The sequence below is a fragment of the Accipiter gentilis genome, chromosome 28 (genome assembly GCF_929443795.1).
Source record: "Accipiter gentilis chromosome 28, bAccGen1.1, whole genome shotgun sequence".
Lineage (NCBI taxonomy): Eukaryota > Metazoa > Chordata > Aves > Accipitriformes > Accipitridae > Astur > Astur gentilis.
In genome coordinates, this window is record NC_064907.1 from 3,013,337 (window position 1) to 3,157,515 (window position 144,179).

Genomic DNA, 144,179 nt, shown 5'->3' on the forward strand with positions numbered 1-144,179 from the left:
TTGTGCAATTACATATTCTTAGCTATAACATGGACTTTTTTCACTACAGGTACTTTAGCATAAGGCAAAATAAAAGGAACAATTACTTTAAAGTATGTACCTTGTATTTAAATATTTGTGAAAATAGGAATTTAGCAAGGAGCAGTAGATGTAATGGCAGGTTATCTTAGCTAAGGCAGTTTGGAAGAGGGAGCAATACAATGAGGTTTCATGCTTATGCTCTTCAGTCCTTTTGGTAGCAGGTGACCTTGAAAGTGTGAACTAAGCACAAGCAATGCAATATTGTCTTAATGAGTCTACAGACAACCTGAAACAGTAACTCCGAAAGTCATAATGATCCCCATCCATTTCACTGGGCTGTTAAGCTTGAGACATAAAGATGAACATTTGAATGTCATCATTATTAATTGTATCATCAGTGATTATTTTATCAGGAAAATCCAGCTAGCTTAGTTTCCCAATCAGTTTTCATGTTTTCTATGTACTAAAATGTCAATATTAATCCCTTCACCCAAGGCTGTTCTGATAAATTCTACAATACTGTAAATTATTTGGCCTTTCCAAAACACAGATGAATTAAACAATTATAAAGATAGTGACAGGGAAAATCCTATCAGTTTGGTACTCAGAGAAGCAACCCGGTTCTGCTACTTTATTTTACTCCTACCTCTATTTAATTAACTGAAAAATGGAATTTTTCACTGCCCATGCCAGAATTCTCTGGAACCCAGAAAGAAAGGCGCAGAATTTTATTTCTCCTTGCTATAGAGAAGTCAGGGTCCTAACTCTACACAGGCTTTTTTATTGCACCTAACAAGCATGTTGTGGTTATTAAGTACTGGTTGATAGCAATATACATGTTTTAATCAGAAATCTTAGTCGCCCTTTCAGCTACCCACCCCATGTAAGCACTTGCTAAACATTCTCCATGGAGAATTCAGTGCAGGAAAACAACAGCTCGTTAGTCACCAACACAGACTGGTAGGTGGGAAATCCAAGTGTATGTCCACCCAAAGTTCAGCATTTAAGGGGAGGAGGAACCACTGGATCGACTTGGCTGATATGTATTTTGCTAAGATGCTAAGATCCTAAGATCTCACCCTGTTACTTTTTTTGTTCATTGCAGCAAAACTGTGCCGGACTAAAATATGTTGCTCATGAAGGGGGAAAATAAAAAGGGTTCTGACAGACCAGACAGGTAGTACTTGAGTGAAACTGGAGGGCCAAAGTTGGTACCATCTCCTCTAGGCACCCCATTTTCTGAAAAGTGTTGCCTGCCAGGGACAGAGCAATGCCTGAGACATTGCAGTGCTTGACTTGGCATGTTAAGATAGGTTGAGATCACAGGCAGAAAGGCCACTGTGGACAAGCAGACTCTTTGGCAGACTTCCCCTTGTAAGCTCCTTACATGAAGGATGCAATGTTGCTGAATAGAAGTTATTGAGTGTTTTTCTTTCAAAGGTAACCTGTCAGTCGTATGCATGAAACAACAGCATCTCCAAAAGAGGCTGAGATCTGTGGGACAAGATATTGGTCCTTGAGGGTAACAACTTTAGAGCCATCCCCAGACAGTTCTGATTCTCCAGATCTGCCAGATAATTCTTAACTCGCTTAATGATGATTTATAGTTATTGTACCTTGCATCATACTAATAACACACATTATTAACTCTCTAATGTTGAGCACCTTGTTGTAAGGTTCGTCATGTACCTAGCCTTCTACAAGTCTACAACTATGCAAGTTTGCTTTAAGCACCTGTATTCATAGCTGCAGTTGTCTTTATCATGTGTTTGGAACAGAATATGAGACCAGAGTGTATTAGTGCTGTGATATTTTTTGTCTTGTTCACTTTATATGAATACTATCATAAGTTTATATATATATGTGTAACAAGTCCCTTCCTTGTCTTCTAGGCTGAGCATAAAAATTACCGAAGTATGGCCATATGCATTACTGTGTCATGTAATTGTTTAGTAGCCAAAGCACTTCAGTCAAGAAGTTTAGAGTTCCAGCTAACTGTAGAGAAAAGAAAATTTTACTGCCCAAACCACATTTCTTTTCTGTAAGGCTATCTTGTAAATTTCTTGACTATAGTGCTTGGATCCTTATGGCAATTACTGTGTAACTCAATTATGGGTAACAGCATAATGCAGCTAATTTGATTTATCTGTATTTCAGTAATGATCACATCTACTAGTAAAAGTTACGTTCTGAAAAACCCACGAAGTTACTAAAAATTTTTATATGCATACATAAAAGCTTCTTAAAGTTTCCGTTCAATGTCTTCAGTGGAGTTTTTGATTGAGTAGTTAATACCTACCTATCTGTAACAACACTGTAGAAGCACTAGAGCTGGATTTGATGTTGTGAGCCATTTCTGAGGGTATGCAGTACTTCTGATCCTGGTGTAATGTCTGTGACTAACTAAATAGGGTGTTTGGTGATGTCTTTAAAAAAACTATGTCAGTGGAGAATATTCATTATGGAATTTATCCGCCTTCCTACCTTCACTTGCTTTACATTTATATTTTTTTCTGTCAGCGTATGAGAGATTAGTTTTTTGCATGTTCACAATACGAAGTACAGTCCTAACCTTTCAAAACCAACAGAGTGTTTTAGAGTGCAACTACTTGTTCTTATTGCAGGGTCTGTCTGTTTATGGGAGTGCCTTGCAAACTGCCTAGGCCTCTTATTTTTTTCTGAAAAGGTTGAGCACCTTGGACTGACCCAAATACTAGAATTAAGGGCCACAACTGCCCCCTGCAATTCAGGACACATCAGTTCAAGGCCCTCTCCTACCTGAGGGGATTGAGCTTGCATCTCGGCACTATGCCTGCTTACCAAGCCTCTAACTTGTTGCAGTGCAAGTTTCTCTAAATCCCTGCTCTTGAAGCTCTTCCCAGCTGCATGGAGTAATAATTCGTGATGCCAGGGAGAGTCTGAGCAGGTCCCCAGCTCAGTGGTTAAGGCACACCACCAGGATGCACAGCACCAGCTTCCACACTCTGCTGTGATGGTGGGCTAGTTAGTTGCTTGGTATTTTACCCAACATAGAGCAAGTTCAGTAGGAGAAAAGCTTAATTCAGAAAACCTACAGCATGGTATATGATCCCTATCATATAGATGTGAGTTCAAGGAAGATCAACTGAATGTGGGATTTGAACATACACACCCTATATTCAGGTTAAGCACTGAGCACACAAAGGGAGGAGTAACTATTATCCTACGTTATGTCCCACAGCAAAATGTAAGCACCTGCTAGACTGGACAAATGGGTGCTTGGCCTGTGCTTATGGTTTTTTCCAGAGCTACACTCAAACACTGTTTTGTATAATGAAATGCAACCACTGTACCTGTGAGGAAGGCTGAGATGATACCCATCCAGTTCCCCTGCTCTTCCCAATGGCCTTTTACTTGAACCCTTGTTCCTGGCTTGAATCAGAGCAGGATCTGATATAAAGGCAGTGTGAGCTGGGGAGGCATAGTGGCCCAAGCTCACATCTGAGCACCCATGTAACATCCCAGTACAGAAACCATGGGTACCTCCATCCAGCTGGGCAGGAATACTGGTACCTCCACCCTCTGCCTCCTTTGTGAACTGGGCCAGACATGCTTGTGTGATCTAAATAACATTTGTTTTTAAATGCACTCTCTGAGAGAGACTGGTATGTATTTTGGGAAGAAGACACGAGTATTATGTTTTTAGGTCTTGATGTGATAATGTTAGGTTTAGATATCTGTTGTCTTTGAAATACAGATGGGATAAAAGGCATCTAGAAGAAAGTGAAAAAATCTTGCCAAGGCAATTCCATTTTACACTATTGAAACTACCAGACATTCCCCTTGATTTCAGAGTTCTCTGCAAATCATTTGTTGATACCAAAATCCACATAGTTCTTTTTAAATCCTGGTACATGTTCCCTTAAAAAAAAAAAAAAAAAAAAAGTTAGTATGTTTCATATTTATGTCATATGTGTGTCATATTTCCTAAGTTGCTGTGCATCCCTATGTTGGAAAGAGTTCAGCTGGTATTAAATAACTGGAAGAAATTATTTGAAAGTTGCAGAAGGACCATATTCTACTTCTGTGTAAACTCAGATCGCTAATAAGAGTTTGTGCAGAAGCAACAGATAAAGTGCTTGGAACAAGGGCGGCCACAGACCACATAAAACAGAAACCTGCCAGGGAGTGATGTCCCTGAATATCATATATCAGTTGACACAACCTTCTAATATTATTATCCCTTCACACACCCAATAAATCTCATCCAAATATGTGAGATCAGTAAAGGTGACATTTTAGACCTTCTCTGCACGAAGGTGAATTAACAGAGTTGTGCTCAGGGGGAAACTCCACAGCAGGGACCTGGCTTCAGACAGCTCTGATGCTACTGGGCTGCAATAGCTGTTTCAGTTCCTTCATGTCCTTGTACACAAAATCTGTTCCAAACTTGCTTTGGATTATTTCCTGCACCGAAGCCATCTCTTCGTGTCCTCCACCAAGTAACATCCATTTGTTAGTTACGTGAGAAGGAGGGGCATTTATGCTACCTATTATTAGTACCCATATTCAGTCCCTCAATCAAGAGTGTAATGCCCTGAGGTTTATGCTAGATTCAGTGGACAGTTATTCCTGAAGGGATCATGATTCATTTTGGGAACTTCACTTAGGTGGTTAATTACTCCCTGAAAGAGTTTATTTCCCTGCATTATTACAGGCTGAACTCAGGGCAAGCGGCTTTCTTGTTTATGTTGTTGATCCATGGTCACTTTGTGCCAACCTTCATGAACAGAGGTCAGGTGTACACCCCCCAGGGGTCCATGACAAGTACAATAGTGCTCAACATCGTTATTAATGATCTGGATGATGGGGCAGAGTGCACCCTCAGCAAGCTGGCTGATGATACAAAACTGGGAGGAGTGACTGATACACCAGAGGGTTGTGCCGCCAACCAGAGGGTTATGCCGCCAACCAGAGGGACCTATCAGGCTGGAGAAATGGGCTGACAGAAATCTCTTGGAGTTCAACAAGGGAAAGGGCCAAGTCCTGCACCTGGGGAGGAACAACCCCATGCATCAAAATATGCTGGGGGCCACCCAGCTGGCAAGCAGCTTTGCAGAAAAAGCCCTGGGAATCCTGGTGGACAAGAAGTTGACTGTGAGTCAGCAATGTGCCTTTGCAGCAAAGAAGGCTAATGGTATCCTGAGCTGCATTAAGAGGTGTGTTGCTGGCAGGTCACAAATGAGATATGGAGCTACTGGAGAGAGTCCACCAAAGGGCCACCGAGATGCGTAAGGGACTGGGGTATCTCTCCTGTGAGGAAAGGTTGAGAGAGATGGGACTCTTCAGCCTGGAGTAGAGAATTCTCAGGGGGGGTCTTATCAGCGTATACAAATATCTGAAGGGAGGGTATAAAGACGACTGAGCCAGGCTCTTTTCAATGGTGCCCAGTGACAGGACAAGAGGCAACGGACACAAACTGAAAAACAGGAGGTTCCCTCTGAACGTCAGGAAACACTTTTTCACTGTAAGGTTGACCGAGCACTGGCACAGGTTGCCCAGAGAGATGGTCTAGTCTCCATCCTTGGAGATATTCAGAAGTTGTCTGAACGTGGTCCTGGGCAACCCTAGGTGACCCTGCTTGAGCAGGGGTTTGGACCAGATGACCTCCAGAGGTCCCTTCCAACCTCAGCCATTCTGTGATTCTGTGATCCTATGATTCTGTGAAAACTTGAAAATACACATTTCTATATTATTAATGCATATGTCAAGTATCTCCTTCGAGTCTCATTTCGAGTCTTTTCTTGAATTCTGATAAGCATTTGGCTTTGCTAATACAAGAGCTAATCTCTTACAAGGGTCAAAATTGGGCATAAGCAGAACAGAAAGCCTCATGAGTTTTCCTGCCGATAAAATTCTCCCTAGATTAAGACCATTTTGACAACAACATTCCAATATATTTATTAAAAATCTTTCTATAAGCACTTATAGATGATGTTTGCCTGTGAGAAGAGGGGTCCACTGGGAATTAGAAATAAAATATGATATTGGTAACTTGAGAAACTATACCCCAGTTGTTTGTTTGGTTTCTTTCTTTGTGAGATTACAGCAACCTAATCAAGGAGAAAAATTTTTATATCTCAGAATCCCACAGGGATGATACCCCTACATGGTATTTTATCATTGTTTCGGGCAAAGCTAGTGCACTTCATGGAATTTAGTGCAATTTAACTTATTAACTTAATTTATAAGAATAACTACAAATTTGTACTTCGCTTCCATATAGTTCTGGCATACTAATGGTTTTTAATATCCTCTACTAAGGAATAACTGGTGATCAATACAGGAGTTATACAAAAACAAATCCTCTGACTGTCTTCAGAGATTGGTTTTAGGCAAAAATGTTTGAGTTTCACAGTGGTCTCATTAAAAAAAGCTGAGCACCAAAACAACATATTTGAAAGGTTTAGCAGCATTGAAGTTTTACTAATTTCTTGTATTATTGTGCCCAAGCATATTGTCAAGTTACCAACAGAGAATAAGATCAATACACAATGGGTTATGGACATAAGCATCCTGTTCTCTGAATGAGCTGCCAAGCAATTAGCAAACTCTTTTTACTTAACTTCTCTTTATGATTTTTCATGTGGAACAAGATCTTTAGACCCACATGAGGACCGACTGTTGACCTAGCAAATTTTGTGACTTGTAATTCATAAGGATAAACATTTAATTTACCAGTGGAAGAAAAGAAAAGAAGTCTGTTCAGGACTGAACTGCTTGCCCTTTCTCATTCTGTGCTGTTCAGAGCTTCTGGGACTGCTGCCATTGCCTGTGACAGAGAAGTACCTGTGGTACTGATGCAAAGTATATAATATTTAAAAAAATAGAATAACCAAGGTATTTTGAGAATTATATCTCACAGTTAGCCTCCTGCTGAGACAACAGGTCCTAGAAATAGAACTCAGTGACATTGGCATAGACACTTTGTTTTTATGAGATGAAAGATGACATAAAAGAATGTGACTGCCCATTCACCCCCAAAACATACCTTGAGACAAGGTGAGATCCTGTGGATCAGTGTCAGAAACCATAAATTTCAAGTTCAGATCTTAACAAAGGCTTTCAAACTAAGAAAACTTCCATTCTAAAATAGTGACATGCTCATCATTCCTTTGGGGTCATTCCAGAGTAATATTTTAACTGCTTCCAATTTTCATGCTTCCTTCTTTTATTTCATTATAAAAAAATACTAGTTAACAAAATAGATTATTTTAAAATGCATATCACTTTTTTGTCAATGATTTTTATTTTTTTATTTTATGGAACATATCAACAAAACTCTTAACATAAAAAAAATAACAGGCACAAAAAGATAATTAATTGGCGTGAAGTAATACCAAGGACATTTTATATCTGTACTTCATGCCTGATATTGGGATCTGATATTCAGATAACATTCATCCAGTGGTGGCTAAGATCTCTAAGTAAAATGCTACCACCATTGCTATCACATAGTAAACTTCCATGGATTTTAGTGGGACCAGGGTTTCCCTTTTACAAATTTTTCAAACAAATTGAAGGCTAATTTTGGACAAACTCTAGAAATGCTAATTTTTTTTTTCCTAAAGAAAAAAAAAATCAAGAATGAGGTATTTTAAAATACTGTTTGTGAGAAAACAATTGTCACAGGGTTTTCTTTGGGTTTCTCTTTGCAATTTTAGATACACAAAGACACATCAATTGTTTTCAGCCTGCACAGACAAAGATTTTTTTTCCTGCCATACTGTTAACATTTCTAGTTGAGTGGAAGAAGACTTAGAAGTACAAGCAGAACTAATAAATAGAAATTTTGGGGAAGTAAAATCGTAAAAACAGTTTCAGCACAGAGGTATTTTCAGAAACATACAGATGATAAATATGATACAGCTGATATAACTAACTGCTGAATACTTGTGCCCCTGAGAAAATCAGGGTGGTTTTTTAAAGACTGTCAGCTCCTTGGACAATACGTAAAAAATGTTTTCCTACAGAATAGACTTTTCTTACTCACAACTAATATTGGCAGAAGTCTTTAGGTTTAGAATTGAGAGATATTTCAAGAGGTTAAGAAAGGCCTTCTATTTCTAAGCTGCTTTTAGAGGACCAATAAATTCCTTTAATGCATATCCACAAAAAAAATGTGCTGCTGATAAACACAGTTGGCCGCAGACAGGGTTAGCTGTACATCCTCTTCAACAGGAAGATCAAAGTTTCTGACCTAAAGGCTACTCAAAAGAAACAAAAGAGAGGTTAGATACAAAGGCTGTGCCTTTAGAGTTTCACTCTTACATGTACACAAAGGTAGAAATAGCTTTTTTGGACAGGACTGCTGTCCGGTGTTCTGCAGAAAAAGGAAAAGCACGAGATCCGTGCACTGGATAGTGAAGCTGCAGTGTACTGGATATTCAGCCTATTCATCAAGAGGGAGTATGGACCTAATTTGGAGTGGCAGCTCCCACGTGGCTTGATTACATTCTACACACTTAATGTCCAAGCCACTTTTTTGCTCCATTACCAAGGAAAAGGTGTCTCTAACTCTGCGTGTTAGTGCGTACTACCTTTGACTAACTTGAATAGCACAAACAGCAGACTCTCAGCAGCCACCCTCTTCAGCTGACTTCCAAGTCTAGTGGCAGAAACTCAGCTGGAATTTCTCATCGGGAACCTCCAAGCAGGTAATCACATACCAAAATACAAGTTGCAGTGATTTTTCTGTGCATCATAAGGAAATCTGTTAGTTTCCTCCCTCAAGAGTTAGTCACTATCTTGATTGTTCCAGATCTGCTGTATTACATTATTTGCACCCATGGCCGCAGGTGAAACATGCTTACAGGTACCTGATCACAACGAAATACATTTTCCATCTGCACGATTCCAGATTTCCCGAATTCTCCATCCTCTTGTGATTTTGGACTCTACTGGGCTATCTGAGCCATTGTCTAGTCTTTGTGCTTTACCTGCCAGGACATTTTCTCATTGCTGTGTGGAGCTCCTTTTGGGAAAGCATGTGCTGCCTCATCTCGTCTTGTCTCATCTCACCTCCATAAGAGCTCCCATTGATGCTGTCATTGCCACTCACATTTAATTGTGTTCCCTGGTGCAAGTAGTGGCTTCCCAGAAACATGGGATGGTGACTTAAACCGGCCATCTTGGTACTGGCTTTAACCTTCACAGGGCAGAAGGCAGTGGCAAAGGACCAGACATCTCTGGGAGCTGTGGGGAGCAGAGACCCCAGGTTTAGTCTTTTCCACCACATACTTCTGTGGTTTGGAGGATGAGTCTCCTGAACCAGGAATGCTTTGCCAACGAGAGATTTCCAGATGTGATAGGAGGTCATTATTAGAAATTTAGCAATCATTGTTGGCATTTTGGGATTTGCAATCCCTTCATCTGTCTCCTTTGCATGGTATTTAGATTTAATTTTGGAAAAAAGTCAGAGCTATTAAAAATACGCAAAAAAAAGTTTTAATTATGGCTTCTTTTTTGTCTTTATTTATTTATTTGCTTGCTTGCTTGCTTGTTTGTTTGTTTGTTATTACTCAGGAAAGTCCCTAACAACACATAGTTTAAAACCACAAAGCCCCCATGAAATAAGCCACAATATGCCACATGACAGTTATCAGCAGTTACAGGCTCAGACCATGCTTGCAAAAGCACCTGGCCACTGTTGCCATTATTACACCCAGATAATTTCAAGTCTGCCATTTGTGGTGTGCCACAGAGGCCGAAGATACTGTTACAACTTTTAGTTAAATACATGTATTTCCAAGGACTAGCATTTGAACTTACATGCATTTACTTTGGGTTGAAGGTTGCCTTTAATTCTCATGTACAATTGGCAAGGTCAACAGCAGGAGTCTGCCACATAGAGGTCATTATATGGTTTATGGCAATTACCATTCTTATTACCGACTTGACTCATCTTCAGAAATTAATCATGTTAAAAGAAAATTACATGGGGAACATTATGGGGTACCAGGTAACACACTGATGCTGTATTTCATGGAGACAATGCCTTTTAAAATGACTTAATTAGGCATTTGTGGAGAATGTGGGTCTTTTAAAAAAATTTTCAGTAATTCATTTTTTTGCACTGACTTTCTTTTAACTGGGCCAAGCTAATACTGAGATTCAATGTCTTCAGTGGGACAGAGAAGCGAGACATGGGTGTGGAATAGGTAGCCAAGTCTGGTTGAAACGATTGAATTGCTAAGGACAGAGAAATAGGGTTAAGTGGAGGTAGACTAGATCACCCACTGGGTGTTTTCTCTTAGCGAGTGGCTGACAAGGCAGTCAGAAGATGTAAAACCAGAATAAATACAGTTTAAAAAAGGACTTAACGTGCTGGGAACTGCAGTAGGAGCTCTGTAGCCCAGGGAAGTGAGATATGGAAAGAGATCTCAGGTATGCTGGCAGAAAGAGGTGAGTAATGCCAGTGGGGCTGGCCTGTGTGGATGCTGTGGTTTTCCTTTCTACACCAGAGTCCTTACAGTGCCTTATGTCACCAGGCAAATATGAACAGGCCTATTCTGAAAATGTCTGGTCTTTGTCACTGAAAACACACAACCCTGTTGGTAGTCTGGCTTCTAAATTTGGTAAGTGTCCAGGAGAACTCTTATGAATTCTTGGACCCATTTGAAAGAAGTATGGTGAGAAATGAAGGTGTGGAAGCAAGTGATAATCTTGGACCTGCGGACTGTACTGTTGTAAAAATGTGGTGAGACTAGTATTACCAGCAGCCTGGTATTACATGGTCCCACTCTCAGGCTGAACACATAAACGTTGAATGCATTGCATGGCCTGTGGATCTATGGTGATGCTGTGATCTCTAGTAGGAAAGATATCTGGTTTTACATTATATAGAATATCTAATTTTCTGAAGGAGTGATACTGTATGTAATAAGAGTTTAAATTACAGAGTACTTTGGAAACTGGCTGGTAGAGCTGCCTGGTGATGAAAACAGAGCTGTTAATAATTTTTTAAGTGAACGATATGTAAGACAGTGCTGGTTGCCTCCAAATTGCTTATTGCACAGCTGGATGCTGATTGTGTATGACAGGTGACAAAACCAGATCTGCCAGCCAGATCTAATTCAGTTGCATGCTATAATTCTGGCATTTGCTATATGCTGGTGTTTAAAAGCTGTAATTTCTTCCACATAAATACAAGATTGCATTTCTTGGCAATATAATGGAGACAGTTGGGGCAGAAGCCAGAAGAAACTTTCACAACCAACATACTGGAGTTTAAAGTTATGCAAAAGATAGCTCTGGAGGCTTCAGGGAATACAGCTGAGATCACACAGAATTGTAAATTATATACTCTACACAAATAGCCTGGGGCCACATGATAATTAATAACTACTGTATTTAAGTAGTTGGGAACTCAGTTTCATTTATTATTAATTATAACTTTGTTTAGCAAATGTTCTCCCTGGTAATTGCCTGTTTATCTTGTCTGTATATGATGTTAGCAGATAGCTTGGATGAACAAACTGATTAGTAGGAGTCTTAATTATATTGCAACAGTTGTCCCTATTCTAACAGGTAATAGAAAAGAAAGCTGTAAAGCAGATAAAAGATCAGTAAGTTGCATGTTTGCAACACTGGCGCACATCAGTAGGTTATCTGCTAGAGCAGTAAGGTCAGGTTTTGTGAGCAAGTGAGAGTAAAGGGTAGGTTTGGAATAACTTAGTTCTTCAAACTGGCCCCCTCCCAAACCAACCCATAACTACCCAGTGATCAGTGGGGAGTAACTGATTATGTAAGAGATGCAATACTGGATTTTTGTAATGCAGTCCTAACAGTAACTCATGATCACATCTATAAACACAGAAGGAATTCTCTGGAAGAGGACAAACAAAACAAAGCACATTGGTAAACAATTATTTTCTGGTTTGCCATCTCTGCAAATGACTACATCTGTACTCACAGATAAACTAGTTTCCTTCCACAGTGGCAATAATAAAATCTGGCTGTATGAGCAAACAGAGGGCATACATTAAAACTGTTTTACATCTAATCTGGAAAAATAGGAATTTTTATAATCAGCTATCAAACATCCACTGCTTGGTGCAGGCTTAAAACACTGATAAAGGTCTGCAAGAGGGTTTGGATAGTAATTAGTCAGCTCTGGATCAGGTTTGCTTCTTCCTACCCAAAATCTCCTGAAAATACATTTTCCCACTGTCCAGCCTCTAATGCCTTGGGGTTTTTCTTTTTTTTTCTAGGTGGAGACGTTTCAGAAAAAAATAACATTTGCAGAAGAAACAATAAAAATGAATGTACTGTATACCTAGTTAACTAATAACCTATAATTACTTCAAAACGGAAATAAAGATAACAGATTTACCAGACTGCAACTCCTTGTGTGTGCAAAGGCAGAAATGTTGCTAAATGTGAAAAATATTGCCTTCCCCTGGGATTCTTATAACATGATATTGTGGTGATTGAGCTGAGAAATTAAGTTTGAGCAAAACCAGCAAATGAGCAGTAGTCTGCATCACTTATCACTAAAAGAATTGAACTTTCTGTATTTATTTTCCAAAACTATTGGCCAGTCACTTTCATTAATGTGTCCTAAGGGTGGATTTTTTCTTTTCTTTACATAGGTTTTTCATTTTCAACGTTAATAATGGCTTTGTACTTGCTTTTGAACATTTTTTAATTGTCAGCGACAGCTATTTTTCTTGATGCTGATTCTGCAAAGAGCCTAGATGACATATACCCACATTTGAGTGTGTGATGAATCTGGTTGGCTTTGGGAGCAGTGTGCTGGATTTGTGTAGACTTAAAATTGCAAAACCAAATGCTTTAATTCAATCAGTGCTCTGAGAACTCAATCCAGAAACGGGCACCTAATGGCCACTTTCAGCACCATATTTAGGCACCACAGAAGATCTCAAACCCCTTCTCTCAGCAGCTACCTGAATCTGTGAGCAGTCATTTTTCTGGTAGCTGTGCCAAGGTCCTGATATCACCATCATTAGCTAATATTTAAAGCTTTGTGGGATTCTTAAACTAGGTGTCCCTTTAGCTTCAGGACTGAGGTGAGCCTCTGAAAGGGTGGCTGTTGGCCCAGGGGATAATAACAAAAAAATACGGCAGTGCTGGGCATGGCAGTGCCGCATTGCACTGGTGGCCCTCTGCCTTTCATGGTGTTTCAGGTTTGAGATCTGGTTTAGAGTGAAGACTTAAAACAGGTTCCACAAAAGCCAAGAGAGAGTACTGCCCTGGGAGTAATAATCCAGACACTGGGGCAGGAAGGGGAAGATATCTGAATTTCCCTTTGAAGCTATGCCATTCTGCAGAAAGGAACAGAAAACGGAAAGAAAGGTTTGAGTCTCCAGCCAAAATGGTAGGGCACTGATGGGGAAGGGAGGAGGATTGTGTTGCATCTGTCCATGGAGGAACTTCAGCCATGGAGGAATTTCAGCCAGGAGAAATCAAGTAAGACTCATCTTGGAGAATCGATGACTGGATGGCTGGGGTGTTCCTTTGGGGTGCAGGAGGCCAAGATCCAGGCCCTGCTATGATCCTGGTGGGCTTTGGTGTCTTGCCAGTCAGCTAGCTAGCTGGGGCACGGCACGATTGGACTCCATGAGCTTCCTGGGGAGCCTGGGTACAAATCTTAGGGCTGCACATCGCTTTGGAGCAGGGGATGTTCACTTTACAGCACTGACTGTCTCCTTCTGGGAGTTTGTGCAAGTTGAAAAGTGATGGCACCCTGTTTTGTGGCAGATGTTACTGGTTTTGAAAGGGGTCAGCTTTTATGTCCGTAAAATTAAGATGGCGTCAGAATCTTTCCCCAGACCTTGTTCTGAGAAGTATTTTGCATCTTTAATCTTCTTCCATAACAAAAACCAATCCCAAAACCAAATTAAAATCACTGCAGTTGGCTGAATTTGGATTTGGATGTTGAGCTCAGAGCCTGTGGTCCAAGAAGATTTGGAGCTGAGATTTCTGACTTGGCTTGATGGCAGAATGAAGTTGTCTGGGCCCGCAGTTACAGTTCTGACCTGCACAAGGGTGAGTCTGAGCAGACCTACAGGAAAAACTAAGATTAAACCTTTATTGTTGGCTGAATGAGGCTTAGTACAGTTTATGCTCTCAGCACCATGACTGGTCACAGCCATCTGAATCCCACAGAGCTGAACACTGTCAATTTAAACTGAAATACAGACTAGCTGGAACACATTTGAAAGACTTAAAAAATTTGCCTTTGCCTCCTCTCTCTAATCTTTCAGTCTCTTTTGGTGAGCTTTCTACAGAGTAGCTATCAGAGCACTGGAATTTATGTGAAGTGCATCACTATGATTGGACCAGCCCTCTGCAGAACTGGCCGACACACCTTGTCTGTTTCAGCAATTTTCATGTGTCTCTGAATTTACAGGCTGGATGGCTGTAATTATAAAAGAGCTTGAAGTCACAAAGTGGCCTCGAATGTCTCTGGGACTGCAAAGACAAAACTCGATTTTCAATCACAGTTCAGTAGTGGCAGGAAAAAAAAAAGGAAGCAGCAGGTATGGAGGTTATGGAGGTACCTGAGGGTAGTCAATCAGCATAATTCATCTTGCCGGTTAGCATAAAGTGCATGTACATTCTCATTGAATGTCCATAATGTTTGCATTTAGCAACTCCACATATAATTTGCTTTGTGTAGGCCTTACAATATTTTTATTTTCTAAACTGGTCAGACTTTTGGTCACAACTCTTTCACATTCTTTTATCTGCCTGCCATTGGGAGAGTCTATTAATTTTAACAGAATCTAGAACAAACATGTTTCTGTGTAGCTGGGACCAGCCCAGTGTAAGTTTCTGTGTAGTGTATTCCAGCTATTCAAGGCATCAGCCATCAGCTGCAGGACTTTTTTTTTTCCCCTGTGAACTTTAAGGAAGAAAAAGGTATTGTGGCACTTTCCAGCACAAGTTCAGGTGCTTTCTGCATTTTCTGAGCAGAGAATCATTGAAGATGTCGCATTTACTGTGTGAGGGCTGCACAAAGCATTTATACGGATTGGTGTCTCCAAAATCCTTGACATCTAATGAACTGATCTGCCACTTTTTAAATCTTGAAAGGGTATCTGTTTGGTGGAAGAGCTGCCATCACCTTCCAAAAATGATCACAGAATAAGGTGCTGGAGGAAAGAGGGGGACAGCTGGCGTGTTCATGGGACAATGGGAAGGGTGAGATGTCAAGGCACCAAGTCTGGGTCACAGTGGAGAGAGTCAGCAAAACTCTCCTCACACCTCCTCCGCATGACTGCTGCCCTCCACTTGGCTCTTGTCTGACAGGGGCTGAGACACTTGATGAGTTTATAAGTAGCTGGGTCATGCAGCTCAAAGCTTTACATACTGGCGAGGCTTAAGCTATGCAAAGGATGTGTGGGAGTTATGATCCTGGCTGGCAAAAGCCGCTCAGTTTCCGTGTCATATCTCTAATTCCTAGCTACAGGTGGCTAGTTTTGAGGCACTGACTGAAACATTAACACTGATTTCTGTTACACCTTCTCTCTCCGTAAGTCCTTGAACAGATGTAGAGGAAAGCCAATGGAAGCATGGAAGTGAAAATCAACTCTTCAGCTAGATTGAAGCAGTTTCTAATTCAAGCAATAAGCAAGACAAGGTTAAGTTCTTAAAACTACTCAAGTTTTACAGTAATTTCTGTTTTAGTATTTAGATTACATTATTATCCAGAGCCTTACCTAGAATTTAAGCTCCATTATGTTGAGAAGTTTGAAAACAAATACCAGTGGGTGTATCCTGATTTGGAGTATCTGCAGCATCAGAACTAAGTTAACTAATTGTATCCAAAAGCTAGAAGTGGCCAGGAAGAATAAGGCATTTAAGCAGGCATCATTTACTGACTGGTGATTAATACTGTCAGTGGAATACTGGCACTATTATGAGACAATTTGACTGAAGATCCAGGTTATAGGGACTAGTAGAATCTATTTTAAACTACTACAGACAATAACTCTTATAAACTTGAAAATTGTGTAGGTCTTGAGTAACAGTGAAAATAAATAAGTGGTAGGCCTTAATATTCTCACTTTACACTTATGCTTTTTTGCTTCTTTACTCCTGATTATTACTCATGGGGGAAGTGCAGTGATATAACCATATAGGGGCTGAATTTACTGACCTTTGTTTTAACTGTGGTTTTGTTTTTGTTGTTTGTTTGGTTTTTTTTTAAAAAAGGCATTAAGTGTGAAAAAACTAAATGTTTTAAGCAACATTAAAAAAAACTTTTTCCAGAAATCGTATTTACAGTTCAAATGTTTATTACATGTTAAAATTATAGTACTTGGGAAATGATGCTTCAGTTCCTGAAATAAAGTTTCAGGGAGGCAGGCTTTGGGTAAAATAGCTGATTCCAGTAATCAAATTCTGTCTGTCAGTATGTACCACGGTCATTACTGTATTGTTAATGTATTTGGGAAAAGCTCATATGCCAGATTTTTTACTCTTATAATTAGAAGTTGTGTTTTAATTACACAAAGAAAATTTGTGTTTATAAATCTAAATGATACGGCAGTTTTCATTTGTCTGTAATAAAAATTTAGATTCCATAAAATGTGCCTTTATGGACTCAAAACCTCCCCCACTATTTACATGGTTGATCTACTGGGTGCACAGTTTCTAGCAGCAATCACTACAAAAATCATCATTGTCCTCTAATTTAATGCAAAAGCAAAAAGCATCGTGATATGATGTAGTGTTTCACAAAGCTTGGGAATCACAGATGAATATTCAAGGTATGCAGCCTGCATCCTTTTCTTTGCTGTGGTTTACTAGTACAGCAAGGGTCAGAGCTCACAGCATTGAAATGTTTAGCACCTCCTTGATAGTCCTGTCATAATGTCTAGAAAGCGTTTTTAGGTCACAATGGATTTTCCAGAGATGTTATTTATTGCACTCAAGATGTTGACGCTGTATGACTTACATTCCCAGAACTAGACTTGCAGATGCGCTTCTGTTGTCCTGAATGCAGTGATTTCCCTCTTGAAGTGGGCCCTTCTGTAAGGCATCTGTTTAAGTTATGGCAGCAAGAGGCAGGGTGACTGACAAGCTGTCTCTGCCCATCAGTTCCTAGGATGTCATTGATGTATGGCACTGGAGCTTAGGATACTCAATAGCACAATGTCATTTCAATAATATGACAAAATAGTTTTCAAAAAAAACAACAAAACCCTCTGTTTGCAAAATTAGGTTTTCCTTTTCTTGAGCAACTGCACCTGCAGAGACAAACCCTCTAGTTCATTTTGTGAAGAAGCATAGCTAATTTATCTTTTTGTAGAAGTATGCACAGAACAGATAGATAGATATCTGTCTTAAAATGACAGATGTAAAGGAAATAAAATTGTGTGTGGAACTTTACATTTTCAGGATTTAAAAATATGTTGCGTAATAAAACCATATTAAGTAATTTCATGCTAACCTAGAAAATGTTTTCTCTTCTTGAAGTTATCTGACTTCAAGTGGGAAATCCATGATGCTTTGGGGAGAGGCAGGATAGTTAAGATTCGCTAGAGTGGAAGCAATAGTTGAATGACATGAATAACTATATAATCATTAGATTATTTTATAATATCACGTATTCTGCACTTTATGTAAAATTTTATTAAAAAAAAAAAAGAATTTTGAAACGCTTTTAATTATTCTGAGACCCAGGTCATGCAAGAAAAACCTGGACAATTAGTAGGCTTAAAGTGTATTTGTTATTGGTCAATTGGAGATGGACACAGGATCAGCTGTATGCTGATAGAAATCTGAAGTTCCATTGCAGCATTCAGGACTGGCTTCTGGTTGTGGTAAATCCCAAGGTGTCATGTCTTGTAGTCCCAACAGTTCTATACACATAGGAGTAAGGATGATAGTTAATTCTTGCTTGGCATTTTTGCCACCTAAGTAGTATACATACATTTCTAGGCTGTATTTCCTGCTTCTATCACCTCATTCAGCAAAGCACTCAAGTACTTGAATATTTTTAGAACCTTCTGGAATATTATACCCAAATCCATCAAAACAATGTGATTAAAGATACATAAGCACATGCTTAAGTAACTTGCTGAATTCATGAGAAGGGGGTTAAATCTACTTCTTCTGAAGAAGTTGGTGTTTGTGGAACATTCACAAGGCAAAGAATATAAGAAAATTCACATGCAGCTCTATAATTTATCCTCAATACTTCAGTACCAAATTTAGGAAATATAGGGAATGATTAGGGTAGCTACAGTAGAGATCCTTGTTAGGGGTTCTATTTTTTCCAGAATTTCATTCTGTCATACCTTCAGAGCCATCCATCTTGTGTTGTGAGCCTCATCTTATTCCTCTAGGTCACGTGAAAAAAACCCCACCAAACCCAAACTAACCAAAACCAAAGAGACAAAAAACCAAAGAGACTGCAAACTATAATAGTGGCAAATAATTGAGACTTTAAAACTACTGGGACCATTGCTAATGTTCTAATAAAATATCTGCAAATAAAAAGAAATTCCAAATGTTCAAAGCTGGTTTCAGTGTTTTATGACACAATAAATGCCTTATGATCTCATTAATGCTATTAGGCTTTTATCTCCACGAGAAGCGGGAAAAGAATGGATGTAAACTCCGAACAGGGACTGTGTCAGGGTAAGTGTACAAGAAGAGGGAATGCTGAAAGAGCAGCAGTAGGTTTATTCATAAAGCAATGACTTCAGTCATTTTTAGTCATTCAGCTTTACCCACAGTTATCATGCTTTGGAACTATTTTCTTATTTTTCTGTCATTTAACTATAACTTTCAGACTTTCATAACTTCTCCGCTTTCAGCCTGAGTAAATACCTCTGTGATTCACCACAGGCCATGGTACTTTCTGTTCCTTGTTACTCCAGGCTTCAAGGCTCTCCCTATGCACCCTCACAGGGTGCCCAGCCATTATTGATGCCTCATCCAAAGTAATCTTTTTGGGGGAACAGTGGCAATCTTGTTTTAGACTCCAAACTTTTCAAAAGACTAAAATACAACTTAACCAAGATCTGAAAAGTTGTCAAGTTGGTTTTAAATGAAATAATAGATATAATTGTAAAGAAGTTTTTTGTTCTTTTTATTTGCCCTTTTTTTTGTGTGTGTGTCTGTGTGTGGAAGCTGCCAGGAATTCTGTTTCCTGGTTTTTCTTTGTAACCTGTCAGAGCTGGAAACTTTATTCATTTTAAATCTACATCAAATCTAGGAAGCTGACAATATTATAAGAACCATTTGCTGAACTAACCTTTTCTCAACAGTATATATTGTAGAAAAGAGACAGGGACAACTGAGATTAAGATAATGCCATTTCTTGTTGCTCCAACACATCTTGCTAATTCAATGTGCAGTTTAGGCCTTACGCTGTCAGTCACAGAAAATGAATCCATGTATTGCAAACCAACACACAGAACTGTGGCCAGTACCATATTAAGCCAAGTTCTTTACGTGTGGCTGGTTCTTATGCATTCTTCTGGTTTTGGATACCTAATATGAGACCTCTTCCTCCAGAATTTTTTTACACCGTTTTAGAAAATAGGTATGGTATCTGAGATGAACACCAAAAAATGGTGACACTCCAACTCTTTTTTTTTTTTTTTTTTTTTTTTTTGCTTACAACTGAAGTTTTTATTTGTTACAAATAATGATAATAAAAACTGGGACAACAACAAATCTGCAATTCTCAAAATTCCTGGAAACTGCTTTTTTAGGGTTTGATTTGTAATTTAATTTTCCATTTGCATGTGGATAGTTTTTAGACCTTCAATTACGTGATCATGATAAATATCCCTGGCTCCAGATAGCCTGTACAGTGCTTGCCAAGTTCCCATCTTCTCTTCCAGCCAGCTCCCTGGTCTGCTTGGAATACTTTGCAATGTACAATGAAGCTACATAATGCTGATTTGGTTCTCCCAAAGTACTGTTTTATAAAGGGACATTTGTTTACCCTATAAACAGATAGTCATGTTTTTACCTTGTTTCACCAACAACTTCCACCTTTCAAACTCTAATTTTTTAGGAATTCCAGACAGGTCTACAGACCATCTCATTACAGAGTGTTTGGCTGGAAAATGACTATCAAGAAGCATTTTCCTGGAGACTTCCCATTGCAGAGATGTACTGCTTGTTTGTAAGTTTCCATTGGCTCAGGATTAGGTCATTTACTATGACAAATATGAAAGCTGTCACTTGAGTCTTGTTATCAAGATTCTTGTCAGTGTTGGCTCTGAAGTATAAGCTTTTTTTGGACTGTCCAACTAATGAAAGTGCCACCAGTCCTATGTGGATGATCTGCATAAACAGCAGAAGTACTAATGCATGATACTTGAGTCTGGTAGAACCAAGAGAAATGGCTGTAGATACACCAGGTTCCGTCTGGTAGCTCTATATGACAGGTCTGAAGAACTGCTACCAGCCAGGAAGCTCATTTCTTTTACTCAAGCTGTGGAGGTTAATGTTCTTAGCACTTTAAATCCCAGGTTCAAATCCTTCTTAGAGACTGAGCATGGTCTGTTACCCTGTCTTTAGGGAAATGTTACCTGCTGATACTGGCCAGGTACAAGGAACCCCAGCAAATGGCACTAGGGTTAAACTCTGCTGAGCAGGAGCCTTAAGTATGTAAAGTTTTCACTCGGCTCTCTCAAGACTTACGTTTACATGAATTGTTGCTTGAAATATTCTGGTTCTTGTCTGATTAGTTGCCATGCTCTGCGTTTTATTTCCCTCAAGTTGATAGTTATATCCTCAATGATTTTTACAAGGTGTAAACTGCAGGAAGATGTAAATTCAGCCTGGGCAGAGAACTTGACAGCTTCAGTCCAAGACAAAAAATGAAGCAGAAAACTTGGGATCAGCAATGATTTCAGAGATGACTGAAAATTTCAGGAGAACCTTTTTCATTAGGGTTTTTCCTATTGACCCCTGAACATTAAAGCTTCCTCCAGCACAAGAACATGTTGGTCATAACTCTGACCCTAACAACAACGTACCAGAGCCACCAGATGTGCTCTGAAGCACTTCTCTCTTTGCTAAAATAGTATGGGATATTCCAGGGTAAGGGCCTGTTTTTCCACCTAAGCAAGTCTTCTCCAGAAGAACAGTGAATCCTTCATCCCACTGATATCTCCAGATCTGGACTAAGCACACTGAGGTGTTTGCAACAAAAGCAACTTTAATATGGTGAGTATCTGAAACCCAACAGGCAGGAGACAAAGTAACTGTAGGATCCTGTTTTGCACTTTAAATACAATCCACAAACACTAAAATATTTGTCTTCTTTCCTTTCTATATTGGGGAGGATAAACTCCTGGCCCATATCTTTAATTAGTATTTAAGCACCTGAATGTCACTGGTTTCTCTGGGAATTAGCTGCCTACAACCATTTATGGTTGGACTTGATGATCTTAAAGGTCTTTTCCAACCTAAATGATTCTATGATTCTATGATTCAGAATGTGGATTTTTGTTTCAAAAAACAATACAAAATGAGAACATGCTGTACTATTTCTCTAACAGCATGTGCCTCCATAGTACATGTCTCCTTCTGAGTGGAAGTGGCAGGCACCTGAGGAAAAAATTCTTGTCTTTGGAAATAATAATGACTTAAACACTAAAAAGACTAAAAAATATTTCCCAATTCATAAATTAATGCCTCTTTTCACATAGCTTTTCATCTTGTGACGGATGGCCCAGTTAGGGGAACAAATTAATATATTTTTTAACTCCATTAATGGGCTTCCTGTTCAGGGAATTTCAAGTGCACGTTTGGCATTACACATGTTCTCATGGCAAAAAAGGTGTTTTCTGGAAAGAAGGCCCATGAGCAGACATCAGGCTTTGCCTAGGCAAGAAGTAGAAATATTAAGTGCATACTAAAATTTATTTCTAAAAATCTATTATTCTATAAGCAAAACCAAAAAAGTTCCTTCCTGAAGGTAGGTTCTTCATCTTTCTGACTTCTTTCCTGTCAGGAAGTTAATTAACCATCCAAATATTCTTAGATTTTTTCCTAAGTCATAATTCTGAGATCATTTACTTAAAGGAACCAAGTCCAAGCATTTAAGCTGAATAACAATACCCTTAGAAATAAAAGCATTTATAGCAAAGTAAGGTCAAGACCAAAGCTTTTTTCCTGGATGTTTAGGTATAGAAGTATATATTAATATATATATTAATATATATATATAAAATATATTAAAAAGCCAGGGAAGGAAAAAAAAGGGGGGAAAATGGTGGAAATAGTGGCAATAGGTAAATGTACACATGACCATTGCTCCCAACAAAATGTAAATAGTGCATGAAGGACATAAAGATTCACCTTTGATGTACATTTTTATTACTTGTTCAATTTTAATAAAGCATGATAATTAAATTAATCAGGTAAATGTATGTGTCAATGTGTGTGTAGATGATGTTTTGTTGAGCTATTTAGTGCTTACTAATGGAAACTATTAATAGTTGTATACACATAATTTAAGCTGAAATTAGAGGATGCTCTTGGCATGAGATAGAGATGCAAATTTACTTCAGTTATAACTGTTGGAGTTGTTTGTTGGTTGGGGGTTTGTTTGGGTTTGGTTTTTTTTTGTTTTGTTTTTTCTTTTTTTTTGCTGGATCATCTCTGACTTTATTGTGGGCCATTAATAAATTCCAGACTGGAAGGCCTAAAAAAATGAAACAAGAATGCTTGGAGAAAACTCCAAGAGTACTACTGAAACATTTAAAAATGCAGCTTCTAAAAAGCTGCAAATAATTTCCTCTGTATTTTTCCAGATCATAATTCTTTATCAGTTTTTTCCCAAGAGGAATACTTTGCCTTATGTATTATCATGCTTTTTTTCCTTGGATGCATAAGAAATGACAAGCTAAAGAGCAGCAATCTGGAGCATGACGCAGTAATTCTCATTTATAAGCTGTTTCATATTCTTCACCAGACTTCCCATGAGACGGGGGACTGTTGGGATGCTGTGGGTCTTCTGCTGCTGCTCCATCATTGGAAGTAGGACAAGTTGGGGGTAATTAAGGGTGCTTAATTCTTTTTAAGTGTGCCTAATTAATTAATAAAAATCCTAGCTTAGACTAAGATGATGATTTGGTCACAGGTCTCTAAATACTACATGGAGACAAAAATAAAATAACATGACATGCAGCCGAGGAAATAAAGACATAACAAACTTCAGTGGAGGGAACTCAGAGACCCAACAACTCGGACCAGAACTGCCCTACTTCAGACAGAAATTAATGCCCTGTCATATGTCAACACTTCAGACACTTGCTTCCTCCAAGCTAGCTGGTGCCACACGCAGAGAGCGCAAAAACTCTTCAACCTTCCTCCTCCTCTTCTGACGATTGCTTTTTGTCCCTGTACATACACTGCTTTTCTGTAATTGTAGTTTAACTCCTGTAGAAATAATTTCATAGTACATAAGACAGCATTATTGTAGCAGTAAGGGAACTAACGGACAAGTTTTCTGGCTTATGAACTGCTAAGTACCTTTTTATTTTAAGCATAAATGGGAACAGAAGATGGAGTTTGTTTATACATGGAGGGTAATCATCAAAATATTGTGTTCTTCACAGTGCATGATCCATTAGGACACAGGAGGATTACTACTCAGTTTACAGTTTTTGCCGGCAAGTTACATTTTAAAGAGTTAGGGACCAGGAAAGTGCACCAGATGTCCATCCTGATGTCTTTTTTTTCCTGTTTCCTCTCACTAGGGTTACTTGTAGCTGTTAAGCATCCTTGGAGAGCACTAGTGTTGCAGTCCTCTGTGCAAGTAGATTTCCTACTTTCTGGAAGACCATTGACTCCTTTCTAAATTCAAATCATGGAGGCAAGCCTAATTGTTAAAATTTTCATGTCGAGTACAAGCGAGGACAGGGCATGGGTGCTGGAGAAATGTATTGGATGGAGTAATAGAGAGCTGCCAGCCTAAATTATCTTTTGCACAGTTTACCTAGGAAGGTTAGGGGAGTAAGAAAAATAGAGCCAACAAGCCAGAATAGAGACATGAAGTCATTCACAGAGCCAAAATTTAGAGCATGTACTGACTTCTGAAAATCACAAGGGAATTGTGATGGAAAATTGATATCCTTTGGGAAGGATTGTTTATAACTTGGCATGAGTTTTCAGCAGGCTGTTCTCATAACACTCAGCCCTGAAATCTCTCTGTTTAAACCCTTGCAGCATAAGTCTTGAGCCATCAGAGATTTATCCCCATTCATGTTGTAAGTACTTTAAACAAGAATATTGAAGAAAAGGAATCAGACTGCTGAATTTTCATCAGGTAAAATATCTTGGTTTAAAAAACAAGAATCCACAGAAAACAAGATAAGACATTTTTAAATCATAGATTTATTATAATTGAAAAAATTCTGGTGGCATTAAAATTTAAACTTCAGCATTCATTTTAATTTTAAGTTGCTCTACTCATCTCTCTTCCAAATCTAAATAGCAGCAGACAAAATATAAACAAAACAAATGCTTGCATCTCACAATATACAAATAAAATTAAGGAATCATATCAAATATTACATTTTCAGTCAGTCACTGCAATCTTCCTTTTTAATTTACATTCTGCATATTATTTGTTATTGAGTATGTCCTGTTGCTTTATTTTCACTGGCATTGAGACTTAGCTAAATAAAAATATAACCTACCCCAAACAGTACAAATTTTAATGTATCAAGTTTTTGCTCCTATTAAGATAAAAACTTTCACTGAAACTCTTAAAAATGCATTGCAACGTGATATTCACTTCTCTATAGCAATTTTTGTTCTGAAGGACAACATTGTGCCATATTTACTACCCTTCACTGAATAGCTCCATACAATCCCACTTTGCCTTGGTGCAAAGATAGATGAAGTAATCTCTCAAGATCCGCTTTAGACTTATAGTTCTGCAAATTGCTTTTGTGTTACTTGGGGGGAAGGACCATAAGAATCTGTTCGCAAAATTATACTCTCTGATACCACTGCACAACACCTACTGTAAAGATCCCATGTATTACTTTCTAAAGGCATCCTTCTTGTAAAACAAGAATTGTGAAAAGAAAGGAATGAACTGGGGATGGTTCCCTTTATGAAAGCACCAATGTGAAACTCTGGGCTCATTTCAGTTGAGCCAACTGTTATGCTTAGCTGTTCTGGAAGAAAATAAATATATTTGATGAGGTCTTTACTCTGGCTAAAATCAAGTTTGTGTGTCTAGACAGCTGAGAGGATTGGGAAAAGACCTGGAAGGTTTCACTGCTACCTTGTTAGCTGAAATGGGTCCCATGGTGACAGCAGCAAAAAATCATATCTTTGTTGCTCATTTGTTTCTGTGAAGTTAATTGGTGGTACCATTAAAAAGTCCATGGTGATGACAGGTATCACTGTAAAAAAAAAAATAAATCAGATTGGGCATCAATTATCTTGTCAGTTGTTCTTTGTATACATAAATTTGGGGGATGAATTTTATTTTCTTCATCAGAAAATCCAAATATTTCACTTCTGACCCATGGTTGCAGGGTGGCTAAAGCAGTTAGGGACAAGGGTGTGAGAAGCAGCATCCCATGAGCAGTGAGAATGACTGTGCTAACAAAGTGATGCTGCTAACAATATAAATACATGCCAACAGTTACTTAAACCTTGGTGGCACCTGCTGTGGAGGCTGGGAAGCTTCTGAGATGCCTGAGAAATGGCCAGTGCCACAGTGCTCAGCATTGTGCTCTTGATCACCCCAGGGTTTGGGGTATCTTTGGCGGTGCCAAAAAGGTCTGGCTGCTCTGAGCTAGGGGTTGCTTCTGGGGTGGTGAGACTCCTGCTCCATTGCTGGTAGCAGAACCTGGGGCGGCACCACAACCTATGCTGAACTGCAGAAATCAGTGGATGGCTGGAGGGGACTCGGAGGGAGGCAGATGAAGGCATTGGGGTGGAAGGAACGGCACTGGCAAGTCCAGCGCTGGGCTTTCTCTAAGTCTGGCCTGTGATAATAAAGGAAAAACCTGAGGAATTTTGAAACTGTGCCACTTGTAGAGAGGTTATGCGGCTCTTGCAGGTAGGTTCCCACTGCTTAAAGGCAGATGGCAAAGCACGGACAGTGTTTTGCAGCACTGCTGCAGTGCTGGGCTGCCTGTGCTGCTGTGCCTGGAGCAGCCACTCCCAGTGAGGATGGGGAGCCTGAGCAGACTTTTTAATATGATTTTTTTCTTTAGGAACAGTGAAATGAAGATAAAGTGTCACAATGTGCTGTTTATGGAGGAACATGCACGGATATGAAAATAAATTATTGTTTGGGGATGTAAAAAAATGCATATGTATATTGACTATGTTGCTTTATTTTCCCCTGTCAGGGATGAAAACAAGCAACTTTACAACAATAACAGATGAAACACAGCACCTGAGCACTGAGGTGATGTTCACTGAAAGCAAAGTCATCAGCTTTTCAAGGCAGGAACAGCCATGCATTTGTGCTATACCCGTCACAGAGAAACCGTAGTTGACAGTGAGCAGTCCCATATAGTACATAATGCAGATAGTAAGAGAGATAATGATAAAAGTTACAAATCTTCTTGGCTTCAGCAGGTCACAATGCTTTTTAAAAATATGGAGAAGGAAAAATAACATTTTAAAATGGATTTTCTGAACTTCCCTATCCAGCTCTGTTGATGTTCTGTTATTTCTCTTCTATATTTCCAAATTTGAAAAGAAACAAAACCCTGTGAAATAATCACTCTCCTCTGTTTTAGAGAGATGTGTCTCATTGTCTGGGTAACATGACAGCCTATTCTGTTGGTGATTTATATGATCAGTCAGCCTTTGAACAGAAAATGTTGGGAATCTGTTACTTTGGGTTATCTAATTTATCCCCAAATGCTTTTGTCACAAAATTACCAGTAACAAAAAAAAAATTGATGAAAAAATGACATTTTTATTCATGGAGAAGCTCAACATCTTCATTCTTGGTATATCATACTTGTCTTTAGCATTACTGTGAGCTAAATAATGCTTTGTGACTGGTTCACCGTTGTGACCTTTAAAAGTACTTGTCTATACAGACAGACAACTAATCTAATTTGATATATTTAATTTCTAAAATTTTAACACATGCTTTCTAGACCTCGCCTAAAGTCAAGGCAATCTAATTGATAAGATATCCTTTCAACAGTCTATAATGCAGTAGGGTGAGATAGTCATATATTTCACATGGCTTTGAAGAAATATCTCAATTTTCTCAGAAAGGCAAAAAACCTCCTTCTAAGGACATAGTAACCCAAATCTGACTGCATATGCTTCTAGTAATCTCTACACTTCTATCTTAATATTATAAAATTTATAATCTAGGTAATAGCTTGCATCTGTCCTACTCCTGCTAATTTACAGCACCAACAGGCTCCAATAAGGCTTCATTTTATCTCTGAGAAACTGACTTCAGACCACTTTGTGAATTAACCCAGGACTCCAACACCCAAGTCTATCATCCTGTCAAATATTGCTGGCCACAAATTTTCTTTAAAACCAGTCGCAGCAAAATGAAAACCCCAGATAACTGAATCTTCCTGAATCCTAAAATCTATAGGTTTAAGGAAAAAAATGTGGAGGAAGGGAGGCTTTCTGAATGAAGTTGGAAGGCAGCTGAAATCCAACAAAAGCAAAAAAAAAAAGTTCTGTCTCCTGTGTTACTGTCTTCCGTTTCCATGGAAACTGAGGCTGGATTGGCAAAAATGGGTTAAGTGCTTTACAGTGACAGAGACTAATCACTGTTATTTTATAACATTACTTTTGCCAGTGGAAGGGAGGGCTGCATTCTAAGGAGACACAGGTTTGCAATGAGTCTACACCTTGCTGAAACTATCAGACAGCAAAAACATGTGGCATGAGAAATTTTGATTAAATATACAGTAAATCAATACAGACTATACAAAAACCATAAGAACCTGAGAAACACTGTATATGAGAGAACACTTAATCCCAAAGTCAATGAATAGCAAAATCCAACCATATAACTATTTGACTTTTCAAAATACTGAGAAAACACTCGATTACTTAGTAGATACAGAAAAATTAATCTGTCTGTCCTCTTTTCCAATGTGTGCATTATTCTCAGGGGGAGTTACTTCAAAGAATCTGCAGCAACAACAATTCTCAGCCTGCATTGTTATCTTGAAAATAAATTTTATCCCTCATGCTTGAAAATCTAGATTTTCATGGGATGGAAATTTCAGCATCAGTGTTAATTTTCCAGAGCTTTACTTATGGCACTAAAACACTTTCAGCACTTACTTTCTTTTAAGCAAGGTAGATCAGAGAAAAAAAATAAACCTAATTTCCCTCAGAAACATTGCCTTCGGAAGCCAACAACATCCTCAGATTTTAGATGGGTGTTCACAAGTTCTCAGAAAAAACCAGTCAGCAGCATTAGTGGATGAGAACGGGTGCTCATTAAATGGAAAGCAAATGGTTTGTCTCACAGGAACACTGCAAAATGTTAATTGTTCAAAACCTTATTTAAAAGTGTCGATGACCGTGTCAGGAATGTTTTACTTTGAGAGTCTTGCTGTGGATATCAGCCCATAGTTGAAGTTACTTAAGTTACGCTTTGTCAAGTGTTAACACCCTGGAAAACAGGCCTTTTTTGTGAAATATTCCACATAGAGCATGCCTGTACCTACAAGACAACTTAGGTTCTGAAGAACAACCCTTGAGCACCACCAGACTCTTTTTCAGCCCCTGTGCAGCCCTGTAGATACCTGGAGGCCCTGGCCCTGAGGTTTGCTGGGTGAGCCCATCCTGACTGGGGTCCCCAAACTGTCCCCTGCCCGGGGCTGTGCCGCACTGCTCTGCTCCTGGCTTGCCCATGGGATTTAACCCAGCACGAGGGAGGATGAACACGGCAGAATGGATGGGGCTAGGTGGAGTTCAGGCATTTCTGCCTTAGCAAAAACCCCAGGGAGCAGTAGGCTGGACTGATGTTCAGAAGACCCCTGTCTGATTTATTACAGGTATCTGGAGCAATGTATTCACCTGGGTTTTCCAAAAAACTAGGCTGCAGGATACTTGAAAGTGGGGTTGCCCCTTTGAAGTTGCTTGCTGGGATCGTAATGCTCAACTGCTTCTTGGGCTGGAGTGAGAAGAGCCTGTATTTCAGGAGGACTCACCATCAGACTTGGGCTCCCGGTGCCAGGTCACAGTGTGGCTGACTGGGCAGGGGAAATGACCACCTTTTCTGCCAGGCTCAAGACAGCAGGTTGCTCTGAGAATATGTATTAAATCAAGTGAAACAGGGACAGATATGAAGAGTCTGTGACTTCCACTGGGGCTTAGGGATGAGTGAAATAAATGTTAACTTTTCATTCAGTCTTAAGTCCAACAATCCCAGGGGAATCTTTCAACCTAAAAAACCCAAAGCAGAACAAACCCCATTCTCCTCAGTGTCGATTGTCAATTCATAATCCTGTGAACCTAACTGACTGAAGCACCCTTCTTCATAATAAAATGAAAGGATATATCAAAATACTATTTCATCTTATATTGAACTCTATATGCCAAATGCACCTGTTAGAAGTTAATTCACAAGATGCTTTTATTTTAATTATATTTAGAATTAAATAACAATTAAAGAAGATTTTTCACATCACAACTAATTGATTAAAATATTTTAAGAGGTCATATAAGAATAAAGATGTTCAAAGTTGGTATTAGAACTCCTGGCTTTGGTAACTGACACATGAAGGCAAAATCTTCTGAAGAAAGGACAGAGAATGGAGGTGAAAGAGGGTAAAGCAAAGTTTGTGAAAACAAGAATTACTGGATTCAGTAAGAGACATAGGGTAGGACTGCATAATTGGGTGAAAAGGGGTCAAAAGGAAAGCATGTCAAGAAGGATTTGAAGGGTGAGGTGGAGGGCAACTTTGACTTTATCTCCTGTTTTAGTCCAGCACAAAATGCAAAAATAAAATGGCATGTGAAGCACAGGAGAGACACAATCAGGGATTGTTAGAACAAGGAAAGCATAAGAGAAAAGGAACAGTCAAATCAAGTGAAAAGCAAAGAGAGCTGAAAAGAGAAAGAAAAAGTATTGCAACTCTGGACATTGAAGAAAAAGATAGGAGAGTCAGGACCCCAAAATCATGGTTCTTGGAAATGACATTAATTGTGGGAACGAGCACAAGAGATCAAAGTACAAGAAAATGAGCTGAAATACTGATAGGGTATGCAGAGTAAATAAAAAGAAGGCAAAAGTGGTAAAAAAGAACAGCAAAATAAGTTGAAGTGAAAGCATTCAAGAAAGAGAATAAGATTTTCTTTAGAGAATTTCTAGATGGACTCTGATAATAGAGATATTCCCAAAATGATAAAATCATCAGTATAAAAAAGATGAGAAAATACAGGCTTTCTCAACTGGAACATGAAGAGGAAGGACATATTCACTGCTCCATACTTGGGCTGAGGGGTAACGCACTAAATTATCTGGGCAAAACAGGTCAAACTGGTGAAGGAGCAAGTTGCCACCAGCCTGTGTGGTCCTGGACAGGTTGTGGTTTGCCTAGAGCAGGCATCCCCCAGTAGCCAGACTGCTGCCTGGCCACCACCCACCGCCCGTCGTCCCTCTGATGATCCTGTCTGCCCCACAGCTGGATGTGGGTGGGGGAATCCACAGAAAATACCCCTGTAACCAGTCCTACCCCCATGGAGGGGCCTGGCTCAGCTATCACTGCTCACCTCCTCCCAGGAAAACTCTCTTCTCAGCTCACCCCCTCCATAGTGTCTCTTGGGCACAAGCAAACACAGCTGCCTTCTGCTTTCACTCCCAGTGGCCTTTCCCCTTTGCATATTAAACCACTTAGTGGATTATATTACTAATTACTCCTTCCTTTCCCTTTCCAGCATGCTTTCAATCCTTGTACCTCCAGCGATCCAGCTGTGTATGTCACACTGTAATCAATTCAATAAGACTGTGCTGATGTGACAAGCTATACAAGGATGGCTTTACTGGGAAATAAATTTTAAAAAAACCCTTTAGCACTCTGTCCTAGAAGAGGTAGATTATCTGAGGTTAATCCCACATGTACTATCCAGAGGTTTGAAATGCTGAGCCCATTTATATGCATTTCTGTCTGTTCAGTTGTACGCACAACTGGACTCATGTATCGTTACCTATTCCTCTGTAATTTTCACTTTTAAAATCAGTTGTGTGTTGGATCATTAACTCAAGGTGAGACTTGCCTTGCAGTTGTTCCCCCTAACCTCACTGCATAAACTGGTCTCTTGGGTAACAGCGCTTGTGGATGATCTGAACATCCCTGTTTCTAGGGCAGACTTTGTATTGCTCTGCATGTGTGTAGTCATTTACACTGGCACAATGTGAAATACCCATATGGTTTTAAATTAAGCCTGGTGTAAATGAGGACACAGACTAATGGAGAATTAATATTTTTTTGTCAAGTTTTTTGTTTCTTTGTCACGTCTGTGAACAAAACCAGCAATAGGCAGTGTTGTTAGCAGTCTCTCTTCTGACCCACACCAAAGAAATGGAAAGAGGAAGACATGGGGAAATTATGACAGAGGCAAAATAGTGAAAATAAATAAACAAAACCTGAACAAATCCCAGTATTAACAGGCACAAGAAGGCCTGTAATTGACGGTATCTTCTTCTAGAGTCAGGATAACAAAAGCACGTTCATCAGATGTTCTTTCACACTTGTAAAGGTTATACTAGAAATGTGAAATACAAGAACTCCCAAGACATACTTATAAACAGGGGATGCAGGAAAGTGAGTTGAGAGGCACCTTTATGGAAGTTAACATTTCTCATTAGCTCGAGGAATGACATGCAGGTTAAGCACTTTTGGTTTACAGAAATTTCTAGGTAATATCAAGTCGAGGTAATTCATTTTTTGTCTCAGTCTTCACCAGCAAGTGCTCCAGCCACACTGCCCAAGTCGCAGAAAGCAAAGGTGGGAGAATGAAGAACCACCCGCTGTAGCAGGAGATCAGGTTTAAGACCATCTAAGGAGCCTGAAGGTGCATGAGTCCATGGGATCTGATGGGATGCATCCACAGGTCCTGAGGCAAATGGCAGATGAAGAGGCTAAGCCACTATCCATATTTGAGAAGTTGTGGCCGTTCCCACTGACTGGAAAAGGGGAAACATAACCCACATTTTTAAAAGGGAAAAAAGGAAGACCTGGGGAACTATAGGCCAGTCAGTCTCACCTTTGTGCCTGGCAAGATCATGGAGTGGATCCTCCTGGAAACTGTGCTAGGGCACATGGAAAATAAGGAGATGACTGGTGACAGCCAGCATAGCTTCACTAAAGGCAAATTGTGCCTGACAAATTTGATGGCCTTCTGTGATGGGGTTACAGCATTGGTGGATAAGGGAAGAGACATCATCTACCTGGACTTGTGCAAAGTGTTTGACATTGTCCCGCACAACATTCTTCACTCTAAATTGGAGAGACACGGATTTGACTGATGGACCACTCAGTGGATAAGGAATTGGCTGGATGGTCCCAGTCAAAGAGTTGTGGTCAATGGCTTGATCTCCCAGTGGTTGTCATCTTTAACAGGAAGTGTAGTGATAGGATGAGGATAATGGTTTTAAACGGAAAGAGGGTTGATTTAGATTAGGTATTAGGAAGAAATTCTTTACTGTGAGGGTGGTGAGACAATGGAACAAGTTGCCCAGAGAAGTTGTGGTTGCCCCGTCCCTTGAAGTGTTCAAGGCCAGGTTGGATGGGGCTTTGAGCCGCCTGGTCTAGTGGAAGGTGTCCCTGCCCATGGCAGGGGGGTTGGAACTAGATTATCTTTAAGGTGCCTTCCAGCCCAAACCATTCTATGATTCTGTGATTCATGCTGACCTTTAAATGCGCTGCGGACACTGCATAAATAAATATGTGAAAGCTTGTATTTGGTGGATGGCTCAGCTGATACCTGGCACTGGGCTACATATTTGTTTATACAAATGTAGGCCTGGCTCTAGCACATGAAAAAAGAGACACAACGCTCCAGTTTAATGCTTCCCAGGGCATCACATGCTGCCTTTCGTGTGATAATGCCCAGTCAAAGCACCAGAGAGGATCCTTCCTTCCCCTGCTGGCACTGAGATCAGGGCTGCTTCCATCCATGACCATCCTCCCCAGACCTATCCAACTTGGAAATGGAAATTTCACAGCTTTGTTGGGTTTTATTATACCAAATGTGCAGATGAATTCTTTTATAGAGATTAGGGACCAGTACGTCAGCCAGGATAAACTGGCTCATTGACTTCAATAGAGCTTAGCTGATTGATGCAGGCTTTGGGACTCCCCCTCTTTGGTCAAACCTCATTCTGGTCATTTCAGCTGAATGAATGCAGACTGGCGGGAAGGGCTAGGAAGTATTTTAAGTGGAGGAACAGTGAAACTGTCCTGTGTAAGACCCTGTGTAGACCAGCTTCCCACAGGCTGTTTGTGGCTCCCAAAATCTGTGGCCTTCCAGGGAAATATCCTACTGCAATTTCTGAGTAAATTTACAGGAGGAGTTTCCTGAAAGTAGAAAAGCTAGGATGAATGCTGCATTTCTAATATTTTTTAGATAGTAGAATGTGGTATATCAATTACACAAATTTTAGAGAAATAATTATTTTTTGGATAAAATAGTTCTCAGAAGATTTCAGAAGGCCCAGTAAAGACTGAGCTCCCATCTACCACATCCCACTGCAGATCTGGAGGAGTTGATTTCTAACTTGCTTTTTTGATGGTGAGTGTAGAAGGTAAAGTAAATTGATGAATAAGCACACTAACTGGTTGTTACCCTTAGGAACATTAACCGAAGTCTAATAAATACCACTGTTAAAATGTGGATTGCACAGGTACTGCGTATTAAGACTAAGTGAAAAGTTCTTTTGCAGATCTGTTTCAGGTTATTTTCTCACTCAGAAAGAGTGCAGCATCTTTTTACACTCAGGTAATCTAGAAGTAGTGTTTTCATGGTAAGGAAAGAAGAAATAGTGCTAAAGGCTCAACAGTTAAATATACATAGCTCCATTGACTTCAAGATGCTTCAACAATTGAGAAGAGTGGGAAATCTTGGTTCCTCACCTCCTCTTTCTAAATGAATTTCTGCATCCTAAATTGAAGGAAAAGAATTTATCTTGAAGCATCTGCTGTATCACCATGGCTAATTCTGGCCCCCTTGTTAGTCATCATAGTTGCACTTTATAACAAGTCTCTAAACCTGTAGCAGTAACCGGCATGTTTAAAAGCTGTTAGGTTTCTCTCTTGCCATTTAAAATTAAGAAGACCACAAAAGTAAATCCAAAGCAATGTCTGAAAGCTTAGTCACGTTGGTATCACGAGGAACTGGTGCTTTGCAAAACCTGAATGATCCTATGATAGTACCACAAATTCCTGTTTTAAGTGTCCTGGTATATTTTGCACTAATATTAGGATATTATGGAACCGTAAATAAAAGAGAGATAGCTTTTGACTATAAAATTAAGGGAAACTGAAAATATTCCTTTTAAATGTTTGTTGGTTTGGTTTATTTTTCCTGTAGAAGGACTTGACTATTTTTGTCTGAGTTTGGAATTGTTATGATACATGTAATTATAATGCACAGAATTTTGTTATTATTTCATGTCTGTTTATTCTCCTTGTGTTAACTTCTAATAATTGTGGAAGAGAACTAGTACAAAATGTTGTTAAATGGGATATTTTTTGTCTCTAATTTTGCTTTTCATGAGTGAATACAATTTCTGTGGTGAATTTTTTTGACCAGAGGGGTAACATTATTTAGTTACAAAGCCACTGCTTTTTTTTTTTAAGGGCAAGAACTCTATCTGGTGTGCTGTGAAAGATTCTTAGCATTGTAAGAGAAAGCTGCACCTGAAAATAACAAAAATGGCCCTTTTCCTCATTTTCTCTAAATATCTATTGAAATAGAACTGGAATTCACTAAGCCTTCAAGATTTTATAAGATTTGGTGAGGAAAACATGCTTTCATAGTATTTTATTGCCTCAGGTACTTCTTCTACTGTTACAGGAAAATTATTAGTATTATTCTTTATCGCTTTGGATACAGAAGGGATTTCTGACATTTAAAAAACATGTATTACAGTTTGCTCAGTTGTAGCAAATAACTCATATTCAAAGACCATAAAGAAATATTATTAACTGATCTGAATCTAAAAAAAAAAATCTGATTTTTTTTTGTTCTTATGTTTTTCATAACATTATTCCTGTAAGTGATCCGCATGGTGGGATAAGAGATTGCACTTCTTTTGTAACTGTGCTACCAAATGGGGCAGGATATAGCTGTGATGAAGGACAGAAGTTGAGGATTCTTCCCTGGCTGGCAATACAGGTGGAGGCACTGTGACATGCAGGTGACTTAGGCCCCATGTGCCCTTTCCAGTAACATTTCCAGGCTTCTACATTCACATATTTTATTCATAAACATTGAGCAGAGTGTGGCAGGCTAGATTGTGACTTGCATTTTGCACCCCTGCAAAGGAAAGGGAAGAAATAAGAATTCTTGTTGTGCCACTGGGACTGGCGTTGGGGTGAGCTGACATAAATAAATGCTGTGAACCTGCTTACTTGTCCTCCCTCAGTGCACAGGAATAGGAATGGGAGACAAGGGCAGATCAATACACTAAGTAGAGCAGCTGAGTCAGACAAGAAATATTGATATTTACTTTTGGTTTGGGCCTGCAACAAATAAACATCTCTTCCCTTGAAGTCTGAAAAAATAGGGAGGGAGTCATGATGTGGAGGTATGTTGTCTCTTGGGATTTCTGCAGAAATGAGCTAGTTTATGCAGTCTTAAAGGTTAGAGTCTCCTGAAACTTTTTGTTCATGTTGAGTAACACTGTCCTCCACAAGCTGCTGTGGACACCTGGAAGGATTAACCTGGAGGCACTCTCCTGAGGGAAGTCACTTTCTTAAAAAGGGTTTGGAGGAATTGCATGGAGGAGCTCCTCGCCCTCTCAGCCTGGGTCAGGACTTGCATATTTCCTTACTGCAGGGCTCCTCTGTGTAAAGAGACTTCTCGCAGCACTCATTCCTTGGAGTGGGGAATGGCAGACATGACCAGGGAAAGCTGAAAAAAAAATGGCACACGAAATATGATACAGCTGGAAACATCTTTTTCTGGCATGAGAAGATAGGACATTGTTTAAAAGGCTAGGTAATTCAGACACCTCTGGTCTAGGGGGACAATAAGGGAGTTTTAAGTTTGTGCATAGGTGTGGTTAAACATGCAAAAGCCCCTCTCTGGATTTTACTTCAGCAGCTAACCTCCAAAAGATTGTTTTCCTTGTCTGGAGAAAGGGGAGTAGGTAAACTTCCCCTTCCTGCTGATTACAATCGCCCCTAAAAATAAGCATTAATTTTTCCAGTTGTTTTCACTATGTTCACAAACATGTCTATGAGATTAATGAAAGCGTATGAAGGGGACACTGAAAGTATACAGAATGACATATAAGTAACAGCAACAGATATGGTTTAAATATCTAGGTCTTTGGAGGTTTATGTGGCCAAACTTTCCCTACTTTTAGAGGTTAACCTGTAATTTCTATGAATGTTGAAGTAAATCAACGATGACCTAAATCATGCTCCAATGAAGTCAGTGGGAGTTTTGCCACCAATGTTAGTGGGAACAGGACTGAGCTGTGTAACTGTTATTTAATGCCACTGCCTATAGGAAAACTGAACACATTTATTTTGATTGGAAACAACATTATATAATAATTCCCCCAAATTCTGAGGTTAGCTGGCTAGTAGGAAATATATTTCTTGGGGGAAAAAGTTGCTCCAACAGCTGTCATTTGCAATATATCACAATGTAACTGTTAATTCTAGTTAATGTTAAAGGAAACCGTCTAAAATAATTTAAGATGCAAAGAATTGCATTTAATGGAAGGGAACGTAAACATAACATTATGATATACCAACAAGCTTATGTCAAAAAAATTGGCTTGCCAGGGAGTTGTTCACATTAGGCTAAATCATGCCATGGGTAATGCCCAAAATGAAGACTCTGGTAGAAGTACCCAAAACACTGAGCCTCAGAGAAGAGCTTGTCCTCAATGTGCACAGTAGGAGCAAGAAGTAATTTGCGACACTTCATTTCTGTGGTCAAGCATCCTTTCCTCTTGCAATGCACAGGCTTTCATTCCTTTCACCGGTGTATGACGGTGGTGGAGGAGGGTCTACCAGTTCTTCACTTGCTCTCACCGTGGCTGGTCCGGGGGGAAACCCTGCTCTGCTGCTGTGCTGGAACAGGCTCTGTGGCCTCCCCCCAACACCTGGAGGTGTCTTTCTCCCTCCTGATCTCCAATACAGATGCAAAATGCAAAACATGTCACTTAGAGCAAGTTTTCACCTTGAATATATCCACAGGGCAAGTACACAGCCTTATGCCAGTATGTAAAAATAATTCCACAAGGAGTAATCTGAGATCGCTCTAAAATGTGCATGCAGCAGGTACTTGCTATAAAGCAGTATGCATCACATCTTTGGCTAAAGTTGAAATAATTTATTTAAAACCGGGACAACTGTGCAGTGGTACAATTGTAAAATTTCTCTTTGTGTCCAGAGATAAGTATCTGACTGAAAGGTATCAAAATTTCAGGAGTGTTCAGTCACAGACATAATAATACTGTGCTTACTTGTGTGATGAAAATTGCTGTCGGGAGCCTGGTAAATCTCAGTAGATGTTATCCAGGGTAATAACCTTGACCAGCTGATGTCTTTCTAACATGGTGCATTCATATTTACATTGGGTATATTCAGGATATCATTTGGACTATATTTCTTCACATACTGAGAAATAAAAGTACAGCCTGCTCAGCTGTCCTGACAGCTTCATGGACAATAAACTGGGGAACGTTGGTGGTACACAAACCAGATCTGCTTGCTACAAGCATGTAAGCCTCTCCCCTCTTTTCTTCTTTCTGACTGTGTTTCAGACATAAGGCCAGTTTCCCACCAAGGCACAGTGCTGCCAAGAGTGGGCTGACCTGGGTGCAGGGCAGGAATGGGACGCCTTGGCCCCAAGATGAAGCCACAGGCGTGGAGCTCTTGGCGTGGAGGGAGAGGGAAGCTAAGGACTGCAGGCCACCCTATCTCCACTGAGGCTTTGTGTCAGTGGATCAATGCTGAAGGAGCAATCATGTCCTCAGGTGTCCTCTGGTGTCCTCCATATAATCTCCCCTTAAATGCTGTGCTACAAAGCTGTTTTCATGGCAATCTTATGATGCAGTTACTTTGGTAAATCACTGTCTCAGATGTTCCCAATTATACTTTTTACAGTGGTGGAATCTAAAATAGTTTTCTTCTGTGCATTCTGCATTCCCCCACTAGATACCAGCAGTTCTGGTTTAAAGGCAGAAGCTTTTTCACTCCCTAAGAAAAGGACTAAAGTATAATCATACCTGGAAATTTTATTCAATAGTTGCCTATATAACAAAGTACGTGGCTCTGCTGAAACACTTTGTTTAAATTAATCATATAACAATGATAATCCGAAAGCAATCTTCAGAAAGTCCCTACATGACAGTCTATATCTGTCCTTATAACCACAACCTTTAGTCTCTTGCCCTCTGTAGGAGGAGACTTTCGTTTCTAAAGGAGCCTGGAGAGTACTGTTGGCATAAGACTGTCATCACAGGGCATGTAATCTTCCAGGTTCTTTGCCATTCATCCAGCAGATAATATACTGCTTTGAAAAAGAAAGCTTCATGTTTCAACACAGTTTTTGTTACACATGTGGAAGAGATACTTTGCACACACACGTGAGCAGCCACACAGTCTGCTGTCCACCAAGGTATTTTTCCCAGCTTGAGGCAGATTGTGAGGAAAACAGTGCCGATGCTGTGCTGGGATTCTCATGGAAAATGGAGCCCTACGTGCCACCCTCCTATGAAACTGCTGTAGATATGCATATGAAACAGCCCCATTTATAATATACCTCCTCTGCTGATCTGCAAGGGCTTTACTCGGTGAAGGAAGAAGAAAGGTGTCATGTGGTGAGAAGAAAGGTGTCACTGGTGCCTAAAGAAGGCAAAGGTCTCACCTTTTGACACCTAAAGAAGAAAGGTGTCACTGGTGCCTGAAGAAGGGGGAGTAAGTCAAATGATCAGTATTGTCTTCCTTGCCCACACTTGAGGATGGCTGCCATTGAGCAATCGATGTTTACTGAGGCTGTAAGGGGGATCCTAGACAAATCCAACCTTGCACAGAGTTCTGCCCAGCTACTGCTGATAGCTGTTTAGTCAGGGCTATCCAGGAAGCAGAAGGCCTTAAAAAATGTGTTACCTCCAAGGTTTTCCTCTTCTTTCCTTTGAAGCCAGAAATGCTTATCTTCAGCAGCCAGCAGTCTTGGCAGGAAAAAATGAATACTTGTGTTCACATATGAATACTTTCATTTGCACATGACTATCAGGATCTCTGGGAGGGACAGCACCTCCACAATACCAATGATATCCAAAATCTCTCTGCATGAGTAATGGCAGAGAGATGATCAAGACAGAGATGATCATGCCAAACTGAAATGCAAGGAAGAACGGAAGTGTTTGTGAGTAAATAACTCCTTTGCTTACATAACCCAGCTGCACCGCATTTTCTGTCATGTGTTTACTATTTATAAAGCTTTGTAGAGAATTCCAGTTTGTGTTATACTGACTCCTCTGTAGTCTGAGAAATAATTTATAAGAGCATAAAGACCCGACTATATTTTAAGAAAGAGGCAAAGAGCCAAAGGAAAGGTTGAGCCTACAGCCTGGCTTCTGCATTTAATGACATTTGAGAACTTGATTTATCAACCTTAATGTTACAATAACATAAGCACATAATTTCCTAGGATCTTCTCATCAAATATAAGAAGAAAAAAAAAAGAAATTAAGAAGGTCTGAGCATAAAAGCATTATAAATTCTTTCCTCTGCATCTTGTATTGCTTCCACAAAGATGACTAGATTGTGCTTTGTGGCTTCATTGTCCTATGAGCTTGGAAGGAAGAAAAGATCCTCTGTTCAGCAACAGGCAGTTGCCCCTGGACTCAGAAGAATATGATGGATTTCTCTTTAGTGCATTGTGCCATCTGCAAGGGATGAAGAAAAGCACAGAAGAGCAATCTCTGGTTGCTGTCCATGCTCCAACAGTTAACAAGAGGAGGTGGACAGGCACTTAAGTAAGGATTCTGGGTATAGCGTGTGGCAGGCTTTAATGTACCAAGGCTATACATGAACCCCCTCAGTCAGGCAGGAAAGACAGGCTTGCTCTTAACTGTGGTGATAACTCTTTGTGCATTAGTAACTCTTACAACACTGTGGTTTCTCACATGGAGTCAAAGTTTACATTCAGAACATAGATTCATCAACGTTGTAACTCTTTGTGATTTTGTTTTGATTCTATCAAAGTCTTCTTTCAGGAACAAAACAAAATCACTAAATACATCAACAAAAATATATGAAAAAAGTCCATGTTTCATTTTGAGATTTCCTAGGTTTTGATTTCTCAGTTCAAATGACCTTTTTGTTTTGAGGCTTACTTTTACTTTATTTAAAAATAATAATGTTTACACATCAGTTAGATATCAAACTGGCATATTTTCCTTCACAATTAATGAATCATGGCAGCTTGTAGCTAATCTTCTGGACTACTGATCTTCCTTTAGAAGCAACTGAACATTTTACTCCCTGACATAAATGGGATTGCAGGAGGTTAAAAACCCCACAGGAGACTCCATGTTCAGTTCAAATTTTAGCTAGTAAACCTCAAGCAGTAAAAACCTTGCCAACTTTTTTGCCAGATTAATCCACTTATGTTCTAGTTACTTCACAGCCATTTATTGCTTACTGACTATTGATTCACTGCATGTTTTGAGTTCTTCCCTATGCTTTCTTACAGACATATTCTTGGAGTTTGAATGCTCTGAAGAAGGGAAGCCAGGAATTTCTGATAAGTACTCAGGTCCCCAACTACAGACTCTTCAAGGTAAATCTGTCTATTTAAAATTTGCTTTATGAAATTTGGCTTATGAATAGTATACTTGTTTATATGCTGGACTTCTTAATAATGGTTTGGGGGGGGGAGCTTCATTACAGTTTAGGTTGGATGCATTCTTATAACCCAGCAAATATGAAAACACAAAGATACTGCATTTCTATTTCACCATTTATGTATTTCATCCCTATTTTTCTCTTTCAGAATAATTTTTTTTGTCATTTAGCACCAACTCCTCCATAGCAGTACTAGACACTGATTAAAAATGTGACGTGCTCTGACAGTTGCAAGAAAAGCCCTTTACAAATCCCCCTGAACTCAGCAGTGGTAAACTATGGCCAGCTATGCAAAACTTCTGTCTGAGACAAGCGGAGGTAGACATGAAGTTTTGTTGCACTTCTTTTGGTTTGGAAATGGCTGTTTTGCTTGACATCTGCACAACCTCAGGCCAAAGTAAATATGTTACTCTGAGCTCTAAAACCTGATTAGCTCCCTGTCCTGTTTGCCACAGTCAAGGGGCACAGTGTGGGTGGAAGAGGTCTGTTGCTGGCAAGAACTGGTTTAGTTTTAGTGGAAAAGCGTTGATTAACCTACCAATGCTGATAGATTGATTTGCTCCCCAACATGAAGCTAAGTAGTAATATGTACACATTTTCATTCTCTTCCAGTAGATTTTATTTAAGTGTGTCAGTACCTTTAGGGGTCTTTAAAATGCCGGAGGGCCTGTGTTGCAATTACACATTCTGGAATATTTCTACAGTCACTCTACATCCTTTAATAACCACTTCCTTAAATCCTGCCAGCATTCCTCAATATCATCCCCCAAAAGTTTCTTACCTTGACCACACCGACTATACAAAATTTCCCAAAATGTTTTACTAATTCTGGTGAAATATTAAAGCATTCTTTTTACCTTTTATTGAAGAAGGAATAGGCAATTTCTCACATGAGGCATATTCTCAATGATAAGATAAGCAGAGACATTGGATGTTATTAGTATTGTATTGAGGAGATAAATACTTTAATTCCATCAACAACCCCACAGTGTTATTCTCCCATTTGACATATCACCCTTCCAGATGCTGCCCCATCTATAATGTCTTTACCTACTGTCTTCTGCTCTACCAAGTTGAGAAATGATTACAACAGCTTCAGCAGAACATCACAGGCTGGTCCTCACTTCTGTTTTCATTGAGTGCTACAGTAGGGTCTTTGTGAAGTGTGTGTTGAAGGCTGCAAGAGGAAGGGATGGGGGTACAGAAGTACAGTTTTCACTGCTGCAGCTGCTTTGTCTGCAATGATTAAAGGATTAAAAATTATAGCTCCTTAATTTCACTTTAGCAGGGTGGGCATAGTGTGCAAATAAACTTGTCTGCCCTGTAAACAAAGAGCTGAAGTCCATATTGTGTTACCACAAAATTCTTTTTAGGAACTGAGCCAAAAAGATTTTGGTAGCATGGTTCCTAAGAATGCAATGCAAGTGTAAAGGACTGACTTTACACTTGTAGTCATTAAGTCAAGATACTTATTTTAAGCTTTTCCAGTTTTCTGCTGTAGCAGCTTGCTCCTTTCAGGCTTAGCTATCAGACACTCTGCTGTGTCTGTATTTTCACATCAATTTTATAATAGATAGGCCAGAAATTCTTTTCTGGAAAACAGAACTAAAATTCAGCATCATGGAAGTACAAAGGGCAATGCCATTATCAAGGGATTCCTATGAACTTTTGCAACTCATTTTGGGATGCGCAGCATCTCCAAGTAACCTTCTCTTAATACAGCTAGTAGGAAATTATGACTTTCTTAAACTTCCTCTACCCTTGCATGCAGAAAAGCTATTAACTTGTGCAGAAAGCAAGTATTTATATCCACAGTTGAGGATTTTAATACAGGTCTGTTATTTCAGAGGTGAATTAAACTACTTGATTTTGAACTGAAAGCAGCCGTATTATGTAATGCTTATTAGCCTTCAAATTTGTGTTGGAAAGAGGCATTCGTGAGAGCTATCCCCCTTTTCTTTGCTCTGATTTATTCTAATATTTGTGTCTCTGGAACTAGCTGTAAATATGTCCTTGGCAGCTACGTGAACAAAGGTTGCTCCTGCAGCCTAAATTGTATGAGTTGCTGAGCGCTGCTGGAAAGAGGCACAACATCTTCTGCTTCGATTTTCTTCAGCGCAAATTGACAATGATGCGTCACCCCTTGCGTAGCTCACTGGGTTGCAGGCCTGGGCTTATAATGAATTCACAGGGTTTTTTGCATGCCGTGGTCCAGATCATAGATAAGAAAAATATGTTAAAGTTTTGTGAGAGGAAAGAAAAAGTGATAGCAATACCACAGGCTAAATCCTGAGCTTGTATGAGTCAGTGTGGCACAGCTGATTCCAGCGATGCTGTATCAATCTATCCCTGCTGAGGTTCTGCTTTGAATATTTTAATGGCTATCAATTGAGATGAAATACTTTGGATATATTGCTAAATAATGGCTTAGATGCCACAGCAAGAAACAATATCATGCCACTTATTATTCCATTTAAAAACAATATAAGCCATGTGTGAGAAATTAAATCTGTCACCCTGGGAAAGAGTTCAGGCTGTCAAAATGGTAATAGAAATGAAATTCAATTACCTGTTTTCTATGTTACCCATGGTAATTCCCCAGAAAATATTAAAGGAAATTGAAGAGGAGATTATCTTGTAATGTGTTTTCATAATATAATTATTGTTTTAATTACTTTAAGAAAAATCCGTACAATTCTGCAGAAAACCAGCCAAACGTTATAAGAACTGCAGTTGTTTGTCAGACTAAGATTAACTGCTATTGACCATGGCCATCACTGCTGTGAGGGCAGCCACATGCTCGCTTCTATAGATTTTCCTCACGTTCAGCCATGCTGTGGCAATAGTCTGGGAGACTGAAAGCAGGGATGAGACTGATGCTATATAGATATAGCTACAGTAGCTCTGTAGAATAAGGGAACCAGCAGAGAACTACCTTTAGGCCATCTTTCTCTGAGCAGGCCCATTCAGCTCTGTACCCTTTTGCTGCCAGAGATAGCCCAGCTCCACCATAAGTGTTGGGGTCCCTAAGGTGGCAAACACTCATTGAAGGTCCAGTGGCCCCTGGACTAGGTAGAGGCTGGCCTTTATTTTCCTGTGTGACTTTTCCAGCTGTGCAGAATGAAGCTCACAGACTCTCCTTGGACCAATTACATCATGCTATGAGTAGTGGAATAATTCAGCAGGAGGTACTGTGAGATACCATTTCATACTGCAGATTCAGATTGAGCTATAGCCCCCAGGTTAACACTGCAATCAAAGGTCACAAAGACCTGAACCTCAAAGCATTTGCTAATCATTGAAGTATTGCGTAAGGGGAAGGAGGGGCACAATATAAGATACAGAATGGATAGTCAGGTGGGATTTAGGCTCCACTGTAGATTTAGCCTTAAAGTAATGCGTAAATATTCTGTAAGTAAAAGACAGGGACAAACTGCGCTTATTCTACAAAGAAATTGAAATTTCTCAAGGCAGAAATTTTTAGAAGTGAATGATGGTGTTAGGTGTTTGTGTTATGGAAGAGTTCATATTTTTTCCAGGTCAAGTTTATACAAGAGGAAAAAAAAGACAAGACAATCAAAAGGAAAAATAAGATCAAAAAGAAACCATTACATGCTGGTGCTCTCAAAGACTGATCATGTTTCCTGTCTTACCACAACTAAATAAGTAAAAGCCAGCACTGAAAACTGATTATGTTCTACACATTAAGTAAAATGCCAAAAACAATGAATGCTACACTAAGTGTGGGATGGAACAAGCTGGTGTGAGTTTATGGTTATGTATTCACACTATCTCCTTAATCCACCATAAGATTTTTCTATCACCTTCCCAGATCATAAATAGGAACAAATTGGAAGTTGTGGCAGAGATTTTAAGGGCATGCTGTGAGTTGAGTGTGCAGTCCACTCAGTGGGGAGGCAGTGTTGGGTGTCTTACTGCTCTCAGGAGTCTGATCTTTGGGGCATAAACCTCAACTGGAGGGTATAGAGCAGCGTAGAGGGAGGCCGAGTAGTTCATGTGCCTGAACCTGGTTTGCCTTTGCATTATGGACTACAGAGCACCTGACCTCTAAGTGAGGCCATGCTGAAATCTGCAGTGCTTGACAAGACTCTGATACTTGAGCTAAACTGTTTACAGCTCGCTTTCTAATTTATCCACTCCTCTGAAGCCTGCAGCATAGACACACCCTGATTATTAATTGCCTTCTCGTCACCATCAAGAGGTCTTGGTAGTATTTGGAATAAATGTCTAGTGTTCAGGGAACCTAAGTCCTCAACAAAACTAAGTGTGAATGATAAGGGGACTCTGTACCATGAAGTGAAGCCAGATGAATCCGATATCATAGAATCATAGAATGCTTTGGGTTGGAAGGGACCTTAAAGAATATTACACCGCTTGGTGTTGTCAGCAAACTTGCTGAGGATGCGCTCCATCCCACTGCCCATGTCACCAACAATAATGTTAAACACTGCCAGTCCCAATACCCACCCCTGAGGAACTCCACTCGTCACTGGTTTCCACTTGGACATCGAGCCATTGACCACACCTCTTTGTGTGTGACCATCCAGCCGTTTCCTTATCCATTGAGTGGTCCATACGCCAACTCCATGTCTCTCTAATTTAGAGATAAGAATGTCGTGCAGGACAATGTCAAACACCTTGCACAAGTCCAGGTAGATGAATTCCATTGCTCTTCCCTTATCTACCAATGCTGTAACCCCGTCATAGAAGGCCACCAAATTTGTCAGGCACAATTTGCCTTTAGTGAAGCTATGCTGGCTGTCACCAATCACCTCCTTATTTTCCATGTGCTCTAGCATAGTTTCCAAGAGGATCCACTCCATGATCTTGCCAGGCGCAGAGGTGAGACTGACTGGCCTATAGTTCCCCCGGTCTTCCTTTTTTCCCTTTTAAAAATGGGGGTTACGTTTCCTCTTTTCCAGTCAGTGGCCCAGAGTGCCACAACTTCTCAAATATGATGGATAATGGCTTAGCCACTTCATCTGCCATTTCCCTCAGGACCTGCAGATGCATGTCATCAGGCCCCATGGACTCGTGCACCTTCAGGTTCCTTAGATTGCCTCAAACATGATCTTCTCCTACAGTGGGCGGTTATTCATTCTCCCAGTCCCTGCCCTTGCCTTCTGCGACTTGTGTGGCTGGAGCGCTTACCAGTGAAGACTGAGGCAAAGAAGTCATTGACTACCTCAGCCTTCTTCATGTACTGGGTAACCAGGTCTCCTGTTTCCTTCCAGAGGGGGTCCACATTTTCCCTAGTCTTCCTTTTATCACTGAGGTACCTAAAGAAGCTTTTCTTGTTGCCTTTGACATCCCTGGCCAGACTTAATTCTATCAGGGCTTTGGCTTTCCTAACCTGATCCCTGGATGCTTGGACAATTTCTCCGTATTCCTCCCAGGCTACCTGTCCTTGTTTCCACCCTCTGCAGGTTTCCTTTTTGTATTTGAGTTTGTCCAGGAGCTCCTTGTTCATCCACGCAGGCCTCCTGGCATTTTTGCCTGACTTTCTCTTTGTTGGGAGGCATCGCTCCTGAACAGGCCAGCCTTGGTAGCAGGAGCAGTCTAGCCACAGCACAGTATCTTAGCTAAGCAGCCTTGCAGACCAGCTATACTAGTAAGCCTGAGCATAGCTCTGACAAGGCTGCTTTGAGGTTCACAGTTAGTATTTCTGAGCTCTGCCACGCACTGCTGTGTAGATGTATTGTTTGCCCGGGGCTAGCTTGGGGCAATCCACCTGAGACTGCACTGTACTAGGCAAGTACTCCCTCTGTCTCTCTTTGCAGAAGTTGCTGAACTTCTCTGTATCCCAGTCACTTTATGGATGAGATGGAGGCTTTTGGAAAAGGGTCTAGTTTTATCTTCTTTTGGCTCTTTCTCCAAATGTGGTTTGCGTTTCACTGTTACTTGGGTGCATGGGATCTCAGAGCACAAGTGCTGTTCAGGGTTGAGTTAGAGTGGCCAGTCAGGATGAGGAAACTTGCACACTGATAACATAGCTATAAAGAAGCAATTACATAGACCTAGGTCATGCCCTCAAGGCATAGACTTGCATTCGGAAGAGTTTTCCTGGCGTGAATTGGATGTACTCTGGTACTTGGCGTGCGCAGTGACATGGAAAGTGCTACAAAGGTTGCTGCATCACGCCTCTGGCTGAACCCTCCCTCCTCAGACCACCCTGGTTTTCCAGCAGAGCAATTAGGGTGCGGTGCTTGTGTTCCTCCAAGCACTTGGGCTGCGCGTCTGTCCAACCCATGTGCCACAGGTGAAAGCTCCTTATTCTTCCCCTTTTGCTGTGACCATGTAGACAAGCCAGGGCAGAACTAGCCCTGTGTGATCAAACGGTGGTACTACACTAAGAAGGTCCAGAGGAAAGAACAAAGTTTATTAATTTCCTTTCAAAAATGAGAAGAAAACTCAAGATCTTACTGCTGTATATCACATTATGTAAATAAAGCTGCATGGTTGCAGCTCCCTTGTTGGCTAAGCCCTCATTGCAATGAAGTGTTCTATGAAGTTAAACCGGAAAAAACCAAGAACTGTGACCACGTAAATAGAAGGCAAATCCTCACAGTCGTCACAATGCAGTAAATGTGCTTTTAGTTTAGCTAATAAAAATGTCTTTTTTGGTTTCACATTTTGAAAAATAATAGCTGCAAGGCTCTTTGAAGACCTCAAGGAAGGTTTTAAGCATGGGCAAGGAACCTGCTCTTTGTAAAGCAAGAATCAGAAGTACTGAAGACTGATTCTGTTTTCTTAATATAAATTTTGTGCAGCTTTGAGTCCCCAGCTCCAAGTGAATGAACAATGCTGAAAGACAGTTATTTAATGGACCAAGAATTATGGGAACAGGAGTCAGAGAATAACCTCAGCTATCATAAAGGAACAGAAATGGAGAAATACATTAATTAGAAGTTACAATAAGTCTAAGTTCATACTCCAGTTTATATTTCAATGTTGAATTTCATGCAAGAGTTTCATTACTTTCATTTTGGGGCTTTTCTTATGACCTTGGAAGGTCCTTGGAGTTAGCCAAGTTGAAATCAGATTTAAAAACCTTTTCATTTCAGAAACTCTCCAGCATGACACATTTAGGTGATATCATGCATTCGATGTGCTATTCATAGTTATAGCTGTTGTATTTGGTTTTGATCATGTTTTGTGTAAAGTTTCCTGGATATAATTGTATTTCTTAGGTGCTTACCCCTCAGTTACTATTGTGGGTGTGCTATATGATTTCTTTTTAAGAGCATTTTCAAGGGGAGATTTTTACCTGTCTGTTTTTTTAAGATATAATTACACTGTGACAACTGCCAGGACGTTGCAGTATGTGTCGTGCAGGCAGACTTCTATGAATTCAGAACAATCATCTTTATATCTTACACCTGCAAATGATAAAATGTGCCAGCAAAGTGGCATCACAGTCTACTTTGATAGAATATTCAAGGCAAGCAAATCAGCAATATACTTCCATTTTCTAAGTCTTCTGTGAGCCCACTTCTGGCTGATCTCAGCTCTATTTTCTAGTCTTGATGCAAATTTGCCATGTGGTGGCATGCCCATCAGACTACATGAAAGAAAACATGACAGCCAGCACAACAAACTCTGTAGCAGGTTAATGACCTGTACTAGCATAGCCATTTTCTTTGTTAGCAATAGTTAGAGTCACCCTTTCATTAACACTCTTCACCCCTATAGTTAGAGGAGATCTTCCAGTCTATACGTTGATTTTGTTCTTTGCCATTTTAGTATTACTGAATTACTCCAACTATCAAAGCCCTTTAATAATACACATCATCAGTCCATCTTTTTATGTATGCCTTTAATTATTACTGCAGTTAGTTATTCATGGAAACACACATACACATGAGCAATTCAAGAAGTGAATGGCTTCCACCATTAAGAAATTATTGAATCATATCCAGAAATCTCAGTGTATGAGAGACATATGGACAGAAAAGAGAGACAGTGGAACTTGATAAAGAAGAATTGCAAGGAGGACACCATGTTTTTAATGACCTTAATGATGCCTTGGTGGAGTAACAGATAGACTTTGAAGGCTAAGATCAGGGAAAATGCATCAGAAGTAGTACACAGGCAGGATCAAAGGCATGATTTTGGGAGTGGGAAAAGACAATATTAGTTCTCTATGAAATCCTGTCTCATAATCAGAGCAAAATCTCCCGCTAAAATGCTATTTATAGTTTTTGTTGCTTAATTATTCTGCCAACTCTAAAAGGTAAGGCTAACACTGAAATTCCTATCAGTCAATGATTTGCAATACAGAGAGTTAAAAAAAAAAGAAGGAAGGGAAGATATGGAAGTTAAACATGCAAGTAAGCTCTGCCATCTGTAACCCAGCCAGATCTTCTACACTATTGCTCGTCATCAAACAAAACTGTACATGCAGTGTAAGTGCAACTAGGGCTTTATTGGTGTTTATTAAAGATAGATCTGTGTTTTGTGCTTTGAGCACAGATATGGACTTTCAACTGAAATGACTTGTCAAAGTTGAAATTATGTTATAAATTAATTCTAAATGAAGTGATATTTTACCACAGAAATGTGTTTGCCAGCAGAAATAGTTCATCTGTGTACCCTGTTTTGTTTCAAGTTGAAACTATTTGCAGATTTCAACAGTTTACATCAATAATTCTTGGTCTTTGTATCAGTAAAAACAAAATGGCAGTATGGATTACAACTAGCATCTATAAACAGGTGTTAATTAAAATGTATCGGACAACTTTTTTTTTGAATACTTGTATGTTTTCTCGTAGTGTATATTAATATTTTGACTACTCTGTACTGAAAAATATTAAATGCAGTCCATTTATCCCAAAGCTAGCTCAGGTATTGCTCCAAAGGTGTGACTGTCATGAAGCCAATGCCAACAAAGGCCAACAGCCCAAATGTCCACAGAGAGGTCTAGGTGGGATTTCTGAGCTTTGTTATCTTGCCCTTGTCAGTCAGGCTAGCCAGGGTAAAGCTAGTTCAGATAAACAAGGTATACCCTTCGTGTGCATCACTTCACATAAAGTTACTCTGGGCTAGATTTGAGCTCAAGCAACAAGGAAGAAATGCCCTGAATTGCTCTGTCCCAGAAGTAGCCCTGCGTCGAAGTGTCAGACAAGCTGGAGACGAGACCGAGCTTGCTTTTTGTGCTAGGCTTGTCCCTCAGTCACATCAAAACTATTACTGAAAATCATAGTCTTTCTTAGAAAGAAATCAGGAAGTGCAGTTAATATCTTTATTGTAAAACTGCTATTTAGTTTTACACTGCCTGGCAAAACCAGGGTAGCACAGCATCTGGAAGCATCCCTGAGGAAAGTGCTCTGAAGAGCCACCTCCTTGAACATGTTTTCTATACCTCTTGTTTAACTACTTCACATACTCATTTTCCAGTCATCATAGCCACATTAGTTAATAAATTAAAACAGTGGCAGCATAGAAGACTTTTATCAAACTTGTACAGACAGTTATTAGCATATTTACCATGGCCAAATTGTTTCACTTGACTTATTTCTAAGTCAGAAACAGTTTCAGCAAATACACCAGCATTCCAGCTCAACAAAAAAAGTCTTTATTTCCTCTTTAGCCAAAACCCAAGTTCATAATATTCTGAATAATACATTATCTATATCCATTCATCCATTCACCCAGATCTCAATTCTCTTAGGCTGAACAATGTTTTAGGTTTAAATTTCCCTGTTTGCATTTCTCCAAAGATAAAAAAGATCTTTACAAAACACTGTGAGTCAAAAGGGTCTATTTTCATCCAGCATTGGGAAGGGAAGTCTCATTCCCTTAAGTAGGGAAATTTGTATATATTAATTTACCACTTAGATCTGTGTCCCTTAAGCTCTTCTTGCAGTTACTCCAGCACCTATTTCAGTATTAATCTTACCACTTGTGTTTTGCCTGCTAGGCCTCCTACTGCTTTGCTTTTACAACACTTCATATTTTTCATATTAGCATTAGGACTTTCTACTGCCCGGCAGTGCATTCAAGGCTTTGGGTTTTATTTTGCTAATGGGGCCTTTCTGAGAGTGGGATATTATTCAACTTTTAGCTTTGTCTATTGTAGGGCTATATAGTACTCTATTTTTCACCCACGTGAGTATATGCAACGATGGGGGCGCTTTTGTTTTTTAAATGAACATAGTTTACTGGGATTTTTGGTCTTCCATTGCTTCAGAGATTACACTTCATCATTGAAAAGCAAATGCAGCAATCTGTGTAGCAGTTACATAAATCAGCAGGTGAAAATAACAACGAGGTGTGGGAAGAAAAAAAAAAGCACCCCATGGGGCAGTCAAGACCTTGAGGGAAAGATTAGGGGACAGATATGAGGAGTGAAAATAAAGGGCATAAAAGAGAGGGGCTTAGGGCAAAAAAAAAATAAATGTAAACTGAACCTCTCTGCAAGGTGACATAGTTGCTTTACCAGAAACCATAGCTGGTTCTCTGACTACCTTCAACATATTCTCCATAGCGTCAACAGAGAGCTCATGCATTACAAACACATTCAACTTTAGTCCCTAGACTGGGAACTTCCTTGGGCTGTCAAAGGCTTTTTTCATGTGGTTGAAACTAAGTGCATGGACAATAGCTTTGAGGCCTAAATTCTGAAAGGAGCAGCACTTTTTTTATATGCAAGTAAGCTTGAAATGTTAGGACATAGCTATTATCTAGCTTTGGTACACAAAGTCAGTACTGCTTAAGCGCCTGAACTCCTCACACTATTGCAAGGATTCCTTGCAGGGCAGTGCCAGGTGGAGAAAATATATTGCCTCCATTGTAGCACAAGGAGGCTACAGTGCAGTTAAACACATGTAGCCCCATGGCTCTTATTTTCTATCTTTTCCTATCTTTTTCTTCATGGGAGTCCAGCTTTTATTCACGCTTCATGTGTTTACATGGTGCTTTGGAAGGCGAAAGTGTGTGGGGGTGGCAGAGGCACCTTTAAGATGGTCTTCTCCATCCAGACTATGTAAGGGACAGTACGTCCTGCTAAGGTGCCTGTGTCTGCAGCATGGGAAGGAGGCAAGTCTGGGCTTGGAAACAGGCTTGGACCACTCAGACAGGTAGCACAGGCAACGCCAGAAAAGCCAGTGAACTTGCCCAAAATCACTGGGGGAAGCTGGAAATGGAGAATGACTAGAGCTGAGATCTTCCAGGATATCTAGACCCTGTTACACTTGGATTATCCTTCCTTACTGCAACAGGAGAAGCACCAGGGTCTGGGACTCCGAGAGCGAGAGAGAGAAGTCATTCAGAAAGTTCAGAGACTTAAAGTGTATGTCTGTGTGTATGCACAGACATATCTTTCAAAAATTGCAAAGGTAAGTGTATATAAATTCCTATCTTCTGATAAGAACTCTTCCTCATAGAAGAAGGGCACATAAATTTAAAACTTGAGTTTTCTTTTGTTTTCTGAAGCTAAATGAAAGCAAGCTGAAATATAACTATGCTGCAGGAACAAAAAATTTACATCCAAGGAATGCATTAGTAAGTGAATACAGTTTTCATGTGATTGCAGTCATGATGAAGAATAATGCACTGTGATCCTATTGTAGCTTATTTCTGCAATATATTATAGAAGAAGTTTTTCCATCTTTATCTCTTTCCTACACTTTGGGGTTCTTTAAATCTTTGGGAACATGGTACATATAGCTAGTAATCTGTAAAATATATCTACATAACTTTGGAAAGCTTTATTTTTCATCTTTGAACAATACAAATCTGGTCATTTATAGAAATTCATGAAAATGTAGTTCTTGTAGACTGTGTGACTCATGCTCCTGAGATGCTTATGAATTATGTTGCCACTCTCTTATAGCTCTACTAAAATTCTTTACTGTCTTACTTCACTGTGCTCTGTTCTGCAAATTGTAGCCAAGCTCAAATTTTATAGGTATACATTTTTATATTTAATGGTAGTTTTTTCATTGTGTTTATTTTATTGTTACTCTATATTAAATCTTATTGTAGTTAATTTTTCAAATACTGTTGAAGCTCATCGAAACCATCTCATTCAATTACTCTTCTTATTTGATCAGGGACTCCTGTTTTTAGTGGTCAGACAGACAGGGAGATGTCAGCATCCTTCCCTCCATGGTTATTCATGCAGTCCTTTTTGATTCCGTGAAGGAAGAGAAAGTACCTACCTACTACAGATTGAATAGAGAAATTCTAAAATTTCAAACTTAAAAAAAAAACCAGACTCAAAATTTCAAAAAAATAAATGGAAGAATATGTTAAATTTTAATGTCCTCATAAGACTAGTAAACTTACACTTTGGCATCTTGAGCAAATGGCATCTCTGGACTGCTAATGGCAGTTCTGGAGGCAGTTTGAAAATATAGGAAATTTCTTAAGCAAAGGAGAAGTACCAGCCTCCTTCCAGTTTTTAAAACTAAAAAAGGGAGAGGTGACATTAGCAAATATAAAAAAGTGGACTTGATGTTAACTTTTGCAAAATAATGAACCAATTCGTAACAGTTTTCCCTACCAAGACTACTGCCTCACTCTAAAAGTGCCCCACTGAAATTTGAGGAACTACTGACTATACGGTATAGTAAAAGCAAAAGCGAATAGAAAAATATTCCAAGAAAAGAGGTGTTAATCCTAGACAATTTTAAACTAAGGAAAATTAAATATCACAGGGAGGAGCAATGTAAGATTCATCTATTCATTCATTCATTTAACTTCCTTTTGAATATTGAATCTATGACTGAATGAATTTATGAGACTCAAAAGGCAAAAGCTTTCTTTCTAAAACCTGCAAATTCTGAGCATGCCCCAATTTGTGTGTGCAAAGCTAGAGGGACTTGCGCACAAGTACAAGTATGCAAATATGCAAAATAAGCACTGGCATCTGTCATTTGCCATTTCTATTAACAAGTGCTCAGAAGTCCAGCCTGGGAGGCCTTTGAAGATTCAGTCTGTCCAAAAGGAAAATAAGTAACAAGTATGACACTGATTTCTAGGAACATGGAAAGCTTCGGTAGGCCTCACCTCTTTCCAAGACATGATGAAAAGATTTTCAAGGTTTTAAAATGAATGTGTTTAAGATGTCAGAGAAACTGGACTGTTGGATCTGCTGGATATTTCATTCCAATAGGGGGTGTAGTCTTATTTATCCATAAAGGAATATAATCAGAGGAGAGTAGTTTTATGTGTTTGTATATATACATAAGCTGGATCTCTTAGAAACCTAGCCTTGCTAGCTTCTTTCATTCTCTCCAGACACCTCCTCTAGTTACCCTGTCTTTGGAATAGCCTCACATCCCAGGTGTCCTTCATCAGGTCTCTCTGCTTTCCCAATAACAATATATTGACAAAAACTTACTTTCTCTTGTCCGTCAAACCTGTGTCTTTGCCAAAGGCAAAGAAGCAAGGGCACAACATGTGGTCCAGTATATGAAACTATATTATTGCCTTAAAAAAAGCCCCTCAATAGTAATCACCCCTTGACTATTTAAAATTCAGTTTAATGATATACCTTTGTGAGAGGTGACAGATATAGTATCTATGCATGGAATTACTTAAAATCTTCGTTTATTTTACCTTTGCTTGGTAAACATCAGTTTTGTTTCTCCTCTCTGCTTCCCCATGCACCAAAGACGTATCCTGATTCATGATATTTGCACATCTATCCAGTAGTGCGGAAGCCGCAAATAGTTCAGGAATGAGCTCAGCCTCTCTGCTAAGCCTATGGGGAGGAAGGAGCAGCTGGTAACAAGAAAGTGCAGCTTGAATCGCAGCTCTCCATTTTGCTTGATAAAACATCAGAGGATATGAGGCTAACAAATGAGTGGCCCTTTCTTTATATGGTAAGCATACAAGGCTGTGCTAGCAAGATTAATCTGTTTCCCATTTGTCATCCTTTCACAGCAGCGTGGGGGCTCTGAATTGTTACATATCTTTAAAGCAAGCTTTAGGCATCAAGCTGGGCATGTGCAAACTAAGAGACCCAAAATGCAGGGCCATTCCCCTGCTGAACACTTTTGCTGCACCTTCCCTCCCCCAGAAGACCTATATGAGCAGGCAAATACCCACTGCTACGTACGTCTCATCCTGCTTCTGCTCTCAGCCTCCAAGCAGCGCTGGCCAGGCGCCCGGCTAGGGGAGCAGCATCCCTGCAGGTGTCTTGGCTGTCCTGCTGGGATTACCCAGCCTGTTTGGGAAACTACTTCCAGGTACCTGCCTTCTGACAGCTAATTCTCACCAATTACGTTATGTCTCACTGTTAATCTACTGCTTGATCTATTTATTTGTCCATTTGCTGACTCATGTCTCTTCCCATTGATACTTGACCTATTAAATAATTTAGCTAACTCTTTCACTGATATGCTGTTGTCCCCTACTTATCTGCTGAATCAATTCATTGCTACTTGCTTTTTTTGTTCCTCTAGGTAGCTGACTTAGATGGTAACTTAACCGATTCCCTTCCTTTTAAACAGACATTCTTGCCAACTCTGCTTCCTCAGTTAATCATTTCATTTAAGCTGTTAATTCCTTTTTGTCAGCTGCTAAACTACAGTCTCGACTGCTTGAGTCCCACCCTGCAAACTCACTACCCTGTACATGTGCTCTGCTGTCATCATCCCTGTAACAGTTTTCCTTTCTATTACTCTCCTTCCCCCTTCTCCTTGGTCCTTCCTTTCCAATACTTTCTTTTATGTCATCTGTCATTCGTATTGTCTTTTCATTTTCTCCCTTTGACTACCCATACCACATCACACCCTTGACTACCATTTTGCCACCCAAAGCAGTTCTACCCCTCCTTTATCATCCCATTATTTCTCATCACCGTATATAAAGATAAATTACATAAGTTATACTTGTAATTACACTTTAAATACATCTTTTTGATACTTGTAGTTGTCACCAATCCACAGGTTGGAAAGTTTGCAATGTGACCAGCAGCAACTGTACAATACAGCTTAATTATTAAACCTCGATTGGCATAGCATTGTATGAAGCAGAAGAACTGGAGGATAATAAGTCAATAAAAGCATGTGAATCCCTAATAATAATATACAGAAAAGCAAAGCAAAAGCTAATTACCAGAGCTGACGAATAGATAATTTTAAACTTGTCAAAATACCCTTTTGCATCCAGGCTGCAAAACAAGCAGCTTTTCCTTTTGCAATAAAATAGAAAATTGAAAGCAATGATATTTTTCCTCTCCCCCCCCTTTTTTTTTAATTTTGAATTTTCTTTTGTTACTGAATGTAGTGATAAAGTTTCTTCCTCTCTTTCCGACCTCTGTATAATTTTGTAAAATGCCTACAAGTTTTAAAAGTTACCCAGAGGGAAAATAAAGATAAAGTTGGTAATCTTCCCACTTTGTAACTTTTCCAAAAGTGGTAGAAAAATTCCAAAGTTAGGAAACCCAAGGGTCTGGCAGATTCTGAAGAAAACAAGTCTTTGTGAAAATGGATTTATTTAACATAAATTCACCATCTTAAAAAAAGAAAAAAATATACCAAACCCATAAGAAATTGTCCTTTTGAAATTATTGATCCTTGTATTTTTTTAATTCTTTTCCTCAATGCAGTATTTAGAAAACCAAAGTCAAGTACCCTTTCAAACTTTTAAAATCTTGAGTAATCTACTCCAGTTTTATTTAAATTTTAATTTCTACAGATTTTAAAACAGGCAAGATTTCCTCTCTTCTGGTGCCAAGCCAAATTATGAAATCTCAGTAATCTTTTCACAATACATTCTTTTTAGAGATCTAGTGATGCATATGCTTTACAGGTCATCCTTTTTGTCTTCCCTTATTCCAATGCAAATTTATTTTATCTGAAATAAAACCTGTATTTTTCTTGCAAAAATAAATGTACTTTTTATTACTTAACATTCTATGCAGATTTGAAATTTGAAATTTTCTCTGCTTTCTGAAATTGTAAAGCAGAATAAAAATAGTTGAAGACAGTCCTGGATAGTATTTATTTTCGGTTTGGTCACTCAGTGAACATATAAATGTGACATTAATGTGGTGGGATTGTTAAACCACTCACTGCCTTTTGGAATTCGGTCTCTTCTTACTCTCAGTCCATATCCTTTTTTCTTGACAACTCAAATTTATTGTCATGATAATTTTCCTGGATGCTCCAGCTGCAAATACTCTGAGGAAAAATGGGTTCGATTTTTACTTCCTAATTATTTTCAAGACTGATAAAAATGGCTGATAGCTGAGAGGAGCTGAAGTTCCAGGGAACCAATATTTTCCCACAGAATCAATAGCTTTTTAACAGAGCATTAATATTACTCATTCATTGATAACATTGGCAAAGATCAGCATTTCTAAAAATCTCATTCTGTCATTCTTTTGTTGTGGCTTTTTTGTGTTCTTTAAAAAGGCCCATTCTTATATAACCAAGAAAATATGGAAACACTCAAGGAAAACATTTTCTTTTATTTCCCATTCAATTTCAGAATGCCTAATAATGGCTTGGGCAAACACATGAATGTCTGGCTTGGTGCTGATTTGGTGTGTGACAGTAAATTGAAGAAAAGCTGATGTAATGTGAAGACATCCAGCAGAGCAGCCATTAATGCAGATAAGAAAGTCTATTATTGCACAAGAGTAAACCAAAGAAATGTGTGATTCAAATATCAATAAAAACATCTGAGTGGTAATCAATGAGATAAAATTAATTCTTATAAGATGGTTATTTCTATACATATTGCAACTTGGTCCAAGATGCCTGACTCTAGGATACTAAATCCTGATTCACTTATACTAGACCCATATCAAATACCTATGGATATCAAAAGAGCTTTTCCTGATTTGTACTTGGGGGGAGATTCTGAAAACTGTTGCTTTAAGCACAAAACTTGTGAACAACAAGCCAGTTCTACAAAGCAAGCTGAACACTTTCAGTGATAAACCATGGAAGCTAAGATAGATTCCTACTGTTTGTAATCCGTAATTTATAGGGTGTGATACAGTGTTTCGGAAAGGATGAGTTAGAAAAGAACCTGGTGGTTGTAGGGGGTTGTAGCTGAACGTGGATTCATGGTGGCTCAAAGCAGAAAAGGTGCCTGTGGATGCTCAAACTGGGGACTGTGACTAGAAGTGGAAAAGTTAGAATTATTGCAATAAAAACATTGCAGACTGTGGTATACTGCGTACCCTCTGAGTCTACACTTTGGAAAATAAGCTAGTGAACAGGAGCGCGTATAAATACATCACAGGAGAGTGTTTACAAGTAGTTTTCTGTTTCTGGAAGATGTTTCTTCCAGCTGGATGCTAAATAAGTTCTATGTGTTTAGCTTAATACAGAGAAGGTTAAGTGAGAAATTCCCTCAGTACTCTTAAATTAAGATAGGAAGTCTTCTCCAAAAAAGCACTTCTTTTGTTCATCCAAAGTATATGAACTCAGTGGAAGAACTACTTGGGGAAATTTTGTGTCCTGTGTCATCAAGATGATACAGAAGAAGTATATACAGAAGTGAACAGATATAACCTCATTTTTGCACCCTTTACTAACATCCAGTATTATATGTATATTTAGTATTATTGGCAAAACAGATATGCAAGCCTCCTGCATTCCTGAAGTCTCGTCGGTCTTGTGTACTGGTTCTAACTTTTTCATGATTCTCTAGAAAAGAACCTTCTCTGATGTGTTCCTATCAGTTCTGTATGAACAAACAAAATCAGAAGTATGTCTCTGAATGTGCTAGTGAGGAATGTGAACCAAACCACATCTGCGAATGAGACTGTTGTGAGTTCCTGATTCTGGGAGCCTGCTTTGTGATTCTTTTGCTGTTAAAACGAATTTCTCTTCCAAGCTACTAAGTCAGTTTGGAATCATAACAGCATCCAGTCACTGAATTTCAAGTCACTGTATAGAAATACCCTGCTGTGCCTGTAACTCAAGCATAGCTTTTTTTGTTTTCAGCTGGTTTAGTCAGTGGTAGAAAGGCAGATCTGCAAGCTGGCCAACAATTATTCCCTTTATTTCTTTCCCATTGGGAGTATAGAAAACCAGGGAAAACATTCACATACATGGACACTCTTCTTTCTCTCTAATGTCATTGATACTCATGTGCAACAGGCCTCTTGTTAGAGGTGGGTCACCTGTTTAATATGGTCATTTCAGGCTTTCAGGCTGTGTTTGTTGCTGCAGGGAAAATAGACCTATTCTCTGGCTCATAGGGCAAATGGCCTGGCACAGCTCCCATCTACAGAACCTAAACTATCTTCTCTCCTAAAATACTCAAAAAGACTTCATCGTGCAGCCCACTGGGAATGGTTCTGCCCCATGCAACTGCCTGAACGATTCCTGGATGCTGCCTGGAGGACTGGCAGGAGCCAGCTTGCAGGGAGCATGTGAGCAATTATGCAATATGAATAGTCATGTTTCAGTATTGCAGCCCATGCCTTGGGCTACCATAGTAAGATTGTAACCTTGGTGTCTTTTGAGCATAGGTATGTCTAGAAGCTTTTTCCTGTCTGTGGTCGCTAAGAGAAAGAAAAGAAAGACCTGCTGTGATCTGGCGTATACCTTCAAAGCAGGAAAGAAATGCGTTTTTCAGCACAAACGTGTCTGAAGAACTGCAATAAACAAATATAAGGGCTCCGTGCATCTCTGCTGTAGTTTCTTGAGCCTGGACTTTGGACCATGCCCACCTCTGTGTTCATTAAAAATTGTCCATGTTTATTTGATGTAAAAGCACTGCCTATCCACCTGTACGGAAGACAAAATAAAAAACTGAGAGAAAGAAAATACTGCTGCTTCTTTCCGCTCCGATCCTGTGGGCTTTACTCATCAAAAAATTTCTCCTACTTGTTTCCATTTCCGGCTTCTCATTTGTCCCTGCAGTATACTACAGTCATCTCAAATTTTGGGGGCTACATGGATCTACTGCTGATTATCAAGGCATTGCAGCTCCCTCTTCTTTATAGGTTGGAATCATAATGTGCCTTCTGAATCACCATAAGGTTATCATTGATTGTGCCCCCCGAGTAAGGGATGTCTCCAGTCTTGGTGTCCCTGCAGTATGATAAAACCTGCAGTGATGTGGGCCTGATAACATTTTGACACCATTTTCCTCAGGACATGTTTTAGTTCCCTTGTGTCTCTTGGAGTGTGATTTGCCAGGAAGGTGAGTAGCAGCTGGATGTAGGTCTGCACAGCATCTCAGCACTTCTCGTTGGCCAGGATAGTATGGACAGTCAGAGATGTGCTGTCAGGGATGCCTGTGGCTGAGCTGTAATAGCTGCTATCAATGATACTTTGAGATCCTCTGATGAGAAATACTGCAAAAAAGCTAGACATCATTACTAGTTTTAGCTCTGTGAAGAAATGTGCACTGTCAAAGTGTGATGGTGTGATTGCAATTGTTCTATATTTTAAACACTGGCTCCAGTGAACACACACATCCTCCAAATGCCTCTGTTTCCTTCTTCCTAAGTTTTCTGGCATGCTCATAGGTAGCTGTGTAGCAAAACAGACACATTGTTCTGCAAGTGCTGTAAATTCTCAATATGGATTAGGAAAAAAAAAGAACTAAAGTTTTCTCTTGCCACTGTCTTTAAGAGCATTTTCCTAGCAAAATTATTCTAATCTCTGAACATAGGCTTCACATTTTCCCTTCTAGTCATTACTGGAAACAGTTCATGTGTCTATTGTATAAAAGTGGGTATTTTACCTTTTGATTTTTTGTGTTTTACTTAGGAAAATTCTTTTTTTTCTCAGCTTTTTGCTGCTTTACAAAACTATCCTCAGTGTTGTAGTTATTGGAAGGATATATTTTCTTATGCACTGAAAGAAAATCTTTAGGACATGATTCTCAAAAACATTTGGCATTTACTTAAGCCTGCCTTCTCTGATGTTTATAGCAGAGATTTTTACCATTGATGAACACTGGTAAATATTCCTCTCCTTGGATTTATTTTGAAGTGTGCTTGTTCAGTACCACTGCAGATAAGGGCTTGATTTTTTTTTTTTTTTCCCCAGACTACTTAACCTGAAACAAAGGAGAACATTCAGTAATGAAATAATCAAATCCCATATTCTCATTTGCTGTGTCTATATGGATCAAGACATTCTGAGCATACTCAAAGCCAAATGCTCTGGCTACTTGCAATGTAGAACTCCAAGGATGCCTTCAGGAGTGAAATGATGTTATTCCAGCTGGTGTGTCATACAAGGAAATGTCAGTCACAGCTGTACTACAACATCCAGGCTGCTTGCACATAGCCAAATACAGATGATGCTCACTTGGGAATCACCCTTCCAAGGGTGGTCCATGTTTACTTGTACCAGAAGCTACCATGTCTACCTGCAGTTATTTTAGAAGGACATTCAAGATAATCCCTGTTCACATAGCCTCCTGCCATGTCCTGACACCAAGAAGCTACTGTACTCCATGCATATTTCACAAATGATATGTCCAAGGCAACATACCCAGCATCATTTTTACTAAGCTTCCATGTACCATAGTCGCAGCCTGGTGCCTCTGAAAGAGTACCCCTACACCACTATATAATAGGATAAGGGACGTTGTGTATATCCAAGAGTGTCACTGAAAGCTCCTTACTGAGACAACTGCAACTGAAGAGACATCCAGATGGACCAGATACAGCACCCACCAGCAGAATGTGACACCTTTCTGCAAAGCAACATGCATTGTCACATACCCACCTCTTTTGATTGTTCCATAAGAATTCTTGGTCAGATGTCACTGGGCTGGTGGGTGCTTTTGTAGGAGCTCCTGAGACAGATGGCAGATGAGTAATGATCACAACAAGCTGAATACACATCTCTCTTTTTAACTCTGGCAGGAGCTTCACCACAAATCCATTACCATACTGCTGCATATGCAGTGAGCTGGACAATGCCTTGATTAAGGCATTCAAGAAAGTTGGCCAAGTGAACCATGTCCAAGTTGGTTAAGGTAGAAACATAGCAAGGAAGAGAAACTTCAGTTTCACAGCAGGTTTCCTAGCCCCACCCTTCTTCTGCCCCAGAAACTGTTTTCTTCCTTTATTTCTCAAGGTGCATGTTAGAAAGTTTTGAAGGATTTGTTTTACAAACTCCGTATCAATCTCCGTGGCTCTGGGATGCCTGAACGTTCCTGACAGTTGTTTCATCCCTCTGCAGAGGGAGTCATGTCTCATCCCCATCACCTTGTACTTTCTTTGTCCAGTACAGGAAGAAGACTAAAATTTGGCTTTGTCAGGAGAGGAATACAGGAGACAATAATTTCAAACAAATACGCAGGAAAGTTTACATGGCAGGCAGTTGATGTTGCTGCATTTTTTATTCTCTTATCCTTATCTGGGAGTTCATGATTCTCAGCCTACATTTAGTCTTCAGGTACAGGATAAGGACACAGAGGGAAGAAGGTAGAAAAAAGCTGAGATCACTCCTACAGTATCTATCATTTATGTGAAAGCAAACATTAATTGTACAGCCTGGTTTTCTCTGGATTTTGGGGGGTGAGACAGTTTAATGAGTAACTGAAAGATAAATCCTGATTTCCTACTTGACCCAAATCACAGCCTGCTGAGTATTGTGAAGTTCTGCTTTCACAGGGCCAGGTACAGATGCCACAGAAGAATGCTAGTCTGAGGTTTCATTTTAAGAAACACAGCTGCAATGTTTTTTATTGGCATTCTTGGCTCAGTGAGCAGCCAGTTTTGATCAGCTTTTCGTCCAGGGGTTAACTGACTGTTGCAGAGCATGCTACAGTGGCCCAGAAAATAATTTCCTCTGTGCAAAGGGCATTGGTGTTTTTCTAGAACTGTAGCAGTGAGGCTGTGAGAGTACCGTCCTTGCTGTGGTTGTGGCAAAGGATCCTCCTTATGTGGCCTCTCCTGGGGAAAAGGCCAGAGGAGTTTTGGGCTGAACTACATTTAAAAGAGAGTCAAATTTCCTTCACTTGATGATATATCTTGTCAACAGGGGCTAGACCCTTCATTTCTACTTCCCATCCTTCCAAGGCCCATAGAAAAGCAGAGCAGACTGAGGACTTGATGTGGGTAAGTGCAACCATTTCCTACCCTTCAGCTTTCCATGCAATCACAGGCCTGCCCTGCCGAGCAGTAAACACAAGCTATACGAGCTGTAAGCCAAGGACCAGAAATGGTGTAAGCTGGAGGGCTGGCTGCTGTTGTCAGTGAGCATGGCTGGAACTCCCTGTGGAGCTGGGAGGTTGGCAGGGCACAGTGATATCTGAGCTGTGACAGCGGGAAACATAACTTCAGGTAGTGCCAGTATCAGTGTAAGTATCATGGCCAGGCTTCATACTGGGCTTGGGGCTTTCAGGATATGTATACACCTCGGCGGGGTCTCCTTCCTGAAGTCTCTGCCTGGCCACCCATAGCTGGACAGCATATGCTCAGGCCATGAGAGAAATATAGGTGCTCAGGACCAGACAGTAAGGCAAGTCTAACCATTGCTGTGGGGTGGATAAGGTGTAGTGTGTGGGAGTCTGGTGGAGTGAGAGTTTCTCTATAGCCTTGCTGGGTCATGACTTGGATGGCCTGTGGGATCATGGCATCCCTCAGCACTAGAGAGAGCATGGACATGAGCAGGTCCTCCTAGAGCTGTTTTAAGGGCTGGTGGTGTGGGTGCAGACAGGACACTGCAGCGTCTCAAGGCAGACATTCAATACTTCTCAAATACCTGTGTAGACACAACAGGCGTTTTGACTCTGTTAAAGCAGTGCAAAAGGATCTTCACATGGGTGTAACATTTACTCCAATCTTAAATTTCACAGCGGTGATATCATGTCTCCTTCTAGAACACTGCAGCTGGATTATTGAGTGTCTGATAACCTTGTCAGTAATCCTATGATCCTGCACAATTTAGGAATCGTCCTCAACAAGGTGGATGTGGGAGGCAGGGAGCAATATTGCATTGATTTCTAGTAACTTGAGAAGTCATTTGGTAAAACAAGGAGAAACAGTAAAGTACAAGGCAAGGACCACAGGTTGCAGCTTGGAAGACAGTCTGGGTAGGAGGAAAAGCATTCTTGCAAATATGAACTATGGCTTCAGGCCAGGTCACCAGGGAAGTCATAGACTCTCCCTCCCTGGTTGTTTTCATATGCAGCTAGGCAAAGCCTACGTGACTTGGTCTCCCGACAGCCTAGAAATCATCTTCAAAGTTCTGACTACCTTCACATTTTGAAAAGGCCATGCAAAAAAGTACCATGAGTACACTTCACCTGAGATATTATGAAGCATTAATTTACTGTTAATTTGTGATTCATCTTCACTGACAGTTAATGGAAAACATAACACCGAACATCCCCCAAACTTTTGACTCTGGTGCCTTTCACTGTAAAAGTTCTACCCGGAATCTCCCACACATATTTTATTGCAAATATAGTCTAGGTATTGCTCTTATTGCTCCATGTTTCCAGATTCCCCAAAATATTCAGCTGCATATGGCCCATCTTTTATATCTCTACATCTGTAATTTATTGAAGAATCTGAGGCAGCATTCAGAAAAGAGATGGAAAGCATCATGTCACCTTTCCCTTTGAACAGCTTTGAATTACTTTCCTGTAATCATTACTGCAGATTAATGCCATCAAAGAGCAGTTCTGCAGCAGATAAAATGAACAGCTTCTGATAAATTTATCATTATAGCAAATCACACCAAGTAGGATTTCTTTCCTCAGCTTGCAGAACGTACAAATGATTTTTTTTCCTTTAAATTTTAAAGGTTTCCCTACCAGGCAAGGGCAACCTGAAAGTCAGTATGAAAGTCCTGAAGGCATGCTATTCTGGCCATGCCCTAATAAAATATAGTTGCTTAAAATTTGGATTGTTGTACTGTATCATTGTGTTGAAAAGGAACTCATCATAAGTTTAGCCTTCTTTAGAGAAAACTTTAGTGCCTAGAGGATGATATGTTTGGGAGCAAATACCATTAGGGAATTCTGTATAATTTTTTGGTTTTGTTTTGCTTTATCCTAAGTCATCATCACTTGCATTAAGTAGGATTTAGTGGGCTTCCTGGTTGCACTGTGAAAAAACCCAGAGACACAGTAAGGGTCACCAGTTTTCCCTGTAGAGCAAAATCTGCTGCACATAATTCTCTGTCTTTTCTCTCTCACCCATTCCTCTAGCCATTGAACATTAATGACTATTAAGTGACTCAGAAGAAGGGCAGGGGGCACTTCTAGAAGAAGTTCAAGTACTCTATTGATGAGAGCAGTACTAGCACCTGAACAGCATAGAACATATGCTAAGATGCATATGCAGTCATATTCCTTCTTCTACACAGAAAAAGGAAAAATAATAATAATACTAAATAAAGGAGGAGTGATCATTTAGACCAAAGAAAAATTACAATGCAATCAATGGGATTGCACTACTAAACATTATGTATCTAGCATGTAGCACTGTAAAGACAACAAGAAGGTATTATGGGACTGAAAAAGAACACCTGAAACTGTTTTTGTGCGTGCTTCTTTGCAGTCTCAGTTATATGATGTGTTTGTTGGCGACTGTAGAGAAGTTGACCTGAACCTGGAGGGGCCTCATGCAGCCCATGCTCCAGCTTTCCCACCAGAAACACACACAGCAGCTCCCCTCACCTATCATCTCACTTTGTTGCATCCTCTTTCTTCATGACAGTATTCTTTTTTTTCCTGGTATGATAGACAGGCACATAGCACACTAAAAAGTTCATTAATCTATATGGCTGCCAACCAATGAAATTATTATTACAACAAAGGTACAGAGTCTTATGCTATGTTGCTGTGTAGTATCATTAAGGAGGCAGTAATTAAGCAGCATTTAACACCCTATTATAGGATCATAGTTCTATATTTTCATTCCAAGCTTCATTTTTCAGTTAAGTATAATTCAGAATAATTCACTTTAGGTCTGACATTAGTTCAGTTTTATCCCTGTCTATGACATAATTGAATTGGATAATTCTGTCAAAAATCTCTTAGCCATTTTTGATCTATACTCAAACATGGTTAATCAAAGCATGCTTCACTGGTTTCAGAGAAATAATCAAACTGCAAATTTTGTGATTAGACCACTCAAATTCCTTTCATAGTTGGCAGGTATATTGTCTTCGAAGAGTGTATGTCATTTTTACATGTTAGAAGATAGTTGAGTTGCAAGGAGCTGAGGGAGGAAAATATTTTATGTGCATTCTTGCTGCTACAATTCTTGTGTCTTCAGAGAGGCACTGGGAAGCAATGGGGCTGAAGAAAGGATCTTGGTGTTATAAGACTCTTGAATTCTAAATCCTGGCTTTAGCACCAACGCAGTATACAGCCAGGAACAAATTATTTTACCCTTTGGTCTTCATTTCCTCTCTGTAAAATGAGGATAATAGTATTTACAGCTCTTGCCTAACTCTTTCACAGGAATCCTGAGGATGTTAATGAAACAATATATAGCAAGACACCATACTGTGGACAACTAAGGCATTGTAACAATGATATGAGAATATCTCTGAAAAGAAGTATACCAGTTTTCATAACACAGTATGCTATTCCAGAGATCACGTTTTCTTATTAATTCTATTTCTATAGACCGACATTCTGAAAGCATGAGAGTAAATAGGTGAAAGCAGACAGGGAGTTTTCAGCTCCAAGAGTGATCCCAGCTTGTGTCTCTTCCTCAGATCAGAGTTTTAGATGATCACACAAAAGTCTGAAACTATGCTCTCCACCTTTCTTGTGTTTCCCTGTTGCCCAGCAATGTAAGGCAAAGAAATCTAGCAGAGTAAAAAGGGGTTTGCAGTTACTGTGTTTAATTCAATTAATTTTCAGTTTATTTTTGTTTAGCTAATCTCTTGGCATGTTTATATCCCAAATGTATTTATTTCATGAAACATGGCCCAACCTGCGGTAGGCTTAGGAGGTGGGGGAGTTCAAAATTGCATGTTAGTAGTCAAAGTTGCACAAGTTTCTAGTCCAAGAATGATAAATTCATACTTGGCAAGTATCTGCACTCAAAGCTTTGGCATATTTTTCTAATATGAGAAATGAAACAATGTGTGATGCCTCTTTATTCCTACCTAACCCTACCCACACACATATTTACATCAGTAGCTATACCAAGTCTCAGTGTTTGTGGCTTCTGCTTTGATGTCAAGTGCCTCTGGTTTTGGGGGATTTGATTCCCCTTTCAGTCTGTGCCCTTGAAGTTTTTCTTCTTCCTTGACATTGATGCTGAAACTAAGCAGGTCTCAGGCAAACTGTTACGCAAGTAGTTTGGGAAGTGCTGGGAGGGGAGTTTGACAACAGAAGAGTTTGCAGTGTTGGAAACCAGTGAATCAGGGGACCACTGAATCAGGGAACAAATCGCTGTCCAGATGGCGAGATGAACTATTTTTAATGGAATTTATCTTGCTCTTGGACACATTTCTCTCCCGTGTCTCTCATGAAATCAGGATCAGGTCATTCTCTGTGACATGACCTGATCTGCTGTGGTATCTTTTCTTCAATTCCATCTTCTTTTATTAATACTTTTTGCCCATTATCTTTGTTAAAAAGAAAATTAAATTAAGGCAAGAAAAACTGAAAATGAACCATATTTTCCTATTAAAGGGAGTATGAAGTAGATGTACATGGATGAGTATAAACTGGCTTTTGGAACAGGCCATTGCATAAAGAGATCTTCCTCGGAAAATTGTATCAGGATTTTTTTCAACATGGTGAGGCACAACTCCAGGTGAACCTGGGTCTTATTTTTTGGTTCTACCAGTCTTCTTCTTAACAGATCAGGAAAACCACAGGAGTGTATCTGCCGTGAAACATAATTCCCTTCACCATTGCACAGTAGGCTAAACATGACATATCATAGTCTGAGGTCTAATAAGTGCAAACAACAGAAGGAAAATGATGGAAGGGGATCTCGTGTGTGCTTCATATGAGAGACGGTGGTCTAATGTAGGTAAAGTATTAAGAACGGGGTACTGAGTTCCTAATAACTCTTTTACAGAAGTGTCTGTGGTAATGAAATAAAGTAATCCTGAATGGTCTTTATCATACAGGGCTTCCTGAGGAAGTTAGTGATTCAGAGAGCACTGGAAGTTTCCCTGTTGTGGGCTGTATAAGCATCTGCTTCTAAATGTCAGGACAGGACAGCTGTCATATTTTATAAGTGTCCTTAGAATATATATATGTATTAGTCATTGCCAGGAGCTGCCATTTCAAGTGTGGGAGCAACTAGTTTCAGGATTGATTTGTGAGGAGTCTTTCTTGTTCTCATACTATTTTCTAGCTACTGCCTTAATGATGGTCTTTGTTCAGAAAAGCATAATGCAAGAGTGTACTTTTTGCAGGTTCAATATGAATTGTAAAGAAATAATGCAATTGTTCTTCCTCCATCCACCCACAGGTCACGGACAAGCTGTCTCAAAATCAGGCTGAGTCTCAGGTGAGTTTTGTGGTCATTTGTCATGCGTGTGGATACAGAGTATTTGCTTCATCACCCATTTCTAGAGGTGTTTTTCCTCTCTCCACAACTGTCTCAGGCAGAAGTTAGAAATACGACCATTTTCTTTTCTTAGGGGAGACTGTGAAAGTAAGACTTGGTCATTTTTCCCACTGAATTGCTTTCCACAGAGGGGAGGGGAAGGCAGACAGAAACACAGAGAAACACCCGTTCACTTGAAGCAGTGAAATTTGCCTTCTGGTTACATGCTTCTGAACTATTTCAGACCACTTGTCCATTCAGTTGTGGATGGCTGTGGGCAGCCCACCGAACGGTTCGAAGGGCAGCAGTACGAGGGCGGCCAGATTCTCCCTTTGCAGCTGGAAGTCACTTACTTGGGTAGCATTGCACTACCTTAATCTGGGATCCAGCACGTGTTTCCCAGCACTCATGATATCATTGGTGTGTACATACTAGTTTGTTCCCATTTCTTTGATTTTTATTCTCTTCTTTTCTCCTGTCAAGACTGGCCTTTAAGCTTGTTGTTTAAATATGGGGCAGAATACTAGCAAAAGCTGAGCTCCGTTCCCAGATGGCTCTTTTCCTGTGGCCTTACAACAAGCAACTGAATTCACACCATTAACGTCCCCACCTGCCATGGCACTATGGAGGCTGGTGGCTCCCTGGGACCACAGTGATGGAGCCTGGGCCTGTCCCACTGCCCAGCCAGGAGCAGGGCAGCCAGGGAGCACCAGGGGCAGCCCCTGCCCTGGGCACCGGGCCCCTCCCGAGGGACTGGGCTGGGCCGGGACATGGGCCGCAGGTGGGCCTGGCTCAGCAGGGCTCTGTGGGGAGCTCAAGACCAGCCATGCTGCGGCATCAACGGGGGCGAGGACTGGCCGCCTCGGAGGGCTGAGGTGGGCTCCTGGGCTGTGGGCGGGTGGGGAGAGGCTGTGAGGGCCAATGAGGCTTGTAAGTGCCCTGACACCATTGGAAAAATGTGGTAATAATATATAAAGGGCTCGCACGGACCGACTGGGTTATAACTGTGTTTGTGGTCCTGTGGCTCCATCAAAACGGCTCCGGTGTTAGAAATTCTGCCAGGACTCCTGAAAGTCAGTCTGGCAAATCCACAAGCTGTACCTGGCCAGGGAGGAGGGGGGAACGCTCTTCGGGGCCATTCCCAAGACAGTGTCACCCACTGCTCCCCATCCCTGTCCCTGTGCACAACTAATGCAGCCGCAGACCCTGTTCTGGGGCTGGGGAAGGGGTGGCAGGGGCCCCTGCCTGATCTCCTGAAAGGAAATCTGCTCTTGCTCCCAGCTTCCCCTGTGTGAATGATGCGGCACTGTTTGCCCAGCGAGAACAAATATTTTGCCAGTAAGCCACAAAGTCACACTCCAGTGTTTACAGCTTCTTTTTGAAGGAGTGCTAAAGTCACAGGGAAGCTTACTGTGAACAAACAGGCTGTGCATACTGACATGAATAATGTTGTGAGGTGCACTCGTAGTTAAGCTAGAAAACACTCGTTTTATTATTAAAACAGAGTAGTCATTGTACCCGTAAGCACGCTTGTATGGAAATTATTTGGACCCAAAAAAGGATTTGCCTCCAGTTATTACGATTCAGGCCTCCAAGCTGGAAGCAGAAATAGTGCCATGCTATTTAGCTAACTAATTATCAGTCTTTAATGATGAATAACAAATAGCCATTGTGACTGCTTTAAGAACAAATCACAGCCTAAAATTCATCTTCACAGTGTATTTGTAAAAAAATAAAGAAATAATGGATATAAACCAAACTGATTATGCAAGATTGGTAGGCAAAAAAGATGCTTAATTCATGTCAATAGTGTCACAATGAAAAATATGAACTGCAATTCACCCTGGTCTGTAGTGGACTTTCCATGGGCCTGTACCACTGAAGGGACTGTGACTCTTCATTCGCTATAAAGACAAGCACAGGTGAAAGCTTTAGAAGGCTTGGAAAGAACAAATATACCACATCAAAATAATAATAAATTAGTAAGACACAACAGTGGTTATTATGGTGATGAGGTCTGGTGACCTGGAGGGAAGGAAGAAAAAAAGAAATAATTCAAGGATGATTGATTTATTAACAATTCCCCTTTCTGCAGTTTGACATCTTGTTCTGTTTCCTTCCCTTTTCCCTTTTTCTTTTCTTTTTTTTTTTTTTTTTCTTTCCTTGTGTGCAATATGAATTTTTTCACACCACAGCAGAGGTACTGAGGAGCTGGATTACTGCTTTGCTTGTGGTTGAGGATTCTTGGTGCAGGATCCAGCCAGCACAAAGTGATTGAGGGACCATAACAGCTGCTGAGCAATAACAGTATGTCTGTCAGGGAGCCACCATTGGCACTGGGATACAGGGTCATGCCAGAGAGGCTCAGGCTGTTCTGCCTCATCTCTGATGCTGGCCAGTATCAGATGTCCCAGAGTGGAATAACATGGTCTCCATGATGAAAGGACAGCCTACCTATAGGGAAACTAACTCAGAACCCATAATGACTAGTGTTGTGAGTTTGGGAGTTTATAATCCTCCTGCTTAGCTTAACTTTTGTAATTGCTGATGCTCTTCTATCTCTGAATCTTTTTCAGTTCTGCAAAGGTCTGGGAATCAAGGCATGGGGAAGTTTCCTGCCTGAGTCTGAACTCTGCCTCAAGTCACTGCTTTTAAATGTTATCAAGCAACCTCTGGATCTTATGAACAAGCTTTTCCTTTTCTTTTTCAGTAATATTTCATATCCTGAGAATGTTCTTTATTATTTGACTTTTTTTTACAATCTTAATTGCTGTTAATGTCTCCACAACTGATGCAAGGTTGCACTATTGGGGAGAAATAATGCACAAATATTCAGCAGCAGTCATATAAATATTTTCTCCTTTGAAATTACCCTAATCTGGCAGATGAAGTATATAGAACAGATGCAACATGGCTTTTATATTGGATAGCTGAACTCCTCAGAAGATGCTTGTGTGGGTATGTGTGAACGATTATGAGTTTATTGGATATAATCTTCCGGAAAATACTGGAAAGGAAAGGAGACACATGTGACTGACCTTGTCTTTTACTGATAGACTGCAAACATTTTATTTTTATTAGCTTGTTAGGACACTGGGACTCAGCTAATGGTTTTATAGTTAAATGGAGCAAGTGTAGTATATTAATATTCCACTTGTCCACACCAAATTAATGGCCTGGAGACTGTGAAAGCTTTATGATAGATCTGGGCTGTACAGTGCAATTTAAAGCTCCCTTCTCTTCGATCTTTGGTGTGGGTCCTTGGCTTTCAGAGTGGCTGAGGAGTCCGAAGCACCCAGAACACATAAACCCCTGAGTGAGGAGGATTTATTGTGGTTAAGTTACATATGGCTATGCTGAAATGTGTGATCCTGAAAAACAGGAGAAGAGAAGAAAAGAGTAGTATTAAAGGCAATTTTCCCCGTGAGACATGTGCAAGTTCACACAGTCCTGCAATCACTCAAATGAGCTGTTCCAGCACCTCCTTGAAAATTCACATTTCAATCCCACATTAGTCTTGGATGAGGTTCTTCATGTTCTGCTGCCAGGCAATTACATCACTACGAGTTTCGTTTTGATTTGTTTTGTTTTGTTTTGTTTTTAAATATGTGCCCCTCAAAGGAGAACTGAAACATTTAGAAATGAGAATATGATCATTTGAAAGTAAAGGTGGAGACTTGTAAAAATTAAAAGTTAGGAAAATGCGACTGTCTTCATACAGTTTTTAATATGCCCTTGCCTTCCATCATCTTTTTCCTATAATGTTGTTAATGGTCAAACAATTTTCATTCACTAGAGGAAAGAAACAGCAGAGTGGCTATCACCATGGACCACTATGCTGTCTATTGACCACCTGGCTCCAGGTCCTTTGTATAAACAAGACAGGTTAACTGAGGATGGTATCATCCTAGTAGCCAAAGTCACAACATAAATTGGTAAAATAACTGTGTTGTGCAAGGTAGAATAATATGAGCCAGGTTCACCAGTCATGATTTCTTCACACTCGTTTCAAGACAGTTTAAATTGGGGGTGATTTGTGCCCTCGATAAAAAATGTAATTACACCTTGTTTCAACTTAGTAAGTCTAGGGAAAACTACAATGAAAAAACTACACTGCTAAATTAAAGGGATAGAGCCATCTGTGTTGTCTGAATGTGACACCATAGAGAGAATATAAATCTGTTATAAATGTAAAGGTCTTTGCTGTGCTTCCTTATTTTTTTATTTTTCTCCTTGAAAGTTTCTGGTTACTCCATGCTTTTATGGATAGTAAGACCAGTGTAGTAGTTCTTATTTTAAGAATAAGAAATAGATTCTCTGCCTTGAACTTCAGTTGGACATGTTCTGGATTTCTCTGGATTGGATATTTCTCAGAGATTGGACATCTCTGGATTTTTCCTCACTTATTTTATGTTCTTACTGGTTTTTAAGAAGGAGGAACAAAACAAAGCTACCATAGAGAGGTCCCATGTCTGCCTGGAGCAAGTGTGTTTTCATATGGTGCCACCTTTGTTTTTCTTTCCAGAAGGACATGCTCTAGAGAGAGAGGAAATGGATCACTGAGGATCATCCTGCTCTATAGATGTAAATCAGCACCCTCCTCCTATTAATAATGAGGTGGTAGAAACTGACCTTTTTCAGTTAGTTTCCATGAGAAGTTGTTTTACTATTCTTTTAATGAAATATTACACATACTAGCCACCTTAAAAGGAATCTCCCTTTTTGGTGTCTTTTCCAAGAGACAGCTATCACTATCTATATTACTACATACCTTTCAGTAATTTGCCCCTTATTTGTCTGTAATGAGATTCATGACCCTTCTCACCTTTTTTGTGATGTTGTTACTTCTTAAAAAATTCTGTCCTTTCTGTTGCGACAGTTTAGGCTGCAAGCTACTTACACACGCACGTGCCTGCACACACACACACAGTTCTTTATATATCAGTAGTACAAACACATTGAATGAATGAATTTCTAATAGAAAATACAAACCCTTGTTTTGCGTCATAATATGTAAAGTATAACTATCATGTATATAGCCACTTATGACAATTTCAGATGCCACTAAGATGGAATTCTGGTTTTTGCAGTAATTTGCATGGAATACAGTTTGGTTCTTGAGAGGCCTTTTATTTCAATATGAAATTAAATTCACAGTAATTTTAAAGAAAATTAGACATTGTGTGTGATTGCTAGTTTGGTGTTGTGGAATATATATACACGCTACATATACATACAAAAGTAAAAAATGCAAAGTTGCAAATTATAACACAGATTGGCATTTAAGTAGAAAATCTCTTTCAATGGGGTCGTGAATCCCATAGTGTCGTGTATTAACTCATCATCTGTTTATGCAGAGTTAAGCATAATATTTTACAGTTCAGCTGGCTGAACAATTTAAAAAGAAATAAAGTAAAATTGATCACATAAGTCTTTCTACTGGGACTCAAAGTACTTTATGTATATTTTGGTACTGGCTAATGGTTGTCTTCAGCATTCTTTTGTATTAGCATTCTTCTATATGTGAATCCTGCATTTCAAATGTGACTTCAGAAAGGGTCATTCTGGGAAAGATCCTGGAGTACAAATTAATGAAATATTAAATATTATCGAGATTTTTTTTCTGTAAAATTAAAATTAGACATGTTGACTATATCTCTCAGAGTTAGAGGACATGTTGCCCTTTTAAAATATTAGATGGAAAAATAATTTGTAAAAAAGAAATTTCAGTATGTTGGCAGTTATCTTTTCTGTGACTTACTTTTATAACATCTATTTACTTATTTATGTCTATATATGATATACATATATGCACACAGAGGATCTATAGTGACAAACACAATGGGATTTCAAAATTGTCCTATTCTGAATGTTTTTGTTAATCTTGCCTGATGAATTTTTCAGATATGACTGCTAAATTGCTTGTCAATCCTCTGGTGTTCATTCTGTATCACTTCTGCTTTACAGGATGAAGATAATATGAGATGGTTTGGGTTTGCAAATGTTTGGATATACAACATATTACCCACTTACTTGCTTCTTGCTACTTCTTTATTTGCTACTTCCTTACTTGCTGCTAAACACCACTCCCCTGATCTTCTTTGCCTTTTTATTATGGAAGTGATATTTATATACCCCACAGCAGAAAATCTGAAATGATGCATAAAATCAATTGGATTTTGAATATTGCACTAATAATTAGCTGTATTTCCAATATGTAAAGACATTTAACAAACTAATGACTTCTGTACAAACCTATATAGGATCTCTGGGCATTCATACAGAACAAAAGCAGAGTCATGACTCTTATTTATCTAAGAGTTCCATCGTAAAAGACACTTTTCATAACATTTGAATTCATAATCCAGACTTGCAATAAAGAAAGAATAAAACCACATGAGACTAACTTGTTGAATCACTGCTAAATATCACACAGTATCTCTGTGGAGATTGTGTGAGAGAGAAATGGAAAGGTATCAAAAATCCTCTTTTTGAAATTGGTTGAATTTGAGGCCATGATAGAGTCACTCTGCTCCATTTAAATGCATAGGTAAGCTCAGAAACTTAGAGTACTCTGGTCAGCTTTAAAAAATAGTTCAATCCGAACAAGATTCATAAAACTAGAATGATTTGGTCTCAGTTTTACATGAGGTTGTCTATGACAATGTACTTTCTGGAATAGCTAGCAGTTTACTTGTTGTGATTTAACCCCAGTCAGCAACTAAGCACCACGCAGCTGCTCACTCACTCCCCCCCTCCACCCAGTGGGATGGGGGAGAAAATCAGGAAAAGAAGTAAAACTCATGGGTTGAGATAAGAATGTTTAATAGAACAGAAAAGAAGAAACTAATAATGATAATGATAACAAATTACAGTAGTAATAATAAAAGGATTGGAATATACAAGTGATGCACAATGCAATTGCTCACCACCTGCCAATCAGTGCCCAGTTAGTCCCCTAGCAGCAATCCCCCCTGGCCCCCACTCCCCCAGTTTATATACTGGGCATGACATCACATGGTATGGACTATCCCTTTGGCCAGTTTGGGTCAGCTGCCCTGGCTGTGTCCCCTCCCAACTTCTTGTGCCCCTCCAGCCTTCTCGCTGGCTGGGCCTGAGAAGCTGAAAAATCCTTGACTTTAGACTAAACACTACTTAGCAACACCTGAAAACATCAGTGTTATCAACATTCTTCTCATACCTAACTCAAAAACATAGCACTGTACCAGCTACTAGGAAGACAATTAACTCTATCCCAGCTGAAACCAGGACATTACTATACAGTCAATATTCAAGTCCTACTGAGGGAACCAGTCTTCTGATAGAACTTGAGGGTTGGGCTTTGTGTTTCTATAAGGATGTTATCCAGATATTAATACATTTGGAGACAGCATATTGCCCTATGTAAATTAAATTGGCTCAGTATATAAAATATGGAAAAATCCAGTTTGGCAGCCAAGCATTGCATGGCTACTTCAGAAATGTATGTCCACACTAGCCTCAAAAATACAGTATGACTTGCCTTGAAACAGGGTATGGCAGCTAAACCTCTAAGTGTGTTCTTAAAAAGTTAGATATGCGTGAATGAAATCATCCTTCACATTTGGAAAATTTCACTGAGAAACATTGCTTTCATGTAAACATCTGGGTTAATGAAAGTTTCTATCAGTTGCCACAGGCTATTCGAAGCTGAAGGAATCAAGGGAGGTTCTCATAGGAATGAATCCAGAAGTGAAGGACTGTCCTGAAAAGAATGAAGGTCATTTTCCTTCCCAGATAGAATACAGAGAAACTGCAGTGTTGTCCTGCAGTGGTGATATGACAAAGAGCTATATGGCCACCATAGGGAAGTACCACTATGTGTTTACTCTGCTCTTACTCTCCTCCCTAGGCCACCACTGCTGGTGTCTGCTGGAGATGAGCTGGTGGGCCCAAGGGGACCTTTGGTCTCACCAAGCTCAACTTATGTTTCATTTCTAGTGCTCCTCAAATAAATCCACAATCCAGGCAGGAGCACTTGGAGGCTCAAACGGTTGCTGCTACAGAGTTTTGCACAGAAAACAACTGGGTTATATACACAGCACTGAAGCATGAGCCATAAACATCAGACTATCATTAGTCCATATCCGAGGGGCCGCTGGGGCTGCAGGCCTGACAACACTGCCTGATTGGCTCTGTTTGTTATGTTCATTGTCATTCGGAGCTATTGTCCATACAAGGTAACTTCTTGCAACAGTGCCCATCGTTATAGATTTCATGGCAGACTCTGGTGCTTTCTCTCCCTGTGCCTTAAAACACTCAGAGTGAGTCTTCATTCATCTTTATGGTAAATGATGAATCCAGCAATTTTATGTTGAAACTTTGCTGCCTTTCTGTTTAAACTTTCAGAAATTGTGCATGAATATCTGAAATGTGTCTCAAAAACAAGGCAAACTCAGACTGTAAAACAGTCACGTCCTTGCACCAGCCCAATATATTCTTAAGATAAGTCTCTGCAGCTTGATCTGGTGAATCTTGGGCTGTGCCATTAACTCAGTCCGGAGCAACAATCAGACTGCTCTAAAGATTATGCAGACATCCTCTAACTGGCTTTTTCACCTCTTACTAGTAACAGTCAACCACAATATTAGCAGGCTTTAGAGAAACTCAATGAAACAAAGAATTTCCTAGATGTAGTTTCAGTCTCAGTGTTATAACTAGAAGAAGAATAGCTGAATAATTTTGAGATGGGAGAAAATAGCAGTATGCTCCTACAGGAGGAGCTCTTCTTCAGCAGTCCTAGGGAACAAACAACACCCTGTTGTCTGCTTTTCCTTGCCCAATAGTTACAGCATAATCCATATAATTTAATACTTTGCTGAATGTAAGTCTAGTACAAAACAAGTAAATATATGTTTCCTTGGCTTTGCATTAACTATTTTCCCTTGCTGCTTACGTGTTTGTGTCTAACAGCACACAGCTAAAGTCGTGGTTAAATGTGTGGTGACTGTGCTAGATCCAGACTGTACTGTGTTAAGTGAAACTTAAGTCTCATAGCCAACAGCTACCAAACACCACAGTACTAATCCCTAAGAGCCTGTGACTCGATAGAGAAGAATTTAATGAAAAATAAATGCCGTGAGGTACTTGTTTTTTATTCCACCCTATTAGTTATGAGCTCAAAAAAAAAAAAAAAAAAAAAAGAATAAATTTCCTTTTCATTCCTTTTTTAACTGTTCAGTATTTATGACAGGTTGATTTTCTGTCACCATAGCAATCACTGGACAATTTGATGGCATTTAAAAAATATCTGCATGTAATGCTTTATCTGGAAACAATAGCTATACAGAGAAAAAGGATCCACATATTTAGCTATTTATTTAAACTTCTGTGTATTTTTTTAAAAAAAATTTTAAATTGGTAGGTGTATTGATATGTTACAGTCTCAGATAGTTCTTCACTTATGCCCAGGTAGCTGAAGCTCTGTGTGCAATATTTTGTTTACTGTATTGTTAACACTGTTTTCATCTGTCTTGCTTTATTAGACCCAATTAACATAATATATGTGAACATCTGGTATCAACCCAATATGATGTTTGGATCCAGATTCTGATGTGAACTTCTCCCAAGGATGTAACTTCTGCTAAAAAATCCGGAATGGATTATAAGCAAGAATTATTAGCTTATAAGCTTTCTCATTTTATATCTTGCTGACAAATTCTGTCACAGAGTGTCTGCATTTCATTGTCCATTTTTTTTCACTTCAGGGCATCCCACATGCCATATGTGTTGAATGATTCCATGAATGAATCGAAGGATGAAATATAGAGAATGCCAATCATATTTTCAGATGACACAAAGCAGGGAGGGATTACAAATTCATAGGAGAGTGAGAATAAAATACAGTTTAATCATCATACATTGGAGAAATGGTCTAAAATCAATTAAGCTGGATTCATTAAGGACTTTGGTAAAGTGGCTCACATAGGAAATAACAATCAGAACAAAAGTAATGAGATTAAATGCAACATGGAAAACTCTAGGTTTAAAAATAAGGAGAAAAATATGGGCTAAATTCTGAATAACATGAATGGTTTCTTTGAATTTCATCCAGCTGCTGCTGCAAGAAAAAATCAACTAATAGAGGTTTCCAAAAGAAGTTGTAGACTCCCTAACATTGTCTAATACTATTTCAAATATGAAAGCACGTGTAGTTTTTAATCAGAATTTACTCTGGTGAGATCCCTAAGTACTTGCATAATGAAAAGCTTTGGAAAAAAATGAAAATATATGTAAGAGTCCTTTCCATTCTTCTCCCTTTTTGAATCCTTTCAATAAACCCTTTTACATTGGAAGCCACATAATTAAATAGGAGCTAACTAACCCAAAATGTCTGCCTTTCATCCCCAAAGACATTTTATGACTGGGGAACACAAAGCCTAATTCTGTACAGTGTCAGCATATTACAAGTAGCATTCTTCTTTCATCATTCACAGCCGCACAGGACTCCCTGTCAGTCCTGCGTTATAGTCCTTTCTCACTGGAATTATATCTATGAATTAAATGCATTGGAAGTCCCAATTAAGCTTTCTTGTACCACAAATACTAACTGGAGTGGTATAAATAGAGAATGCTTTATACACATTACAAATGGTCATTAGAGCAATGAAATGTGTTGTAGAAGTAGATTTGCCTCAGGGGAGAGGCAGAGGGAAGGGTAATAGGGGATTTAGCCTTTCCATTACCACTGCCCTGTATACCACGGGTCACACAGTGGAGTAAAAGCTGTGAGAGTGCTGAACCTCCATCTCTTCTTTTCCCTGTCACCATTTCAGGTTATGGTTGATTCCATCCCTCCATTTCTTCCAGGGTTTTGGCCACTATAAAAGCTATAGACGGCAGGAACTGGGGCAAACCCAACCATCAACAGTCTGAAAATAAGCCTTTTTTTCTCAGAGAATCTGTTTGGAAAACCAAAGAAGAAATTCTCATAATAAAATATTAAATTTAAAGTTCTAAAAAATTCATTAGGGTAGGTACTTCCTTTAGTTATGTATTAGATTGCCTCAAATATACAGCCAGGTTTTTATGGCAGAAGGCCTTTTGCCAAATCTAGCTGGAGAAGACTGGGAAGCATAATACAGTGCTATTATATAGCACTACTTTATTTTTTGAAAGTTATACAATAACTTGTTTGCATTCACTACTTACATGACAGCACAACACCTACTGCTGTAAGGCCAAGATCACTAATTGTGGCATTTGAACATATTGCAGCAAAATCATGCTTAGATGTTCTGTCATAACTTTTTAAGGAGTCCCAAAAGCAAAAGCAGCACCCTTGCCCTGTCTGGGGTATGGGTAAGCCTTTCAGAAAAGGTTTTCCTCAAGGGGACACCAAGTAGTGCTGAGCATCCTGGAGAACAGGCCAGATATCTCTGAAATTCAGCTCCATTTTACATTGAAATTTTCTTTCTTAAGGTCAGAAGGAAGTGCCTCTGACCATCCAAGATCCAGAGCACCAAAAGTTTTCCTGAAGCTAAAGCCCATGCCTTCAAAATATTGAGTAAGGACAGCTGGGATCATCCAGTTCACACTGTTGTTGGGTGCTGGTGGGTTACACCTACCCTGAAAGGTGCTATATAAAACTAAGCTTCGTTTGGCTTACATTCTCCCCCCTCCCGCCCCAATCTCTCCATTGAGATATGTAACATGCACAGGAAAGAATATGATTTCTGAAGAGCAGTGAGTCAAACCTGAACTTTCTATGGCCTAGGCACAAGGATTCTTCAGGGGAGACACTCAGGAAAGTGGTGGGGCTAACTGAAACTAAAAAGGGCTTAGCATTTAGGAGGTACTGCTGCAAACATAATCAAAAAGTGTGGATGAATAATGGTATTATGCCACTGAAGGAAGAACTCCACCAGTCATCTTAAAAGGAAACTAGAGGCAAAGGAGAGGCACTGATTCACGGGGTTATGTCCACAGGTGCTAAGTCCTATGTGATGAAACATTTGGCTCTGAGCTGGCATTGTTTGCAAACAGAAGGTCCTACTGGCAGAAAATACGGCACTTGTTGTGTTTGGTAGGATTCCTCTCTAAGCTAATCTTCATTGGCTTTTATGCCCTGTTGAAACTGGCCTATCACCTTGTTAGTGGGTATTACTGCTCCCTTAACAGATGGGAGTGAGTACAAGCATGCTGCTGAACCAGCCTATGGATCTATTTTAATTATAATTGCAGAATCCTTTCTGTGCAGGGCATCCAAGCATAAGGTTAAGGGAAGAATACATTATTACGACTCTAGCAAGCGAGCTAGATTAACCTGGAAAAATCAAGCAGATTTCTAGAGGTGAGGAAAGAAATGGATGAGGCTTCTTCAAAGGGGAATTACATTCAGCAGGCATGAACTGGGTTTCCTTTCTTCTCCAGGACAAAAACCATCAAAGTCTTTCCTGCAACCTACCAAAGTTCAGCTGAATGGCTAAGACAGGTGCAGAAATAGAATGCACCAATTAGTGTAATTGGTCATGCACTATCAATCACCAGTTCTCCCTAAGTAGAGAAACTGGGTTTCATGAGGCTATTTCTGCAGCAAGGTGCTACTCAGGGTGAGTGATGCTGGTCCTTTATTGTGTTCTCAAGCAGAAGAAGGGAAAAAGTATTGAAGAAAATATTTAGAGGTGAAGAGATTTAAGGTACTGCTAGTACCTAAATTGACTTTATTTACTTTGATTTTGTTCCAGTATGGATTTGCGTTACATGTCCTATTTTCTGGGGCTTTTTGGAGATGTCCCTTATTATAGTTGTCTTACTTTTCTCATTCTTTTTTTCAAGTCTTCCTGGTGACACCTTGCTACGTACTTTTTCCTTGGAAGTGCATGTTTCCCCTGTGTTTTAAAACATGTGTAGTACTAAAGTGAACTAAATTACATTCAGCCTGGAGGCTGGAAGGATAGATGGGAGGAAGGTTAGTGATTTCCTTGGAAATGAGGTAGAAGATGAAGACAGACAAAAAATAAGTAAAATAAAAAGTAAATTGTATTTAGGCAAAGTTATATGACTTTTAGTTAGCTTCTGGGAGGATTTGTGAATGGACCAATCGGAGTTTGAAAATCAGACTTTAAAGCCAGCATCAGAAGTTACTACATTTTTTCCCCCTTTCGAAATATCTCCCAGAAAAGAAAATATTTTTCATCTTCTCCTTTATATTTCCTTAAGGAAAGTTTGATTTGTTTAGGGACAAAAACTACCTCTTGAGAACTAAATTTTAATTCTCAGCAGACTACCAAGCCAGGCTCTGTATGAAATCCATCCTGAGGACAAACCTGTGATTCAGAATCCCTCTCTGCTCCTTTCCCCTCCCGAGAGCAATAGCAATTCACTGCTGACCAGTTCCCAAAGTCAGCTGGGATATCCCCCTTGCCATCTATTACCTCAGCACTATCCACCCCTGGGTGCCAGAGGTGGGAGGCTTGGACCCTCACGCCCCAGGGAGCGGTGCGAGTGAGCAGCCCTGCCGATGCCCAGCCCAAGGCTGCACATAGGCAGGCAAGGTTGCCCGCTGTATCGGCAGCACAGGAGCATGTTCGGTGCTTGGCAGAGGTTCTCCCCCTGCCCTTCTCCTCGGTTTCAGTCCTGCTTTCCAAGCCACAAGCTGGACTTCGGTAAGAGAGAGAGAGAATAGAAAAAGAAAAGTTTTAAAGGGAAAGCAGAGGTGAGCAAAGTAAGGCAAAGTACAAGTTTAGCAAATGAGTCTAATAAAAAGTACAGCTTCCACTAAACAACAGAAGGAAAGCAAAGGCATCTTTAAGTTTGCTGCAGTTAGAAGACATAAAAGCAATTTAGTGGAACAAATCAAACCCCAGCAACTACTTACCCACCTGTAAAGGCAGTAATAGAATCAGCACCACCTGAAGGATTGCCTTTATTGTTTGAGGAATACAGCATCTCTTGTTAAGGAGCGCAGAGACAACAGGAATACGTTACAGGGAAACAGTTAAGACAGCCATCAGAGAAAAACAAATAGTCAGTTACCTACAAAAATACTTCTAGCCAGGTAAGTATTAAAAATACCTTTGTGGAAGTGAATTTCACGACGGTTATTAGCAAAGTAACTGGACTCTTCAGCATACAATGGCTTTATGGACATAACATCTGAATGTTCATAGAACTATGCAATTACTGAAAGTGGTAAACAGCTTTCAGAAGGCATTGTGTTTATTCTCTACTGAAAGCATGTATGCAATGCAAAGTAAAACACTGAAATAAAGAGGAACAACAGACGGGGCTAATAGTTATGCTGGTGCAGTCTTGAATACATAATTAAAATGAAGCAGCTTCTGCAGAATTAAGTTTAGGTTTTTTACCCCATAAACCTTTTCCATTAAAGTTCTGTTGATGTAACACTTTTAATGCCAGGTCACAGACCAAAGTTGAATATTTCTGGGAAAGCTTCTAGAAAATCAAGCAGTCTACTTGAGCCTTGAAGCACCAAGCTGGTTTGCTTTGTTGAAAGTATTGTGGCCTGGGTTTGCTTTCCCAGAACTCAAACACAGCTTGTTTTAACACTTCAAAGTTGTTGCTCAGTTAATGTTCAATGAGGATGAGTACATGTGACACATTTGGAAAGATCCACGCTAGAAGTGAGAATGTGAGGCATGTAGAAATTTGTTAACCTTTTAAGCTGCATCAGCTTACAGCAATGGATGTTATAAGACGTGCCAAGTGTTCTTGAAGGTTATAATACTTGCCAGTTACAGTTGTATTCTTCATGCTTATCAGTCCATCTGCTGATCTCTACATCAATTTTTACCTTCAGGCTAAAAGGGGATCTACAGGAAAGCCTGTGCTGGGTTTTTTAATCATACTGAAGTTTGCTCTTTTTGACATTACAAATGTGTAAATTCATCCTGGTATAAATATGAGTCACAGAAAAGCATGGTTCAACTGTCTGCTTCAGAAAAAAAAAAGTAGTCTTAGTCTGAGAAAGATGCGATTTGGGGCATCTATTAGATGAGGTAGGAATTTTCTGGCTATGCCTTTTTGCCTGAAAATGTTTATTCACTGATATCAAACTAGTTGATGTCAAAAGATTATTTCACTATATTTTTTACTATTAAAAATGAAAATGAAAAGAAATTGAAAAATCTAATATTTTCTACATGAAAATTTCCAGCTTGAATTGACATGTCATTTTTTAAAAAAGTTTAGGCTAACAATGAAAATCAAAAGATTTTTGCCTCTAACTGATTTTCTGAGGCTTGGGCTTAGCTTGATGTTGGATGGAGACAGCTTTCTAAATCTCTCCTGCCTTTTTATTCCCCCCCCCCCCCCCCCCGTGGGAAACCAATTTTTCACTTGGCTGTAATTACCATGTTTTGTTCTTAATGAGGTGTGACATGATAAAGCATTTATCAAATATTAGGTTCTTGGACTGTAATGGAAGAATAGTAGATGAAACCATACAGATCCATGTAGCTATCCGTAACTGTTTTTCTACCTACCTATCTCAGTTTGGAATTCAGAGCCTGAGAATAGTATTTTAACACTGAGCCTTATATTAAGAAATTAAAACAGAAATTCAAGGTTATTTTGAAAATAGGATATCTTTAGGGTAAAAACCCAAAGGCAAGTAATTAGCAATTTACCCTTTCTATTTATTCCCCACCCCCACCCCCCCCCCGCCCCTTCCTTATACTAGGCCATTTCTATTATTCAGGATGCTTCAGTGCTTTTTGTGAACGTACAAAATATAGAGAGGTATTAATCTCTCTGCTACAGCTGCCAACCTAACTACCAGCTATGGTGGAAATCCCTGTGGATTTCTCTCCTCTCTAAAGTCCCACCTTCAGCACTTTAGGTGCAGTTTACCCAGTTCTGTCCCAATTTCCAAAGTCCTGCGGCCCCTCAGCCTCCATAGCTCCACACCTTGTCACAAAATGCCCATATTCCTCGCAAAGCTCACCCCTGTTAGAGACCCTCGTCCCTGTCTGCTTCGTTCCCCATGTCTCCCACCTGCCATCCAGTGCCTGGAAGCACGCGGTGGGGCCGGCCCCGTGCAACCGTGGGGGATCCATCCATCTGCCACCCAGGGCTGAGGTATCCCCGTGCTCCCCTCCCGTTGGACACCAGCAGTGTGACCTTCCCAGGCTTTGGCACCTCTGCCAGGTCTTGCCAAAATTGCCAGAGTCTTACTGGGGGAAAGCAATGGAAAATGGGTGAAGGTGCCTCAGCAGTGAGTTTCCTTCTGATTCGCTTTGTTTGGCTAGATGTGAATCCCTCTCCTCTTTGCATGCAATGAAGCATGTCTCATTTGGCAGAGGCGGAGATCCCCTTCGTACAGTTTTTTCTGAGACCAGGAGAGTCTGGGCCACTTAAGCAGGACTTTGTTGTTTCCTTAGACATCCCGTGTTTCTTTGCTGTGCTCATGTACTTATTTGCTGGCTGTGGCTGCACTGCTGGGACTTTGTGCCAGCGCTCACCCTCCACGTAGCTGCTTCCCATTATTTCACTGCTTCTGGGCAAAAAATGTGCTCAGAGTTTTTGTGCATCCCCCAGGGCATCCTATCTTCCTCTCCCACCCCATAGCGGGGGAAGGCCCGTGACTGAGGGGTCTGCACAAGCCCTGGCTTGCGTGCCTGCCTCGCAGCGTTCCTTGGTCCAGGGCAAAGTTACACAAGCTTGTCTGCGTGCAGCTGTCGGAAAAATCTGAATCTGCAAGTCTTTGTCTGCAAGGCTTGGGAGCTGCAGACGCCCCATCACTTTTGATCAGCCAGCCAGAGTTGTTTATTCATTCCGTTCTTACAGAGGGTTGTGTCTACATGGTACTTTTCAAGTGGATGTCAGCTACGTTTGCTCACTCGCCAAACTGACTTGCAGCATGCAGATATGCCAGTGGCATTCCCAACCCAACGGAGACACTGGGTCATGGTCTTCGTGAAGACGCTTGGCTCCTCAGTGGGTCTCTCTGTGTCGCCCTCAGCACCTTGTTCCCATCTCTCTGCTCATGGCCAGAGGCTACTCTGTCAGCCCTCAAGTTGCCCTCGTGGTTGGCTACCTTTCAGTGGAGCAGAGCAGAGCGGCGGTCAGCCTGGGCACTCGGGACAGCTGGAGCACAGCTCCAGTCAGTGCCGTAGTCTGGGCTCCTTATGTACAGGGACTCTGCATCCATGGAAAAGTCTCTGAAGACCTGAGTACGTACGCACATCTGTGTGCAGATCTGGGTTGACACTGCAGTGTCTAACGCAATCACGATGGCTTTCAGGAGCCTCAGGTCCCTGGTTTTGCTTTATAATCACAGTCTGGTCCTTGCAGGGTCCCTCATAGTGAGATTTTGGGCCTAAGTCATCTTCAGAATCAAACTGCCTCAAAGTTTGACCTATTTCTCTTCACATTCTTCACATTAATGTGACTCTGTGGACATCTATAATTTCCGCAGGCATCACTATCTTCTTTTAAAAACTAACAAAATCCGCAAACACTATATGCTGAATAATGCCTTCTTTTATGCTACACTACTAGGAGGTTTAAACTTGTCTGAAATAGCTTAAACCTTTGATACATGGTGTTACTCTAGAAAGAGAAGGAAATTGGCAGTTATTCATGATTTAGTCTAATCCTCTTACCTATGTTTTTTTCCATTTAACAATTGGATAGAACAGTTGAAAAAAAAAAAACCCTTTACTAAAATGTTCACTCCTTTTAAATCACTTTGCTGTTCCAAGTCATAAAACTCCTGCAAACTGTAATAAATTTCAGTTCCTCATAGTAAGTGTCACTGTATAGGGTGTAGTGTTAAAAAATGCAAAATAAGCAAATATTCAGCCAGCTAATAGTGCAGAAACTTTGGCTTTAAAAGTGACAGTAGAGGAAGCACTCATTTGCACTGATCCAGGCTAAAATGATCCTTTGTTCTTTAAATTTTATTTTTTTTCCCCCCCCTCACTAACCATCAACAATCTTCCGATACCCTAAAAGCCTGAAATGCGTTTTCCCTCTTTAATGTTACATAAAGAATGTATTCTAAAGGTCAGGAATTATTCTTTTATGGATAAGAATTCACTCCCTACCTGTCTTTATAATCTGCCTGATTTCACAGTGGTGGCATATCTGCACCAGAAAATGCCTTCACCTGAGCTTTGTAGCTCAGTGAAGCTTTGTAGCTCATTTCTTCAGCAATGCCTTTTGAATGAGGTCTCAGGAGAACAGGAGGTATGTCCTTTTGTGAAGAGCTCCTTACCACCCCATGAGAAGACTTCTACTTGCTTTTATTTGAGACAGCAAGTCTTACAACAGCAACAACTGAGATGTTCATTACTTGATGATCTGTTTACTTAATTTCTGACCTGCTTAGCACCTTAAAATTTCCTGCCTCTCCTTCAATAGCGAATTTCAGAAATGATGAAAACTGGAAGCCTGACAGGGCATGAGAAATGTACCATGTACGCTCTCTAGAATCACCAAGGGTCCAGATCACTTCAAGTCTAAAATACCTATTCCTTTTTATGGGCACACCCGAGCATGGCAGGGGACTGCAGAGGTTGCGTTCAAAACTCTGACCCAGTTGGACCTGTGCCTGGGGTGTGTTGCCTAAGGTTCAGCTGCAAGGCAGTACCAGAAGAAGATTGTATGTTTGATTCAAAGGGAATCCCTGCTGCTTTCGGCCCATCATCAATATAATGAAGTCTTTGGGAATGATAAAATGCTGTTTCTTTCAACATTATTTTGATGGACAGAAAATTATTCTAGGATGTAAACAGAGCCTATTTCTTGACTAAAGTATGTATCTTAACCCAATCTCCTTGTTCAGATGGCCTGCAGTTGCTGGGAAATGAGGAAATGGCATTTTAAATCTGTTTTTCTTCGGCCCCATGAACTGTTATTCCTTTCTTATAAAAAAAGCAAAAGTATCTGTGACCCAGGGGTGCCCTGTCAGGGGAAGAAGCTGCAAAGTCATGAATAAGGTGCAGAGCCAGGTTGTTACTAAGAGTATCTACCTTAGTTCCTTTGTCATTGAGAAGGCTCTGACGACTACATGTGTCATCGGGGCTTTATTCCTACCAGACAGTAAATACGTGAGGACCTAGCCTGGTGTGTCACGCAGCTTGAAGCTAAGTCAGAAACCCCTTTTGGAGGTGGATACTTTCAGGACCTTTTCTCTTTTTACATGGATTTTTGTTCCTTTGTGAGCTGCAGTCCTTGGCTGTGTTTAAGCAGAGGGCAGGTACATTACAGGGTGTGCTCTGCAGCCCTGGTCCCCAGCTTTCCTGAGCAGGGAGGTGGCAGCTCTGTCCCACCTCCCTGCCTGGACTTCTCCCTCCCGGCCCTCCTTGCCTTAGGGACCAGCATGTGGGGGAAAGAGGACATGGGGAAAGAGCGTGCTGCTGGACATGGGATTTCAGATCAGTCCTGAAATCACAGTTCAGATATAGTCTTTGAAACTACGTACAACCCTCAGATCATCTCATTGCTGTGAATTTAGAAGGAATACCAAAAGCAGGGTGCATTAAAAGCTCGAGTTCAGTTAATAACTCTCTTGTAAAATTCTAGGCAGGCTACTGAATTCCATTGTATCCGTGCTTCTACTTTCTACTCATGTATCCAGAGAAAACTTTTGAATTTGTTGCAGAATAAATATAACTATTGGGAAGAAAGCATAAGTTATTATGTTGGTTAAAGCTTAGTATCCAGTCCATATACTACCAGAATAAAATGCTTTTTAAAATTGCTCTCCACAGAAGTTCCAGAGGCAGGTGCAACTAAGACAAGCATGAGACTCTCCTCCAATTAGCAGAGTAATTAGGGATATGGGACTTATGAAAGTCATATAAACTATAAACATACAAGAACATTAATTAATGCTAAACTGAGACATTCTTGAAGGATACAAATGAGGCTTGTTGATATACCTAGCAGAGATCAAGCTCTCCATTTAAAAAATATGGAAATGGTCAAAAGACGTGACTTTGGAGAAGATGTGACCACCTGCCTTTTCAGACGACCCAATTTCAACAACCTTTGTCCACAAAAGCCGTGCAGAAAGAAGCAGGGAGGACTCTGGCTAGTCTGAAATTGAACAGGGTAGGAAATGTATGAATAAAATTTATAGAAACTTTCTAAGCCCAGTTCCTCAAACTAAGAGTCCAACTTCGTTTTTTTCCTTACTCTGTCACATTATTGTTTGGTATTTAATGAAAATGCATTGTATTAACATACATAATGCAATGTGTAATTCTTCATGGAAAACCAAACAGGACCCAACCTGAAATAGTTTGCATATGATTTGGCAATGTTTTATTTTCATTCCTTAAAGCTGTTTTGCATTTGTTCCTCTTGGGCAAAACATCGTTTCCACTGCATAACTGTTAAGTGTTTATCAGTAATAAAATAAATAGCACAGGTGATTGAATGGTTTTATCTTACAATAAGGGATAAAATTCTGCATTTATGGAAAAAGGTCCCCTTTATCTCCCTGCCTTCAGTTAATCTGAATTTCCATTCTCCTGTAGCGCAACAGTGCAGTTAGAATGCTAGTCTACATGTGGTACTGAGGGCTGATTCAAACACGCTCTCCTATCCAACCTGCTCCAGCTGCTGACCACAATACCAAACCAGCCTCCCACTTAACCACATTGCTCTGTTGTTCCTTGCCCCTCAAGCTGATTAAAAGGGTTCTTCAATACTTGCTCATCAAAATGCCCACTGACTCCAAATGGTGCTTTCTGTTTATACAAAGAGTTTGAGGTCATGCCACAGAGCTGCAGCATCCTGAAACACTATTAACAGAGTACTCTAATTGCTGAGAGAACACATGCCATTAGACTTTTTAAAGTACGACAACAAATTGTCATGCCAAATGGGCCAAAATCATTCATTTTTTAATGGGAGGGTGAGGACAGGAATTTTGTAGCTTAGTGATTACTTAGTTATGTAAATAATTAGAATGGCAAAGGTTCCCTCTCATCCTTTCAAAGTACTGTACCATTTTAACTGTGCCCTTTTTCTCTTCTATATATTTATTTAGTTTGCCAGAAAGGTAACATCATTGAAAGTTCAACACTTTGCAGCTTCTTAGTACTCAAATGAGGAAAGACAAAATTCAGGATCCCTTAGTTCTGTCTGAGGCAATTCAGAAGTTGACTTTGCATCAGATGGTGCTGTGAGAAAGCTGAGGAACAAGCCAAAAATAAGAACAGGCAGAGTTTGCAGTATTTCCAGTGGCTTTCTGATACGTGTAGTTGTGTGGAAAATCTTGCACAATCGTGGGTTTACTCCCTGGGGAATATTTGGTCAGTAGTTCCTATCAGGTAGGAACTAAATAATTGTGAAGGTTTTTGAACGCTTGGAAAAATTGTGAATGTTTTGTTCAGATGCCATAGTGTTAATTTTACTTCCTGACAATACCTGTATTATTGGTTGGACTCGATGACCTTAAAGGTCTTTTCCAAGCTAAATGATTCTGTGATTCTATTTGTGAATTTGCAAAATCTTAACAGTGGCCTACATAATTTGTACAAAAACACCTAAACCAAACCTGTCTGAGGTAGAAAATCTACATTTTGTACATAGCATACACCGGGGAGAAAGATTGAGCATAAAATATCACTGTCAGGTACTTCATAAATAATCCTTCGTATCTCAAGTGTTTGCTTGTAATGTACTTAGTAGCAATAAGTTTGGTTCCTGAGGACATATGAAAGACAAAGAAGGAAGGGAGAATATTCTATATGGTGGATACATGCTAGAAAATATCCCATGAAATGAAAATAGCTATGTCTGAGTGTACCCATGATACAGGACCTTGAGAAAGCTGTGTGGTGCCATACAGCTCTGACTCTGGAGACACCAAGCAGTTGTTGAAGAGCAATCTTATTACATGGGTATGGCACCCAATCCCTCCCTGTGCAGCCCTATGTATGACCAAAGGGAACTTGGAAGAGGTAATGACTTTTCCAACACATTTGTTTTCCTGGGGGAGGATGGAAACACTGCCAGGTCGGCTGGTTCTTGTGTGCCTGTCACGTGGAGTGGGGAAACGGCACCCAGCTGGGCACTTGCAGAGACTGTGACCTGTGTTCTTGGGCCGAAACGCTACCATATTTACCTTGTCCACAGAAACATTACAACAGTGTAAACCATGTGGGAATGTGGCCCAGATTTATTGTTCCATTTCAGAGGTTTATGCTCTGGCTCTTTTAGTGGGCTTTCCCCACAAGAAATTTAGCAGATAACTTCAGTCCAAAACCTTGTATTCAAATGTAGATGAGCTAAATGTTTGTGTGCATGCATGTGCAATCAATTCGCAGCTTATTAAGGGTAATAATTTCTTGCTTTTTAAATTGTAAACTTCATTAAATCCTGGGTGCGGTTTCTATAAGAAATAGGTGACCAACCACATTAATAGTCTCTGGGGACAGCTTCAGAGTGCAGCATAGCTGGAGATGTATTTGTGCAGAATATTCCACCCACATCTGCAAATCAAAAACACATTTGCAAAATCTGAAGTGAGAGTAATTCACTATTTGAAAAACAGGCTAAATCTCTAAGATTATTTATTTGTAACTTGAAATTAAATCTGCTGTAGATGGTATTCATTTAACATGGATGAAATTATTGATTTAAATATCAAGGAAAAAAAAAATCAAGTCAGATAATCTGCTTTATTGCTCTGGAGGAGAGAAAGGTGAAGCTGAATATTATTAAAGTGATTTTCTTTTTAAAGATGCTTTTAGCCTCCACTTGGTGCTCTCTAAATTTTGTTTGTGGAGAACCACTTTACAGGTGGGACAACAGACCTTAAGCTGAAAAGCAATATGTCTCTATCTGAGCTGGGGAGCAGTCTGCCCTGGGCATGGGGAGATTTGGGGGTCCCAGGCTGATGCCCACAGAGGGGGCACATGGCTGGAAGCGGCTCTGCAGCCACTGCCTTCTTATCCATCAGCAATTTCTGTAAGGAACACCCATGATTAAAATCTTTCACAGGCCACCCAGAAAAGCACTGTGGGTCACCAGTGACCTGACTGCAGGGCTGTCTGGTATACAGCACATGTATTACTTCAGTCATGTTTTTAGAAGCAAACTGTGATTCAGAGGGGCTTTTCTTTTTTGGGTGTTCACTCTGTCAAAATCAAGACATCATGAGCAAAAGGTGGCATGTGAAAACTGTGGTCTTAAAATCAGACAGCAAGAATTGCTTCAAACCAGTTGTGGAAATTCTCAACCCCACTACTCTGTTTTTCTTCCAGGCACAGGTACTTACTGACCCCAAAGGCAGTGCCAGAAATCACAAGTCCATATTCCTGTGTAATTCTCAAATGTTTTCCATTGTGAGCTACCTTTTCATTCCAGTGAGAATTATATGACTAAATCCTAAGCAGTCACATTTCTATCAAAATATTTTTTGTATCTTTTAAATGTTGCCAGGTTGGCAAAATCTGTGATTGGTGGGACAAACATACATCTTGAAAAGAATAAACCTGTTTTTGGAGAAACAGCATGGTAAATCAGGCTTCTCTGCAGTGTGTTCTATAGCACAATCACTCACTTCATGTTTCTGTAGGATTTCCAGGAATTTAAAACCAAATTTAATTTTAGTTTGGCACCAATGAACTCCAGTACCAGACATCATACAAGCAGTGATCATGAAAACAAATGAAGCTCTATGGTTAAATGGAGACTGAGTAATAAATTCAAGAGACAGAAATTCATACAGGCTGCTATACATATGCATTTCCTTGGGTAGGTGCCTAAGATATATTAATGGGTGATTGTTAAAATCAGGGAGTCTGCAAACTTCTCTGATCTTCAAAATGAAAACAACAACAGAATCCATCAGAAAACAAAAAAATAAGGTAATTCATACACTGAGGAAGGGAAAGGGATAAGCAGTACATTGTTTGTGAATTTCCAGTGCAAATAGGTCAGCTTTTCTTTCTCTCACAGCCCTCCCTTCTCCCTTTCACTTCTGAGTGACTTGAAAGGCCTGTTTACGACCACTGCATTGATTTCCTTTCCTCTGACTCATTGCAATCTGGCTCCAGTCCTCCCCATTCAAACTAATTCACCAAGGTCTCAAATGACCTCTTTCTGGCTAACAGGGGAATCTCTGTGTCCTCTTTGACCTTCCTGTCTAATCTGATACCCTTGATCACTCTTTTCTTGCTTGGCTGTTGTGGCAGTACCCCCTTGTGGCTCTCTGTCTACCTTCTTTATTGCTCTTTCAGCATCTTTTAGAGCAGCTCCTTCTCCCTTCTCCATGGGACTCTCTCAAAGCCCATTACAGACTCCTGTTTTCTCATTGTACACTTTTTTTCTCTTGTTTTCAGCTATTATTCCCAGGGTGAATATTCTCACCTCCCTGTCCTGTCTGTTTCTGTTCCATTCTGTAAGACGAATCGACAGTTTGGTGTATTTAGGATGATTCCTTGTCACCCAAAGCTAGAAAGATCACAGGTGTAATTTGAACCTTTAATTTGAACCTGCCACTCTTCCTCCTCTGCCCATCGCTCTTGACAGCTTCACCATTCCCCTTCAGCTCTCAGACTCAGGGTCAGTTTTGACATTCCCTTGCATGTTCTTATGTGCTTAGATAATCATGGCAGACTCGCTGCAAGGCCTGTGGGAATTAGGGGGATCTTTCTGGTAAGGTCACAAAAGTTTAGGCAAAGCTCTAAATACCATCTTCCCCCCCGCCCCCCCCATCTTTTAAAAACCTTACCCTGCATTTCTTTTCCAAGATCCATACCTTTGCCACCTATGTGGCATTTTTCTTTCTTCTCTGGATGATGCTCTTCAAGTATCTAATACTTCTCAAGAGCATCTCTCTGATATTCCCTTATCAGTCCTCTCCTTCAGGGTTGTTCAGGGTTATGCCCTGTCTGCTGATGGACCAGCTGTTCAACCACTGTACTGCCATGGATTTGACAGTTCAAATCAGTTAAGGTAAGTTTCTGTTTCTGGTCATCCTCTGAAACCTGAGATTACATTTTTCTGTGCCTTTTGCCCTGTCAGAAGTTGTGAGCTGGACATCCTGTCAGTGTCTTTCACAGCTTGGTCTGGTGTCACAGAATGCCAGTTGTTGTATTCTCTTTCACACAGAAACTCTCTAAACCCCCTCTTCTCTCATCAGAGAAATAGTTACCAGTGAGGAAGCAAGTCTTCTTCTGAGGACTTTACTATAAGCTTTTTGGACCAGACAACTTTATATAGCAGGTAGATAATCATACAAAATAGGGATGCCTCTGAGCTCTGCAGTTCAGGTTTTAATCTAGCTGCAGACCTCAACAATCCTTGAATTCAGAGGTAGTTTTAGTGATCTGGATCTCCCTGAAGTGAGTGGTCAAGTATTTAAGATAGTGACTCCTGTCCCAAAGTGGTATAAGTATTTGTTATCCTTTCTATACACAAGTTAATACCTTCAATTAAAATAAATACTGTATGTGAAAACTTTAGCACATCCCAGAGCTAAAAACTATATCTTTCAAAAAGGTGCCGGTTGGGATTTTTGTGTCCAATTTTTGAGCAATTAAAGACTCTACACTAATTTTTACTTTGAAGTACCTCAGAGTACTCTCAAATGCTCCTCAGAGACTTTTGGCTTGCACTTACAGCACTGGAAAGCAAAGCAAAGAGTCTTCCTTCTAACAACTGGGTGCAAATAAATCACTGGATATTTAAAAGATCAGCCCTTAGCATCAATATAATTAGTACCTTTCTGTAGCAGAATTCACTTCATGGTGACTTTCCCTCTTGTAGACATACATCCACTTTTTTGCCTGTGGTTACCCACACCTTAGCAATTTTTGTTTCCAAAAGGTGCCCACTGAATTCCCATAGAGAAATTCATCAGCTGAACTATGATCTCATTTTCCTTGGCATGCCACAGTACTAGACGCATTGTGTTTTCATTGCTGCAACCTAACTCCCCAAAGTACAGCAGTTGGGAGATGCTGCCAGGAAAAATGTGACAACCATAGTATAATTTACCAAAAGCCAGCAGTGACATGAGTATTGAAATGTATCACCTAGGTTAACTGATACCATACAGCCCTGTTCTAAGAGAAACTCCTTTTTATATGAATCACGTTAGTCTTTTTTTTTTTTTTTTTTTTTTTTTTTGGTTGTAATTTGCTCTAAATTTTGGTAAAGTTTGACAGTTTCCAGAAACATGTATGAATATGCAAGAGGCAAAAGAAAAAGAAACCAATGGATGAAATCGGTCACAGCTTACAGATGCTGTGATGAGATTTTCCCAAGATGGAGACATATTTGTATTAAAGACTTCAGTGACATACACTGAAAGACCCAATATATCCTAAGCAGTGCTTTGTTCAAACCAGAAATGATTTATTGTTTTGTGCTTGAGTTAACAAAAATCAGCAATTAACAAGCAAAGAGAAAGAATTCCATTCATAAGAGGAAACCAATAACAATGTCATATATTATACCTATATGAAAAAAAGGAAAAAAAAAAAGAAAAGTAAGAGACACACATTCAAAAATTTCCTAAGCAATGATATTGCATATATTTAAGGTTGGACATACACATTAGTGTTTGCAGGAATAGAGCCACAGTCTCTTAGAAATAAACTCTAGTATCAAAAAAAAAGGGAGGGGATGAATCTGCAAATGCATGCAGGTATCTAGATGACGACGACAATAGGAAAAAACAAGAAGTAGGTTTTAATCTTCATTTGTCATTATTCTAGATTTTACTTCTTGCCTTCATCTTTTCTAGCATATATAGATAGAAAATTAGATACACCCTCCTAGGAAATTGGGAAGGGTATAGTATTGACATCATTGCTCTCAAACACATGCTTCCAGGAGGTAAGTGCAGTGTAGGAGTGCTCTCAGGGTTGCAACATATAACAGAAGTTGCTGGGGTCGCTAGGATATTGCTTCCCACTTTCTTGTCAGCCTGCAAGCTGAGGCTTGTAATGGTCTTCTTCCTGTCCTCCAGCTTAGTAGCCGTAATCAATTCACAGGAAACAAGTAGGCACAAGTAGGAAAGAGCATCAGCTGAAAACAGCTGTGGCAATTAGCTGGCATCCTGTCTGCTGCCTTTTGCACACTGGACAAAAGCAGAATGGCTTCCCAGCGAAGATCAGATAAAATAGCAGTAGGTTACAATTGCTTCAAAAGGCACTAGTGAAAATAATAATAATAAAAATACCGGAGTTACTATGCTTTATGGTATAGTCTATTGAACACATTTCTTTTTGAATCAGTGACCCAATTTATACCTCATATGTTCTCCTGAACATCTCTAGGTTTTGCTTACACAAACGCTACAGCTCTTTCACTATATACGAACAAAAATCATTCATGACAGCATCATAACTTTCAAGACTGATCAATATAGTCGTGCAGAAAATCACTGCATTGATTAGGTCTCCCTGGCTAAGGACATTGACATCTGTCTCATCCACAGCATGGTCTCGTCTCTGCTGTCTCCACTGTCTGCCTTTGAATATGGTGATACAGAGAAAGCTCCCACACTTGCCCTCAGAGCCCTGAAGCATGCAAAGCATCCAGAGGCCCTACCAGGGCACCTGAAGGATGGGCTGATTCTGAATGATCTTGACCTTAGCCCTGCGGCCATGAGCGCCAGTGGGAGTTACCAACTAACAAAGGAGATGGGAATGAACTGAATATCTCATATTTTGTCCACACTCTGGGAAGTGATAATGCAAAACAGTGGCAGCTCCTGGGTAAGAATCTGCAAAGGTGAAGATTCAGTATTCATGATCTCTAACTCTCCCTGCTTATGGTTTCTGCATCTCTCTGTCCTTCTGTGCATTTTATTAGCCCTTCTGGGCTGCCAGCAGCTTCTAGCAAGGATAAGGAGACAAGGAGGCCAGGTGCCTGAGAGAATGGGCTAAATGGGTACATATATATGGTTGCTCAGCTTAGGAGATTGCTGGGTTAACAGCAAGTGGCTGGAAGGAGTGGAGACTGGTGAAGGAGAGAGGGAAGAGGAAAGGAAAAACCTTCTGAGGGATGACTTGTTACAACCTTGCCTATCTTTCTCCTGAGTCTTCACCTTCCGTACAGGAAGAGGGTGAAGGATTAAGTCTGTATGAGATGTTGAACTGAGAGTTGTTGTAAATACAGAAATAAATAAGAAAAGTGAGAAAACTGTTTTTCTCTACTGAACTTGCAACCTTTGAGCTTTTCTGTAAGTTGCAACTGAATAATAGTTACTGTGGAACAGCCTTGCATAATAATATCCAGCAGGAGCTAAAGCATCATGATAAAATCACCATTATTATTCATAGAGCTGTCATGAACAGTCTGCTTACTCTACACAATTCACCAAAGAAATACTGGTTTGCCATAGATTGAACTGTGCATTTTAAAACAGCAAAGTGCCATTCAGTGCCCTGCCCTTTCAACCATGCCGTACATACACGCATAGCAGGGGACACTCAAATTATACTGTTTTGAAAGGCAGTTGAGAGAGCGAGAGAGACCAATGGCATTACAATTTTTGCAAGACTGTCTTTTTTCCCACACTGAGAAACATCACTAGATGTGTTTGTGTCCACTGAGCATGCAATCATTGCTCTGGAATCACTTTTTGATATTCAGCCTCATTAGAAAGAGACAGGAATTTCCTGACAAACCATTTTTTCATTGCAAAAATGCAGATTCATTGAAGCCATTTGCAAGAATGGGCCACATTAGATGGATCTTTCATTTGGAAAGATGCAACCTCGGCAGGGTTGCACAACAGGGGTCTGCCCCGGGGGATGCGCTAGTCCCTTGTGGGGAGAGTATGGGAGCCCTGCCGAAACCCAGGTGCCCTCAGCAGACTAAAACCCACAACCTCTCCCTGCCCCAACTGATAGGCTGCTCTGTGGAGACTATTCATGTTCCATTCCTGCATAGCTGAAGAAACAGCTGTGTGTGGTAATGTAGCCATTCTAATTTGCCTTCTGTTGCAAAAGGGATTACACTGACTCAATAGTCAGGGAGTCTCCACACCACTGAAATGAGGATTGGCTTCATGTTGTAAATTATGCTGTGGGTCAGAAACCTGGTATGTTTGAAGTGACTTATTGTACCATTATCTTCACTGGAAGCTGGATTGCCTCAGAGTAAATAAATGGGGAATTCATACAGGAGAATTAAGGAAAGAAGGATGGAAAACTTTACATCGAGGATTTAGGTTCAATATTAGTAATACATGGAGTCAGAAACATGACCCACAACTCTTACACAAAAAAAGCAAAGGTGTTGTCCATGGGCTATCCTCTTCATGTTAATTTTGGAGACCCTAAAGACAACCATCTGTCTGTGTCGCTTAAACCAACCAGCAGAGACCAAAGGCCAACCAAACTACACCAAGGGCCAGAAGTTCAAGCAATAGTAGAGCAGGCTGGTGAGTTACTAGTTACACAAAAATAGTTCCACATACTATGAAATGAGCTTGAAAAATGTGCAACTGTACAGAAATATTCAGGGAAAAAAAATTAACTTTGCTGGAGAGCCCTTCGAGACAAATGTGTGTCACCACCCTCCCATGGTTTTTGCCGCAGTGTACCAAGCCAGGCAGAAACTGGACTCTGGGGCCAGCAGTGCAGTTGCTCTTGAAGCAGAAACCAGTGGCAGGAGCAGCAAATGCTGTTCATTCCCAGGTGGGGTACCTGCACCCCACAGTCCTGGATGGCCACAGAGCTGAAGATTTAAGGTCCACTCTTTCCTGCGCAGAACAGCTGTCCTGAGAACTTCTCTCCTTGATTCAGTCTCTCAGTCTCTCTCATTTTATATACAAACCCTCTGCTTTCTCTTCTGTACGGCAAAGTCATGTCAGTTGAACACTCGGGAATTCACCTTTCCATTGTACAAGCATTTTTTTAACATATAATGTACTTTTTTCTGTGTGTTTGCAAGTTAACTGTTTTGATAGGCTAATCTTGTCATTCAGAATACCAGTTTCTGTACACTGCTTACCTATAGCCAAATATATTTCTTATTTCTCCCCCCTCACAGTTTTAGTATCATTGCAAGGTGATTCCAGTGAACATAATTATTTCCATGCCCTCAAGATAAGGGTCTCATTACACTAATTAATTTACAGGCATAGTGTGAAATGAAGAGTTTTCAAAAGCAAGATGGGAAATGTGAGGAAAAAAGGATTGTTATATCCATTTTATAGAAAAGCACAACTACAGAGGGTATAGCTACAAAGCTTTTGGTAGCTTCATACCCATTTAGACGGAAATCCAAATTACCCAGAGCCAGCTGTGTCCATATTGCCTGTAGGACTCAAGTTGGACTCTAAGCTATCATGCTGCTTCTGTGTTTTTCTCCATGAAAAACCAGCTGGTTTGCTCCAAACTAGTCAGAACATGAGTCATCTGAAGACATATGACTGACTGGGGATCCTGGAGTCATATGTGGAGCTACAACCATGACAATACGATTGTAACTGGAGACCAATTACCTTGCAGACATATTCTTCAACTGCAAAACTCAAGGACATTTTGAGTCTGTATTCAAAATACACTTGCATGGACTTGGTAAACAATAGATCAGCTTCACTCAGCTGATCACTGGGTTACTCTCTTATTACTGATGAATTTAAAAACTATGCAGAATACGCTAAAATACTGAAAACCTTCCCTCTGAGTCTTCGTAAGTCATACTTTCTGAATCATATCAATGATACTTCACAGTAAATATTTGTACAACTACACACACGAAGAAGACTATATACTAGTAAGTGAAAGCTAGTGCAGTATTGAAAAAGGAGGCAAGAAAAACAACACATGAACAATAGTAGCTGAGAGACTGGAGAGGAGACAATATGATAGATACTGATGCTTGTGAGTGTTTTCAACTAACACTGACTGGGTCTGACAATGCAACCATCCTGTAAACAGTGCATCTAATTATAGTATATTTCCAAGGGTCTTTCCCAAGGAACTAGATGTCCTTGAAACATATGAAGAAAGAAATAAAATACATGGGTGAGCACAAGAAGAAAGCTGGCAGCATAAGGAGCTACATATTCCGTACAGTGGGTGTCAACAAAACAATACTTAGGATTTCAGCTGTGCAATTGTGACAAAAGCTGTGGTAAAAAATATTGCTGCCTTGTGCGCATCTGGGAGGAGAATGCTAAGGCACTAGACAGGGTCTGGGGAGGGGGTGGTGAACGCTGCAACCTGTCTGCACTGCACCCAGTGCACAGCAGGCAGTAGGGAAGGATGGGAGACCTGCTTGCCTCCGACATCATCTACCGACAGTGGGAGAAAAGAGGAAGGATCCTCCTGCCATATCATGCAGGAAAAAGGAAGGGTAGATCTTGTTCTTAAGTATTTTGTGGCTAAAGCTAGGGAGTGCTTCTCACCAGCTCTCCTTTCATTTTGCAGCTCCTTCACAGGCTGATATTTAAAGGTGTTTAAATATGTAACTTAGCTCCTAAATACCCAGACCTCTTTTGTGTCTTCCATTCTTCACCTATAAAACAGTGATGATGATAATAATGTTTTTTTGCCATCTTCTGCCTATCTTGTCCATACAGATTATAGCACTTCGAAAAGATCCTGCCTCTTACCAGGTGTTTAGAGAGAAAAGAATATGATGGATTCCCAGTCTTGTCTAGGAGCGACAGACATTGTTGTGACAGAAGTAATAACAAAGCTAAGGGGAAGGAAAACAGGACATTTACAAGAGAACAGTTTAATCAGAAATAAGAAAGGTTAGGGTCAGACTGTAAAAAAACCTCACGTACGTAAAAAAATTCTGACCTAGAATATTAAAAAAGGATGGAAAGTGTGTGGACGCTGTTTCCTATATAAACTAGTTCGGCTAACAAAAGGATGGAGAAAAATGTCAGATAACACATGTTAAAAATGAAGAAAAATAGAAAGAGATACAACAAATGGTTAGCCCACTGCAAGGATTTTAAAGAGAACACTTTACTCATGGAATTAACGCACAAGAAGTAACTTGTGCAAAGATGCACATTCAGCAGATTTTCTTTTTTATTTTACTCACTGTTTGGTCAGTTGAAGGCTTGGAGGCAATAAATTCCACTTGTACAGAATTCAACAGTGATAAATAGTTTGGAAATCATTGAACCCCTAGTTGTGCTTGAGGCATTTGCATTTAGATGTTTCAAGTTTACAGCACAGTCTATTTGTTCTGTGCTGGAAAGAGGGAGATGATACCACGAGGACGTTTTCTATGAAAGTAGGTGAAAGCTGTTTCCCTGAGAATTATGCATCCATCAGTACTGTTATTAATCCCTATTGCATCTTCCTCATTATCATATTTTTCAATTTATAACATCATACAGAAGAATATGATGTAAGACAACTTGCTAATAAACTTGCTATGCATCCATCTTCATACAATACCTATGAAAATGTGGAGGCTTTTTTTTTTTTTTTTTTTTTTTTGTGGGATTGATTGCAAAAAGGGCTTTGTGAATGAATTTCTTTTTGAAATTAGGAAGTGCCTTAAATTGAACATATATTTTTAGATTCAGATAGGGTACTTGAAAGTCATATGTAAAATATATGCCATAGAAAATAAGTGGTATGACTAATGTAATAAACCATGAAAATAAAACATAAACAATTTGTATATTTACCAGGTAACTGGTAATAAATTATAGCATTGCAGTTTAGAGTTTGTATATTAGCTTCCATGCCACAGCAACAGTTACAACAAGGGATAAAATGATAAACAGTAAACTGTTGGATACTAGTCTTTATTTCCTCTAATTTACTATTTTGTTGTAGCCAGATTTTAAAAGTATCTAATTTGTTAAGAATCTGTCTCCTTTTAAAAAATGATTGTTGCACTAGTTGGGAACCAATAGGTGGTAGCAGGGCAGGCAGACCTGTAAATTAATAATATGGAAATAAGTGTGTAAGGGGGAAGTGGGAGCTGTTCCTAAATGTAGATTGCTTAGCTATTTTCTTTCACCTTCAAATGTTAGCAATGCTGGGGTCTGAAGAAAGAACTAACAATTTGGCAAGGTGATTATCCAGCAACAGAAGAGATCCCATGAATATGGCCCATAATATAACTTGGTTTTCCTTTTATTTTTTTTTAAGCCAAGAACTTTCCCGTATGTTAAAAAGAAGTTAAGGTTGTCAAGCCAAGTACTCAGAGGATAGGAAATGAAAATGAATGAAATTTTAATTCTTCCTGCTTGTGTATATGAATTATGATCAGTCTTTAATGTGACTGGAAGAGCTAGCCAGCTGTTTTTCAGCTCACTATATATGGGCTGAGCATTCAGATATGACAACAAAAGCTATTGAAAAGATGATCAGGAAATCAGTATTAAAAGACATGTTCACTCAGCAATGCTGGGGAATTGTGCAAAGGTTTTTTCACTTTCTTTTGTTTCACTTTTTATAGTGAAACAAAAATTAAAAATCAAACAAATATATCATTTAAGGACTCCTGCAACATTTAAAGAAGTAGGAGTGTTTGGAATATTTCAACAAGAGTTGGATCAGGATGAGCAAAGCTGAATGAGGCACCAATCAAGTAAAAATAAAAAAAAAAAAAAAAAGGGGGGGGGATTATCGTCATATAATTAAAGGCTACATCATTATGCTCAGGAAAGCTGTTGGTGAGCCAATCTTATTGCTGGCATTTCTTACTTTTTAACTGCTTGATTTGGCATCCTTAACAGCAGTCTTTTAACATCTTTTTTAATGAACTCTACCCATGCTTCTGGGCATGATAGTAGGCAGCAGTTCTATATGTTAGAAAATTATTTTATCCACAGAGCCACTGGAAGAGAACAGCATATTAAAAGTGTAATTCACTTCCTGAAAAACTCTCTTCTTGTTTTTTGCCACATCTGATCTCAGAATTAGCTTCTCAGCTCTGAAGCCTATGGAGGTCTAATCTAGCAGAAAACACTTAACACTTGTCATGGCCCCTGCTGAATACCATCTTTGTACCATTGGGAGGCAGTGCCTGGGCCATGTTGCCCAAAAGCATAGAAGCAATTTAAAAGTTGTTTAAGAGGCCATTTGGAAAACTCCCATGTCTTGAAGGAATCACATCATGTGAAAAATCAGTCATGTCAGGATATTACTTTGTCCCATCCCAGCTAAGTGCCTGGTTGGTAGCAAGAGTACTCCTGTTTCCAGGAGCCCTGAGTGCTTGGAAGGAAGCAGTTTGGAGCTGGTTTAAAACTGGAAGAGCACAAAGGTGTTCGTATTCTGACTTTACGCTCTCTGCACTGGTGATGCCCTCAGCTGGCCACCATACCATGAACTGAGCTCAGTGTTATTGTAGATAGTTCTTTACAACTCTGTGGAAGTCTACAAAACCTCCACAAGTGCTCAAAATTACGGTTAGACAAACGGAAATCAGCAAAAAGCTTTGGCAAAACCAAGGAAAAAGCTGATTTAGGAGTGCATCTCATAACTAGCAGGGGTGTAGATCAAAATAATGTGTGGTAGAAATAAAGCATAGAGATGCAACAAAACAATTCAAAAATTACACTTTCACCCTGTATGGAAGTTTTCCCACCAAGCACCAAAGGACAAAGGAAAAGGGTGCAGGATGCAGGAAGGCACTGGAACAAGGCAGATCTTTGCTATCTGATTTTGAGGGCTTCTCAGGGAAGTGCCAGAGAGGACCAAAATGATCCTGATGGTTTCAGCTAAGCCCTGCTCTGCCTAGAAGGTGAGATTCACACTACTGCCCTAGTTCCCATGTGCCATCACCTTTTTAACACCTCATTCCTTGTCCTTCTAATTTCTCTCCTTTAATGTAATTTACTTAAAATAACTAACTAAATTAATAGACTTCAGTTTAGCTGCTCCAGATTATGTCTTTTGCTGCCTTATGACCACAAGCACTTGACTGCTCAGCATAATGTTAAAACACCACCACAATTGTCCACATTTGCTGTATACTAATGTCAAATATAAGATCATGTGCTGTGAAAATTGCTCTTAAGCAGGAATGAAACAGGTTGAAACCTGAGGAAGAAGCTTCATTTTCAATCTTCCACTTGCCTTTTGTCTATTTTGTTTGTATTTTCTGTAAAGAATCTGCTTCAGACCTTAACAGCCACAAACCCTCTAGCACACCTCAGCTAGCATCTTTTTTTCCTCATAAAAATGACTATTAAGAACTTTAACATAATTTTAAAAGAATGTCAGACAGAATTTTCTTGCTAAAGGGAAAAGAGGAAGGGATATCTTTAAGTTGAAATTGTCCTTGCCACTTAATGTTAAAGTAGCAAGGACTAAAATTTTTAAAGGAGTTTACAACAGTGACTATGGCATTGTATGAACAGGCTGCCATCTCTCCGTAATGAAAACCTCCCACATTTTGCAATTTTTTAGTGTTTGGGTGGGTCATATTAGCATTTTTGTCTGCATGGAGACATTTGTTAGAACAAATAGAAAAAAAAAATATATTAAAAAAAAGCAAACCCCCTTTCCTAAAGGGGTGGGTGCAGAAGAGAAAACCTGTAGAATCCTGCAAGGATGCTGCTGGGTTGACCTTTTCAGAAAATGTTCTGGTTTTGTTGTTCTCTTAACATGCTCTGAGAAGAAGTGCTCCCAGCACTTGGAAACTCTAAAATCAAAGAACTTTACATCTGACAGCTGAAAGCATTGGGAGCTGGGGAACACAGGTGGAAGGGACGAGTCACTGCTTCTAATAATATTGTGGCAAAGTAGACCTGCAAGCTAAAGTGAAAAACACGATCCCAGATCTACAATTTGCAGTTAGGCTGGTCCAAGAGGATTTAACATCAGGATCATTATTTACTTTTTTTTTTTTTTTTTTTTTTTTAAGGATAAGGTTAATAAAATCTGTGCTTTGCTAAAACTACTGAGGGACACATTCAATGTGGGAAGGACTGCCTGTTCCCTGAAAATTTGAGGATGCCTTCTGGTTAATATTTTCCTGTAGCAATAGTTTGCCTCACCTGAGAAGAATGATTTAGAAAACACCTGCTGTGAGATGTAATTAGAGCACGAATCTGTGCAAAAGGAGGCTGCTGAGAGCTCACCAAGAGCAGGAGGCGCCCAGTTCTTTTGCATGCCTGCAGAGGTTTAGAGTTCAAAAACATTCTCCATGACTCACATTCTGCAGGTGATTATATGCACTAGGGCTGTAAATCATTTACCAAAAAAAGTAGGTGGCAACCTGATTAACACACACTGTGTAGGGAGGGAGACATAAATTACTTAAAACCTCTTTTCTGAGTCATGTATGCTTAAAGCTACAACTGCAGCAAGGTTGAATGTCATCAAACAAAAGTTCTATTGTAAGGGCTTTGTGAAAACTGTTTTAAACTGTTTAAATTATTTCTGAGAGAGAATAATAAATATTCTCTATTTGGCTACCTGCAGATGTAAAAATAAGTTATTTAATACAGAGTTTAATTCACCAGTTGTTACCCAACCTAGACAGTTTCAGCTGTGCAAAACAAAAACATAATCTGGGAATATCACATTACTTGCATTACCATTTGATTAAGACACGTCTGAAGTCTCGTAAGCACTAAACCTGGGCTTTTAGTGAGCAACAAAGACGTCAGTTCCAGAACTGAGTGATTTTCCTCCAAAATAACACACTTACCAGCTCATTAAACGCAACGGTAATATTGCCTAGGCTGAAGAAGAAGAGCTAGCCCTTGGGTGTGTGTGGTATAAATTCAGAGTTAGTTTCACCGATGAGCCTGAAGAAGTGATTCGCTGACTCTGCTGGCCAGATCCTCAGGCCTAGCTAAGTCTCCAGTATTTGATCCTGCATCCAGTGAAGTCAGTGGGAAAGCTGCCACTGCTTCAATGTGCTCAAGCCTCAAGTATAGAAATGGAGGGGTTTTTTGTTTGGGTTGGTGGATTTTTTTGTTTTGTTTTGTTCTGTTTTGACATGGTTCAAATAATTTTGAGGGCTGCTGAGTAACCTGGCCAGGAATAAGCTCAGGTGCAACTGTAGAGAGGATTTCAAACCATCAGAACAGTGTAAACAACCCGGACACATTGATGAAATAAACCCTCTTGCTTTAACATTGAGCTTGAAAAGGTGGAAAGGAATTTCATGTTTCATTTTGTCCAGAAAAGCTGAAAACAGATCAGTTACCCAGGAGTCTCCTACGAGGCAATTGTTCCTAAATGTTGAAAGAATATTAAATTTGAGGTAATTCCCCCGTTTCCAATGGGGTCCATGAAAAGCATCCTATCGGAAGTGGGTTTGAATCAAGTGGGGGTGAGCCGTGGTATTTTAAATTAATTTTGTTTTAGCAGGAACCTATGTGCTTATAGCTCTAAATAAGCTATATTCCTCTTCCAATTGCACAACTTCTGCAAGACTAAAAGAGATGAGATAACTGTGTTATAGAAGAGATATCAACTAAACTAAGCTTTTTCTCAGGTAAATGATTGTTCAACATCATCAGTGTCAATTAAAGCTGATCTGAAGGAACAAAGCTAATAGGACCTACCTACTATAGAGCTGCATTCAGTGCTCCATATTAAAGAGCCACATAAATGTTTGAATTTTCTAAATAACCTATTTTATTTTGATCAGCCATGGGAAAAAGATTTCAAAAATAAGAGCAAGAATTGGACATCTACCCAAATTTCAGGCACTTCTCCCTGCATGCTCTGGAGCAGTGCCCTCTTTCACACCCCTGCTTCCAGACCAGCTAATTAAATACAGGTGCAAGCTCAGATGTTTCTCCATCTTTTAACTATTGTAATGCATTCTAGCTGATAGGAGCACAGTGAGCCCTTGGTGTTGTATTTAACCCACGGGCATTTGACAGAGATAACGAACACTTAAGCTTCCAAGCTGTGCAAAACACTCCTAACGCCTTCTTCTGGTAAACATACAGTCTAGGGACCATGGGTTTCCATTCCTCACAAATTGGGATACTTCCTTCCTTTCCTCTCACTCTTTTTCAGTCTTGGTCTTATCTCATATTCTGGGAAAAGCTTTCAATTAGGACGAATCATTCACAACAACAGAAGGCCAGATCCTCAGCTGCTCTAAATCAGCTTAGCTCCATTGAGGTTATTCTGGCTGCAGTACAGATATACCAGCTGAAAGGATAGTTTAACTCTTCTGTCCTATGGAGACCTCAGGCAGGCTCAGCATCTGGCAGAAGCACTCCAATGTCTGAATTAAAACAAGGCCTCTATAACCTGCAAGTCTAATGTTTTGGTCTCCCCCCGCCCCTGTCCCAAAATTCCCTCCACACGTGGTATTTCAGATATGACAGACTGCAAATTATTTACATGTTGTTAACACATGTTATTTACATCTCTTGACCACTTCCAATCACAGACGCAGGAACTCTTTTATTTCAATTTTATTCCTGTCTTCTCCTCTTATCTCTTCCTAACACCTGTTTAAGAGAATATATACTATCGCTTTTTATTCCTTTGCTTTCAGGGTCTTTCACTTCTTTATCTTGTCTTTTTGTTACAAATATTTTCCTATTGGGGTCTTAACTCTTGAAACAAAATCTGATTGTGAGAAAGTGTTTCTAAAAGAAGTTATCTCATCTTTTCTCACTGGTTTGAAAAGCAGCATAAAAAGAAAACAAAATGCCTCCTATCAAATGGCTTGTTCACATTTGTTTAATGTTTTTTCTTCCTCTTTTGTTCTACTCAGCACGTGAATCAAAAAATTTTCCAGCAAATTAGATGTGGGTTGGCTATAGGAGATACAAACATTTTGCAGCTTGTTGTTAGGAACCCTTACTACAATGCCTAAGGTAACTCCAGCTGGTATGCCACAAACACTCTCACGGCTACATTGGCAGATAGCTGAAAGCGTCTGAGTACTCTGAGCATGAATCGGTCCATATGGGAAATACTTCCCTTTTCTTCTTCTGCAGTGGCTATGTGTGTTATCTACCATAGTCTGAATGAAAGAAATGCAACAAATTACAGAATGAAGATCCTGCAGTTTTCCACTTACCTTGTGCATTCAGTAATTCTTCATCCTGATCTAAATAAATCTGTCTTCTAATTACAGCTTTCCTTCTGATTAGTCCGATGCAGTTCTGAACATGACTGGGCTTAATGAAACTTCTGTGTTGTAAGGTGAAAGCCTGAGACGGACCCCAACAAATCAGCCTGCTGTGAGCAGGGAGGTTGGAGAAGATGACCTACACTGTTCTTTATGACTCTGTGTGTCTCAGCCTTGTATTTCAGACAATGTGCCTGACTTTTTTTAAATGCAGCACTGCATTTTTAACAGGCACCTGTTTAGCATTTTAACAGGTGACCTGTTAAATCTCCATGTCTGTGGGAAAGCCCCTACCATAACCTTGCTCTTTAGAACAAGGACAAATAGCAATTAGACCGACCAAAATAATTTTAAAAGATGTGTAAGATTCAAATGAGAGTTTCTTTTATTTTTGTTGTTTTGTTTTGTGTAAAACAGGAAAGCTTTTACTTTATATTTTCAGCTCAGTCTGAAAGAAAAAGTTTCAATTGCCTCTTGGGCATAGTTAAGAAACAGAAGCAAGGTGATGTTTGGTCCTCAAACAGCCTGAGTGGGTATTTCCCCATCCCAAAACCAGAGGACCGACCTTTTGTCTGATGGACTTTGTAGCCTGGAAAAATCTGATGGTGCTAGAAAGTGTTCTCTAGTGACAGACTTCCATTTAGCATTACATTATAAGATATTTTTCTGGATTATGGGCTAGAGCTCTCCTTGGGGTGTGTTAACCCCTTGACTATACAATCATTCTCATTTGCTCTTTACCAGTATCCTGCCAGATTTATTGAATTTTCCTAAGAAGGGCAATCTATGGAAGAAAAATCTACCCTCTGGTGATACAAGTTTGTATCCATTCTGCTAAGGCAAAGTGTGGATCAGAAAGCCGATGCCCTGCTTCTTCCTTCTCCTCCTCTTTGATTTTTATCTAGTCTTCCAAATATATATGTATTTGTAAAGCATCAGAACTACTCAGAGAATTCAATTCAAATTCAAGACTATTTACTGGGCCAACGCACCATTTTTGCAGTGAATGAAATACTTGCTGGAAATCTTTCACCAACATTTACCTCTGGTGCATGTTATCTCAGGCTAGTTCTCTGAATTCCCTCATGTCCTTTGTCTTCATCTGTATATTTTAGTAGCTACCGACACATACTTTTCCTCCAAGGTCTTTTCTATGCTCTCAGCTGAAGGATCATTCACAACCATCCCAAGGCCTCTTCCCTTTTTAGCCCTAACTTCTCCCATTCCTGCAACTACTGCAGCAATTGAGATGCCCATTGATAGAAGGTCATTCTGCATGATCTGTTAGTTGACCAAAGTTTTTATAGTCATATTATATATGAACCACTGATTGCAATATAATGTCCTTTGTTTCACAGCAAAGGTGGTGCCTGTCTGACAGAATTATGCATCTTTAGATTCCCTATTCTTAAATATATAAGATAAGACATATATAGATGTACAAATGACATTGGTGTTAAAGAGGAAGAAAGTAAGGTAGGTGCAGAAGTGTAGCTATTGGGAAAAGTGCCTGCCTGTGGTGATTATAAATTCTGTGCTAGCAAAAAATCCTCCTGGATAATTTATAGCCCATGATGGTGAAGAATATCTGAGTTTAAACAGCAAAGGGAAAAGAACCTCTATTTCACACAGCGAGTGTGTGATCCAAAGAATATTGAAGTCAGCGGGCATCTTTCCATTGGCTTCAGCAGACTTTGTCAATGATGTAAAAGTGGTTAAAGGGATTTTACTCAAATGTTCCAATATTTACCCTCTGGACATGAAAGCAGCTGGAAAATTTCAGCCTAGAAAAAGGATTTAGAAAAAAAAAAAAAAGATGAGCTGCTGAAAAAAAGTATTAAAAAATTATCTGCAGCTGAAACTATCACAGTTGAACAGAAGTGACAAGAGGAGAAGTAGGTGCTAGCTCTTTCAGAAAGACTTGCTACAAGCAAATATCACCATGTCAGTGTGACCTAAAGACAAACACTGAAAATCACTCAGGCCTTGACTGTACAAAGATCTGTATGGTGGGTAAAGGAAGGGTTAAGGACAGCTAGCCTCAAAGGTGCCAGAAGTTGACATTATTTCTGCTATTTGGATGCTTAGATTTTAGCATATACTTCTACTCCTGGTAGCTGGAGTCTGCTATTCTGCTATTATCCTTGTAGACTTTACATCAGTGCCGTGATTGACTTGAACACAATTTGGATTAGGCTCTGAATTAATTGTCCCTATGACAGTTCTTATGTGAAGGCAGCAGATATTTTCCCTTGCTGAAGTACCTATGACCATAAACATTCTTTATTAGTGTATATACTTTAGGTGAGCTTTTCATTTACTGTAAGAAAACAAACAGCAGTGAGACAAAAAATACTACAGTCCACCTTTTGCAGATAATGTAAATACTGCTTGATATACCTTTCAACAATATTAGGAAGAGTTAATTAAGATTACAAAAATATTTTCCAACCAGCTACATGATACTCATCGTTGAAGCATGGCCTTTAATGATGGTTTTACCATACACATGAAAGCTACTGATTCAGCAAAATGTGGTTTATTTTGAAACCCCTTATAAAATCATTCTCTGACTGCCAACAGGAGAACAAAAACTTCCTCCTTTTCTTTCTTTCTTTCTTTCTTTCTTTTTCTTCCTCTATTTCTTTCTTTCTCTCTTTCGCTCTCTGTTTCTCTGTTTCTCTCTTCCTTTCTCTCTTTCTTTCTTTTTACCACAGCTTCCAAAATACCTTTAAGGAAATGTTCAAAATGTCCGTGCAACATACAAGAAAAAAAAAAAAGTGAAGTATCATATAATTCTTTAATATCTCATTGGTTTACAGAAAGTAATACAGATACCTCACGTCTTCACCAGCAGATAAAAATAAGTTTGTATGTACATTAAATGGGGATGTTCACAGGATTGGACTGAGGGGGGGGAAAAACTGAACAGCAATCCAGAACAGCAAACAAAACCCCTCCTTTGAGGGAGCAGTGGGAAATGACAACATACTTTCATTTTCCTACCTCTGGGGAAAGACTTTCAAAACAGTTCTGGGCATGATGTCCAAAAACTACATTCAAACTATATAAACCACTACATTCAAAGAGCTTTAAGCATCTGTCTTAAACTCACCAAGGTAAGGAAATTCAGAATTAAGACTGTAACTCCATACTTAACTCACACCTTTTTAGCCAGCCCATATGGAATGACAGATCACCCACTGTTAAGAGACCACTGCAATTCCAGCTTCAATGTTGAATGTCTTTGCTCTTTAAGTGCTAAACTGGATCTGGAATGTTAACCTAATTGTTAGTTTTCTTTTTCTTTCTTTCTTTTTTTACAGTAATGTGAATAAAAGCAAATAAAACATATGAAGACTGTATGTTTTGAAATAACTTTCCTTTTAATTTTTGTAGTCTATATTTTTTTCCAATGACCAAACTTGAAGAAAAACTAATTATGGGAAAAAAACATGCTTTTTTAGTATGATCTTATGCCAAGTTTCAGTCCAGAGCAAAATTTTACGGTCATGTGAACCCCTAAAAAGAGTGGTATATAATGGAAGCATTGACAAACTCTTAAGTACAGCAGGGCAAGTAGGTGTCTCCTCTATAATATTGCCCAATAAGAAGCTTGTAATTACAGTTCTCAATAGAAGGGGGGAGTATAGGGGAATGAAGGATTTTCCTCCATGTGACATTTCTGGCATAATTTGTGCTGAAAATTTTCCAGGGTCTGTTGAGCCATAACCACAGCTCACTTCTCCAGTAACAAAATATTAATGATACAACTGTTTTTCACTAGACTTCTAGAAAAAAAGTTCTTGTTTTCTTACAAAAAATATATTTCATTGCTTAATCTACAATTATAGCTGAGAAAATGATTTTGAAAATTCTCTGATTTGTGAAAATGGTCCTTCTCCTGTAAGAGGAAAATGTGACATTTCAGCAAAATCACACTTCATTTCAAGGAAATGGATTTTGTGGGCTTTAATTGTGTGAGTTCAAAATGTCCAATGTCAAGTCCTTTGAAACTATTCTTCTTTATCAAAATTTAAACAGGTATAAAAACTTTTCAGTGATTCATTCAGTCAGGCTACCCAGCTGCAGCTTCATCTTTAAAACTTTATGGCTATGATTTTGCATCTCTAATTCTTTCCACGTTGTATTAAAGGTGACCCTTGTCTGCTAGGATGTGTCACTCTTTCTCCAACATCATGACGGTGCTCTTGTAGCATCCTCTGGGGAAAAATAACCACAGAACAGTCCTTCCAAACAACTTTTCAGGATGGGACCACATGGAAGAATACTGTAGCAGGGATCTCTTGTAGGATATCTATCTCTAGGACAGGCAGGAAGGAGGGGGAAGGAAAAGGAGAGAGATCATATAGTAATTTCATATACAGAGAGACATGGAAAGACAGATTAAAATTAGCAGCAGAGTGGAAATGGACAGAAACATAAATTAAGGCACTCCAGTGAGGTCAAAGACTGTGAAGGAAAAGGCGTAAGCTTTTGGCAACTATTTCTGAAGATGAAGGTCCTTTTTTCACTGCTCACTAATGGCCAGTGTACTTGGCCCCCACTCAGGTCACGTTCCCATTAACCTGACTTTGAGCTGTTCTTTTTCCATTTTCTTTTTGATTTACAGCACTTTAAGTAAACTGAGATTAGCTCCCCTGAAACCAAGAGAGCTTTATGCCAGCATAAATCTGATGTAGCTGAGAAAGAAGCTCAACTTTGAGGACATTAGGATTTGGCTTAAAATGACAGTATTAAAAAACCCCACAAAATTAAGTCCCTTCTATCAAAACCTGTATGGGAAAGACAAATCACGCCACTTCAGATCCTGCTTTCCAGGCTTGCTGTACGTGCCCATTGCTAAGCACCACAGGTACTCCTTTTTCCTCACTGCTGAAAGACTGATTTCCCCTCCTGTTCCTCTACACTAGATGAAAGGCTGGCAGTGGTGTAAAATGAAGGCTAAATGCCTTTAATCCAATCAGACAAAATCCCCCTGGCCCAGGCGCTGAAGAAGACAACATCTTCCCCACCAGCCCCAGCCTCCAAGAGGCACAGCAGGAGCCGCACAGAGTGAGGCTCTGGGAAGCGTTTCAGTTGCCTTCAGAGCTGGTAAGGTTTTGCTGGACAAAGTTGTACACTCAGGGGGCCAGGACTGAGGCTGTCCCTTGATGGTTTAACATCCCCTTCACCTCCCAGCCTCATCGGGCAGAGTATTGTGGTCTGCACCTCGCACAACGGCTGCGTCGTCCTGAAGCCAGACGGGACTGATTACGCTGACCCAGCTGCATTGACTGCTTTTGACTGCATTGACACTGAGGCCACAGATTTCCCCAGAGCTACCCGATATTCTTGTCCCAGTATCATTTATCCACCAAAATTGTTGCAGAACTACAGCATGTATTTTACTGTCCATATGTTCTTCTTTTTGGACAATAATGTAAGAGCATATAAAAACCCACATATGAATCACATACTTGCAGGTGTACGTGGAAACTTGCCAGCTATATTATGCTCAAAAAATAATAAATGAACGTGCTATCTTCACTTGCATGGGATTAATGACCCATCCATCTTTTTCAGTTGTTATTCCACCTAGCAATATTTATTCCCATCTCTAACAGCATATGGAATTTCTTCTTTAGAGGCAAAGGCTTTTTAGTACATTCAGTCCTGTGGTTGCAAATTGGGTAAGCAACTATGTAACTGTGGCCCAGCATCTACTAAAAGTTTAGATTTGGGCTCAGTTAAAGCTTCCAGTGAACAGTAATAGTGTGTCATAATATCAAAAGCATGAACAAAATAGAAGAAAATGGGTCTACATCAATAAGCCATCTGAGAATCCACCCGGATGCTCACAGGCATACTTACATTTGGGGACTGATTCTCATTTACCTCTAGGATGACTAATACCATTTCAGCACAGAAATGTCAGGCAGTCCTATGACAAATCCAGGTTGGGTCCTGTGACTTTAAAATGTCAGGCAATAGAAACAGAAAAAGGTAATCTCCTGAAAATAACTTCAACTCAACCAGAATATACACCCTGTACAATTGTTGACATTCATGAAACAACAAAAATGTTTATATGTTTAGCACAGTGGAACAGCAAATGGAATGTATAAGCAGTTTTGCCTTGAAAAGTTATGTTGATAATGCAAGAATAACTTTTTGAATGTGGGGGATTTAAGTTTATAACCCTAAGAGCATTTGTATTTAAATTTCTAAAGCTAAAAATTTCTAAAGATAATTTCTAAAATTCATAGTGGCCCTGGTAAGCACATACCACCACCCACTATCCACAAGACACAGCCAGCAATGGCTACTGTGCTGCCTGCCTAGACTCAGGCTCTGGCTTTGCCTGAAAACGTAGGGCTGCTGCAGGCTGCAGATTGTCCTTGGTCCTCCAGCACATGTGTTTAATGTTGCTTGGTGCCTCTGCTGAGCCGCAGTCCCCACTGGCTCCGCTCTTCCTCAGGTCCTCTTGGGAGGCTCTTGCTTAAGGATTCCTCGTGACAGGTAGTATGTGTGTCTGTAGAGAACATGTACTCTTACAGGTCTGTAGCAGTGAGGGCAGAGCTGCAAGAGACAGATGCAGCAAAGCAGAAGAGCCCTTGTGGCTGTTTTGGTGGCCTTGACGGGAAAAAACGCAGGAAAAATCTGCTTTAGCTGCTTGGGCTTCTGAAGTAACGGTTGTGCTTTTATAAAGCACAGATACATAAATATTTCAGATAAATACTTTCCCAAATGACAAGAGCTGTTTTCCTGTGTGTAGGGACAACTGCCTTTGATGGGCTATTTCTTTTCTCTGTGCAAGGCCATTTTGGATCTTGTGCCCAGATTGCGACAAAATCTCCATTTACTGAACTTGCTCAGACCATTCCTCCCTTGGACATACTCCCTTGGACAGTACCAAGTCCTGCTGAAAAACTGACTGGTTAGTAGTCATCCTTCTGCCGTGTTTGGCATATTAGCCTAATCATCTGGGAAATCATCGCAAAACTCCCAGCTCAGTGCACAAATCACTGTGATCGTCAGGCCTCTGCTTCACAGTTTTCTTTCTGGGTTTGTGGCACTTAGAGACATGGTTTAGTGGTGGACCTGCTAGTGTTAGGTTAACAGTTGGACTCAATGATCTTAAGGGTCTTTTCCAATCTAAGTGATTCTATGATTTTATGATTGGGGGGGTGAGGGGAGAAAAAAAAAAGGCACCCAGCAGCACCTGAAAAGTCTAGAGAGTATTGTATCCTTTTCTCCTTGAATATTATGTGCAGATCTGGTTTTCCACGTCAAAAAAAGTAAAACTAGAAGAGGGGAAAGTGACAAGGACACATACAGTTATTGAAAAACAAATGGAGAAACTTCTGCAGAAACCCTGAAGACGCTTTTTGGCCAAAAAAAAGATAGAGCACGTACACTATTGGTGCACATGCTAAAAGTCTAAGGCAGCATAAACAGCTCAGAGAATATGATTAGGAAAAATTGATTACACTGTCTCAATACAAAAACAGGGGAGATATCAAATAAAAAGCTGTCAGGGTGAAAGCATACCAATGGTGATACTTACACATACCAAATATTTGTGGAAATCTTTGCAGATATTGTGTGGCCCAACAGGTTTTTGTGACTCGTAAAACCCTTGGAAATACAGTCCACCAAGGACTGTTGAAACAAACCTCCCATCTCTGGCTCAGAAATCCCTGAACTGCAGGTCTAGGTGAAACATTGTCTATCAATCACAGACATTCTGGTGAAGGAGGGAGCAGCCAGGGCTAACTTCCTTACAGATTTATAAGTGATTTCTAATCTCTCTGGAGGTTCTATGATTGACAGAAAGACCACTTTGACTGGCCTTACCTCAGGAGTAATGTTAACTGAGTTTAAAATTTCATAGGGAAAAGATAAAACAATAGTGAACTAAAACAACTCATAAAAATAACAACAGAAGAAATAAAATTAGGAATCCATAGAACTTGCGAGGATTAACCTTAACATTTCTGGCAGGGGAAGAAGGGAAGATTATTTGGAATCTCTGCTGAAATTTTTATATAAAAAAATCTATAAACCATGCTAAATTGACATGATTCTTGAAATTAGTAAACTGGAAGAGCCCATGGATATCCAGTGCCAAAATCCACAGCAATTCCAGCTCCTTAACTGCAAAGTTTTGAATATCTCAGCAAATATTTTATTTCATAAAAGAGCTGTAGAGAAGTCAAACCAACAAGCAACTGATAATGCAGAGAGGATGAAGTGTAAGAAATTTCACATCTGTCACCAGAGGAATGGCAGAGAAGAAAAAGTACCTTATATCATACTTCTCTTTCTACAGGAGAAGAAAAAAGCCCCGTGAGTCACCACGGCACTCCATTGCCTGTTACATTAATTGTTAGAGCAGGAAACATCACAAGGAAATGTGAAGAGCCAGACGCAGCAGAAATATTCTTGAAAAAGCTGGGAAGTGAATTGCATTACAAGTTGGACTCCAACAAAGATGAACTCACTGAACTTGAAGAAATACCTTAAGACTGCTACCCAGTAATGAAAAAAGCTAATTGGAAAAAGATTTAAAGGAATAAGGAATCTCTGGAGGAAAAGAGAGGAAATAAAAAGACAAAAAGCAGCATAATATGCAACACAAAAAAAAGGAAAGTATTCCAAGTAAAAGACAGTTTCGACAGTGTAATTCATGGTATTATTATCATTATAGTGATATATTGCACCCTAGAAATACCTGTTCCTCTCGGGTGACTATAAAAGGTTTCTAGTCAGCTACCTCAGATGTAGGTATTTTTGTTTTGTGTCTAGCATTAGGGGAGATAAATGCCATGCTGGGTCTTCAGCACCCCTAAAAATTTATAACCACTGGACTCTAATCAGATTCTGCAGCCCTAGGATTCCTTTACTCTACTTTTTTACTCTTTACTCTTTCTTTACTTTTGCTGGGAAAAAAAAATCCAGAAAGATGGTCTGAATAACACTATACTAGGTGTTAGTATTACTCTGTAGGTATCATACATTACTTTATGATATAGAAGATCTGAGATCAACTCTTTACTCTAAATCAGAGCACAGATTTGAATCTTGTTCTTCCATAACCAGAGTCTGTGCCCTCACTGTTGGCATGTCTATGGACTTGCTTATTGCCCCTCCCATTTTGACTAGAAACTTAATCCTGGAGATGAAAAAACACTGTTTAAAAAATTTTCTGTTAAATTTATGTCAAAACTAGCATAACCTCACCAAAAAAAACCCCCAAAAATCCTTTCAGCAAAAAAATAAAAAGTCCCACAACAAAAAAAACTTAATTGGAAAATCCATTCTTAGACCTGTGATGACATTTTTAAAACAAACAATGGAAAGATACGTAAGAGGAAACATAACCAAGGGGAGATGAAGCTGCTTAAGTTTGTAAATGCCTGTGGATAGTCCAATGCAGTTAAGTCTGCTGAGTTTAAGTGTGGAGGGCCTTATGTTCCCAGGAATGAATGCCTTGGTGCTACGACATCAGATGGCAGCTTCAGTAGCACCTCCTTCCTATGCTAGAAAGGGAGGTAATCACTTTGAATCCTAAATCTCACTAAAACTTGTGTGACTGGACTTGTTATGTGCCATGAAAGAAACGAGGTCTGGCTCCCAGAGAGGAGAAACTGCTGCACTGTCAATACAGAAGTTGGCCAGATCCTGTGATGTCAGAGCCACACTTATATTTTAAAGGGACTCGTATAGAGCAAATGCTTCCTAATCCACGCTGTCTCTGAAGAAATCCAGTATTTACCTGTGAGAACAGCTGTTGTGCTCTTAGTGATATGAAGTCCTTGTTAGCTATGTTGCTCTTAATATGTTCTTTTCTGGGTGCATGCATTGTTTTTCCTTTCTCTTCCTCTCTCCAGTTAGGGTTTCATTTCTCCTTCTAATTAACCTCTTTTGAGTGAACAAATGTATTTCATTAAAATACAATGCATTACTGGAGAGGAATGAAGATTCAACTAACCAGGAATTATATATCATGCTGTTTTTAGGGGGACATGGTAGACTTTGGCTGGGATACGGCCAACTTCAGATTTAGAGGTGGAGAGAACTAACTTCAGGTTTCCAAGTCAAATAAATAGTAATAGCTCCTCCTGTTGTCTTCCAAAGCAAATGCTTGGTACTTGAAGGAGAGGTAACCATAAAAGGCTCAGGGCTTACCTCTCACTTCTTGGGGTTGTTGTTATAGGAAAACAATAATGATGTGAAGAAAGACTAAATTATGGCATGGAAGTGTTCTGGTTTCAGCTGGGACAGAGTTAACTGTCTTCTTAGTAGCTGATACGGTGTTGTGTTTTGGGTTCAGTATGTGAAGAATGTTGATAACACTGATGTTTTCAGTCGTTGCTCAGTAGTGTTTAGACTAATGTCACGGATTTTTTCAGCTTCTGATGCCCAGCCAGCAAGAAAGCTGGAGGGGCACAAGAAGTTGGAAGGGGACACAGCCAGGGCACCTGACCCAAACTGGCCAACGGGGTATTCCATACCATGGGACGGCCCATCTAGTATAGGAACTGGGGCGAGTGGGGGAGGAATCACCGCCCGGGCACTAGCTGGGTGTTGATCAGCAGGTGGTGACCAATTGCCCTGCGCATCATTTGTACATTCCAATCCTTTTATTACTACTGTTGTCATTTTATTACTGTTATCATTAGCATTATTAGTTTCTTCTTTTCTGTTCTATTCAACCATTCTTATCTCAACCCATGAGTTTTGCTTCTTTTCCCAATTTTCTCCTCCATCCCACTGGGTGGTGGTGGGGGGGGAGTGAGTGAGCGGCAGCATGGTGCTTAGTTGCTGGCTGGGGTTAAACCATGACAGGAGGCCAGACAAGGTAACAGCTGAGACAGAAGCAGGAATGTGAACCATGGTAATAGTTCTTCAGTCTGGTGGAAGGGATTTTAATTATATGTCTAAAATTCTGGGACTTTGCAGCATGAATAAAAATTTCAGATCAGTGTAACATTAACATGGAACTGTCATTAGAGGTTAAGTAACAGAGTTTGACCCAGTGCCTTTTACCATTGCTAGAAAGATCATGCTCACTCTATTTTGTTTTTATTTAAACCAGATAATATTTTGTCCTTTATTTCAACAACTTTAAGAAAATTATATATATTTGGAGGGTGATGGTAGTTTTTTCCAATTTTTGTTTTGCATCTGTTGTCTATGTGCAAAAGGTTATCCCTAAGGCAAACTTTGAGGGGAACAGGAGGTCCCTTGTCATCTCTTTGTAATGTAGTAGTCATTACATTTAGCCTGAGATTTATAGGAAAATCCCTTTCTAGCTTCTCAATTTCAGTGAAAGTGGTTGAATGAGTGTGTGGTAATTAAGCACTTAAAAAGAGAGCCTTGTTTGTCTATAGGTCTTCTGGTTCTTAGGTTTGAAGAAGTACTAAGGAAAAAGTATATTAATTCCAAGTTTTTAATGAGAAGATGACTTTTCTTACAATGGGACAAAAACCGTAAAAAGTAAATGAGAAATTGAAAAACTGTGATTTCCAAATGGAGTGTTACAAAGTACCTGTAATAAGAGACCTGAGAGAAATGCTTTGCAAAACACTTCTATGATGTTTGAAAATATGAACGTAGCGTCTGCTTCTGAGTGCCTAATTTACACTGACTCCTTGCAGCCATGATAGAAAGACAAGGTGAAAAGTCATAGTCACAATTTTCCTAAAAGGAGAACACAGGCATACTTGCCCTGTGGGAACAATAATGGCAGACTGAAATCATTCAATTAGTTGTCAGTTTGTATCAGCTGAAGCCTTGTCTACACTTGAATTTTTATTTTTTTTTTCTGGTTAGCTTGTACTCTTCTATGTTAAAATACCTAGTGTTCTCAAACAATATTCTTGTTGCCAATCCAGTTTTCTTGTACAATAATAAACCCATGGTGGAAGTAGCTTTCAGTAAGAGGTGATGTTTTCTACAACAGTGAAGCTTATTTGTAAAGTGTGGCTGAGCATGTGCAAAGTCCTCTACTGTGGTCCCCTGCTACTGCCAGGTCATGTTGGCTAGACCAAACTATGCTATTCAATGTTACTTTACAGCCAGTCACAGTCTATTCTGTATGAGTTCAGGTACCTGAATCAGATCTCATGCCTCAGCTTAAGCCTGAGGTTGTAGACTTCAGTTCTCACATGCAATCATGTCAGTGCTCAGCTTTCTACGTAGCTATCTGAACAAAACTGAGGTCACGACGATGCCACAATAAAGGCACTCGATGCATATAGATGTGTGAAGGAAAGCAACTTCTTTTATGGGACACTTCACTAAATGAATATCCACCATAAAGAGTTGAACTGTACACTTCTGTGACATCCCATTGCTGAGGTATTGCATTTGGTCGACCCCGTGCACATCTCTGTGGTTGCCATCCATGACATGGGACAGACAGAGTTTGTCACTGAAATCCAGGATCTAACTGGAGCACCGCAGGTTCAGGGGATCACAGCCAGGAGGTCTTGCCGGAGCTGCAAGGGTAACCCTGCCAGGGAGGAGAGTCATGTGCAGGAGCTAGTGTAGGCAGGGAGATGTTAACACCTTGGTGCTATCAGGTGTCTGCCACTATAGGATATGCTTCTTTGCTTCTTTTTATCTTCTTGGCTTTCTCTCCCCAATATTTGTTTCACAAAATAGAGGTGGCATGCAGGGAAGTGCTGGGTAGAAAAGTGGGTCAACTCCATTGCTTAGTGTATGTGAGAAATTAATGTGCTCTGTATTGCCTCAAACTGAGAGGAAGCAAACCCTTTTATCTGCATATTCCCTTGACATTTCCTGGCATATATTCAGGAGCTGTACTAGAGATGTACAGGCTTCAGAGTTCTTTTCTTTGTATTGCTACATCCATACCCTACATCAATGTCACTTGCTGTCCCCTGCTTACTGCTCCTCATACTTTGACATTTGCTCTTCTACTTCCTTCCTCCTACCTCCAAAAGCCCCAAATTAGCCTCAGCCAAAATGGCAGTACAGTGTGGATTATGTATTAGGTTTAAAAGAAGTAGACTCTTCCCTGTTGCAGTAATTACAGGGAAAAAATAAAAAATGTTCTGAGCCTTTAACCAACATGAAGTATGATACAGTAAACCAGCCAAGTCACACAACACACAAGTTTCCAGCAGAGAAAGATATTTTGGTTACTGCAGAATTCTAGCTATTTTGCAGCACCCATTATGTTGATCCATGAGTGTTTTCCTTTTAGAAAAACAAGCCAGAGAATATGCTTTAATTTGATGCACAGATTGCGTGGCAATGCAGTTCACTTGGCACTTTCCATAGTGCCTGTGATTCTCCTTCACCCTTTTCCCAGCTCTGAAAACACCATTCTGGCAAATGAGCTCACTACATAGTTTCTCAGCTGGACCGGCATCTCTTCAATAGATGATGTTTTCATTGCTGGAGTACACACCTAATGTGTTTCATTCTCCAAAGCAGGGACAGCCTACTGGAGTGTCCCTGCACTGATCAGCCTCTTTCAGTGGCACTGCCTTTAGAAAAAAATTCTATATGCACCCTGAGGGAGAAATGAAGAGTTGGAAGAAGGGAATGGAGGAAAGAGAGAGAAAAAAAAGAGGGAAAGACAAAGACATGGTAGAGTCGTCACAGACACAGCTGAGGAAGATAATGATTCTGTAGAAAGAGGCTCCCTGGAAAGCATGGTGGATACCATGATGAGGCACTATTAAAGAGCCTATATAAACCTCTCCTGTTTAATTTGTGTCTAAGGTTTTAACTTGGCACATGATTGTGCATGTTTAATAATACTTTTTACTGGTCACAGTTATGCATTTAATCCTTTTCTTTTCTATTGTTCACAGCATTTAATTTGGCATCCTCATTGTTATTTATTAAAAATTCATTGAAAATGTCTTTGCATTCATGGGCTCCAGTCTTGAGCGATTCATTAAAATGCCCACCTTCACTTCACTAATTCATTAAACAATTCATTAAAATGCCTGCATTCACTGAACCTTCAGATGCTTTATTTTAATCTCCAAATGTGCAGTGCTAAAATCCCCATACACAGTACACTAAAATCCCACATGAAGCATGATAAAAGTTTTATAACATTGTACCTACTCCTTAATACACATGTTAATCACAATTAAATCTTATATGAAAAGTTGTGCACATTGTTCACAAGTGGCCTTTAAACTTTAGAAGAGGAGTGGAATACATTCCTCATTTTATTCCTACCATTAAATGTAGCATCTCAGAGTAACATTTTAACTGTGTCACCAGTCCAGCCCTCTGCATGCTTCCTTCCTTGATTTCACAAAAGTTGAACAAGTCTCAGCAAAGAGCTGTTGTAAGAGCTTGGGTTCCCTTAACAGCCTCTTCCTTTCTGCCTCATACATTCTTCTTATCCTCTGAAGTTAGTGCACCACCAAAAACCTGTTTGCAGCCAACACTACAAAACTGCACACCAGGGTTTCTTACATGCTGCCTCAAAAATGCCCGTAGAGTGGATGGATGAAACACGAGACATGCACAGTTTGGCCTCCAGCCCTCCAAATGGTTTTGTCTTTGGGTCACCCTCCCAGAACATGTAATATACAAAATGCCAGATGCAAATGCAAGATGTGTACAGCACAACGACAGAGCAAGGGGGCTTTGAAGGCTTGACCAGAAAAGGGAGGGCCGATCTCAAAATGTCCTAGTGCTGGGTGGATGTGAATGACTCCAAGTGCAAGAACGTTATCCGCAGGACAGTGGGGCATGCACCAAACATGGAACTGTCCTTGTGAGTCACTCGGTGGAGGTTTGGAAAAGCTGGACCATGTTTCGATTATAAACATGTGCTAAGAATGGAGATGTCTCCTCCAGATGAGTGCCAGAATAATTTACAGCTGCTCTCTCAGTGAGAGTCCGCTGTAATGTCTTCTTATATAAATATTAGTTTTTGCAAACACAGGGTTTGAAAACCATCTGGCCAACTCTAAATTTCTTTGCTTAGCAGTGACAGTAGTATAGCACTTCTTACGATGGGCAGTGCCTCTTGTAGTAAGAAACACAGGTGTGAGGTGTGAAGGCTTGGCTTTCAATGTCCACTTTTGCTTTCATCTTCGTTTTTTATCTACCACATGATATAAATACTGCAAAATATCAAGCCACACAATATGATGACCAAAATGTTTGGGGCAGAAAGCTTGATTTTAAGGAATACAAAAGGGTACGTTCATAGGAGAAAAAAAGTAGGCAGGATTAAAAAAATCTATGGTCTGAGAAGTGACCAGACTAATACAGATCTGTGGTGTGTGAATGAAACCCTGATTGTATTTCCTTATTTGATGGTGAAATAACAGTTCTGCATTTTGGAGGAAAGAATCTTCCATGTTACCAAATAGACATAAGTGACAGAAATAATAAATATCCTTAGAGTCAGACCAGAAAAACAGGAACCAAAGACTAAAGAACAAAAATCTGTATTTACATTTTTTTTTGGCCAAAAATGTAAAATGATATGCTTACTTTGCATATTCATATACTATGACTATGTATGACAACTGGAGAAATCATTCAAGTGGTTAATGATCGTCATTCTCATGCATCATTGAACAATATGCGCAGTGACCTATAATTATTTTTTGTACATGTGAAGTCTATAACTGTTTAACAAACTTTTCAAGAAATTTTTCCTGATATGTTTTTCCATAGAGTATAAAATCTTCCCAGTTGCAGTTTTTAAAACCCAGCAGTGTCTCAGCATTGGGAGAATGGTGTAGTTTTCTGACTTCTCCAAGCTGTGAGTGTGAAGCGGCATCCTTTCTGGGAAGCCTGGGGACAAATTATTCCCACTGGGTAGAACTGAGCAATGCTTTTGAATAGTTAGTTCATCAAAAATGTAATCTGGAGGACACTGAAGTGATTTGTGACATATCAACCCATAATCTCAGCCTAAAAAAAAAAAAAATAATGGGGAGGAAGAGGGGAAAGAGGTGCTGGAAATGTTGAAAAATAAACCACAGATTTTCATTTTAAGACTGATCAATAGGTTAGGGAAAAAAAAAAAACAGTGTAAAAGAAACAAAACAAAGAACAGCTAAAGAACCCTAAAAAAATCAGTTCAGTTTAACACAATTTCTTGCTGTTGCTCAACTGATAAACAGAAAATTCAGATATTCATGTAGCCCTGCTCCGCGGGGGCTGATTACAAGCAGGGTCTTGAGGCAGCCTGTTCCCTCACACAGCCAGACTGTCCCACGTGCTGGCTAGAAATAGTAGAGCTGTGGTAACACTTTCTGATATCACGGCCTTTTATCTTCACCTCAGTTGACTCATTCCCTGAATTTTTCTAAGGGCCAGCATTACACCTATGACTTGTCTTTGCAGAAGTAAAGGACAAAAGTTCTGCATAAACTGCAGTGTTCCCACTCCTCTCTTCCCGCAAGTTGTTCCAGAGCCTGTCAAAACCTGTGCCTTCAGGGTTGGTGGATTAATCTAATCAGTGCTACCACCTCTGTGGAGCTGAACGTGGAGGACACAATGGACATTGTAATCCTAACCTGAAAATATATTTCTTTACACAGAAAAAGAGGATGTTGGTCTGTTCCACAAAACAACTGAAACAACTCACTGTGCAAACTTGGCTAGTGAGTGTAGTTATTTTGGAAAAATATGTGTTTTTGAAGATTGGGATTGTTTTTCTTCATAGTTACTGGTGTCTGTTTGGCAGCCTAAGAGATGTTTGCACCACTGACTGTAGAAAATTCTTTTAACTTTTACTCTGTTGCTTCCTTTGGTGGCTTGAAGCATGCAAATATACTCATTCACCAGCCCTCTTCTGTGCCAGATTTGACAGAAACTAGTTCTCACTTCCCCCACCTTTATATGGGAACTGTTGTCTTCTTCGTGCTAAAAAGAAAGTCACATTTATAATATACCTTCATTTTCATAAGGTGGCCTATTTGCAGCATGGATAATTCCTTGTTCTGCAGATCAGCAGCACTTCATGGTTTCACATTCACCTTCCCCCTCAACTGTCTGTGTGGAATGCGATGGTATGGGATGTCCCGGGTTCAGACTCCTCTCTTCCTGCAAACGTATAATTTGACAAACCATTGCATATACTGTATTTCACAGTACTATGAAGAATTTCCTGCCAGCTAAATTCTCTTTTGACATTTTGCAAATCAACCTAAATTTATGCCCAGCAGAAGATTAATATAAAAAAAAATCTTGCTGATGACCACATTCTATTAATGGTTCTTGCTTTCACTCCTGTATTGCAGGTTATCTTTTATCCTGTATCTGCCTGGAAGCTTATTTGTGAACAAAAGCTCATTCAGTTTTTTATGTAAATACAAAATTCAAATTCACTTTAGAAAGTAGTTGATTTTAGAACTAAACAGAGCTAATAAGAACTATTATGGTTTCTATTAAATTATATTTTTGCCAACATATCAGATCCTGAATTTGAAAGTGAGGTTGCTTGTGTATAGCGATATATTGCATACTAATTTGCTCCAGATACGCCCTTAGAGGGATAATAAATCTAGTCTTTCAATCCATCCAGAACCTTTACTTTAAGTGCCTGCAATTTTTCATCTTGATGGCAGCGGGTATAATCCAAAGCCCAGTGAAGTCAACAGCAGTCTGTTCATCAAGTGTTTGGAATGTGGGCCAAGGATCTGTCTTACTGGGGTTTTTTTTAAGGCAAGCTATTCAAATGATAACCAAGCAAGTCCATCATCATTATTTTGTTCAAGTTCCTTGCTGGAACCCAGTTGTTGTTATGAGAGCATAGCGGTTAGGTTTTGTTTAAGCAGGAGAATACAACGTATACAATGTGCCTTCGGAGTCAACTCAAGGTGGCACTTTCATAGACACAAATTTCACCACAATCTCTTGAGTATTTTGTGAGTGTATAAAATGGATGGCAACCAACAAGCAAGAAATAGCACCTCTAGCTGCCCATCCTGCAGTCTCACAGGCTTTTTCTGCTGTGAAAATTATTGGCCTGTTAAGGGATATTTCCATCACATATGCTGAAGACATGTTGAATGGACAGAGATTTATGGAAAATTTTCTTTAGAAACATCTTTCTAGTATGTTACTGAAATGCAGTTGTTCCCATAAGCAGTTTTCTGGATGCTGTATAACAAGGTTAGCTTTGTTTTAATATGGTTGTTATTGGCACAGAAAATCTTTGGGTTTTAGTTGTCAGCTGCTCTGGGCAAAGAGTGTATGGTATTTTACAAACTCCCAAAGTGACATGCTGGATGAATATTGCCAACAGTAGTACTGTGACAAGACAGTCACCTAACTATGTGACTATGGCAGAGCTTCACAGAGAAAAGATTTACTAGATCACCTAGTCCATGTTCTTTCTCCCAGCAGGGAGTATTAGATATCATGCAGTCCTATTTTAAGTGTCCAAAGCAACAGATGTAAACAGCTTCTGCAGCTTCACAGTCTTCTTTCATTTATCAATTTTATCCAGTTGTGCCTAGTTAATTCTTGCTGTAGTATCCAGCATCATCTTGCTTCCCTGGCTACTCCTTTGTTTCAGCATATGTATTTGCCAAATTTTGAACTGCAGCTGATATTTATTTAGCGAGAAAAATAATTTTGAGATTATGACCCCTTAGACTATCCACACTCTTGTTCTCTAACAGCTGGATTTTATCACTTACTTCCATGTTATTCCCCTCTCTCTGCCCTTGCCCTTGTCCTTTCCCTCCTCTCAGGCGCGTTTGTAGCTTGTGTTACATTCAAGCAAGGGAAAGCATTTCTCCATGACTTGATACCATCCGCTCAGTATCTGCCTAAAAATGTGTGCTATCCATTTACTATGTTGTATAGTCTCTCCTGACTTTTAGATCTGCTGCAGAAATCTCTGAGTGAAGTTTTGTACCTTATGTTAGGAAGCGGGAAAGGCAGAATAATCATGAATGTTCCTTCAGACTGTAATGCTTCTGTGCATCATGCATTTCTGCAGCACCTTACAAAATGAAATGGACTGACTTCCTTGGCCAAACAGCAATACTTATTAAAAATACTAAAATTAACAAATGAGTACAGTAACCTGAGTTCTAGAAAGACCTTCAAGCAGTTGGTACTGTTGCTACTCATGCTCTGCTAAAACAAAACAATCCCATTGCTGTTCTGAACTGCATGCTGTGTTACTCCTTCCACAAAAGAGAGATCAGACGCTGTCATGTAACCATTTTTACTGTCCAATTTTATTTGTCATATGCGAACACCAGATAGAAGAGACATTAGCTAGGTTTGAAAATATTTTTCTTTGACATTGTAAGCACTAGGGCTTTCAAACTGAGTTTTCAACAAGGGCTGATCATATCTCAGCTTGCCTGGCTTCCTAACTGCCATCAGGATGTTTTTGTTCCAGTTGGCTTTGGGACTTGTTTTATCATAACTTAGCATGAGAGCATTTGGGTTTGTGCTGAAAGATGTTGATGCTTTAAAGTTTTGTAAGGACAGCAGCAGCCGCCTCTGCTTCCCCTCCAGGAGACACACGCCCAGCAGGTGCCCAGACCCTGAAACGTATCTTGGGGTTAAAGAGATATCCAGAAATTTTCCAAGCGTCAGGGCAGGGAAGTACTGGGTGATTTAGCCATTTCAGTCAGAGATAATTTCTAGGGGGCTCTTTTCTCATTTACATGGTTTATGTGATTTTCCCTGCCTAAAGAAAAATGGTTTTCCACATACTTCTGTCACCTGAAAACACATTCATTCCTTTAATCTCAAAAGTATACTCTGATATGCAGTGCACTTTACATACAATGATCTGTCTATAATTGTATTTTGATCCTGTGGTACTATAAATTCAGATTCCTGTCTGATTGGACATCCTGATGGACATCCTCCATTGCTTTTGGTTGCTGGTTTCCTTAACCAGACACTCATTTCTGCCCTCTTTGTTATCAAGCACTGTTGGGTTTCACTGACTTCCAAGATATTTTACAGTAACTCTTAGCTCTGTTCTCCTCAGGTCCTCTGTATTTTTCTGGACTTTCTCCTTTTGCTGACTGCATGTTTTGGCAAACCTTTGGTATTTCTTAAGCTTTCTGAAGTTCTTTCTACACGTTACTTCCTGCTGTCTCTCTAGGTTACTGCTGCAGGAATGGTGACTGATCATTGAGCTAGATTTACTTTTTATGTGTATATTCTTTTCCTCTTCTATTAATTTTGAAGAGCAAGAGTTAAATATTTTTGTTCTGGGTTTTTTTGGCATTGGCAAGGGCCACATCTTTTCAGCACTGATTCTGCAGATGACATTTTGCATATGGCATATCCAATCATGCTCTTCCTGAGCTGAGACTTTCTCTTTGGGAAGATAGAAGAGAAGCAACTGTGCCAGTCTACTAATTAAGTCAAGGGCAAGTGTCTGTAATAGCTGACTTATGTGCCATGTTGTGCTGTGTATTATTGTGCTCGGAGAATATTCTTTATTCAGACAGTCAAAGTAGTTGAATCAATAAGGGTACCACTTCTAAAAGGACATACTATACAGGAAAACATTTTGGATAGTTGTGGGTAGATTAAAAACCAGCATGATGCAAATGGAGCAAAAGAGTGTCTGTAGGACCTAATGTGATTTTACAGTTACCTAACTAATCAAATGAAATAAAAATATGCCATGCAGAGTTTAGATACTATTTTGCTAAGTGTTCAGCCTGGTACAGGATCCTTGACACAAAGGTCTTATACAAGAGCACGAACGTGACGTAGGCTAGGGTGGGATTTTCTAGAATGCCAGCCAGGGCTCTTTCACGGTAACAGCAAATATCTTTGCTTTGGCCATGTGATAGCTTGTTCCTGCACCCAGTTTGCTATGAGATATTTAATGTACTCTGAAAGTAGCAGCACAGGGTAGCAATGAGCTGCTCATTATTAGGGTAAGAAGCAGAGTTCTAGCACAGCATTCCCTCCCCCTTGCTCCTTCTTTCCAGGTTTCTGCTCGAGCTTCTACCACTCCTGTTTATGCAGAGAAGCACCCTTGCTCTCCAAGTAATTTGGAAAAAAAAAAATCTAGAGAGAGGAATGTGATTACAGTAACTATAATTCATCAGGAGTGATAGGGAGAGAACTGACCACCCAGCATGGTAAAAGGCCACTGCCTTTTCTTAGTTAGACAATATCCTAGGATAACTGGAAGTGTTTCCTGAGTATCTTAAGGATCTGGAGTATCCTGTCTATTAGAAGTCTTTTTTTTCAGCTGTTTTCCAATTTTCCTTTCTTCCACCTCTGAGCAAAAAATAAAAATAGGTTAGAGAGATCTAGCCTTTCCATAGAGGTTGGAACTGGAACATGTTAGCATGCTTTTTACCCACTCCCAGCATTTCTTTCATTCTTTCCACAAGTCCAGTGCTTTCACCGCTTTTCAGAATCCTTTGCACTGAAGCTACTCAATGGTAGATGTTTTCATACTTCAGGGCTTAAAAATAGAAGCAGCTTTAATGAATCCAATATGGTCAAAGAGCAAACATTACATTTTCTGATATCCATAAGGGAAGTATACTAACTTTCAGTTAGTATACCACTGTAAACAACTACACCCATTGCTTTGCACAGGGTAGTTCACTTTATGGTCAAAAAATCATAATGTAGTTGTGAAGAAATATCTATTAACTTCCAAAGTCACTTTTGAAAGACTGTATTATTGCCAGTTTATGCCCATGTCCTATTCATGTTAAAAAATAAGTCACATGAGTCACAATAGCCATGCCAGTGGTTATAAAGAACTGCCTGATAGTGTGTTGTTTCTGACAGCTGTCTGAGCCTGAAAATGCAAGGAGAGCCTGCTGTTGAGAAATGCAAACATGAAAAGGAGACCAACAGAGCTGTGTTTGCTGAATTAGGGACTTGGGAAATAAGGTGCTGCTGGACATCACCATATGCTTGAGAGTCAGAGCTCAGAAGTAAGTGTAATTGAAAAATTTAAGAGCTGGTGTTAAACTAAATCCAGCTGTCTCTGTGGTGAAGTCTATTTTGAAATTAAAGGTCTAGAGATTTTCAGTATCATTCAGTTCCAAAAGTTCCAAAAGGGATGTTGATGTAATAAAAATATTAAAACAAGATGGAAAATTCTTTAAGGCCTACTGTTCAATGAGAAATTTTGCTTGAAGGACAGCATGCATAAAAATTATTGCTGTATTTTCAGTTTAACAGCAAGATGAGGTTGAACAAATCCTTCTCAGTGTTATCTGGGATGTTTTCAAAGCAACCATAGCAAACTGCATATTGGCCTAAAGTAGAAATATATCCTTTCTAGCAGATTACATTGAAAATCAGTTGCTTATTGCTCTTGTAATAAGATTTGTGTCCCTGTCCCTTGCTCAGAAGTGTGTTGAGAGCAGTACTGTCTAACATAAATGCTGAAGAAGCCATAGAGCAGAGACTGCTTTAGTCTGCAATTATCCTGATGCAGTAGACCTGGGAGAAGTTACTGTCATTTTCATATTTCCTCCAAAAGGTAGCTTAAAAAGAAGCAAAACCAACAAAAAGGATTCTTTATTATGTTTGTATGAAGCCCCCAATTCCTTTAATTAACCACTGTATAGATCAGGGTGTATACAAATAGGATATGTGGTTAGCCGAGGCTCAGAGCCTACACAAAGACATTATTCCTGTGTGTATAGGAGCCCCAAAGTGTCTTGTATGCATATGCTATGTTTATATGTTTATCCAGTGACATAGCACTCAGCTAGACTGGAGCTTATTCAGAAGATAGTCGGTTGTCCATATCATAATCAAAATAAACAAAACCAGTAGCTGGCACTGACTAGATAATTACAAAGCTAAGTTTATGTAATTTCCTTAACACAGCAGTATCTTCTCTGACATTTCTGTAATGTGTAACCTGAATAGGTAAGAAAAAGCTCAGACTTTTTATTTCAAAATTAGAAGGAAAAAAAAAAAAAGTCTGTTTATGCTACATTTAGCCTATTACTGGGAAAAGCAAAAGATAATAACAACGTGAAAATTAGACAACCATTTCCTTTATAACTTATGATAAGTATGCATTAAAACAAAACTATCATAATAATCCTGAATATATTTATCCCAATTAAATGTTGATTATGTGCTACATTCTGTATGCTTTACTTTTGAATTTGAAAGAGTATTTATACCAAAACATAACATTAGAATCCTTCCTTCAGATATAAGACACTGTAAATAATTTTCTAAATTAAAACCTCTCCTACTTTGCTCCTGCAAGTTTATTAAACAATGTGTATTCATCCATGGGAGAACTGGCAAAGGGGTTTTCCATATAAAATATATTTTGTTTTTTATTTTTCATCTGTATTTTTACCTTAGTCAGATAAATAAAACTGTATACATGATCAATTGCAGAGGTTCAACCAGTAATTTCTTTGTGGGAGTGGACAGCTGTAATTTAAAAATCTGTGATGCAATGCCACATCTCTCATCAACAGTGATGCAACGCTGGTCTTCAAGTGTGTAATGGAGAAGGTGCTCAGCTTGTTGTTCTGCATTGATGTAACTTCAGACCAAATACCTCTGTGATCATGGGTACCACTGATCTTTAGAAAAAATTAGTTTGGCAATAAGATAATTAATTTTACAGAGTCAGTTCCCCTGATACACCTTCCTAACTGTAGATGAAGAGCACTCCGAACCAAGGGTTGCATCCAGATGCTCATATTTAATAGACAGCTGTTAATCGACCTATCTTCTGTGAATATGTCAAATCTTCTTGTGAGCTCACTTACATATTCAGCCCTTAAAAATCCAGTGGAAGTGGTTCCTTGCTTGGAAAATGCATTTGCTTTTGTTGGTTTTATATCTGCTGTGTAAAAAATTTGCTGTGTAACCTTAGTGCTGGGAGAAATTCTAAGTTATTCCTGTTTTCTTTCCTATTCCCCTACCATGCATAATTTGCTATTACTATGTTTGTCACTGATTTCTTTCCCAAGTGGGAGAAACTGCTCCATACTCAGCATCATGCTCATAACCATTTGCTCTACCTTTCTAGTTTTATTGTCTTGTATATTGCAATTAGTAAATAAGATATGAGTACATGACAGTGTTATACGGTGGAATATTGATGATTTCTGTTTTATTTTCCATACCTTTCCTAATAATGTCAGACACTATTTCCCTTATGTGTCCTCCTGTTAATTTAATGTTTTTACTATTTAATTTTAACTTACTTCAAACTTAACTTAAACATATTTCAAAATGAATATGGTGGTCTCTCTCAGCACTCTTTCTTCTTAGAGTCAGGAAATTAAGAAGAGATGCAGATCAGGAATGTTTAGGTAGGAGCATTCTGCATTCAGGGTACTAAATTACCCACTATATGCCTACCACGGATTATAATACATGTGTTGGTTCAGTGCTGTGTTTAAGACTCTGTAGAGAACTGTCCTTCTATGGGGGTCTAAACCCAGGAAACTTTCAGAGGATGAAATTGTCGGATGTCAAGACACTGAATGGAGCAGCCCTTTGTTGGAGTTATTGGCTAGGAGTGATTGTTGACCAATATGTGACACTGAATAAAACAAACAAAGTATATGGAGAAGGAATTAGTTTGTAATGCTAGCAGAGGTGAAATACAGCTGGAGCACACCTTTATCTGCAAGCAATGTGTGTTAGTCAAAAAGAAGTAATAGACAGAAAGTGGCTTTAGTTATGACAGACTTAAAGTTTTAAGTGCCTTAAGGCAGTAAAAGAAGTCAATTGCAATACTGAACTCTAATGTTCTTCATGAATATCTGAAACAAGAATGACACATTTTCAAAGAGTGGGCCAAAAATGAACAACTGCTAAGGGGCTTTGATAGATCTGAGGTGGAAAGTCAGTCTTTCTTGCACTACTAGAGTTTGAGTCCCTGCAAAAAAGGTCAGATCATGGCCTAGACCTTGGTCGAACCAAAGAGGGATTTCTGAAAACTAAGAATTGTTAATTTTTTACAAGCAACTCAGAGATACTGAAGAAAAGGCGAATCACAATCCAGAATGATGTTTATGGAGTGCAGATGATGCTCTTGAAAATGAGGAGATTGTATAGAATTTAAAATATTTCCCGTGAAGGGACCTGTAACAGGAAGCTGGCAGCCTCAAAAAGCAATACATGAACATGTAAATCCTGGCACAAACAAAAGTCACCACTGTAATTGATAGTTTTTGGAAGAAGATGTAAGAAATGCAGTGGATTTTTTTCATGTTGCCAGAGGTTGCAAGTACCAGTAGAATATGAATAGATAGCAAGGACAAAGAGGATGACTACAGAGCCATTAGCTCAGAGCTGTTCTTCATTGCAGTAATGGCCAAGGTAGCAGCAGAAGATGAATGAACTGTCAGCCTGAAAACAAATGGAACACTTTTTAATTTTAAGTTGGACACAGGTGCTCAAGTCAAGGTGCTGCACAGAACAGTGATATCAGCTCTGAAAAAAAAACCCCCAAACACCAAACACCACAACCAAAAAAACAGGGGCAAAATAATAACAGGTGAAGCTTGGGTTTACAGCACTGAATGTATACCTGCTGATGGTGCCCAAGTATTAAAAGTAAAGAATAATTGGAAAGATACATGAATTACAACAGTACCTCAGAATGAATGTGTATCTTTTATTTTAAAGTATGCTTCTCTGTGTTCTCAAAATGGAGAGTGCAATCATTAGAAGGACAGTAAAAAATGTCTCTGCCCATCACTAGGGGGTTGGACTATAAGATCTTTAAAGGTTCCTTCCAACGCAAACAATTCTGTGATTCTATGATTCTATGACAAAGGACCAATGCAATTGCATTCCATCCATCTTCCAGAGGTGAGAAATACAGAGCTAGGTTGGAAGAACCTCATTACTCCATAGCCTCAGTGAAAGCTTCTGTCACCTCAAGGCAAATACTCAAAGATCTAAATGCACATACTTCTTGGAGTCTCCAGAGGCCAAAAGAAAAAAAAAAAAAAAAAGAAAATTATGAAATACTAGTTTTATACATAGATCCACTGCCTACAAGGTAAGATATTGGGGGGTGGGGAAGGAAGGTATTAAGTATTTTTCTATGACTGGTTTCTGTAAGTGTTCTCAGAAAAAAACAATGGAGTAGAGAAGGAGACTATAGCACGGCGAGTTCGTCACCAAAATATGGCAGCCTTAACAAAGCGGGCAGAATATACAAAATTTGCCAGATTATCAACATGATGGCAGAACCAGGCTCATTTCTCCTCTGCTTGTCTACATTAACATGTATGAAGGGACTGCTATAGTCATATTAGAAAATTGGAGATGCAGCTGCTGCTGCCTCCCGATTTCTAAAAATATGGTCAAATAGAGAAGACGTTGGCTCAGTTAATATACACGTTTATGTCTGTATTTCTGAAGATCAGTATTTTTGAAGACTGGTGTCTGGGATTGACCATGATGCAGTGTCTGGGGGTGGGCTGCAAAGCGTAGCATAAAGGAAGCAGGAGAGAGTCCAGGAGTGCTCTCAGACAGGTGTTTACAAAATGCATGCAGACATTTAGTAATTAAATTAATTGAATAATCAGCAACAAGATTGAGTAGATTCTGGGCAAGAATCAATCTCTTGAAGGTGAATCCAATAGCAAAGATATATGTATAAAGTTCTTACACATATTGAGTTTATGTATTTTATTTATCTTAATAATAGGTTGTTTGCATATGCTTCAGATCCATAGAAATCCTTAAATACATATATTTTTGTATTATAATATATGAAGTTTATATTTCTATAAATATAAGTGTTTCTCTGAATAGTCTTTATGTCATTTATATTGTTTAACCTTATTGTTAAATATTTATATTAAAATATATATGTGTGTGTGTATATATATATGGGATTAAGTTGTAGGTATCATGGAAGAGATTTATAAAGGAACAAAAAAATAAACAAATGAAAATGTTTAGTATGGAGAAGAAACAGGTTTGGGAAAATAAGATGTAAAAGCTGAAAGAACATGTTCTCCAAGAGCTTAATACCAGGCTCCCCAATTCTTTTGAACTAGATCCTAAGTCAGCATGCTCAGAGGGGTTTCCTGTTATTACAGCTCAAAGAAAAGAAAAGGGGACAAAAAAGATACCAGATATAAAATGCAAGTGACTTAGGAAAAGAGTAATTCTCCAGACCTGCCACCTACATATACTAAGGCATCACTAAAGTGTTTAATGGGATAAATGGACTTTAGTCTGTGTTTAAACTGTGATAATGCCCACTTGCAAGTGCTTTGTACTTCCTTTATACACCTTTATTGTTATAATTATACTTTATACCGTGTGGCTAGATCTAAAGGTAAAGGAGAATCAGGCCCTGTTTCTTGTATTTACGTAAACATGGTTTCTGCCCTCCTGAACTTCTCTGCACTGCACATTTCAGGTTGAGATAAAGTGACTGAAGCAGGAATCGCATCAGCCCAGGTGATGAGCATATAAGGAAGTGCATCATCCCCCATTTAGTCAGTTAATGACAAAGTGCTATACAAGTCTTGTTAGAGGCTGAAAAATAAATTATGTGGACACAGGTTTATTTCCCCACATTTGTTTCTTGGGTACTGTGACTATTTTAGGTAATGCTAATATGTAAGATTATAATTCAAATTTGCAGGCAAGTTCATTACCATCAATTTAATCTTTAGAATTAGCTATATGAAGACTACCTCACAAAAGTTACTTATAACAAACCTTTTTTTTTTTTTATTTGGCAGACTAATTGCCCCATAAAATCACAACCTGGATAAACAGGTAGAAATTTGGACTGAATTTATAAAAGATAACAAATAATTTCAGATGTGCAGCTCCGACTATGAAGATAATTAGATTTACATGTGGACTGAAAGCCACAATTTAGGGCATGAAAATGGTCAAATTGCAGTGTTGAAATTTACATTATAATATAGCTGGGTCACTACCAAATTGTGGAAAATTAGTCAGAAAAGATATATTTAAGTACAGAGATTTGTGTACAGAACAACAAAAGTTATATTCTCATCTTATGAGTGGTATATTTGAATACATTTAAGATTTCTTTGTACATATTTTAAGATTTTTATTAAATAAATTATATGAAAATGTTTTAAAAGTACCAGCTGCCACTGAGGATATGCAGTTTTCTTTTCTAAAATGGCAGTGAGAAAAAAAGCAGGTAAATAAAGAAAGGAACAGAGAGAAACTGTAGCAATAAACAGAAGCTTCACAGTAGAACAGATTCAGTCAGTGGTTGCAAGTATAATACTGTTTTCTTTACCATAATAAGCTTTGTTTCATGTTATTACAATAAAATGACTCTTCGCCATTGCCCTAAGCCACAGTACAAGTTCATTTCCAGAATCTTGTAAGCAAGTTTTGTCATTAGTCTTTTTAAAGTACGTACGAGAAGTTTTGGAAGTCAGGGATAATAAAAACTATAAAATTTCTTCACATGAGATCAAAGTGTGAGCAAGATTTAACTATAGGCATCGGTCCAAACATATTTTCATTTTAGAGACGGAAGACACCCCTTTCTGCCTATAACTCTGTAGATAGCTTATTTGTTAGAAGATTTATGCATTAGTATTGAAATGTACTTGGTCCAGTCGGCACTATAAATCATTCCCAGATGATTTTTAAGCACATATTTAAATGTCCAAGAAGAATAAGGTTTTCCAGCTCTAAGAGGGCCCAGTTCTGCAGCACTTACTGAGAAGGGTCATTTCAACAAAGTCACAGTAAAACGCTGCGTGTTCCAGTTCAAATGGACTAATTGACACAGGCTGAATTGTCACCAGTTCTGTGAAGCAGGAGTAAACAAAATTTGTTGCAGCAAATTTATGTGAAGATAGAAAGATAAACTCCTCTGACCTTAATGAAGAGCAGCTCTGGGATCTGGCTGTGAGACTTTGTCCTCTGCTGCTGCAAAGGGACCACGAGGCTGGGGCACCTCGGAGCCAGCACTTGGCTGCCATTCTTCCTCATATGGTAGCAGAACAAGGCACATCTACTGCTTTTTAGGCCGTACGTCTGGATTTTTCCCTTCAGGAATTTTGTAAACAAGTTCTCAGGTATGATGCTTACAAGGTCTGAGGCACATTTGCCAGTCGTCAGGGCAGAAGCTGTCTTCAGGTATATATAATAGTCATCTTTGTACTGACATATTTTTTTATTTTTTCCAGCTCTCTAAGAAAGCAGAGGAAAATCATCATCATAAGGTATTAATTACTTTTACTGGACTTCTAATACATCAAGGTCCTCTACAAACACAGAGACAATGCTGTGGAGCAGGTATAGGTAAGTTAGATGGGGGGGGGGGGTGATTCACTGTGGGGGGTCCTGTAAGCCCCCTCGTGCTGGGGCAAAGCCTGTCCTACAGCAGAGCTGTTTTGTCACCATCAAAGCATGCCCCATGCTTTCCTGGATGTAGAGCATCCCAACAGCAGTCCCTAAACAGCAACAGCCTCAGCTACCAGGGACATTTTTGACTGTGCAGTGTGAGGCAACTGCTATAGGCATCATTGTTCACAAAATAGATAGCAGATAATCCATCAGAAACTGGGGAAGGGACAAGAAAAGAATTTAAAAGCTTAGTGTGTTTAGTGTCCCACCCTACTTCAAATAACTAATGAAACCATGATGTGATTGCCTTCTGGAATATGAACGTGGGTTTTCCAATGGAAGAATAAAATAAAGAATGAGGAGCATCAAATGTGCAAACTGTTGTCACAGTTCTGTCTTTCTGCACATTTTTTTCAAAGCCACTTAATAATTATACTGAAAAAATGATCGGGGCTGGTCAGAAGAAAATGATTGCAGAGCCATATTGCATTGTTTTATGCAGCTCTGACAAATTTTAAATGTTTGTGAAACTGGACAACATTTTTAAAAAATTGCTTCAGAAATAGAAGTAAAAGCTCTGACAGACTATCTAACTACACTGTTTTCATGAGAAAAAATTCAAATTAATCTTTGAATTAGATGTTTAGATGGAAATGCTTATTTCATATTGTTTTATAACACAGCATGAAAACTCCAATACTGAAACACTGATGCTTCAAACATTTACACCAGTTAGGTTTTTTTTTTTATTGTTTTGTTTTAATATACTGGCAACAGGATAACTAGCTTTCACAAATTTCCATTTTGACCATTACAGTTGAAAGAGCAATTAGGAGACAATTTCCTGAGGGTAGTTTGTCTTGTAATGCTGGGTTTTCCCTTACCCTTTTTCATATTCTATTTGCTGTTGACAAGACAGCAGACAACCAGTCAAACCACTGGTCAGATCCAGGGTTGTCGGTCTTGGTGCATACCCAGATGGGTGGTTCGTATGACCACATCTTAAAGACTAAATTTCCATGTACAGTTGTGCTGACACTGTTGTCAGGACATAGATATACTACTATAATCTATTAACACTTCTAAAGGTACTGAAGGAACAAACGCCCCTCTCTGAAATGCTTTAGAGACAGGCAAGGGAAAGAAAAAGAGAAAGAAAAAGTAAAAGCCAGAAACCTAGTGTAAAAAATTGGGAGTAAAAATGCAATAGAATGTAGGAAAGCACTGCCATCAAAACATGAAAAATAAGTGAACAATGTGGACTTTATCAAGGATCTTTTAAAACCTTCTCAGGTAAGAGATGGAGATTAAATTACAGACTCAAACCACAGCCAAGAAGTATTCTTTGATTGACTTCCACAAGACTTCTTGACAGTGTGAAAGTAAAGGATAACTAGATTTCAATACAATTCTTCATTTCCCAGAATAAGAATCTTCTGGGGTATGAGTTCAGGCATAATGTGCTTTCATGAACTAAATCAACCTATTTCTTTTCCAATATAAATGGAGGAATGCATCACATTGACTGTGGAAGAGATACTCTCTGTACAGTGTACAAATTTTGCAGCTTGCTTTGGTCTGTTCACATGGAAGCACTGTTGTTTTCTTTAGTTTTTCAGAAACTTCAAGGGCACAGACTCTATGGACTCCCTCCACCTTAGACTACTTCTGGTCTAAGGAAGATATTCCTTCCTTCCATAACTAGAAATTTCTTATTACGTCAAATGTTCCCTTCAGCTTTCTATGCCATCTGGGTTTGTCATTCATTGCTCAGAGACTACTGATACTTGAAGCCAACAGATGGACAGCTTTTGTGTGAATTCCAAAAAGACCCTGAGTCTACTGGAGCCAGGGTAGGAACTGCGGAAGTCTATTCAAGATAAAAAATGTCAGCACACGTTTCCTCTCCTCGACATCCTCGATTTTATTTGAAATTAAGTCAGACACTTGTAAGAAGTCAAGAATTTTCCCAGGTGGCTTTTTCACTAAAACACACTTTTTCCTGTCTCAGTGGATTCCTTCTTTGCTGACTGTTCTCCCATTTAAGCCTCAGGTAGAGAAAAGTGTGTGCTTGCTGTTTTAACTCACCCAGGCTTCTCATGTTTCTGAAAGATCCCCCTAATTCCTACAGTATCTTATATACAGTGTTTCTTAAACCCAGCATTAGTACCTGGTTTCTTTATTTACACTTTCTAAGTTTCCTTCTACCCTGTTTCTAGTCTGGTGTAATGCAAGTGAACTGGCTATCTGTAGGGTATACCATATATCTGTAGGGATAGGCATCTCTTGGATTTGAGGTAATTGCATCTCAGTGGCAGCCATCAAAGAGTTTTCCCTTTGTCCTTGGTTGGGGAGGCAGGTAACACAAAATATGGCTGATGCTACATACACTGAAACACCCAAAGATACTGTAGTCATACAAGAGCTAATAAGTTATGTATGCATAAAAATGTGGGGAATCTATTTCTTGGCAACTTAAATAGAGCTCTTTGGTACTTACATAAAAAGGTGAAGATCCAAAGGTGACTGCTACTGGTCTCACCCATCCCCTTTCTCTCAGTCATCTCACTGTAGCAACCTGTCAAGTTGGTCAGGCATGATTTCCCCTTTGTAAATCTATACTAACCACTCCCAACCACCCTTGTCCTTAATATGTGTGGAAATGTTTTTCTGAATTTTTTGCTCTGTCACCTTCCACAGACCAAGGTGAGGCTGGCTGGCCTGTAATTCCCCAGATCCTCCTTCTTTCCCTTTTTGAAGATAGGAGTGACATTTGCTTTCTTTGAGTTCTAGGGAACCTCTCCTGACTGCTAGGATCATTCAAAGATAATCAAGAGTGGCCTTGTCTTGACATCCACCATGTGTGTATCTCCTCAGGTTCCGTGGTCTTCTGTATCTTCAATTTGTTTAAGTGTTCCTAATCTGATCCTATTCCACCAAGGGTAAGTCTTCCTTGCTCCAGGCTTTTCCACTGGTCTCAGGGACCTGGAATTCCTGAAGGCAAATCTTACCGGTAAAAAATAAGGCTTTCCAAAACCCATCCCTGCACACTTAGACAGTGTCTATATATTCCTCTTAGGTGACCTGATCCTACTTCCACCTCTTGTGTGCTTGTTTTTCATGTGTGAGTTTAGTCAGGAGCTCCTTGCTCATTCGTTCAGGCCTCCTGCTACCTTTGATTTCTGCTTATCAGGATGGATGATTCTTGAGCTTAAAGGAGGTAATCCTTGATAAACAATCAACTCATCTGGACCCCTCCTCCCTCCTCCCATGTCTCCCATGGGAGTCTTCTAAGCAGGTCCCTGAACAGGCTATGTCTGCTTGTTCTGCTATAGTTGTTTTGCTATTTGCCTTGTTCCCTTCTCAGGATACTGATCTCCACCATTGCAAGGTCAGTGCAGCCACAGCAGTCCCCAGCCTTCACATCCCCAACTGATTCTTCCTTATTTGTAAGTATTAGGTCGGGCAGATCTTCTCCCCTCATTGGCTTCTCAATCACCTCTGTTAAGATATTGTTATCAATGCACTCCAGAAACCTAATGGCAGATACTGTGGTGGTTACGGTCCTTTATGAATACCAAGGCCTGTGAACATGAAGCTTCTTCCAGTTGTCTAAAGAAGGTTTCATGTAGTTCTTCCTGATCAGGGTGTCTGGAGGAGAAACCCACAACAATGTCATCCATGTTGTCATCCTTCTAATTCCAACCCACGAGCTCTCAGAAGGCTCACCGTCCATTCCTAGCCAGAGCTCCAGGCAGTCCTGCTGCTCTTTCCTGCAAAAGGCAACTCTCCCTCCTTGCCTTCCCAGCCTGTCCTCCTAATTCTCTTTGATCAGTTCACACTGACATCAACCAAGGTCCTAAATCTGCTAGATAATGAGATCACTCAGACTGCTTACTATGCTAGTAAAAGGCCAGGTGTAATATACAATGACATGATTTGAATACTGATGTGCCTATCTTCAGAGAAAATTGCTCATTTTTTACTGTTGGAGAAATCTTCTAATTGCTACTAGGGAGCAATTCCAGAGAATTTGAAGAGTGATGTTTAGTACTATATCAGGATTCAGATTATGTAGAATAAGGATGCATTAAAAAGCCAAGCAAACATCTAAACATATCTGAATGAGACAGCTTATATTACTCAAGTAAAAGAGGGCAACAATGTAAGTTAAAGCAATCCCAAATCAATATTTCTTCATCATGGAATTCATTACCAAGTTAAGACATATGGCTGAAATTTAAACAAGGACCTTCAAAAATTTATCAGTAATAATAGAAGATGTTCTTGGCAAATGCAATACTAATTATACACAGAAACCTACTTAACTGCTCTTCACAATGATAATGATTAGGATATAAGCCATTTTCAAACACAAACCATTTCCAAAATCAGATTTTTGGCCATGATTCCTGCCATGGGCTTAGGACATCTAGATTTGGGTTTATTTCCTTTCTCTGCTATTATCTTTATTTGTGACATTGAGTAAATCACCTAATTTCTCTTTCACTGTAATGACAAGTCCTCATTCTTCCTCTGTTTTGGTCACAGGCTTTTTACAGTAGAGACAATATCTTATTAAGTGAATATACTCTGTGAAGGTCAGTGTGGTCATGATCAGAGGGCTCTCAGTCTGCAGTAATACATCTGAAATTTTGCTTGTCCATCAAAATAGTGAATCCCTATGGGCACATTGAAACAATTTTTTTTGCAAGTTGGCTAATATAAAAATTTGTGATAAAAAGGTGATTTGGGAAAATAATTAGTATTCCCAATAACAGTCTGACACAACATCCTAATAAGTCATTATATTTGTCTTATTCTATTATTTAAATCATTTGGAGCTATCAGGCTATAGCAGGCTTTGTTCATCCTTCTACTTTCAGTGAAGAAGTGCTCCTCACTGGCAACTGAATAACACATGTTCATCAGTTACCTGATGCATGAGGATTAACCCTAGGTTCCTACAAAATCACATTCTACAATTTTATGCACCTATGTATTAGAACTAGGCTAGAATTACCGTCACTGGGTGACCTACTAACAGTAGGTGATTCTAGGTAAAAAGGGGGAAAAATACCTATGAAAAATTAAAACATTTCCCTTTAAAAATGGTGGTCCATTCTGACCTCTTCCTTCTTCAGCCAATAAAAAGAGGGATGAATCCAGTTATCCCTTAATAATAAAGTTTTCTTAGGGTTTGTCTACACAAGAACTCTAAGGAAACTTAATCTGATGTAAGTCACACATATTTGGAATTAAAATGTGTCTGCACAGAGCTTTAAAGGGTTTTAACTAGTTGGCTTTAACTTCAAAGAAAATGAATCCAAATTAAGTAAAGATATGAAGTTAATCTATGTGTAAAAAAGCCCTTAGGAAAAGTGCTGTGCCAGGCCCCAGAAAGGTCACTTCCAAATGGGCAATCAGAACACACGAAGAGTAGAGCCAAAGACCAAAAGAGTCTCCAGCATGTAAACAACCAGTATGGCATTTTGGAAGCTCAAAGCAGGTTCTGTATCAGAGGAGAGTCCTCCATGCAAAATTTCCTTTGGGAGAAACTGGATTTGAGAAGAGCAGACACATTTCCTTCAGTAGGAACAAAAAGCCCTTTTCCAAATCTGTGATTATTCTGAATCTGATCTGGAAAGAGTCTAGGGGATTAAGAGGCCATTTCCATTCAGATACACAGATGTGCTAATTATCATTTTAGATCGTTAAAGCCTTCAGACTTTAAAGTCCAACATTCAGATCTCAGAAACTCAGCTACTGTCTAACTCTAGGGACTCCAAAACACCACAGGCACCTATTGGGCTTTTTTCAGCAAAGTTCTGCTTGTTCTGGGTATCCTTGGAAGGTCTTTATTCTTGCTAGTGCTGAGTGGCTCCATAGCTTCTTCATATATCTACTCTGTTTGGATTGACAGTTTAGTAGTTTTCTGACCCGCCTTGTCTTTTATGGTCCAAGGCAGGACACATTCTCAGGAGATGCCTTAAGGAGAGAGCCAACATAAAACATTTGGTGGTGGGTTATAGCTCCCTTTTCATCACCATTCATGGAAGATCATTCTTGCAAACATTAAAGGTTCAGTTCCACCCCTTCTCGTATTAATTTGAGATGAAACTTTTTAATAGCAATAAATACAGTGACTGGGCCTCAGGTTTCCCCCTCATTCTGGTCAATACTGGTAATATTGGTCAATATTACTCAGCTTCCAGGCTAAAAGGATCCATCCTGTCACTCTCCCTCCTTCTTTCCACTTCCTTTCTCCTGGATGAATGAATAATTTACTATACCGAGTCAACTGGAACAGCTTTAACATGCGGGGCTGGAAGCATGCCTTACTTATTCCCTATACCTTGAGGCTTAAGGCTCCCTGTACCTTGCGATGAAATAGCTGGAAATGAACCTGTGTGCCCTGCAAGAGCCTGGTGAGTGAGTGCATCTCTGGCAAGTGGGACAAGGAGAGAGAGGAATCCCACAGCTTGCTTCAGTGTTTTGGCATGGGCATCTGGATCCGACAGAGGTTCAGGGCTGTGAATCCCAAGTTGGGATTCCTGAAGAGGAATACAGTGTAAGAGAGCAGTCTGCTTCTCCGTGTTTGCTATTGGTCCTCTCTGCTCACAACTTTAATCGGGGGACTGCTTTAGACAAATGACTCCTCCGTAGTACATAGGTACGGTAGGAGCATTTTGCCAAATGCCAAAGCACTTGAGAGCTAAGTGCCCAAGAGTTAAGTCCTGCAATGCTTATCACAAATTCTTACTCCTTAACGGTATAAGATGAGCCTCAAGAATTTTACCTTTTGACCTACATGTCTGTCTGAGCCAGCCACAGACTGGCAGGCAAACTGGCAGGCAGAACAGGTCCCGGGAGATGGAGTGAGCACTACTCTACAAGGAGAGCCTGCCTAATCATGTGTGAAATGGCTACATCCTGTCACCCCGCTCATTAACTCGTTTTACAGATGTGCTGACATGGAACCAGTGATTCCCAGAACATCACCAGCCACCTAATGTAGTTAACGCTAACCAGGCCCATCCTTCCACCTTTTGCAGGTCAGTTCAGGTGGATATTTTAATTTTCCTTTGCAATCTGTTTCTCTACTCTTATTTAAGGCAGAGAGTAAGGCAATCTGCAGACTGCCCCATGACAGGCTTTCTGCCCATTTTGCAAAAGCTATAATGCTAGCCTATCGTCTGCTGCTGCCTTTTCCACTAATGCCCAGATCCCTTGGATTATTTTGGTGCATGCAGCTAATTATCTACAAATACATACACTAACAGAATGACATTCTGGAGGTGATTCAGAATGAGGACTCTGATATGTTCACTATATCAGGATTTGCTCCTTCTGGAACAACATGGATTATATCTGCTTGCCAATGGAACAAAACC